The sequence below is a fragment of the Lytechinus variegatus genome, chromosome 16 (assembly GCF_018143015.1).
Source record: "Lytechinus variegatus isolate NC3 chromosome 16, Lvar_3.0, whole genome shotgun sequence".
Lineage (NCBI taxonomy): Eukaryota > Metazoa > Echinodermata > Echinoidea > Temnopleuroida > Toxopneustidae > Lytechinus > Lytechinus variegatus.
In genome coordinates this window covers 22381165-22503060 of record NC_054755.1, presented here as the reverse complement: position 1 = coordinate 22503060, position 121896 = coordinate 22381165, and the positions used below count along the sequence as shown (strand labels likewise).

Below are 121896 nucleotides of genomic sequence, written 5' to 3'. Positions count from 1 at the left end.
AATGCATTTATAACGTATACAGCGGACAAGCAAAATTTCGCGGTGGATTCCGTTTTCATCCGCTCCAGACAACAGACAAAATGGGCGGAAATGAAATCACAGTGGACCGATGCTAAATGGATAGAGCGTATGAAACACGTATGCATAGACTGCACAACGGATACATAACGTTTTCCAACGGATGGCAAGATTCTTTTCCATTTTTCATCCTCTCTGCATACCACTAGCGTACCTACAGGAGAAGTTGAAGACCTTTTTATTTATTTTTTTTTGCTTGTCAATTTTTTTCTGGTGTGAAATGTCCTTTATATCCTGTTGAGGACCCTTTTTTTTTTGTACATGTCAATTTTTTTTCAGATTTTGCCACACGTGTGGAAAATCCTAGGTACGCCACTGCTGCATACGGTATGTAAGTGCAGTGGGACCTACCCTTAAGGGAGAGAAGCAGTGCTGTAGATGGGAAGATTCCACATCATGTGCTAGGTTTGTGAAATCTAAAGCTACCCCATGATAAAAGGAAAAAATCAAGGTATAAGTACCCTTTTCGTAATTTTATTAAAGGGGATGGCAAAAGCAGAAAGAGGCAGATCAAAAACAAATCAATCATGTGCCCATGATATTCTCAGCAAATCTCATAAAGCATATGTTGAACTTCTCTATTCCCATTAATAGCCAAGAACTGAAACAATCAGGTTCTACAAGTCCCACAGTCAATAGGGATTTCATTTCTTGTTTATGTTCCTTGACAAACAGGTGCAAAGTACTTCCACTGTTCTTTCATAAGCACCTCTGATTGGGGAGTGGAAAATGATTCCACCATTCTTTATAGATACTAGGACTTGGAGACGGAACTTAATGCCTCTATTCGTTATCAAGAACTCTCTCTGGGAAAACCGTTATCTGAATCTTACAAAATCACCTTTACATCTTCTCCTGCAGTATACTGTAGGGTGCAGATAATGCCAGTTCTTTCGGGTCCTAAAAAGACTTGTTGATATTTCATCTTGTAAGGTCCGTTTTATCTGGACTTTCCATTGTAATTACCTGGCACTTCTGCTTATCAGCCAAATCACTAGAACTGCTGCTTTCTGAATCTGATGACATTTCATCAATGGCCCCTTGAGTCCAAGATGCAACATAATTCCACAGTTCTTTGATATCCTAGACTCAAGGTTGAACTGTTTCTCAGGCTCCTGAACCAAGGGGTGCAACCGAGTTCCACCGTTTATTATCAGAAGCTATCGCTGGAACTACTGCTCTCTGAATCCGAAGACATCATCTCGACATCGTCCTCGTTCTCTTTGCCGTGACCAGGGACGTTGAGATCTATCCCAGCATCCCCCGTGATGCGATTGACCCCCGTTGACATGCTGCGACTTGCCGTAAGTTCGCTCGAAGGTTTCCACGTCAGGCCCCCAGTAGCACCAGCTGAAAAATTGAACAAATATGAATCGTTAAAAAACTGTGCTCGAAAACTAGAATTATGGCTTGTTCTTTGCAGATAAGGTTTATAGGTAATATTTTGAAAAAAACATTCTTCTTTGTTCCAGTGGCATAGTGGTGCACATATGGTGCAAGAGGCAATAATGTTGACATATCTAACACAAAAATCTAATCTTTTTTTTATAGATTAGTTATAATAGTCAGAAAATCATATCATCCTTTTCCCTTCCTTTTCTTTTGTTTTTGTTATATCCTTTTTTGTATTGTTTGTGAAACTTTGGGGGCTCATGGCCCCCAGGCCCCTCCCCCACCCCCATATGAGCTACCTTTGGACCATTTCATGAAAGCTTTAGGCACTGACAAGTAGGCTATCATCTACCAGTTATCATATTATTAGTCACAGTTGGACATCTACGCTTCTGTTTATGAAATGCTCCCAAAACCCTACCAGCTAGAGAAGCATGTTATACAGTGAACAGTTACTGGGTAAACCCTGAAAATAGGGGCAGATTCAAGAAATGATTCGAGAAATTGCTTAAGACCTGGGCCCCTTCTTACAAAGAGTTGCGATTGATCAACCTCAACTACATGAATATGGAAATCCATATTTGCCAAAACTTTTCCTTCAGGAAATTTGCACAATGTCCTTGGTAAACAAAGAGGAGCGCACTGAATTTTTAAGAAACAATGAATGTATGAATACACATCATACCTAGAAAATATAAACAAATATGCATTATAGGTGTTGGCATTGCTGGCATTCCGCAGTTGTGGTTGATCAGATTAATAACAACTCTATGTAAGACCAGGGGGCCAGGGGGCCGTTGCATAAAGCTGTTCGTAAGTTAAGAGCGACTTTACGAACGACTGGTCAACCTTTCTTACACGCTAAACCATCGCCAATGGTGTATACCATTTACCATAAGAAAGGATCACCAGTCATTCTTATAGTCGTTATTGACTTACGAACAGCTTTATGAAACACCCACCAGGCCTTGAAATCTCACCTGTACTCTGTGCACCATCTCCACCAGCTCCGTTCTGGCTCACTTGAGGCAGATTACTCAGCCTCCCCAGGATACCCATCCTCATCTCAAGGTCCGTTGGGTAGGGTCTACGAGGATCACCTTGATGTGAACGGAGCCAAAAAATGTAATGCAGAAATCAATGGAAAATTACAATATTTCAGTGATTCAGTCAAGACAAATACAGAAGGGCTTGATGGCAAAGGCTCCATTACATCATTCCGTGCAAGCTTTGCGTGCAATGTGCGGGTGACTATGCAAGTTGTCCGCAGGTCGCCCGCATTGACAGTATCTTGCAAGCATCTCACATGCAATTGCCCGCAAGAGCACACACAAATATGATATCAGGGGTGTGAATGGTCACAAAAAAAAAAATCTGACAAAAAGCTGAAGTGTTGAAAAAGTCTGAAAAAGAAAGACCTCTCTTACTTTTTACACAGAGGAAAGCCAAAAATAAGCTAAAAATAACCTGAAAATCAAAACAAAAAATCTGAATTCTCACATCCCTGTGATATGCACGCAGAAAAGTTTTGAGCATGCATAAAACTTTGTTGCAGGTAAGGTACGGGCAATTACCTGAAAAGCTTGCATGAACGGTATGACAGGGCCTTAACTTGTATTGGTTTTGTATAACTGACTCAAGAAATATGCATCCCTACCCTCAGATCTGTTGGGAAGGTTCTACCAGGATCATCCAATGTGAACAAGGCATAGAATCATAATAACACATATCATTAATAATAATAATAATAGGCAATTATATAGCGCCATCTATCTAAAAATATTCTATTCCAAGGCGCAATGTTATTATTATCATTACTCCAGCTTTAGCTCGAGCTGCCTTTCAGCACCCATGCCTGCAAGGAATTAATCTTGCCGGGTACCCATTCACCTCACCTGGGTTGAGTGCAGCACAATGTGGATAAATTTGTTGTTGAAGGAAATTACGCCATGGCTGGGATTCGAACCCACGACCCTCTGTTTAAAAGTGAGAAGACTAACCCACTGGGCCACAACGCTCCACATTGCACTTAATACCTACGCTTCTATTAAACTGCCTATGGTTCGTCATCAACATTAACCGCTATCTCTTCCCTAAATTGGCAACACATACCTGGTTCCCACGTCAGCGGTGCAGCGACAGCATTGGTAGCACTGATCCGGTGTGCATACTTGATGAGTTCCTCCGATGATATCGCTCCTTTCTTGGCTTGCTTGATGGCTTTCAGCTTTTCTTTGGCCTGGTAGATGGCTGTGGCCTAAAAATATGACAAAGCAAAATCCATACATGAATTAGGTCTATGCATATTCGAATACTTCACAAAGATAGTAGAAATATTACCGAGGTCGTTTTATAGGTGACACGACATTCACTCTTGCGACAATTGCTCCGGGCTTAATTTCATCTAAGACAGGGTTAGGGTTGCAAAAAGGTTTTATGTTAGAGTTAGGTTTAGGGAAAGGTATAGTGTTAAAACCAGGCTTGAAGTTGGTCACTTGATTAGTGTGTGGAATTTAGAGCATAGCAATTCTCACCACAGCAAAAGTCATGGAAGTATTTTATAAAGCTGTTCATAAGTTATGAATGACTTTATGCACGCCTGGTGATCCTTTCTTGTGCTTAATCAGAAATCACATAAATATACTGGTTGATCACTATGTTTTAAAATCTTATTTCTTGATAGAATTCTTAAGTGAACTGTATTTTCTTTTGTTCAATGCTTCTCACATCACTTGGCGAGTAGTTTCCCACAGTAGGTCCAGAAAAGGAAATTTACTTTTTTCCAAAACATGTCAACACCCAGTCCCTCACATGTTGATTTTCTTTGTTTTGTGTAATAAAGGAACGCTCAGTGAATGGGAAATAAATCAACATATATAAATATATAAATCATCTTTATTTCATAGTCAAATAGAGAAGTTACAATAAACCCAGGTCCTCTGCCAGTGATTATGGGACAAATTCCCCTTCACTGGCAATAGGCAGGGTGATAATACATAATATGAATTGAACAATTCATAAGGTACAATACATATAGTAAGATTTAACACATAATTTACATTGCATAAGAAAGATGAAAGTTACAAGCATGTTAAATGAAAACGAAAGGTGACTGTCTCAATGAAATGAAAGAGAGATGAAGAGAGGGACCAGACAGTAATAAGAAAATACAAAATTACGATGTAATTTTTACCAGAATGTACTCGGCTTCTTTGAGTTGTTTCTGCAATGTTTTGATATCTTCATCTCTCTTGTCTACTTCTTCCTGAAGCCCCTCAATCTCCTGCTTCATCTTCCTCTGTTCTTCCGTCTCTTTCAGCGTTGCTTCCAGCTCTTCATTCTTCTTCATCAATATCTCCATAATCTGTAGTTTGAAGATAAAGACAAACACATGACAAATCAATTTCCAATTTACAAAAAAATTGCTACCCAAAACAACTTACTGAACAATTTTTCAATACATTTTTTAAGATTCAATTAATTAAAGTAACCATCATCAGTAACAATACAATTGTAGAGATACACACAAAAATTAATCATCATCAGACATATTGCATATCGATACAAATACCAAAATATCCATCCAAAAAATGATGGTTTGGTGACCCCAGAAAAGGCATAGCTTATAAAAAGGGGCCAAGTTAAAATACACACTGAAAATATTAATTCACACTAAGCATGACACACAAAAAAAAAAAAACACACCCAATAATTTGACAAAAATTTTCTGTTGACATGTTTAAAAAAAAAGGATAATTAGATTTGAAATTTCTGTTGATGCATTATTTTTGTTTTATCAGATTTTGCTTCGTCTTTAATTCTTAGCTTAATGTCCCAAATTAAGAAGAACGTACTTGAGGTTCATCAGGATGAGGAACTCTCTGCCTAACTGCTGATGTTGCCTCGCCGAGATCTCTGTGTAAACGAAAAAAACGACACAAATTAATATTTTTCTACAGCTTCTTTACACAGAAGTTTGCAATTCTGACAGTATTAGAAAGAAAAAAAATACAGTATGTTCTGTTATGTTGTGGCCTATGACTTATGAACATGCAAGAAAGTGAGATGCAAGCCAACAAAATATCCCTCTCTTTCCCACGTTTTTCCCTTTCTTCTTTCCGTTGTCTCTTTTTCTTTCTGTCTTTCCTCTTATTTCCCCATTTCATTTTTCTTTTGACTTTTTCTATTGCCCCGTTTATTCTTCTCGAGTTCTTCCACCCCTTTCCTCTTTTTCTGTTATTGTTCATTTCTATTTAAAGGGGAAGTTCACCCTGACAAAAAGTTTATTGTAAAAATAGCAGAAAAAATAATGAAAAATATTGCAGAAGGTTTGAGAAAAATTCATCAAATAATTAAAAAGTTATTAGAATTTCAATTATTTGATTTGTGACGTCATATGCGAGCAGCATTCCTACATAGCGAATGGTAAAAAATCAATGAAATGTCATTTTCTCAGAAAATTGAAAATGGTTTTTACTGTACCTTTTGTATATCAATAGACAAATCATTTCACACCCGATCATGAATAGAAAACAAAATCAAGTCATCAGGAACCATATAAAATTTGAAATTCATGCGTTTTATATTACATAACACATGGGGCAGCTGCTCGTTTATGACGTCACAAATCCAAAACTTTGAACTCTAATAACTTTCTTACTCTTTAACGGATTTTCCTCAAACCTTCACCAATATTTTTTACTATTTTTTCTGCTATTTTTACAACAAAGTCTTCTTCAGGGTGAACTTCCCCTTTAATTTCATGCACTTTTTCCTTTACTCGTAGACTCTAATGCTCTGTTTTTTTCATCTTCACAGTATATCAATCCCTAGTAAAAGTAGTCCCAGGGCCTGCAGAGGTATACTGCCCTCCCATATACAAGTTAGTGTTTAGCTACTGGTGACTGGGTTAAATTTGCAAGTCTTGACTCTTGACCGCATCCATCTATGCACGCCGTCTAAGCTTGTAGAATATTAACAAGGACCATGCGTGTATGAGGCGTGAACGCACATGGCGGCAAGCATAAATTGCAGAAGGATAGAGGTTGAAGTGTGAGTGAATTAGTTTCATGACATTTTCATCCAACAAGTTGTTTTTATTCTGATTGGGGTGCGAGGCACTGCTACTATGGAACAAGGCAAACACCAAGCATTGTCTCGCCTGCATATTGCAGTTATGAAGAGAATGCATGTCAAAACTATGCTATATGACTTCTGAGGCTGTCATCAGTTTAGGGGGTTAAGTGTGGTTCTGACAGTTTACATATGCATTAATATAGGCTTACTTTATCCCTAGAAAATCACATAACACTAAGAATGCTGTTAATACTATGAAGCTATAATTATTTCCATGCAAGTAAGGAAATGAATGTTAGTGAAAAAGAATGGAATTGATAATAATGTGAGTAAAATTGTAAAATTAAATTAATTATTAAGGTGTTTTGGCAAACTTATTGTTTGAAAAAATGGAGGAAAGGTTGTGCATGAAAGATAAATATAAAAACTTATTGTGTGTGATTTTTAGCCATCTTGCCTTCACTTTAGCAGCAGGGTTTTCTAAATTGATCTGTGTGCATATGATAAGTAAATGATGCAAGAGTGAAGTACTACAAGCTATAGAAAGATATTGTGTGTACAACAAAGCACAGTGCCAGTCATGGAAAGTTCATTGACCTTTGACCTTATTAAAATTCGACTCATATTCCAACTTGACCTGTGCCTTCAAGAGATGGACCTCTGGTATGAATTTGGTGATCCCACCTCGAAGCTATTGAAAGTTATTGGGTGTACAACACAGCACAGTGCCAGTCATGGAAAGTTCATTGACCTTTGACCTTAATCAAATTAAACTCACATTCGAAGTTGACCTGCACCTTCAAGAGATGGACCTCTTGTATGAATTTAGCAATCCTACCTCGAAGATATAAAAAGTTATTATGTGTACAACACAGCACAGTGCCAGTCATGGAAAGTTGATTGACCTTTGACCTTAATCAAATTCAACTCACATTCGAACTTAACCTGCACCTTCAAAAGATGGACCTCTTGTATGAATTTGGCAATCCTAGCTAGAAGGTATAGAAAGTTATTGTGTGTACAGCACAGCACAGTACCAGTCATGGAAAGTTCATTGACCTTTAACCTTATTTAAATTTGGCTCACATTTGAACTTGACCTGCACCTTCAAGAGATGGACCTCTGTTATGAATTTGGCGATCTCACCTCAAAGCTATAGAAAGTTATTGTGTGTACAACACAGCACAGCGCCAGTCATGGAAAGTTCATTGACCTTTGACCTTATTCACAGCTCATAAATAAATATTTATGAGCTAGTGAAAGTATTTTACAATTCACGATATTCATTTGCCGATTGATTTTTTTTCTTTTTAAAATTGGCACTGCTCATGATATCGTCGCCCTCTCATATACGCGTCTTGTAACTAGGCTACGAACAAAGAAGGAAAATGGCGACAAGATCATCGGTGTAGTATCTGCTCATCTTCTTACATTCTTTTTCTCAATATAGGGATTAATTCTAGTGTAAAAAAAAATGAATATATGTAATGGGGGGATTTAGTGTTATTCATCCATTTACATAATTATGACGCTATCAAGATAAACAAACCAAGTATTTTTGGGCAACATTGTTTCTCCATGTTCATGATGTTCTCTAAACGCTCTCCTTCGTGTGGGCCTATGGCTTGCCGCGCCATTGGGGAGTAAGCCTACTAAATACTATAGTAGATGATTTTTACTCCCCAGACGCCTCCAGGCTATGCATGATATCGAGCCATCTGTGTACGTGTACGAGGAGAAATAAAACAAAAAATGTTTGAAAACTCGAATAAACAGATAAGACGGCTGCCAGCTGTCTACGCCGTACGCGAATTCAAGAACCCACAAATTCTGAAGCTGCCAAGCGCGAAACTAACAGTAGCGATCGCAACGGGTTCGCGTTTAACACATTTCCTATTCTGCCAACACACAAAATGGGCAAAATTCATTGAGCCAGTGTATCAACATTTCAAATCCTTTTTTCATAAAATGTTACGATCTGTTTCTATTATATCTAAACTTCTTATTTATAGTCAATTTACTCACATTTGCATCGCCAAAATGTTGTTTTTAAGGCCGTTTTCGAGAGCACCACCTGTCCGTCGTCACACGATGGAAGTCGCCATTTTGGAAAATATGACTCCAGAACCGGGTTAATCTTGCAAGTTACTTTTACTTGTTGATGCCCTCTAGGGGCATCAAATAACCATGTGTTATGTATCATTAAAATCGGCAGACTTTCTTCTACAAGTTAGTGACGATTTCAGTTCAATGTCGGCAATGTTTTTCGTTACAAAAAGGAGTTTTTTGGACACTTAAGGTAAATCATGTTTCTATTTTCTTACTTCAAAGCCGTATAAACAGAAAATTTCCCAGGGAACAGTCAAATATCAGATATAAATTAATTCTTTGAAGTGTATTTGTATCAGAAAATCTAATTTTGATATATAAGAATGTGTCGCATAGCTGCGCAAGAGGCGAATGCAAGCCCATGTTGTGCCGCCTAGATCGTGATTTTGGTGCCATGGCTGACCGAAAGGAGTGAGTGGGCGTGGTGGCCGTGGGTGTGGTACTTGATGCATGTATGTTATTGTTAAACCCATTGAAATTAGTTGTAGGTGATAAGTTGTGCATTTGATTTCTGCATGAATTATGTGTATTGATGATAAATTAATGATAATTTCAACTTAATATTTCAAGAAAAAAAACAGGCGGGAATTAAAGCAAGTTTAATTCCAGTCTCGTTTTTTTTTCATGGTGTACAGGCGCAGACCATGCATTGACTGCTGCCTGGTACTGGTATTAAAATGAATAGGTACATGACTATATATTCTGTTGTTTTGTGTCATCATATCAATAAGCTGTCTCATCAATTCACATGATGTACACAATAATGGGTCCCTGTTTTATTATGTTTACTAGGAGGGAGATTATTTTGTAAATGTGATTTTTTTTTAAATGTAGTAGAAATTCAGATGTCAGAGACTTGCTTTTTAACTTTATATATTCCAATATTTTTAATGTTAATATATTCTATAATTCTAAGCAGTGGAGTACATTTCTAGCTACTGTTGCAGCTCCAGCTGTCTGATCTCGCATTCTCAGATCTGCAAACAAAAAGAGACATCATGGTAATTATACAGAATACAGAGTGAACATGGACAAACAGAAAGAAAAAAAAAATTACTTGCAAAACTTAATTTTCTACTTTTGAATGATATAAATCTTACAGATACCAGGAAGTATAGTGGGACATTCATTTTTATTTTCTGATTAAAGTCTGTTGAGGAATGAGACCCCCAAGAGTTGATTAATTTTTTTTAACAACGCAAAGCGTCCCATGCACTTCTCTTGTCTTATTCTAATTTGTTATCTTTCTTCTTGTATACTATATTTTCACAAATAGAAGCTGTTTGAATAAGAAAAATATGAAGGTAACACAGCCATGCTCTACAAGATCACCTCTTGTGTTGCATTTTAGTCAAATTAACTTAGTAACCTACATGAAAAAAAAGTATGGAAGTTTCTTGGATCTACAAGTACCTGTAGATCTGCCACCCAATGGGTACTTGTCTTGGGTGGCAGAAAAGTTCCGCGTATAGCGTCCCTTTAAGAGGCCATATCTTCAGTTATGGTGCTCCAATTGTAATTTGGTCTTCACCATTGAATTTGTCTTGATAAAACCTTTCAAGTGATGTATAATTTGTCTGTATTTAAAAAAAAAAAAAAATCATGTAATATAGCTACTAACAGTGACACGCCAGCATTTACAGTACATTAGAAAATGATTCTTACTCTCTAGGACTAGGAGCCTCTTGTTTCTTTCTTCCATCACTTTTTTGTAATCTTATTATTTTTCTTCCTTATTTTTTCTTCAATTCTTTCGTTTTTATATATGCTTTTCCTTTTTTTAATCATTCATTTTATTTTTCCCCCTTTTGCTTCCTTCCCTTTAATAATTCTTAATTTTTCTTTCTAAATTTATTCTGCTTTCTGAAATTTTTGTGTCTTTTTTACTTTCTTTTTTTTTCTTTATTTCGTCGCTCATTCTTTTTTCGTTCATTCTTTATTTACCCTTTTTCTTTACTTTGTTTCTTCTCTCTGTCTTTCTTCTCTTAACTCTTTATTTTCCCTTTTCGTTTTTTTTTCTCTTTCTTTCTTTGAATTTACCTTTCTTTCCTTTATCTTTTTGTAGTCTTCATGTTTGCGTTAATTTTCCTTTCATTTTTTCTCTCTCAATTTTATTTCTTTGTTTCATTTCCCTTTTTTTTCTCTTCCTTCACTTTTTACATTTTATTCCCTTTTTATCCTTCTTTTTTTTTCTTTCTAACTTTCTTTTATTCGCTTTTAGACTATTTTCTTTTTCGGTTCATGTTACTTTTTTAAATATTTTTAGTTCGACCTTTTTCTTTTTTGTGTGTGTGTTCCTTTTAGTTTCTTTCTTTTCTTTTTTCTTTTTGTTCCTTCACTTTATCATTGATAATTGTTTTATTTCTTTCATCCTTTTCCTTCTTTTATTTATTCTATTTTTCTTTCTTTTTTATTTTTAAGTCCTTTTTGCTTGCTTTCTTTCGTTTACTCTTTATTTTTCATTATTTTCTGCTTTGTTCCTTTCATCTTTTTTTCTGCTTCATTCTGACCCTTTTCTGTCTTCTTACTTTAATACCTACTTACTTTCTTTCTTCATATTTTATTCTTTATTCGTACCTGCTTTATTTACTTTTTTCTTTCTTTATTTTGTGCACGTGGACGTCTCGAAATAATAAAATCAGTCATTGCGTATAAAATGCCTATTTCGCGCAATGCGCCAGAAACAGTGTACGCGCAGCGCCCATGATATTCTCTTAAGCTTCACATAAGGTACGCTTCTATTGGTTAAACTGCCAATATAACGCGCATTTTGATTGGTAAAATCTTAAAAAATGGGCGTGTTGGAGATAAGAAGGGGGCAGTCCTTACAGAGATAAGAACGCGTTAAGAAGATTTTCAGAATACCGATTTGCAATGATTTTAGCGTCTTCTTATCTCAGTGAGATAAGATAAAAGAAAAGAACAAAGATAAGAACGTTTTCAGAATACCACCCCTGGTGCCCCGAGATCTGCCGCATGCCGCTGTCTGGTTCGCCTCCGATCCCGGCTTGGGATGCTTGTCTTGGGCGGCGGTGACGCGAGTCGTTCCCGCGCCCGCCCGCGCGTCGGCGTTGAGTCAAGTTCAACCTGTTAAAAATTGTCATTACAAGAGCTGGGTAGGGGAGAACCAGAAAACCGTTCATCAAATGTATTCATAACATCACCAAAAACACACGGTATAATCGAAATTATCTCACTTTGTTAACACTTCTGCTTCTTCCACAAGAGAAAGAAGTCTTGATTTTGCCGTCATGGAAGCTGCCATCTTGCTTTTGTCTTGTAGAGTTGTGACAGAATTAGACGTACCGTAGGTGTTGCTCGACTACTTGATAGATTTGACAAAACTTGTGAATGAAAATGTACTGTATGTTATATTTTATTTTATTTGCCCCCACGGTGCCAAAAGGCGTTCTTTCAACAAAGTTCAAATTTCAAAGGAAAAAATACTAGATAAGGCTTCAGCCTCCATTTTTTTCACCATCGGTTTTTGGTATTTTTTAAAATTTTATTTATTTTTGCCCCCTTGATCGTCATGCCCATGAATTAAACTATATATTACAGTTTTTTTTAAAGATGATATTCAAGGTGCGGAATCAATGTTATTTACCATCAAAACTAAATAATAATTACACTTTACGCTCTTTTGTGATATACATTGAACCCAAAATTTTGAGAGGGCCAGATGGCATATCAATTGGGCAATAGGCCTATTTGGAAAAAGTTGCTAGCGAGTGAAGCGAGCGAGCGAGCAAAATTTTAACACCTGTATACAAAAGCCCAATTTTGTGAAAGATTTTGACATAGTATTCAGAAAATGATATTCACCCTTCTCTCTTCATTTTTCTCTCCTTTTTTCTTGGTCTGACTAGTATTATAACTTTGTAAGTTCCCTTTTTTAACTACTTTCTCTTATTGTCGCTTTTTCGTTTTATAGTGGATTAGGGCCTACTCGAGTTTTTTTACTCGGCTTCTGGCCCGTCTCGATTTTTGGATATATATAGTTGTATAGATAGTTTATTCTATCAGGTTTATAATCAGTATTGAAACTAATCTTAGGGGCTTGCCTTCTCTACAAGCTTTGCTTTTCTTGGCAAGTCCGTCCGTTCATTTCTACATTAGATAGGCCTACACTGTACGTAGCTTTGTTTAATTTAGATTTAATATTTGTTACGAAATGTAATTGATCTGTCTGTAATATTCTTGCATTTGTACAAGCCACGTTTCGTGGTCTCTTTTACAAGTACTTTTAAGACTGTTTTATCTATCTTTGCATTGTTTATTGTATATTGGATTGCAGTGTAATTGCCAATTAGCAAGTACTCAGCTCATTTTTTTCTGATTAATTTTTATTTATTTATGTAATTGATATGTATTTACGTAGGCCTATTTCTGATTTGTGTGTTGGATATAGAAATGAAATAAACAAAATATAAAGAATTAAATTCTATTTACAATTCTTATGTTTTTTGTTGTTGCTGCATATTATGGTTTATACGATACTAGGCCCTACACATTTTCGGTAATATTGCATTGGGGCATTCAGTTGCTGAGAACAGATTTTAGGCGAATTCTTCTTCCTGATTTCTTTTTATTTGACTGTGAATCATATGACCAGTAGCGGACCGTGACCCGGAGGAGACAAAGCATTGGGGGGGGGGCACTGCATTGTTTGTGAACCTGAATGCCGTGCCCCCCCCCAATGCTTTGTCTCCTCGGGGTCACGGTCCGCCACTGCATATGACACATAAATATAATGAAACATGTTGTTTTTTTCCTTCTTGTCATCAAAACTTTTTTTTAGTGATGTAAATCGCCACGAGGGATCGGGGGCCATTGCTAACTTATCTTTCAAGCTGATAACATCACACACAATTAAAAAAAATACTTAAAAATAGATATATGCAAAATTTTCATCTTGAGAAATCACGTGGGATTGGGATTGATTTTTACAAAAAAAATATTTCATCATAAAAAGGGAATTGCATCGAATATGATCTCGAAGTCTGATCTGGGCCAGTTCATTTTATAGGAAAGCTCTCTCTGACTTGTTTTCGTTATTATTATTAGTATTATTATTATTATCATTAGGCCTAGTAGATCGAGATCTAGTAATAGTTAATTGCCTCTCAGGTGGCGTGAACAAACTTCCACATCGATTTGGGGTATACATGTATTTAAACTTCTTCCTGTTATTCCTGCCGGAGGCATATTATCGTACTGGTTGTGCTTGTCAAGTGCCCATGCAAATGAATAGTGTGAGTAAAATCTTTACAAAACTATGTGCTGCTAAAAACAGAAGAGGCAAGTTAACGAAGCCTCCGTTAATTGCTGCACCTCCTACGTACTTGAAAGACGCGACGGGGAGGTGCTGTGGACTATCTTTGCTGGGAGTGAGTTCCATGATTCTGATCCGGGTGGGGGGGGGGGGCAGTCAAATATATTGCTGTACACACGCGTGACCAAGGAATTTCCAAACACCCCCTAAATGAGTTATTCTCTGTGTGTGAAATAACCCCCTAAACATGTTTTTCGTGGGATTTATTATTACACACTTTTGGCCCCTAAACAAGTTGTCGCCAAAACATAACCTCGGGGAAGAAGCTTAATTGCATGGGGAAAAAAAATACCCTAAACACGCGTTTGGGTAGTCTTAAAAAAAACTTTGGGGAAAAAACATATACCCTAAATACGTTTGATCACCACACTCTAAAAACAAGAAATATAAATGTTAACTTAACATTTGAAAGGTTGGAGGAGTGACAACATTTTCTAAATATGTTGCATTTACCACTTTAAATGGTTCTACCCAACACTTAAAATGTTGAATTTAGCTTTATACAAGGTTGGATATAACATTTGGAAAAAGTTGTCACTCCTCCAACCTTTAAAATGTTGATTTAACATTCGAATTTTTAGAGTGCATTGACCCGAATTGCCACTCTTTTTATGATCGGTGTTTTTCATACCCTTAACGAGTACACGTGTCGACCGTGTCCAAAACTGAAAAAACACCCCTTTCAACGCATGTTTTTTTGTTACGCCTGTGTATAGCAATATATTTGACTGCCCCCCCCCCCCCGGGATTCTGATGGCATCAAGAAAGAATAAAAGTTTGATATATTTATACATATTGGATATGAATTTACCCAAATTAGACGAACCACCCTCTCTGAATTAGTGAACACTCCCGGAAAAAAATGAATAAAAAATAAACAATTATAGCCCCCACCGGCCCGGCTGGCCCTGGGACCTCTGTTGCCCCCCCCCCCCCTGCACTATATACTGCCGGCCGGCCGGCCAAACGATAGCATTAGTAAATATATCGATATAACGATATCGTGAACGTGCGTGGATCATTCCGGAATTAGGAATTCATAAGATTACTAGATTTCATCCGTGAATTATCTGCATTTAGACCTCAACAAGGGGAACTAGAGATGAATAACCAATTTGACATGTAAGAATACTTATTATTGAGTGCAGTTTGTATGATTTTGTATGTAACGTCTGTTATATTCTGCAGCTGCTTCCAAATGCCAGTCCCACCAATTCATTTTTATGTTTTATTTAGCCTATTTATTGGGCGCGAGTGCAGTTTCGCACCGGCAGACTTCGAGAGGATTTCCTCAGCAGTAATTGTTCACAAAATGTCATAGCAAGTCATAGTAAGCCCACCGCTTTTCAGAATATCGAGATAGATAGGGAATCCCTGTATTTCAGTTGGATTAAGGTCATTGACATGCATTGTCATTGATCAGTACTAGAGGTGCACGGCCAATAATATTGGAGACTGTCTCCCATGGCATGAGAGAGATTATCTCCAATATCAGAGACTTTCATAAAGAATTTTGGTAGGCCCCCTATCCAATTTCAGAGACAGTCTCCAGTTTTGGAGACCAATTTTCTTTGTTTACATTTGCTTAAAAAGGATTACCTTGGCGGCAAATAAAAATGATAAGCAGATTCCTCTTTTCACCGTCGTCTACTTTAAAAATTCACCGTCTAGTTTTGTTTTTATAACTAGGATTTTTGTTGTCATCCACACACAAAACAAATGGGCTTCTGACCTCGGTGGGACAAAAGTTTGGGTGGAAAAAAATCATACTTTTGTTGGTGTTGTTTCTTTTGTTTTGCAAAGCAAGTTTCCAATATGGGAGATTGTCTCCCTTATTCATTGGAGAGAGTCTCCCATATTGGCATGCGCCTCTACTGTTGATTGTTGTTTTGATGTTGAATTCTCATCTCAATTGACAATTCTCATGCTCAGAGTCAGACTCAGCTCAGACTCTGTGTCAGACATCGCTTCGCTTGGAATCGCCGTATTTGGCGTATAAATTTTGATATGCCTATGGCTATGCGATGATTATGGCTATGGACTGAAGTTAGCAACCAAAAGCAAGTGATGTCTGACTGAAAATTGGACAATCACCTTGACATCCAACCAAAATACAGCCGTTCCTGATCGAGATATTCGGAAAAGCGGTGGGCATATGATCTGTGCCTGTGGAAAAATAAATGCAGTTTCGCACTGGTCAATTACCAGCATACCTCACCACCAGTAACTGTTCACAAATGTCCTACATGTAGCAAGTCTCTCAGTCATATTTCGAGGTCAATACCCACCGCTTTTCTAAATATCGTGATCAGAAACGGCTAGATTTTGGCTTCGCTATTGACATCGCCATGCGAATCCTCAGACTCAGTCATGCATCGCTTCGCTTGGATTCGCCGTGCACCATAATGTTGATATGGACTGAAGTTAACAACCAAATCATGCGAACATGCGAATAAACTGCCGGCATGGCGCAGGGGAGTCTTTTTGAAGTTTTGGTCGCTAACTTCAGTCCATATGGTGCACGGCAAATCCAAGCGAAGCGATGTCAAGATTGAAACCAAAATCTAGCTGTTCCTGATCGCGATATTTAGAAAAGCGGTGGGTATATTGACCTTGAAATGTGACTGAAAGATTTGCTAGGACATTGTAAACAGTTACTGGTACATGGTGTGGTATGCTGATAATCGACCGATGCGAAACTGCATTTGTGCCGAAAAATGTGATTGAGAGACTTCCTAATGACATTTGCGAACAATTGCTGGTTGGGAAATTCGCTTGTAGTCAGCCAATACGAAATTGCATTAATGCCAATTATGTGCACCAATTCAAATTGTTTTAGTTTTTAAAAACTTGTTTGTGCAAGTCAAGACTATTATTGACATCAGACTTTTGTAGATGTTGCGGCTTGCCAGGTCAAATTATGCCCAGCATTCATTTTCAGTAACCTGCCAGACAAGGCCAGATTTGTCCCCCCCCCCCCCCCCAAGAAAAAAAAACCTGTTGCTGTGCTGTGCTCTTCACATGTCCTAGAACTTTGCATTGAAGTGAAGTCCTGGCATGAAATTCAGCTCAGCATCACTCATCAGGCCTCAGTTTTCTTATTGGGAACTCAGCTTGTCCCAGATACATGTATCCAAGAACAAGAGAAAGTAAACCAAACATTGCCAACTCTATTTTTACCACACATGTGAGTCCTAACAGAGGACAAGGTTATTATTGATTAGTCATATTTGACTATTGTGGCCGTTGACTTCAAAAATCTCATTTTTCACAAAATTATTACTAATTTATCTTGTGCATCCTTTGAATGTAAAAAATTTAATGATTTCACAAAGAAGTTAATAAATAATTATCAAAAGATCAATTCTTTTGTCTACAATGGCATGTAAAGAATCTTCACCAAAAACAAGCAACTATCTTCAGCCCAGTTTCAACTAGTTGCGCTTGCCCTGCCCTTTCAATATGCAATAATACCAGTCAGTACGGTACATCGTGCTGATTTTCTGGTCATGTCTAACAGGCTAGGTCACCCATGCATGGCCTTTGCTTTGAGTTTGATCATGCAATATGGTAGCTCTAAAGGCACCAAGAAAAAAATATTTGTCATTGTCTTGTGTGATTTCTATTTCAAAGTAAATACATTGTTAATAACAAACAACTATGTAGGTGAATTAAACAAAAAGTGCAGCACTGTTTGGCCTACATGATTTTAGCTCAATGCTCACTGACCAGAACTTGAGATACTCTGATCAATCATGAGCATCGAGCGCAGCATCTTGCCTAACCACTCACTCAACTCTTTAGCTCTGTTCAATAGCTACATGTACATGCTAGAGCTCCATCATGATCATTCGTCAATTTGCATTTTCAAGGAAACCTGTCTTTTACTTATTTTCCTCAAGGTTGAAAGATGACGACAGTGGTGAAGACCGTGAAGAGGTGAATGTGGAGCAGACAGTAAGCAAAGATGCCATCGATGATCCACACCAAATAGTATGGGTAGGTGTAGACCAAAAGCTTCGGTCTCTGTTATGTTGGTTGTTCAGCTGAACTCCGTTGGCTTCACTCACCAAATACATACATACTCGACGAGGAGAAATTGAAAAATTAAAAAAATGTTTAAAAACTCCTCGAAACAGACGGCTGCCAGCTGTCTAGGGTAGGTGATACATGTATGATATTTGATGGATTTATAAAAAAAAATAATTTGTTTGACGTCAAGGATTTTAACCCCGAACTTGATACTATTGTACCGCCTTTTGTTTTGGGTCTAATTCACACCAGAGTAAACACTTTGGAAGCGGGAACCAAATTCACAAAGGTGGATATGACTGTACCATTATTAAAAACGTTTACTATGCAGACTTCTTGTGTTTCTGCTCTTTATTCAACCATTAATTTAGCTTACTCTGCCAAAAGCACATATTTATAATTGGACTTTTCTAAGGGTATGTGATGAAACAAGCGTAATTATGTATGAGATTGTGAGGGGAGAATCGGAACTGTTATACCACAAAGCTTCTTCTAATACAAGTAATATGTTCCGTTTTTCATTTTCTATCCTATTTTTCTAGCCCAAAGTGAAATGCAAACAGGGTGAACATCAGCTACAGTATTCCTATTGCCTCTGGTTTTCAAGACGCACGCCAGGAAACAAGGCTTCATCTTCAAACTACGAACAGAACATCAAAATAATGGGTGCATTCGCTTCAGTAAGTAACTTTAAATGATTGTTTAGTTTGGAATCTGTGAAGGATACGTTCTCACCCCCTCCCATGTACATTATAACTTCCTTTTTTTGAGATTTTCACTTCTCTGCTGAAGCTTAGACCCATAGGCCCAAATTTTGAAGTGCGGAATATCTTGGGCCATGGTCTAATTCTGCTAAAATTGTGGGAAGCCAAAAATATCAAAATTGTGTATACATTTTATTTTTCTCATTTTGACTGTGATCTTTCATTATGCTGCAGTGTCGGAGAAAACTAATTCAGTTTCCAGAAACTTTTTTAATAATTTGAAAAGCAGAATAGCTGATAAATTGAACCTGTACTGTTAGAAAATTGTGTTAAAACTGGCTTAAATCAAAACTTTTGACGAGAGTTTGAATTGAGTTCAGATAATGGGTCATGTTGTTTGCTGAACAGATTTTTCTTTTGAAGCAACAATTGTATCAATAGTGGAATGGAAAGGAGAAGCCTTTTTTGTTATTGTTTCTGAGAGAAATTCTTTTGTTATTGTTTCTGAGAGAAATTCTTGCAAAATGAACCCATTTTCTGTCCCCCCCTCTATTCATGAAATCCTGGGCCTGTCTCTGCATGAATATGATATTATTTGACATCCAAACTTCATGTTTTATTCCCTTTTTTTCAGGTTGAACAATTTTGGACATTATACAGCCATATAGCGAGGCCATGTGACCTGACAAGTAGTAGTGACTATCATCTATTCAAACATGGCATCAAACCAATGTGGGAGGTAAGAAATGGGAGTCAAAAGTCAAAGGTGACTTGTCACTTTGGTGATAAATATATATTTACTTGTCCTGAGAGTCCTATAGTCATAAGATACATTGGTATTGTTTTGTTTCTTCAAAAAGTTTATCAGGAACAGTTATGGAGGCATTCCAAGTGTGCACTTTTGTGAACTGTTTATAAACAAAATTGTCATTTTACAAGGTACAAAATATTAGAAAAAGTTGAAATTAAACCCTCTTTGCACTAGACTAAATAACAGCTACATGTAGACGAAGTGAGTACAATTGGCCAAGATATGGTTGGACCAAATGATTATTAGGCCACATTGACAACAGACCAGTTGGGTTTAGTCCTGATGATCTGGGAATTAGACCATCTCCTACATGTAGTAGACCAAGAGATTGTTACAAACAATATCAATCACTTGTATGCTGAATTCTCAAATGCTGACGTCACTATTTTTTTTCCAGGATGAAGCAAATAAGAAAGGCGGGAAGTGGATTGTCCGGCTACGGAAAGGTCTTGCTTCACGTCTGTGGGAAAACCTCGTACTTGCCATGCTGGGGGAACAATTCATGGTTGGAGAGGAGATATGCGGTGCAGTTGTTTCTGTTAGATTTGCTGTAAGTGTACACTATATGGTCTTGCTGATCTTATTATGGAAGAACTTTGGGTAATTTCTTTTCTACTAGTTAGAAAGTTGTGTGTAGCTATACAAACAACTTCATGGAAAACTCCAGTCTTATCAATTTACATATTAAACTCTTGGACAAGCATGATGTTGTTAAAAAAAAAAAATCATAGTTGAGCAATGTTCCGAGTGACCTTTGATATTTACAGATATTTAAAATCTATGTTTTTTTTTGCACTTAGACCAGGTCCTCACAAAGTAATAAATGCGCTCTATGAATATTTTTACTTCTATTTTGAAATGTGAATACCTCTTTCTACATTGTAAATATATGCACCATGAGTGAAAAATAGACTGCTCCTGCAGAGCATTCAAATTTCAGAGATGCCAATTAGTAAGATTTTTTGTGGGGAAAGTGACACTTAATAGGATTTTCTCCTAAGAAACAAGATTTTTCAAACTTGTAAGAATGATGATTTTTGGTATGTTTCTCAAAATTTCAAAGAAAACTATGTTTTTACACCTGAAAAATGATAAAAATTATTTAAAGAAGGGGATTTTTTTTTCACAATTAAAGTTGGTAGGTCTAAAATTTGTGCATTCACATTTCATCTGAAAGCACCCCATCTTAGATTGGCCAGTGATCACCTTTGCCTCACATATTCATTAAGTCGTACATTAGCTGGTGACAGAACTTTTACGGTGTCGGCTTCAAAATCCTGGAACGACCTGCCACTAATATTTAGACAGTCTCCATCATTAGCAATTTTCAAAATTCATTAAAAACTCATCTCTTTCGTACTTTGTAGTTTTTAAAATATTACTTTTAATTAATTTATTGTAAGCGCTTAGGGCCTAATGGGAAAAGCTCAGTACAAATAATAAGTAATAATAATAATAATATTATGAATACTATTCACCCGATTTATTTATCAATGATGCTCAATGGTTAGGATACCAGTTTGCTTAATTTGAGCTTGCCATGTCAGGCAAACAATCTCTATTTGTACATGTTCAGATTGGATCCAGGGCTGCCAAGACTCCCTGATTGTCAGGGAGACGCCCCCCAAAATGACTGATATTCGTGTTTGTAAACTTACTGACGATTTCATATTTGTTGATCTTTTTGTTCGCAGGAGGACATTATCTCTATATGGAATCGCACAGCCAGCGATAACGCTATCAATATTAGAGTACGCGACACATTACAAAGAGTATTAAATCTTCCACCAAACACCATAATGGAATACAAGACACACACAGATAGTTTAAAGTAAGTATTTTAATATATGCTTGTAGTACAGTAAACTTTCCTTAGCCTCTTGGAGATTGAGTGATTATACTACAACATGCATTCACCTGGGCATGGACCCAAGCCAGGATATATATGCAAGTTCAGTACACCCATGCAAAATTTGCATAAATTTGAGTTTTAAGACCCTCCTTTTCATTTCCTTCCACACACAGTTTAACCATATTATGCTGAATGAAAACATGCCATGGTTGGGATTCATTCAAACATATGACCCTCTTTTTGAAAGATGAGAGGTTGTACCCACATTATTTCATGCATGTTTTTTTCTCTGAAAATTTTTTTCTCAGCAACACTGAACCATAAAACTAAGTAAATCTATTCATATTTCTTCTGTCTTTTTAAAATTTTATTTCTCAATCCAGGGATAGATCTAGTTTTAGGAATACCGATGTCTTCATGAGGTAGGGGCTACTCGTACCTCCCCTCGTCCTATTATGTCTTCTTCAACATGGACTGATTTAGAACATTCATGTACAGTAGCTGATATTTTCTTTTCATGGAGCCACAAGGATGCCAATAACAGTCGAACAGCTAGGAATTTTTGATGAAGGTGGGATATTTATAGGCTGTTACTAGTGCATACGATTTATGCTACAGTGACTGATATTTCTGCAAAGGGAGATCAGTACTGGTAGTGATGATTACCAGCGACTGATTAGGCAGCATTTGCTTTTAACGACAAGTGATTACATAACAACATTGGTGATGAAGATTACTGAGACGATGATTGGATAACTCTGCGACAAATGAGCTTGCAATAGTTGCTGTGGTGATGAGTACGGAGGCAACGATGATTGTTCCACCAGGAATTGCTCCAACGACGTTATTTCTTACTACGATTGTTTCGCTGATAATTGTGGAAATTATTGTTCGGCATTGATTGGCCCGAGAAGATTGCTTCAGCGACAACTGTTCTGGTGATGATCGTTGAGGTGGTTCAGATTGTTAAAGCAATGCTGCTCTTCAAAACTTGAATCAGTGAGACACATTCTAAACACGAAATGCTCCGACAGTACTGTCACCTGTACAACCCCTGAAAGTTTTACAGATTTAGTAGTCAAACTCTGTTCACGATGATTGATTTTCATCTTGAGAATTTTTTACAAAGAATTATGGCTTTACCCATTGCCTACTGCTAAAGCTCAAGCCGGGGTAATAATAATGATAAACAATACGCCTCAGAATAGATTCTTTCTAGATAGATGGCGCTTTATACATGTAAATGCCTGTTATCATTACTGGAACAGGGTGACTCCTGTACAAAGTCTATTGGGAAATAAAGAATTAGACGGGTCAAAAATGACACTTTGGTCAGATCATCATGTTAAGAGGATGGCCTCTATCATATTATCTTTAATGAGATTACACATTGAATAACTTAGGCGTGTATTCATCCGGCATCAAAATCATAAAACAGCACCGCTCCATGTGGTCATTATATTTGTACATTGCACAATTTGTGATACTTTTTTGATTGGCATTTGTATAAGAATTGGAACAGGTGGGGACAATATAATGCAATATGTTTCTTAATTCTCTCTTCTGGACCCCCCAAAAAGTTAAGAATAGAATCGTGACTTGATCCAGATTAAAAACCTTTTTTTTTTCAACAGAACCTTATCCTTTACTTGTAAAACTCTTTAAACATACATGTACATGTAGCATTCCAGGGCAAGTTTGAGTATCGATATCTCGTAAGTTATAGTTGCTACAATGATCATGCTTGATGTTGGCCTTGTTTGCCCTTGCATGCCCTTGCATAAATCCTGTGATTTTTCTCTAAGTGATGAAAATCTGTTTGCATTATATTACAATCTTGATTTGGCCTGCAGGAATCCAAGAGTTAGCTCTATTGACCAAATGCATTTTTTGAGATTAGCCTGTCCCTGTGGCCTGCATTTTTAACCAGACTAACTTAAACCATTTCTAAGTTTAGGCTTAATTTATGGAAAATTTATGGCCCGTTTAGAGTTGTGGATAGCCCATTGGGGCACAAATCTTTATTGGTACATGTTCAGTTTATTAATTCATATGACACTCAAATAATTCATAACTGCTGGGAATGATAACTGAAGTGTTTTTCTTCATTATGAAAGCAAATGGAAACAAAACAGTAAACATATGAAATATACCATGTAAACATAATTTTTGAGTTTTTGGCTCCCATAATTTTAGCACAGACTTCTAAATTAAATCTGACTGCAGAATACAGGCCAATGTGTCAAACCATTTCAACCTCTTGAATTGCCAGTCGTGTTTGGTATTATTAACACATTGATCAAAGCATGCACAGGTGATGTGCACTACTTGTATCCATCAATGAGATTACACGTAATATTATGTGTGTGTTGGCACCTCCCATGACATTGAGTCATACTTAGTAAAATACCACCTTGGTTTTTGAAGGCTATATCCATATTATATCACCATTTCTACTTCCAAACTAAAAACTTCAACTCAATATCACTCCATGACATGTATTTATGTTCTTTTGAAACATTTTATTTCCAAGTTTATATGCATTTCTATGTTTTATGCATTAACAATTGCTAATATCTTTGTAGAACTTGCAAGTGTATAAACTGTATATAAACATGAGAGAATGTAACAATATTGTAAATTGTTTAACCTTAACAGTATGTTTGTTTAAGAAATACAGACTGCATAATCCCAAGATGAAAATGTCACTTTTGTGTTTATTGTGGGATTTTTTCTACATGTATTTGATTACTGCTTAAAATTATCACAAATATATTTACATTTAGTGTACAAAATGAAAGCAAATGGAAGTATGTACAAGATAATGTATGATGGAAGCCATTAGAATATTTTAAAAATACTTCAATCGCAAATATAAAACCAACTCTATTTGAAGTTAAACCAAGTGACTAAATAAAGAAGAAGATAAACACACATGGCAATTTTGCCTCTCGAGATGGGTTTCTCCAAAAGCCTAGATATGAAGCATGCATGCCCAACATTTCAAAGTTGAATTTGATTTGTTCCTTTATTTCTTTTATAGTGGAGAAATTGCTTTTCTGTTTTTTTTTGTCGCTGTAGTCATTTCACCTTCTTCATGTCATCTCAAAGAACATGTAATCCTGTTAAGAATAAAAAGAGAGAGAGAGAACTTTTAAATGAAGCTGGGGGCCGTTTCATGAAGCTGTTCGTAAGTTACAAGTGACTTTAAGAATGACTGGCGATCCTTGTGGTAAATGATATTCACCATTAAATGTTCATTGGTGATTATATAGCATGCCAGAAAGGTTCACCAGTTCTTAAAGTCGCTCTTAACTCATGAACGGCTTTATGAAACACCCGCCAGGTTATATGATATATCCAGAGAAGTTAAACAGGGGGGGGGGGGTGAACTATGGAAGAGAGGGGCTTAGACTACACCCTATGAAAGGTAGAGGGCCGAAATAAAAGCCCATGAAAAGCTCTGAAATATAATTTCCCAAGTTCATCCGTGAACAGCCATTACAGGGTTCATTCCTAGAGACAAGGTCCGTTTTTTTTTATAGTTAAACGCCCCCACCCCGCCAGAAAAAAAATTAAATGAATTAGAGCCCACTTACGACGAGGAATGCCGACCCCAGAAGTATTCCTTTGGTTTGAAGATCGGAGCCTGCAGGGACTGGGAAATAATTCAGAATGTAATGAGAAATTTCATTAATTTGAGAGGGAGAGAGAAAGGAGGGAAGGGAGAGGGAGATAAAGGGGGAGAAGAAGATGAAAGAGAGAAAGAGGAGGCGGGAGCGGAGAATGGAATGCACAATATGAATAAAGAGTATATGGAGATGGTTGATACAATTTTTTCCCTCTCTCTTCTTTAATCATTAACCGATATAATCATGAAAATTTAGGCAAAAGTTTTGTCTGTGGGCCATATCTTAGCGAAAAATATTTATCACAGTAAAAAAACATAATAACATCTGGATTGCGTCCGTGCGTCCCATCATCTAGCACCTGTCCGCCTGCTCCCGGTTGCCCTGGTAACATGTTCTCCAATTTATTTGTTCGCGAGCTATTCAGGTCCCAATTCAAAATTACTCGTCTCATCCTGGTTCTCACCAACTTATATTTTGTCATCTGTGAATTTGAAAAGTATATAACTGTTGTTGATGAGAAGGGAAATATATGAAAGACATTAAACAAACGATTGAAGTATTCTTATACTTACATTTTAGAACGAAGAATTCATGGTCCATGTTTGTGTTGTGTTTTCGCCCTCCCCAACGTTTTGAGACTGAGCCCTCCTCACCACCACTAGACAGGATCTGTCAGATAAAAAGGAAGAAAAATGTATTGAAGATGATTAAAAAGAAACAGCTTTGGTGAATGATTTACATCATTTAAATTAGGACAGAAAATAGATAGAAATACGACAGTAAACAAAACTGTTGGTGTTATTGTTTCGATCGAAAGCATTTGGATAAAAAAGAATGATGATCATTTAGTGTAAGTAATTGTCAAAACGTTTGAAACTGAAATAATATTTGCAGGTATGACGCTATAGGGGGGGGGGGTGATTATGCTAGTGATGAGAAAAAGGGAACAAAAAAAGTAAGAGATGAAATGAGGAAATAAAGATGAGAGGATGGTTCGATTATTGACAGGGGCGGATCCAGGATTTTCTAAAGTAAATGGGGGATTTCGTTCAGAAAAAAATCTAATCTACCCCAAGTCTTCACTTATTAGCAATTTTTTTTCCTCACTTGCGTATGAACGACATTTTCCACTAAGAAAACAATTATTTTTCTCATGGGTCTCAAATGGGGGGGGGGGTTGCCCTTACCTGAATCCGCCGCATTGATTTAAGGCGCGACAAGGATAGGGGGCAACTGCCTCCCTATACAGTGCTTTAAGATTTTATAGGCCCTAATGAAAAAAAAGAGAGAAAAGAAGAGAGAGAAAGATATGGAGGGTGAGCAGGGGGGGGGGATCAAGACAAAAGATTAGGTCGACAAAAATAGGAATTTGTGGGGTTACTCTCAAAATACACCGATAATTAAATTAATAGAAAAGATATGACGTCACAGCTATCTTGTCTTTCCCCGCTATCATATATCTTTGCCTGCAATACTCTTCTTTTTCCATCTTAACTTTAGATGGACGTAACTTTAATTAATGTGACATCCGACGAAATTCTAGTGGTTATACCCCATATCAAAATCTCCTGGCACCATCCTGATATTAATACTTGACTGAATAATTACCGGTATGTCGATATTAGTAAAACATCTACACGGACAACACGGTGATTCCATATCAGCAATACGATTGTCGTTACGATTGATTATAGAGAAGTCTGCCCCACATAGCGACCACCTATAGTATATGAATAATAACATTTAATAATGTTATTACCAGCAATGTGAGCAATCCTACTTTTTAGAAGAGCAAATTATTGTGAAATAGGCCTCGCTTTCTATTAGCAGGTAACTAATAGCGCGTAAATAAAATGTTGTTTATGAAGAAACTTTACAGAATGTTGAAATAATAGGTATTTCTATTTCTGGAAAGATCTTTTAAACTTAGCTTACTCATAAATCTATAGGCGTACTAACTTTTGAAACATTTACTTCTGAAGGGTTGATACTAAATTCAATTTGAGAGGGAGTCCTAATTTCCGCCTATTATCTGATTACTTTAAGGACAGACATATGTCAAAACTATTCAAGTGAGCTTTAGACTTTAAATTGAATGTTCATATTAGAACCTATACGTGAACACAACTTTAATCGTTTTAAATGATAATAGTAAAATATTCGGAAAATATACTCCGGAATTTTACATTCCACCTTTTCTACAAGAATGGGACCAATGTCAAAACTTTATTTCTAAACTGCAAGAAATAACATAAAAGTAACGGAATGATATAATTTTCATATCATTATCATAATTTTTAATATAAGAAATGATGTATTTAAAAAATGTTTTACGTTTGTTTGGTGTAACCGAGAACATAGCCACGCGGCGTTTGAACCATGGACTTCATGAGACAGCAGGGACAGCAACATGCATCACACCGATGAGGGCGCACTACCTGTAATATTTCCTCACTCTCCGCGTTGTGTATCGTCATTCGAAAAGAGCGGGCTGGGCCACACCAACATCGGCTACAACAAGTTGTCTCTGGAAGTTTATTGCAATGGGGGTGGGGGGGGGGGGGGGGGGGTCGAGTGAGATTGAATTGAGAATTAAAATAAAAGCGTAAGTTCAACCAGAAAGCCAGATACGATGAGGTGTAACCCATCCCACACGCAAAGAATTGAAGGGGATCGAGGGGGGGGGGGGATTTTCAAGGTTATCTATTAATGGTGACAACATCAGCAACGCTCTAGTTCCTTCCACTTATTACGAGTTCCAATTTGTTTTGTGATTAACTTAAAAGGGAGATCATAATTATTCCATTCATTAATATCAATGAAAATAAATATATATGAATTTCTGTCAATTTCTGCAGGCTCATGTATTCTATGTTTTTTTTTCCAAAGCCATTAAACCTACCGGTAATATTTCTGTCATTCCCTTCCCTTTTATCTCAAAGTTTTGGTGTGTGTAGTTTTTGAAAGTCTTCAGCAGAAATACATATCCATGAGTTTTTTCGCAGAACCGTGGTCGGCAGAAATACCAAGTTTTACCTTTTACCTCGATCCTACCGTAAATACTAGAAGTTTTGTAGTAATGATGTCAGGAAAACTTTTTAGGTAGACTGTGACAGCTTTCTTCAATGTGCCGAAAACGCTTTAAAATGAAAGATTAACTCTAACATTTCAAATGTTGGAGGAGAACCAACCCTTTCTAAATGTTATCCAACTTTGCACATAGCTGAATCCAACATTTTAAGTGTTAAGTCGAAGAATTTTAAAGTAGTACATGTAGCATTTAGAAAAGGTTGTCACTATCCTCCAACCTTTTAAAAGTGATGTTAATTAAACATTTCATTTTTAGAGTGAAATGGTTCGACTGGGTTATGATATAGATTTTCTCTGTCCTTATTCATGTCAGGAAGAACACTTTTTATTTCATAAAGTCCATTTATTTAGACGAAATTGCTTTAAAATTCTAGAATTCATTAAAGAGTAATAACATTGGAATTCTAACCTTCAAAAGCATTGAGCAATACGTCACCCTGTTTGGTCACTATGTGGTAGGAATTACTTCCGGTGCAACTTGAACCTGCAAATGCAAGATTTATAGAGAAAGAAAATGTGCAAAATGATGGCCATTATGCCAGGGCTATTGGGATTTAAAAAAAAATCATGTAATTTCAATTTTAACCAATATGATATGACGGCGCATATGCTTCCTGTGAATCTTTAGAATGCGGCTGTGTTATAGTGGTTAAGAACATTATAAGCGTTCTTTTTTGTTTGAATGTTTCAATATTTTCTTCTTACAAGCATGATGTGATGAATTTTTCGTATCCGCCTCAAATAAACAAATGTCTTGATGAATAAGCGTCGGGAAAGATTCTGGGACTAGCATACCTAGGGGGGGGGGGCAGACTGCCCCCCCCCCCTCCACGAGTCACAAGTCATGCAGGGGACGTACCCCATGCAGCCCCCCTTACGAGTCACAACTGATCTAGGGGAAGTGCCCCCTTAATAATTTAACAAATTAATAAATATTTATGGTTGAAGACTTTTTTTGCCCCCCTTTTGGAAAATCCTAGAATGAATTATTAAATCATAATGTAGCGGTTTCCAAAACACTTTTATTTCTTTGAAGAAAAATATGTCAGCAAAACAAGACTAGACTTTCTTGGATTTTTTGCCCCCCTTTTGGAAAATCCTAGAATGAATTATTAGATCATAAGATTTGATGTTCAGAATTTCCTTGTTTAGAATCCCTTCGATGTGAATTTTTCAAAATATTATGGCTTTTTTGCAAAATATGACAATCTGGAACAGTTCGAATAATATTCGCCCACGATTTTCTGGCAGACATTTTCATGATTATGCTAAATTCTATTTTCAAAGATTCAAAGCCTTAGTCTATAGCCTTATGTCGCAGTCACACAAAAGAAAAAGGAGGCGGGCTAAAGCCCAGATTGTGTTTCAGTTAATTTGTATATGGCAACGTTTTCATCGTATGTTAAAACGCGCTTTTTGTGGTTGCTTACTATACAGTGTCGTATAATGAGCCAAAATTTTGAGGAGAGGGAGGGGGGGTATAGATATCCCATATCGCGTAAAATTTATCTAGAGTTGGGAGCAAGGGAAGCGAGCGAGCGAGCAAAAATTTACATTTTTATTACTTTAATTTTGTGATAGATTTTGACATAATATTCAGAAAATAATTACCTTTGTCTCTCTTTCCTTTATTACCTTTTTCTGTTTTTTTTCTTAGTCGCGAAAATTTTTGGGGGGGGGGGGGCAAGAGACCTTCAAGCCCCACCCTCCCCCCATCTGTACGCCAGTGGCTTACAAATTACAACAGAGCAATAATAGCAAAGTAAATTTACGATTTCTATTTATTTTTCTAGGAGGAAAATGATGGTATGCTAACAAATCTAATATATTTCATTTCTTAGGCATTGGTCGCGTTATTTGATAACAATGGGTGTTAATTCTATTGAATCACCTCTTAATCAAATAAAGTGCCCGTTACCAAGTAACACGACGCTTTTGCTTAACCAATGTGCATGTTCAAAATAACACAGAAGGAGAATTCTAGCTGGCAAGACATTCAGTGATTAAAAAATGGTGAAGGCAAGGTTATAAATTATTATTTTAAATGATTTGATCGTGAAAACGCAGGCGCAGAGCCTCTATGGGGGGGGGGGGGACAGGGTGGTCAATTGCTCCCAAAAGTTCCTTGATTAAGAACAAAAAGAGAAAAGTAAGGGAGAGAAAAGGTAAAGAAAGCGAAAAGAGAAGAACGCTGGTGTAAAGCCTCGACGGGGGGGGGGTCAATTTCTCTCAAATTTCCTCGATCAAGAACAAAAAGAGAAAAAAAAACGGGAGAGAAAAGGTAAAGAAAGCGAAAAAAAGAAGACTAAATGATACCATTTTCTAAATACCATGGCTAATAGATAAAAAGGTTTTCATTTTAAAAGTTTATTTAATTTTCAGATCTCTCCTTTTTATACTCTTCTCTTTTCCTTCCCTAGCTTTCTTTTTCTCTTCATCTTATCTACTACTTGAAATAGTAGGAGGGGCACCAATGCCCCCTTGGGAAGTACGTTAAAAATACACCTGGACTTGGTACCATATCTGTTGGTGCGGGGGTGAAGAAAAAAGAACAATACAATCTGTCATTAAAAAAAAATCTTAATCTTTCTTTCATTGAAGGGAAAGTACGAAAATACAATTCATATTGATTGAAGTAAATTATAAACCTTTTTCAAAGTGGGGGGCTGAGCCAAAAGTAGGGGGGGGGGGTGACCATGCAAAAAAATCACAATCATATGGTCATTTTTACCATTTTATACACGGCTTTGGAAAAAAGTGGGGGGGGGGCTGAAGCCACCCTAGTCCCCCGCTTCCGCGGCCCCTGTCTTATATGTATATAAACATATTCATAAAGTCTTTGCTTTTTAAATTACTGGTACCTTGTAAAAGTATAAAATTATTTTCTTCACTTCCAAAGTTGTGTAATTATTATCAATGATGATGATGATTATGATGATGATGATGATGATAGGTTTATTATGATGTCACTTGAAGAAGGGAATAAAATATGTTTAAATGGTCTTAACGCCCTTACCGATTGTTTCCAGCGTCTGTCTGATGTGAACCTCGTTCACACCTTGAAGATCTTGCAGGGCTCTCTGTATCATCCTGTTCTGATCTGATGCAGAAACTCTATTGGAAGGGGAGGGCGTTGCCCAGTTACGTAACTCAATCGAATCATCATCTCTCTCCGGCTGTTTCGTGACGATGGCTGAGCGACCTCCATTTGTCGTTGCATCCATTTTGAAATATTCTCCTACTCATAAGCAATATGCATGAATTAATGATTTATGACAGCTGGGGCGCCTTCCGGACAATTTTATTTGAAAGTGGGAGGGGGGGAGGCAAAAGAAGACGCCATTCATGACAATGTTTATCTTTTAGAGTAAAAAGAAACAAACTCCCTTCTTATGGTCTCTTTTTTCTTTCCCTATTTTACTTCCTGCCCCCTTCCCCTTTTTCACTTCTCAAAAATTCAAAAGAATCAGTTTCCCTTCCTCGTTGCCCCATCCCTAGATGACAACTCTTATATCAATGACAGCTATATAGTATATACCTTCCACAATGATAATAATAATAATAATATTCCGCATTTATAGCGCTAAACACATCGGAACGACGTCCTAAGCGCTTTACAGATATATTATTGCCCCGGTCATCGGATCCTTTTTTTTTTTTTTTTTTGAATAATGTTTTTATTCTGATTTCATGAACATAACATTTCAATTTAACATTTCAAATAATATATAATACTTTACACTTCATATTTTCACTTTTTTCCATTAACTTAACAAAATCATGAGTCATATATATCTTTAAAAAAAAATCAACAATGAAATCAGTTATAAACATATGCATCCTTGCATGCCCGCATACAGTGTATGCACCTTCTCCACTCCCTGGGGAGCATTCCAACAAGAGTTCCAAGACTGAATTGCTAGGCATACTACATATAGGCTTTCGCATCCTACCCGGTACCCATTTCGCACCTGGGAGTGGCAAAGTGTGGATTAACGCCTTGCCAAAGGACGCTAGGCCATGGTGGGATTCGAACACACGACCCTCTAATTACAAGGCGAGAGTCAGAACCGCTACACCACGGCACTTCCACGGCCCTTCCACAATAGCCAAACACTAATATTTTTCCAAGGTCATATATTGAAAGAAGAGTTTTTATCAATAATTTATGAAACTGCAGGTAGTCTTTTGTAGAAAGAGTTGCGTACATATTTTTCATTTGAAATCTTAAGTTTTTCTTGCAATCACCGTTAATGTTATTATAAATATGTTCATCCTTCAATTTGAATCTGATTTATATTAATTTGCATTATAGTCGATGGGAAGTGATATGAATAAAAGTCTTGAATTCTCGAATAGTCAGATGAATAGACAGCTAGACCGATAAATAAATGTAGAGACAGATATAAAAATATGTATCATACGTAGGCCTATATCGATAGACAGAAAAAAAAGATTGATATAGATATATATATAGATAGATATATAAACATATATGATAGATATATACTTAGATAGATGGGTTACAAGACACCCATGATTAGTAAATGATTAAAGAGTGAAAATCAAATCTGGCGGGGGCAAAAATGATTCAATGTTATGAACCTGAAAATGAATGTAATCACGTTGAATCCTAAAATTCCTTATTTCCGTTGCGTCGTGGTTTATAAATACAGCAATTTCTAAAAAAAAAAAGTTCTCTCCGCTGTAACTTCACACAAATCCACCAGGTTACAAAGTTATTTTCCCACATGCACTGAATAACTCAGGTATTTTGAAAATACACAAAGTCCTCCAAAATAACTTATCCAAAGTCGATTTCCGTTATAAGTTTTCATCCATTTTCAGCTCCGATTATGCACGTTTCCCCGCTCAAAATGCATTAAGTAGGATTAAGACTGCCTCCAGAATACTGCATCTAGATGATGAGATTTAGTGCTGGAAAATACAGAGTCAAAAGTAATTTATGTCGGGTTATGTACGTGTTTCGAAACGGACCCTGATAAAACATTTCGAACTGTGCAAATTTAAAACTATTGTCAACCGTGTTTGTTTTTTATCATTCGTATTGAATTCTTCGTGAAAGCGTTATGCGGTTTCCCAGGTGATCGGTTCAACACTTCCAAGAATGTCAATAAATTAAAATATTGAACTAAACGAGACCCAATTCGATATGACATTCATTATGATTAGTTGACATTTCGACGAATTAAATAAAAGGATAGAACTTCTATGCGCCCAAGTTTGAATTCATTTAAAAAATAAAAACCACCCTATATAAAGAAAACGTAGAATGATGGAGGATAGGGGGGGGGGGGGATCGTACATGAACCTCGCGAACAAAATTGATTATTTCTATGAACGGTTAAATTACGTTATGACCGAAAAGATGGAACCAGCACACAGAAAACCTCCAATATTCTCCAACATCTATATATATTAAACTGGTATTGGGTATCTCCGAAACATTTGTGTTATTGACTTGATGTCGCTATAATTCTTACATAAATAAAACATTTTATTATCACAACACGTATTGACAGAGGTGTTTGCTCGTCTTTTCAACTTTATGTTCATATCGCTCTTAAAAGTTGGAGGGAGTGAGGGCTGTTCCCCAAAAAGAAAGGGGAAAACCCAATAAAAATGGTATTGTCTTGTTTAATCACAACCTTGGCTCACTTGCAAATTTTCAGAAAATGTTGCTTCATGTTTCAGGTTACCGTTATTTGTTATTGACCCATTACACCACTCTCTGCAGACAGAGTATCAATCATTAATTTAGCTTAGGATATTAATCTCAATAATAAAGTCTTTCCGTCAAGTCGCAACGTTTTGTTTATTTCAAGACCTTACTTAGGCATTGGCCTAACTCTATTTTTTTGGTCATTATGTAGGCCTATGTATTAACTTTGGACAAATTTAGTTCCATTAAGTCAGAAACGAAGAGCCAGAAAGACGTGCGAGTATCCTACATAAAATTTGCATTCTAAAACTAAGCCACAAAAAAAAACAATAAACGTTTTATGAAAGGACTTATCGGACGACTTATCCGACAGTTACCATGATATCTCAGGCAATTAAAATCAAGGATATAGTTATCAGATTTGACAACTTGTCGGATGAAAAAAATACGAAACGCTCGCCAGACTGCAAGAGTGAATTCCCTCGTTGAGCTGTAAGACATTTAACAACGTTAGGGAATTTCCCCTGTTACTGCGCGTTCTAAAAATAACTCATACGCGCGAATGATTTGGTAGAAGTAATGACGTAATAATAGAAAACACCTGTTACTTGGTGACGATTAAGTGCGCGTCATAAAGGTAAACAAAGTATGACACACACACGCACGTACGTGCACAAGGCAAAAAGTGAGCTGACACCAGTGATGAAAAATATTTTGAAACAAGGACCAATGTAGATCTAGGCCAACCTATAGATGATTGAATGGAACTGAACTCTGTCATGTATGAGGTTTAGGAACCGTCTTGTCGAGGCTTTCTTGTGAAGAGGATCGTCATGGGAGTTGGATCTTCAAGCAAAATTCGACCAAAGGTTTCGGATAGTGAAATCAGCTTTAAGGTAAATTGATATTGGGTTATACCCAGTTGTTGTGTGTCCGGACAGGTTGTGTGTACGGACGATCAATTTTAGAAAGTCATTTGGGAAAAGTGAAGTTTCATCAATTTTTAGTACAAAATGTTAGGAAATATTGTAGAGAATAAAATATAAGATGATTACAGCTATTGAATTCATATTTTTAGTGTAATCCAAAGACAAAAAAGAAGGCTTCAAAATTATAAAGTGTCCGGACACCCGACCCCCCATCCTACTTATATAGGAAGAAGAAGAAAAACTGATAAAACTTCCCTTGTAAATTTTCCAAATGACTTTCAAAAAATGATTGACCGGACACACAACCTGTCCGGACACACAACAACTGCATGGGTACAGCAGTTGTGATGGTTGTGGTAATAATGTGGCAATCATGATGATGTTGGTGGTGATTGTAGTTAGATGATAATGATGATATGGTGGAAGAAGTTGGCTAATGATGACATTGACAATGGTGGTCGCGGTTGTTGGTTCTTTAAAAAGCCTCATCTTTTAGTCTCAACCACATTTTGAATGAAAAGTATAAATATACAATTCCTACTAGGCCTAGACCTAGATCTATTCAAAGAGCGTGTGAAAATGAATGAAAATAATGAATAAGGATGACTGCGAAGATGCTGATATTCCTCATCAATATTCTCGATAGTCCAGTGCTGTAATGAGCCCAACATTACGTAATGAGCGGGCTGAATAATGGCTTATGGGCCCCAGGCCCTATTTGGGGCAAACCTAATATATCGCCCATTTTCTTTTCCTTTACTTTATTCAATCATCTCTCCCCTTTGAAGTGGGACTTGTTGGGGAATGAGGGGGAGGGGCGATTGTTTTCCAAGCCCCTTCCCCCATAGTCCATCCCTGGAATAAAAGCGAGCCCCAAAACTACAAATGAGTATTGTTTCATGATCCTAAAAACGTGTACATACGGTGTATTGTATAAATTGACGTTTCTAGTGATGAATTGCATGCTTATTTATTTTTTAAAAAAGTAATTGACAATCACGATTATAATATTATAATATGGACATTGGTCATTGCGAAATCCCTGTTATAAAACCATCATATTCCCAGCCTCGTTTTTAAGTTTTTTGAGGATTTCGGCAAATAGGTTTCTCTACATTATTATGATGCCAGAGACCAAATCAGTTTGATTCAACTCAGGTCTAAAGCTTTGGTTTTATCAATTTTTTACACACACCCTCTCACACACGCACATACACCCTCAAAACACACACACAATGAATATCTAAAGGCCACCGCACACCTTACGACTGTTCGCGATCCGATTTTGGAACAAATCGCATTTTCCTCACGGAAGATGTGAATGGAACATCATTTTATTTGAGGTTAAAATTAATTTAAAAAATAATAATATAACCATTTTGAAAAATTGCAAGCCTTTATTTTGGAGTAAAGGCCAAATTCGTTTCAAATCGTAGCCAGTCGTACGACTGATATGACGTCATTACGACTAGATATTAATTTCACTTTTATTCTAAGAAGGATGATAGCATAGTCACAGATTTGAACATAGGTATTCGTACGATGATTTAGAACATTATACGGTAAGGTATTCCAAGTCTCAATATTAGCACCAAATTCTACTACATTTTATTCTAAAATCGAGTCGCAGACCAATCGTAAGGTGTGCGGTCGCCTTAAAAGCACAGGTTCAGGGTTGTGTAACATAGGACAAAACGGAAGTGCCGAAGACAACGGAGGATTCAGATTAGACAAATCTGCTATCTGCACATCAGGTTTAAAAACCGAACATGCTAAAACCTTAAACATCCATCTCTATATATTCCATATTGTTATATAACGTTCCCAATTACAATCCCCAACCCGCAACACTGTACCGAATGAAGCTTTGTAACTAATATTCCATGACTCGAATTAGGTAGGGGGTATAATACTTCTTTCGGGGAACACATAATGAACGTTCGCATTTAACCGTATTGCCCTCGTCTAACGTCTCGGGAATATTTGTGATTTTGTTGTGGGTAACATGTTTTGACAACTCTTTCAAAGCCAGACAATCTGATAATATACATTTAAGTTACAATTTGGGACATACACATACTGTAAAATAAGGATCTAAATCTGGTTATCCAACACCCACCTCCTCTGCCGACTTATAACGTGGCATCTATCAACCATCTTCTTGTCTAATGATTTTCCATATCCCTAAACAGAGCTTGGAAGATAAACCAAGCCACAGGAAGAAGCCAGGTCTGGTACGATTCATCATTGATGCGCTCCTGGGTGACGAATCATCATCCTCGGACTCCGATCTAGGATTTGCAAGATTCTCTGAGTCACCGGATAGTGGTGCTGACTTCGAAATCGAGGAAGCATTCGTAGATGCCCCGCTTCCATCTTCTCGTTCCGGGAAAGACACCAAGTCGGAGAAGAAACTCACACCGGGGAGGGCAAGGACAAAGAGAAAGGGTATCGCCTCCCAGTACTCCACAAGCCAAAGTGTCCACTTTGTTGATGAAGTCTCTTCTACACCATGTCCACAAGGAGAGGGGCATATGTTATGCGCTGTAATGGATGAACCAGACGTAACCAGAGTAAATACTTCTGAAGTTCCGATGTTCGACAAAGCAGTAAAATGTGTACCTTCGTCACACGGAAGAGGTGACAATGCCGCACTGGAAGACAACAACCCAAAGGTTGAGAAGGATTATCCTATTGAAGATCTCGTAGTTCCCAGGACATCTAGCAATGCAAGCAATTTTCAGAAGAACTGTAAAGAATCTGGAGGTGGCTTTCCTGCAACAGATGCACAGGAAGTTCAGCCACTTGACAAACAAGTAGAAGTTTATCAAGTTTCTAAGAAAAGGTCAGACAAACTTAACAGTAAAAACGGAGGAGGGGAAGCAACATTCAGCACCGAAAATGATAGCGACCAATTCAGTATAAGAGAGAAGAAAACATTAATAGCATGTAATGACGTCAATCCTTCCAACACCATATCGGAAGGTAATTTTATCACTGAAATGGCGATAGTCATACCACCAACAGAAAGGCAGAAGCCCATTCTAACCTCAAGACCAGCCCATGAAATTACAAAATGCCATCAAAGCAACAGAATCATGTCAGAGTTAGACAGGAAACGTGTTGATATGTTCACAGTAGGACAAAGAGCTTCAGAAGACATAGAGGCTCCTGATTCAACATGTAGTCACCATGGACAAAGTTACAATAAAATGAAATTTGCCTCGTCAGGAGTATCCAGACCAACCATGACAACGGCCCTTTCTACAATTAAAAAAATGATGGAAGATGTTGCTTCCAGTTCAAGCAAGGTCCTCCTAACAGATTCTGGAACATGCAATCATCAAGATAAAGACACTGAGGGATCTGCCGCATCTGACATGATATCTTTCTGTAAGTCAGATTCCACCACCCCGCACACAGTAACCGTCTCAGGATCGGCTGATAAGAAGACGTCTTATGTAAAGTTTAGAAGAGCCCAAGCAATCCGCAGAAGGAGATATCTTGAAAAGAAAAGTGAGGACAGATCAAAGAAACTAAAGAAGTCATATGATTCTACAAGTATCGGAGAAGCATCTTACATGAAAACTGCTTGGAGCAAACGTTTAAACTGGAGTGAAAAGGAAAAGGATCCGAGAAAGCAAGGACATCAATCTTTTGCCCCCTCTCCACCAGCATACAAACCTACCTTTCATCTAGACCTTGTCTACCCGAATAAAGTCATGCAGAAATCAGCAACTGGCGAAACAAAGGTTGGACCTTTAGATGCGCAAGAGACAACCGAACAGCGAGTCACCAGTAGCAAGTCCACAAAACCTAAGTCTTCTTGCCAAACAGATGGCGAGTTGGTCAGTGACGAAACGAAAGAGACCCAAGAAAATAAACAAGAGACAGTAATTCCAAAGCTTTTTGAGATGCAACTTCCAAGCGTGGCGGAACTGGAAATAAAAGTAGAAGAAGCGAAGAAAGAACTCAACAGCATAAGGAAGTATCTCAGATCCAAGCAGGACAAGCACGTCAAAACAGCAAATGCGGCAAGTAACCTGTTAAAGCTTCCGGTGAACGGTAAAACATTGACTCATTCATTGCTGAACTCCTCAACAGGTGACGCACAAGTACCTGTCTGTGATAAAGACGATGTGAAGACCCAACTTCTCCATCCTGTTTCTGATAAAGAAATCTCAAGATCTGTGGTTTTCAATGGTAAAAAGGTAGATAAATCTACAGACGAAACTCCAACTCGGAGTAACAAATCAAAAGAGGCTCGGAATAAAGCTTCCCCAAATGGTGGAGAAAAGAAGAATCCGACGGCGCTTGGCAAAAGGCGAGGGCAAGGTTTGGAGAAGTCTAGAAAAGCCCTTGGCAGGAGGTTAGCCGCAAGGCTTGGCAAAACAACACCGTCTGGAGAAGGTGGTGTTAAAGATCTATTACCTTCAAAATCTTCTAAACAACCCATACCTTCATTTGGCGCCGATGCTCCTGGTAAATCAAGTGCTTCAAACAGTGAGGTCGACCAGTTAAATGAACGTTTAATTGCAAAAACCTGTGCAGTTGCCCTTCGCTTAAATTCAGATGTAGTTAATCCAAAATTTAGTCAGGATGCAGCAAGACAGCTCGGCCCATATCGACTGCACCTATTTAATCAGGTCAGGGGAGTGCCTGGCAGAGGATTTGATGATAAACCGAAAAGAGCAATCTCAAAGAATGGTCCTTTCTCTAAACAGGGCAGGTCACTCATCAACATCAAACGGCAGAGGCTGAGTCAACCCAAAAAGCATCCCAAACATCCTCTCGTTCCAAATCTACACTCTGAGGCAGTCACAGATTTTGTAATGGACGGATTGGCAATCATGTGGATGGAGCCCATGACGTGGGATTTCCTCAACGGCTTCATGATCGTTTTGGCTGACCTTCTACTTCAGATGAAGAGGTCTTCTATGGAATATTTCCAAGTGGCAAATGCATCAAACACCCGAGGACTGAATGTAACCCGGCTGCTGGATAGAGATCTGATGACAATATTTCAGCGTATTCGTTGGGAGCGACAACGTCCTGCCATGCTTTTCAATGCTCAATTCTGCCCTCGGAGACCATTTCAGCCTTATTTTGATGGTATTCGATATATCGAATTCGATTTTCCAGAAAATGATAGTGAACCAGGAGAACGAGTTGAGGCAAACGTTGAAACCGTTGCTGTAACTGCCCATACAGAATCTCGTAAAGCATTCTGCGAACGTACTAAACATGCTTCAGAAAACGTGAAGAATAAAGAATTGAAAGCCGCTGAATTCTTGGCTAAAGGCCCTATTCCTGCCTATGCAGAAGCCAAACAGGAATCAGAACAGATTAAAGTGTACGAACACAATGATGGGGTACCTACAAAGACTCTAGCAGAAAGTGATTCTAAGAGCTTGAAAGGCAGGAAACGGTATCTCGATCCAGATCTCGATCCAGATGAGAGTAAAGCTTCTCACGGAGAAATAAAAACTACCAGTACAGAAACAAAGCTGGAATTTTCAATACTGGGGAATACGGGATGCGGCATGAAAACTCAAGGTGAAAGTAATTCTAAAGGTTCGAAGGTTCTTGATCTACCAGGGAATCATGCTTCTGATGTGGACACCAAGGCCACAAAACCCGATAAAACAAATGGTCAACCCGGAACAGTAACCAAGTCAGTTGGCAAGACAATCAACGATGATAATGCACAAATAGACGATGAGCCACCAAGTAAGAAAGACGTCGGAGCAACAAACCAGAAAACTGTGTCCACTGATGAGGGTTCAAGGACAAACCCGGCAGGAGGGAACACCAAGAAAGTATTGGGCCGAGGTCCGCGAATAGTAGGAAATGTTCGTCGTATCGTTCACTGCAGGCGGAACAGACGGACAGACAAGGTGAGTTGGATTAGTTTTTTTAATACATTTATTACAAGATTTCCTCAATTTGTTACCAAAAAGTAGAAGAAAGAAAACTACCCGAGTGTCAAAAAATCTTAAATATTAAGAAGAACGAATTCCAATGGTGATATCTTTCACGGCGTGGCAAGTTGGTCAATGGGTCAATGATTAATGACGAACGGGTTAACGTTATACGAAATGCATCCCTAAAATGCCATTCACCAATTATTCTAGTTGGCCATCCACAATCCCACGTATTCTGTTGACTGGTTGTCTTCACGTTTTTCCTTCAGCCTACGACGCAGCTTAAGATCAAATTCTGCCTTGGTTGTGGAGACACGAAACAACCGAACGGTGAGCCCCTGATCATGTGCGCCACCTGCGATGAAGCTTTCTTCTGCTGCACCAAGTGTCAGCGAGCGACCAGGAACGCACACCGTGAGACTTGCAAAGGCGTGAAGAGACACTACTGCAAACATGTTTGAAAACTGTGATCGTCCATAGAATCATGGAAAAGGCGATGACCCAAGAAACTAATTTGAAAAGGGTTGCACAAAGGGTGTGGTGACACAAAGGTCACTCGGTGATTGCTCGAACAAATCATACGATGGATTACACATGACTTGTGATCAATATAATCATTTGTAAATCCTAATCACATGATCAATTGCTAATCTTTCGTTAGGGGTCTACGATTTTATTTCACCTATTATCATTTACTTTTAATTTGGGAGGTCAGAATGGTGACATCTTGTCCGGGGTTCTAGAGTGAGAGGGTGCTTCTGCGTGACTTGCGTCGTAACACTCAATCATGTCTTGAAATAGTTGCGCTAGAAAACGGATATTTTTAAGCATGTCTTGAAAATGGAAAGAAGAATAATAAATCTAGACAACTAATGTTTTGTTTATAGAATACGTTTAAAACCGCTAAAGAATAGGTTTAGCCTGTATCTTTTATGTGTTCATGGGTAAGTGTCAAAGAGGGAAGTGTGAGTTGGTCAAAACATTAGGAGGCAATGTCCAAGTAAGAAAAGGTCCGTGACAGTTCAAGCCAAGAAAGACGTGTTTCCACGGTAGACCCAAGTTGTACTAGAAAACAATACAATGCACCAATACAAGTACGTAAAGCTAAAAAAAAAACTTCAAACATTTAATTTAGAGATAATGCGCTGTAACTGCTAATCTAATAGGCAGTTTCGCAACCACTACACAGACGCTTTCTGGAACATAGAAAATCTATTGTCCAAAGCAGTTCATGACAACGAAGTCTTTTTTGAAAACTGTGAATCGAAACAGCAGTATCCTTCGTGACTCTGAACAAACGACATTTGCGACTTTTCATCAGCTCAAAAGTTTTGCGACGATCAGCTGCCGCGGTTCACCAGTTTTCGACAAAGCCCTCTTAGCTGTATATTGTGATTTACGCGCACTTCCAGGAGATTTTTCATTGTTGTAACTATGTTTTAGAATGCGTCCCAGTTGCATTTCTGAAATTGCAGCTAAGCGCATCAGTGTATGTCCGAGCATTATTATCTAATTTGGCATTAGGTTTAATTTATTAATTAAAAGGAAATAAAGCAAGGCAAGGGGCCTCAGAGATGTAACTAGTAATCAAAGCAAATGAGATGCGAGAGCTAGTGGTTAATGCTACAGTTACAGTAACGAAAACCGCCTCCAGGGAGGCGTTTCATAAAGCTGTTCGTAAGTTACGAACTGGGGATCCTTTCTTGTGGTAAGTGAATGATACACATCAGATTTCCAGAGGCGTTGATTATATTCCTAGAAAGGGCCACCAGTCGTACGTAAAGTCGCTTGTAACATATGAACGGCTTTATGAAGCACCCACCCCACAAAATATAAGCAATTTCGTTATTCCAGTGGCATATCATCAGTTGATTTGGAGTCTGTTTTGTCGGTGTGAGTGTATAGCATAACTCCGAAGAGGACCCTGTATCAGATCTGACGATCATACTCAGAAGATTTACCTCAGCTTGTGCTCTGAAAATGAGAAAATGTAGAATTTTTGCAACCATTACACTGACGACGTCTGGAACGTTGAGAATCTATATTGAAAATGCCTGTCAACTCACATTAAACAGTGTACAGGTCATAGTCGAAAAATTGTGAAGAGGAACAGCTGCAGATAGTCCTAAGAGTCGCAATTATAGACGAAAACTTGCATGTACTATATGTCGTTTGTCCAGAAAGACACTGCTGTTATGAGGCTTATTGTCAGAAACGGATCTGACAATAGATTCTCAACCGTTCCAAAGAGCGTCTGCGTAGTAGTTGCGGCAATTTCCTATTAATCAGGGCCCAGTAGCTAGAGTGAGGTCCATTGCAGGAAGATTTGCAATCAAACGCAGCTCCAGAAATCACTTGTACCTTGATTTTAAACCAATCGAAAGCGCATAATTCGGACATGTGACTGTTTTTTATGGTTAAAGTTTTAATGAAACTCTTTCGGCAACGGCTCCAATGGGTAATTTCAAGTCCGGAGTTGATGTATGTGTTGGTGCAGAAAGCACAATTTGGATTGTGTATCCTAGCTTCAAAACCTATTCTGAGCTTATACAAATAGTCCAAATCAAAATATTGGCTGCTCAACACTTTTTTTCAGGACCATCTTCTATTCATGTTTGCTCTTATGCTCGTGTTACACTTGACCTGACAACACCAATAGGTCAACACTAAACTTGAAATCACCTAATGACCACTCCTTGTCAACTTTCTTTTTAGAATTCCATAAAATGTAAAATTATATAAATCAATCAATACCACTCTGGATTTCTGAATATTGAGCTGTAATAGAACGGATTCAGAAAGCAAGAATGTTACCATGTCATCACTGAAGATGACATATGTAACTGAGAAGACTAATATAATGGCAATTCACAGAGGTACTCGTCCGCAATAATGACTACGAAATATAAGTTTTCGTTTGCAGTTTATTATGCATTAAACACTTTATGCAAGGTGGAATAAGCAACATTTCGAAAACAGAAACTAGATAATTCTTTTAAAACTATAATACAATCTTCATTATAGCACATTTTAAATAGGAGTTGTGTTCACAATAGATGTCTTATCCTGCTAATCTTAGGGTTTTCCGTGTCCGTCACACGGAAAATAATACTTAATTCAACTGTACAAAATAGGACACATTTGCTAAGAAATAAATGAAACACCATATTGCCTCGATCGCCTAGAATAAATGCCAGATGAAGAGTTCGTCGAAATATTGACACTGCCACTCAAAAATGAGAGTTTACATGAAACAGTTTCCACTCCACACCAAATACAAACAAATAAAAAGAAAAGAAGAAAAAAATACGTTAATATTTTCACCACCAAATCTGTGCCATTAGATTCCTCTGACAAAAATTTTCGTGATGGTAAGGTTATACTTAAAGGTCAAGTCCATCTCAGAAAAATGTTGATTTGAATCAATAGAGAAAAATCAGACAAGCACAATGCTGAAAATTTCATCAAAATCGGATGTAAAATAAGAAAGTTATGACATTTCAAAGTTTCACTTATTTTCAACAAAATAGTTATACGAACGAGTTAGTTACATCCAATGAGAGAGTCGATGGTGTCACTCACTCACTATTTCTTTTGTTTTTTATTGTTTGAATTATACAATATTTCAATTTTTATGAATTTGACGATTAGGACCTCCTTGCGTGAAGCACAAAATGTTGAAATAATGGAATTCCACGTGTTCAGGGAGGAATGAAACTTCATTTCACATGACAATGACGAGAAAATAAAAATATTTAATATTTCATATAATATAATACAAAAGAATAAAAATATTTAATATAATATAATACAAAAGAAATAGTGAGTGAGTGATGTCATCAACTCTCTCATTTGGATGTAACTGGCTCGTTCATATAACTATTTTGTTGAAAATAAGCGAAACTTTAAAATGCTATAACTTTCTTATTTTACATCCGATTTTGATGAAATTTTCAGTGTTATGCTTGTTCAATTTTTCTCTTTTTATTCAAATCAAGATTTTGTTTGGGTGGACTTGTCCTTTATTTCGTGTAAAGAAGCGTCATGTAGGTGTCAGCTGAGTTTGAATTCATCATTGATAACAAACACATAATTATACAATGTTCGTTGTTCTGACAGATCTCTTCTCAATGCCTGAATTTTTCAGAGAATCTCATTAAAAGTCGCTTCATGATCAAAGCAAAATGTCGAGCATCGCAAAACTAACAGATAGGGAGTTTTCGCAACACTATGTAGACGCTATCTGGAACGTAGAGAATCTATTGTCAAAAGCCATTCATGACAATGAAGTCTTTGTCAAAAATCGTAATCATAACAGCAGTTTCGTACCAGAGTATGGACAAATTACACATTTCCCCGGCATATTTTCAATTCCTCATCTCAGAATCTCACGGCGATCAGCTGTTCCCGCTTTACCCATTTTCGACAAAGACCTCTCAGCTGTTCATTGTGATTTGACGGGCATTTACAACAGATTTTCTATGTTGTATAGTCCGTCCCCGACGCGATTGCGAAAACTAAATAATGTTTCTGCTTAGACGATGAATAACCAAACATGCAATTAATAAAAGATGATGGATGCAACGTTCACATTATCAGGCTATGCTCATCCTCGTCCCATGAAGGTACCTTCATATGTTTCAAAGCTAACTGAAGAGAAAACTACCAGTGTATGGTGTTTAACCAAAACATTAAGTAATCTTCAAGCCATGTTTTGCATGTCAATATTTTGCATTGCCATTCGGTGAATGTACACTGTTGAAATCGATCAGGTACTAGGTTCTAATTTTACAAAGCATCTCGGCGAAGCCCTTTCTCATCCTTTAGGTGCTTGACGAATTATGTACACCACTAGTCTGCTCTGCAGACTCTGAATGGCTCGTGAGGTGGGATCTGCTACTGTTGCGAAGCAAACCAGCCTGAAAGGGCGAGCGAAGCGAGCCACTTCTGCAGCCTCAGTAGACCTAGTCTGCTATGCAGATTCGTTGAATCAGCTGAGGTACACACACTGCAGATGTGGGTCTACATTTGTAGACTAGTACACCACTGACACAATCTATCACATTACCAAGCCATGATATGTAAAAATGTAAACGATCTATGATTTTTTTGTATTATTTTGTTACACTGTATAAATCGAAGAGTAAATCACGTGGTCTTTATTCAATTACCAGGCACGTAGCTACCTCATTCTTTCTACATGTTCTCGGTGCCTGCAATATCACACAACACCCAAAAAATGCTATGAGCAATCTTCAAATCGAAGATTTGCAAATTAGAGTCGTCAACCTTTCACATCGTCTATTGTTGAAATAGAATGTTTATCACAGTGGGCCTGATTTTACCAAGCACCCACTTCGGGAAGACCCTTCTTCTCATCCTTTCGACGCGTCTGGTGATGTCCTGCGGCGCCCAAGGGATCCCGAGGGCTACTTCCTCTGGACGGATCGAAGGTTTGAGCTGTTGATTGGTAAGCAGGAGGAGCTGCTATGGTACTCACAGTGTTCCGACTGATCTTCCTGCTCTGTTGCATCCCCTGTGGCAGAAACACGGCCTGCGGCTGCATGGGCAGCGTCCTCGAGTCTTCGAACGCTGAGGATATCGTCCTGGCAAGACGGGATGCGATCCAGGGGTTGGCGCAAGCGATACCATGGCAACGCATCTCAAGATGAGGCTCGGATGTGGATGTACCTCCATCCCGTCGACGCTCGACGTCGTCTCCTTGCGACGCGATGACGCCGATGCAGTGTACGAAGACCACGACATGCGGAAATGGGTCATGACCGGTGGAGCACCTGGCGATGTTGACAGTATCGAACTCCTGATCAAGGATGTCCTCTCGGCTGCCGTCGTCGATTTGAGTTGTTACGCGTAGTCGGATATTCTGCGGAATGACCCGGGTGTAGACTTCTCGCCCGCTTTGGCGCCCTCGTAGAAGATGCTGACGGTAAAGGTCTGCTGCTAGTCGGGCAAGGTCTTCGGGTGATCGGCAGTCGGTGTCCTTGAGGGTTTGGTGGCCAAGGTAGGCCTCACAACTCACCCACTCACAGTAGGCGTATTTGTCCGGAGCGTGAGAAGGTGCCAAAGCTCGATCCATCTTGGAAACTAAGCCAAGATTATATCATCATCTTCTCGAATTCCCAGTTTAGTAGTCCTGTTGATAAGGGTAATGAAAAGTGTACAAAATTGTAGATCTTATGATTTGTCTTGCTGAAAAAAGTGGAGAGAAGAGAGAGCTTTAGCATGTTTAGGGGGCAGCTAAAAAGTAAAATGATAACAGCAATTGATGAGTGGGATTAGGAGAGAGTAAATGAGAGAAGAGAGAGAGAGTGAGTGAGAGAAAGAAAGTGGAGAGAGGGAGAAAGTAGAGTATACTCTATAGGCAGACAGTGAGGTAAATTGCCAATTCGTCCACTGACAATTCGTCCACTCACCACATGGTCTACCTCCATTAAATCTTAGGCCATTCTGTCCATCAATTTAAAATTTCGTCTAACAACCATTTGGTCCAATCATCACTTCATCTAATCACCAGTTCGTCTATTACCATTTCTTCTAATAACCAGTTGGTCTAATACCCATTTTCTTTTCATTAATTTTGCACGATCAACACTATAGTTTAATTAGACCACATGGTATATGGACTAAATGGCTATTGGACCAACTGGTTATTAGATGGAAAGGCATAAGACTAAATGAAAGTAGACCATGTGTGAGTGGACGAACTGATTGTAGACCAAAGTAGACCATAGTAGACGAGTTGGCTATTGAACGAATTGGCAATAGACGAATTGGAAATAAACCGACATAGAGGCGAGGGGATAGTTTGATGATTAGAATTATATATCATCATTTTCTAAAAACCCGTATATCATTATGCCTATGTGTGTGTATTTGAGTTTTGACAGATATGATTATTTACGTCTGGACCGACCTTTAACGTCACCATCCGAAAGACGTAAATACATTGTATTCATCCTAAATACATTGTATTCACTATAGAGGGCCTATTACTAAGCTGGTTAGCTCTAATTTTGAATAAGTGATGTGTTATTATGATAAATTTATAAGTGTCAAAGAACGTTGGTGGTAAATTCAACTCAACGTGTACACAGATTTTTAGATTACACTTCGAAATTCCGAAGGTTCGCAATTCCGAAGGTTCTTTATTCCGAAGGTCCGTAATTCCGAAACACGTTAATTGCCTATACCTCGATGTTCGTCAATCCGAAAACGTAAAAGGGTTCGTTAATCCAACATTTGTGGCGTTATTCCGAAGGTTCGATAATCCGAAAACGAAATAAGGTTCGATGTTCCGAAGGTTTGTTAGTCCGAAAACGAAATAAGGTTCGTTATTCATTTAGTTTTCAGACTAACCAACCTTCGGAATTACGAACCTCATTTCGTTTTCGGATTAACGAACCTTCGGAATTACGAACCTCACTTCGTTTTCGGACTAACGAACGTAATTCGGACTTACGAACCTCATTTCGATTTCGGACTAACGAACATTCGGAATTACGAACCTTCGGAAATACGAACCTTCGGAATAACGAGCCTTCGGAATATCCGAACCTTCGGAATAATGAAGCTTCGGAATTACGAATGTATGCGGATTTTTGTACTACATAAGTAATCAAACTAAACATATGCTTTTCAATTTTCTTTTTTTTAGATAAAATTTTCAATATCTCAGCATCAAATGCCAATGTGATGAATACCAACGTCTACCTTCAATTCTATACTACGCGTATACACAAACCCCCAAATAGACCGGGTCATATCGTTACTGCATGCCTTTTGTCAGCTGGTAGCTATAGGTTTGCAACAATAGCTTCTGATCAATATTAATACATGAAAGCAAATACACGCATACAGCATGACTGTGTGGTGTGTATTTACTTCTCAATATTAAGAATAGTGCCATGAACAGACTGATGAATCGTAACACCGCTTTGAGTTTAGGGTAATAATAATAATTCATATGAAAAAAAGACCAAACAAAGTGATAAATGCAACTTACATTAATACATTCTTTAAATATATTGCAGAACAATTCAGTGGTGAAAATATAGTATTCGCGTTGAAATCTGTTTTGTGCAGAATGAATGCAATGGCGACAGAGTTTGACAATGTTTTAGATGAGCGTAAAACTATCATATATACGCTGTAATGATGATTACGTGTATACCGTCAAAACAAAATGACAAAGGGTGTGACAACAGTCTTAGAGTTAAAGTCCCCGAGTTTGAACATCACAAGTATCTCCTCATGTTGGGAAAAAATGATCTCAGAATATATATCGAGAAGTACAGTGTGCCCACTGTGAGAAATGTATGGAATAATGTTCCTAATAAAATTATTAGACTCTGATAGTAGACGATCCCCGAGCTTGATTCGACGTAAACAACAAACAGTTATTGATCCATCATCCATCAAAACAAAACATTTGATTTGAACAATAGATTGTAGTGGATTGATGATCGAAATCACAGATACTTTGATGGCCGTCGATACTCGATGTTGGCTCCGTGCAAACACTGAACAGATATTGGTCTATTAAAACAAATCGAATCGATTCGTGTTGCTCTCTTTGTGTTATACGATATCATGTCATCTCTTCAGAATTATACAAAATAGGACTTGTCTCCCCTTTGGCAAACGCTTACTCTGCAACTATATATATTCGGAGTTGTAATTACCATGGCCATATACGGCTCGCGACTGATCTGTTGTTCGGCAATAGCTGTCTTTTACCGTTATGCCCTTGAATTATATATAATAATCTAAATTAAGAATAAAAACGACGAATTCATTGTCTCATGCACTGAACAAAGCGGCAACCAGAGTGAAGATAATTATTTTTAGAAGCGACAGGAAATAGTAAATACTGCATATCACAGAGAAGATGAGAGAATAAATTCAATGTCATAAAAAGGGCAACTAATCATCGCATAACTTCCAATTCATCCACAGTAGACTTCTTGTACGTCGCTTGTTCATGTTTTTTTTCAGCTTGAACTAAAAATAAATATCAGTAATCATCCACTTCGAATTTCGGTAGAAGCCAATGATAAACATTTGAAAGACATCTATTCTATCGGTGCTTCTAATGCAATATCAAGGAGTATACATCACTGCCATGACTGATATCATCCTGATTTTCAAATTTCTTCGAATCCGTTCATCTGCCGCCGGGGAATGCATGAATCCATATCTCGATTGATGTCTTCTATAAAATGTAAAGGAAACCATATAAAACGAGGAGGCGGCGCGGTGGTGCCGTCAAGCATTATGATGTCGATCGGTAGATTTCATCGTGTATCGGATGTGAACGATAATGAATTTCTAGCAGACGATCACCGCGCGCGCTGCTGCATCGGCAACTGTGGAGTGTCGATAACGCGACGTCACACTCAATGAATTCGTCTCCGAACCGATCGATTGTCTGTCATTGGAAGCAACGTAATAGCTTTGGTCGGGATGGAGTCCGTTTCGTCAATGTGACTGTGGCACAACTCCCATCTCCTTGGTATGATGGGTGGACGGCGCTGATGGTAAATAAAACGATCATGCCTGAAGCATTTACAGATCGGTTTCAACTCGACATTGTGGTATAGCCAGGCATCTAAAATTGGAGACGAGGAAGGCATGATGATGCTGGTGGAAGCTTGACTTTTTATTTTTAGGGCAGAGCCATCGATTTGAGTTTGATCTTTCTGAACTTGGGCGTCCATAATTTTCAGATACTTTCACAGTCCTCACGCCACCGCTTATTTATCTAACAGATTCGATTAAGGTTTCACTATGGAGGCCCTTGTCCTTTCCAAAGCAAACGAGGAAGCTGGGAGGGGAGGGTGGGGGTAAACAAATCTTTGGCCTCAGTATTTCATATACGCATCAAACGGTATCAAATAGCACAAGATTTGGTGCTTTGTTGTCTAGTATAATCTTTAGTTTGGTGAAATATTGCTTGTAAAGTTCTCGACAATGCCGTCTTTTCCAGGCAGATCTTTGCTTCATGATCGAGGGCAGCGCGGGGGGGGGGGGGGGGGGGGATGACCTAGTACGCCACTGAGATGCCATATCGTCGATTCCATAATCTATCAACTGATTTACCCTCCATCGATTCTCCGACAAATAATGACAAACAACATCATCAGCTCGACGAAGGGAAAGATTAATGCATGGCTCGTTGCCATGGTAACGCTCGATTTGGAAGCACTTAATTTCCATTAACATTTCATCGCCCGTCAGCCTCGCGGCGATACAGCATGTAACAATACAATATTGGCGTGTCAAGATAGAAAGAGAGTAATTAATAGTGTGTTGTAGTGTCTCCAGTTGTGTCAGCAAGGGATAACATTCTCGACTTAACATAAATATTTGATAAATAATAAGAAAATACAACATATTACTGTGTATTACACCGCATAATCGAGCTGGATATCATTAGGTTAACACGGGATAAAACATGCACGCTTTAAATTCTACCCTTTCATTGTATTTGACTCCGCACTCAACAATGCGTCTTTTAATCGAAGCATTTATAATCATAAACTACCCCTCAGTGCATTTATAGAACACCCCCCCCATGAAGATTGCTCAGAACAAGGTATAAGCATGGAGCAACTAATCAGGGATACCAATCCTATTAAAAAAAAAAAAAATTGAGGGATGAAGTATCTTGACAGGAAGCAAACGGTCTTGTCAACTTGGCTGTCATAGACGTATATTATCATTTGGGTTTAAAAATAAGATGATTTTCCATGCAACCTGCAATATTTTCATTAATCTGCCAAAAATAGAACAGTTGGCATCATCGAGGGTGTGAGTGGGATAGAATGTGGGGTAAATTGCCAATTCGCCTACTGCCAACTTGTCCACTCATCACATGGTCTACCTTCATTTAGTCCAATGTCATTCCGTCCATCATTTCGTCTAAAGAACATTTGGTCCAACCATCACTTCGTCTAATCAGCAGTTCGTCTATGACCTTTTCATCTCAGTTGGTCTAATACCCATTTTCTTTTCATTTGTTTCGCCCAATAAGCACTTAGTCCAATGAGACCAAATGGTATATGGATCAAATGGCTATTGGACCAACTGGTTATTAGACGAAATGGAGTGGACAAAATAGTGGACTAACAGATAGTAGACCAAATTATAGTAGATGAGTTGGTAATTGGACAAAGTGGCATTAGACCAACTGGAAATAAACCGAATGTGGGATGGGGGGCTGAGAGAGTGAGAGAAAATGCAGATGAGAGAGAAAAAGAGGGAGGAAAGGGAAAGGAAATGAGTAGAGAGGGATACAGAGCTTGGGGGCTGCGAGGGCAGATATTGAACAAAACAATTTACACCCTGAAATGTTTCACTTGTAAAAATGCAAAACAAACACCTTATTTGGTCTATCTTTGCTGTTCATTTTTTTAATACCCCTTCATTGTCATACACAATACATGGAGCTAGATGTGCCATCAAATCTGACACACTGTACTTGGCCTGATTTCTTGAACAATTTTTCTCTGTAATGAATGTAACATCCTCAAGCAGTGCTATAGTTAAAGGGAGGGTGCACTTTTATAACCTGTGGTTTAATTGGTAAAGATTTCGCTGGAATGAACACAATGAACTTTTACCCATTGTATTGAGGGGGGAGGTGAACCTATCTAAACATGTCTATTCTAGAGGCCTTTATAGGGCCTACCTATATGAAATCTCAAATCCTGATGTATTGTATGGTGTGGATACAAGGACTTGCCCTGCAGGAAACAACTGTGCCCCCAGTGTTTTCCACAGTGTTATGCACAGTGTATTCATTATGTGAAATTATAATACAATATGAAACACACTGCTAAATCATCTACACACTATTGCATGGTGTGGATACAAGGACTTGTATCCACACCACACAATATGAAACACACTGCTAAATCATCTACACACTATTGTATGGTGTGGATACAAGGACTTGTATCCACACCACACAATATGAAACACACTGCTAAATCATCTACACACTATTGCATGGTGTGGATACAAGGACTTGTATCCACACCACACAATATGAAACACACTGCTAAATCATCTACACACTATTGTATGGTGTGGATACAAGGACTTGTATCCACACCACACAATATGAAACACACTGCTAAATCATCTACACAAGGACTTGTATCCACACCACACAATATGAAACACACTGCTAAATCATCTACACACTATTGTATGGTGTGGATACAAGGACTTGTATCCACACCACACAATATGAAACACACTGCTAAATCATCTACACAAGGACTTGTATCCACACCACACAATATGAAACACACTGCTAAATCATCTACACACTATTGCATGGTGTGGATACAAGGACTTGTATCCACACCACACAATATGAAACACACTGCTAAATCATCTACACACTATTGTATGGTGTGGATACAAGGACTTGTATCCACACCACACAATATGAAACACACTGCTAAATCATCTACACAAGGACTTGTATCCACACCACACAATATGAAACACACTGCTAAATCATCTACACACTATTGCATGGTGTGGATACAAGGACTTGTATCCACACCACACAATATGAAACACACTGCTAAATCATCTACACAAGGACTTGTATCCACACCACACAATATGAAACACACTGCTAAATCATCTACACACTATTGTATGGTGTGGATACAAGGACTTGTATCCACACCACACAATATGAAACACACTGCTAAATCATCTACACACTATACAATATGAGCATGTTAGAAGTGTGAATCATATTGTTCCATGGTCAACTACATGAACACAACTGTGAACACTCCACAGGTGTGGGTGTCCAAAGTTTAAATCACATTTTCCAAGTGTGAATATTACGTAGCACTCTGTGTGACACAGTGTTTCCAGCATGGTGTGGTATTCTACATACATGTACTATGACCCGTATTCCGAACTCGGGTTTAAACTAAACCCTGGTTTAAAGTTGTGGTTTAACTTTGGAGAGCCAATTGGGGCACGAATCCCTAACAGTACACATCCAATTTATTAACTCATTTGACACTCAAATTGTTCTCAAGTGTCTGGGAATGATAACTGAAGTATTTTGAACCATTTTTTCTGCATTATGAAAGCAGCAGGATACAAAAGAGTGAACATAAGAGATAAACAATATAAACATAATTTTTGGTTCCCCATAATATTAGCACAGAGTTAGACTGTGGTCAAAGTAAAACCAGACTTCAGAATACGGGCCATAGAATATAAATGGCTAAAACACAAGATAAAACTAAAGAAAACACAGAGCGGTTTGCAGTTTCTTTCCAGAGTTGTTCAAGAAATCTGGCCTGTCAGAGTAACTTTTTTTTTCTCTAAAAAGATTTTCAATAATTATAATTTACAACACCAAATCGGCTTGTTGGGGGAATATCCACAGCGTAACAATATAAAATACAAATACCAAATATAAATACATATCATACCCCTTGGAAGAATATAAATCGGTCAATATTTTTATTTTTTATGAGACGTTTAGTGGTACTATGCACTCGGGGCTGCAAATAGACTACAAAAAGACAAACATATAGTGAATATTCTCAACAAACATTATAAAAAAATGTACATTAATCTTTCTAGCTGTTAGAATTTTGTCAGTATCACATACACAATACTGAAAATATTGATTGGTATAGGTAGGATTCTTTTCAGAAGACTGTCAGGAAAATATGCATAACTTTATGGATGACTTGAAGATAATCCAAATGATACTCTGATTCATTTTTAATCAATTCATTAAGAGCTGAAAATATTGAAATGTACAATTTTGGCATGGATATATTAATTTCATTTATAAGATGAACTCATACCTGGTTAGAATATAAATTTTAGTCATTTCGAAAGAATTGAAAAACTTTATGAACAGAACAGTTTAATGACCCCAAAGATACAATATATCAAATAGAAGTGACAATACTCCTCTCTGAACAAATGATTAATAGGTTTGATATTTGTACACAGCCTTCTTTGGTAACAAATGCTTCATTGTCACAATAAATCAAGTCATGTCTTCCTGATTCTTTTGAATTCAATAAAATCATTTGGTACAGAGCTGCACTGAAAATGTTTTGTGAGGGGTGCAATTCACTTCTGATGGATATTAACTGATGTTGTTAGGGCCTCGAACATACAAAAAAAAAACAAGTGGAGCACCTATGGCAGTCTCCCTGCATTTGACTTCGAAACTACTATAAAATAACCACAAAATAACCACAAATAATTGCAAAATCACCATTCGTATAATGATACAATAAGTTCATTGACCCTGAATGACAATTGACCTTGATCATGTGACCTAAGACTTGTCAGTGATACTTCCAAGTTTTATTAATCAGATCCATAAACATTCAAAGTTATGATGGTAATTCAACAAATACGCCCAACTTGGCCAAAGTTCATTGACCTTAAATGACCTTTGACCTTACTCACACCGGATGTTCAGCGATACTTGATCACTCTTATGTCTAAGTTTTATGAATCAGATCCATAAACTTTCAAAGTTTTGCTGTCGTTTAAAAAACTTAACCTTTCGTCAATATTTGATGTTGACGCCACCGCTGTCGGAAAAGCGGCGCCTATTGTCTTACTCTACTACATTGTATGTAGGTGAGACAAATTTCAAAAACAAGAAATTCTAGAATAGAATGGATATTCACCGATGTTGTTAGGGTCTCGAACATATCCAAATAATTAAGAACAAGAAACTCTAGAATAGAACCTTCACTGCAACATGTTTGTTTTGTTCAAATGTACGACACAGAATAATAAGATTTTCTAAAATCCTGACATCGAGGCCTAACTGAATTTGGAGAGGATCGGTAGCAAACGGAGTTGCAAATTTCAAATAAAGTAAGTTTGCTTACAGGAATATAGTTCTGTCACAGCCACTAAAGCAAAACCTACTCTCGGGGCCTGTTTCATAAAGGGTTCTAATTATGGCAGGTATCATGGTAACAAGACCCGGCAGGCAATCAAGGCTTCCATGGTAGTTACAATAATGACAGTCGCCATAGTTTCTTGTGAAACAGACACCAGACCGACACAGCTATTACCTTATATTCAGGGATACCACTTACTCTTGATAAAGATCATCTGGAATGACCCTTTTCTCACATGAACATGGTGTTTTCAGTGGCTAAAACTATTGCTCTCTTCCAGAGTTTTTCCATAGAACAGGTGAGGGCGATATTAATTCACTTGCCACCCTGCACTTTTAACAAAATGCAAACATTTTGCTGTGCGTGATAACAATACGCCATAATTGCTATAAAGCCATGATCAAATATCTGCTGCTTGAGAAATCCCGACCTTGTACTGTAAACCACAGTGATTGATTCTTGGGCCGATTCCTGTGATTGATTCCATTGATTTATTGTGTATGATCAATCGTAAAACTCGGCCCCATGATCAATCGCAAAGCTTCATGATAAAAAGCCCTAGAATCAGAGGTAGGAACATGCAAATTGATGTGTATAGTGCAAAAAAATAATAGGCGTGAATTATACATGACTTTAGGCAGTGGATGGTAGATACCGGTAACATTTATAATTACTGGCCTTAGTGATCACCTGTACATAGAACACAAAGATTAGCTATTAATCACTAAATGAAAGATCAAGATCATCATTGCAAGTGCATTTTGCTCACAACACTGTCATTGCCCTTTCACATTAGCGATCAATCACTGACCTTTGTGTTAGAGGGCCCCAGAACAAGCATTTGAAATAATAAAAATAATGAAATTATCTGTATATCACAATACTGGCTAATGCATGAAATAAATAACACTAAATCCTTGCTCTCTTATTACAGATAATTATTTCTCTGTTGAGATAACTCCCATAGGAACTCGGCAAAGCAGCTTTTCGCCACATCAAGGCCAAGCCTGCATAACCAATTACATCTACTGCATGACAGTGCACATAATTCAAGACCATGACTTAGAAAGAATTGTGATTGATCCAATCAACTACAACTATGGAAAGCCAGTACCACCAGCATCAATCAATGCATGTGTGTGTTCAAAGTGTTTTCTCAATATGATGTACATCCTTCCATATGTGTATCCTTGTCTTGATAAGTAATACCCCTTTCACAAACCCAAATATGCGGATAATATCCGCATAATTTGGTTGTAAAATCGGAGCAGGACCAAAGTTATCCTCATTATTTCGATGCTGCAATTATCCGCAAAATAGCAGCATCGGGACCAGATTTTGACTTTATGAACGCATTTCCAAAGTAATGCGGATAATTGCCATGGTGCGGTTACAAGGTCACCCTTTTCAAACGCAACCCCATTGGAGGGGGCATGTGCAGTTGCCATGACAATCATTATCCGCCTTTTTCAGGTCGGGCGCTCGTAAAAAATTAGTGTGGATTATTTTCGGAGTTTGTGAATGCAATTTTTATTAAATTATCCGCATTACTCTTAGGCGGATATTTGGAGGATGGGTTTATGAAAGGGGTATTAGCTTGCTCCTCTGTTTTCAAAGATTAAACAATATCTATGGATTTATATATCTATGGATTTCCATAGTTGAGATTGATTGGATCCATCACTACTCTTATTCAGACAGGGCCCACAAGGGAACTAAAAAGAGCCTGTTGCATATGAAAGCACATTGCGTGATAAAATTGCAGCATGAACAAAAACAAATGAAAGCCTTAATACAAATAATAACAGAACATAAAAAGAAATATAGCAGGGCATTTGGCAGTGAATAAAAGAACTGGGTACACAATTATTAACAGGATGTTTCAACATCAAAAATATGTATGTTTGATTATTAGATAATCAATGCACGAGTATCTGGAGTGTTCCATATTTTCTCCTGCGACGATTGCTCCGGGCTTGATTTTGTCAAAGATGTAGGGTTAGGGTTGCGATACGGTTTGTTAGATTTAGGGTAGGGTATAGTGTTAAACCCAAGGTAAAAATTGGCCATTCGATTGTTCCCGGAGCAAATGTCATGGAACCCTTGGCAGAACAACTGTGCTGTAATGGCCCAGCTGCGTAGGGCGATCCATCCAATGTTATTTTATCACATATTACATTTTTTATATGTATTGTTTTTATATTGGTGAATAAAACAAAATAAAATCAAACCCTATTGAACACCCCCTCCCAATTCAGATTCACTTTTCTTTGAGCAAATGTGTTACAAGTAGTTTGGATGCATCGGAAATCTTGGGCAAGCTTGTAAAAAGCGACTCAATTGCAAAGTGAAATTGAAATAAATGTGTATACTATGGCCCATAAAAATGGGGAGAGGTGGGGGGGAGGTAAACAACCAAGTCAAGTTCTACGAATGGGGATGGGGGGGGGGGGGGTAATTGTGCTTACTCCTTGACCTGACTTAAATTGTGGTTTATTTCTTAAATACTCTTGGAATAATGTTTCTATTTCAGTACAGTTATGAAAGCTCAATCATAAATGGCAACCATTCTATGGGTCATAGAGCAGTTGTTCTCTTCCTACTTCAAATGACCCCCCCCCCCTCCCTTCCGATGGTATCCCTCCCTTGTGCCTCTGAACAACTGGATAGGTGTAACCTAAATGCTAATTAATACTGTATTTTATTTTCAACAGAGACAGGAGGGTATCAGCCGCCCTATAAAAATAGCCCTCAGTACAAATAAACAACCGTGAACTTGAGACCATACTATAGAAAAAAAGTGTATATAATAACACCTGCCCATCACAATAGGAAATACAAACAACATTTGGAAAGAACAAGAAACAATTTATTTCATATCGCTCAGTTTACACAGCTAGCCTCCGAGTGCACAGAACTTTCTCTGTTTCCAAAAAAAAGTTCCACATACCATTTTACATGAATTTGGATAAGATAAAGTTACGATAATCACATATTGATTGTGATTCATCACAAGTAAAATTAATACACATCTGTTAATTAATTAATTAATTTATACATGTACAGCATATGACAAAATTTAAATAAACAAAATATATATGAATTCCTTTACAGTATATTTATCAACGTTAAACATAGCTCCGTAAACAAAAAGAGTAAATATATGCGCTGCCTGTTGGAGCCCAGTGCAGCCCATATGAAGTACTGGGGTATTTAGAAAGGAGATAACATTTCAAAAAATATATACTAAAAATGAAATATAAACATAATACATATAAATACTCATGACGGGTTAATGACATTTGGAAATATAATTTCACATGGATGTAAACAAAGAATTAGGCAAATATGTTAATGATATTATACTGGCAATGGAAATGGGGTTAATGATCCTGATGATGCATAACTTATGACTTCATCCAAAACAGGGTAATTACTTATTTAGGATTTCCTTCATAGGCAAGAGATCTATATAACTTTGTATGAAAAGACAGATTTTGTAACATATCTAAATTACCTAGGTATCCTCAGCCTGGGTCTTGTTTCACAGAACAAGTTATCAATAAAAGATCATAAGTCGTTATGGTTGGACAATTCTCAGCCACAAGAAAACCACAATATCAGTGCTTTATAACATTAATGGTTGTCAATTATCAATGACAAGTTTTGTGAAACAGGACCCAAGGCCCGGTTTCATTAATTGCAAATGCTATAATTCTCTGTAACAGGTTCTCAGCGATTCACATGGTAGGACTTCAGTATATTGAAATATTCGCTTGTATAACATGTACTTGCCAGGACTAATTAGTTTGATAAATCGTTGTGACCAAATCTTCACTTTCAGTGAAAATTAAAGGAGAATGAAACCTTTGGAAGATAGCTTGTGTGAAAACAAAAAAATCAAAGAAACAGATCAACAAAAGTTTGAGAAAAATCAGACAATTAATGAAAGTTAAGAGCATTTGAATATTGTGATCACTAATGCTATGGAGATACTCACATTGGCAATGTGACAAAGATGTGTGATGTCACTTGTGAACAACTCTCCCCATTACTTTAGTATACATGTATTTCACTTAAAATTCCTCTTTTATCAAATCTATCTCTAAACCAGGTGTTATTTCTATAGGGGGGCATGCAATACAGATTTTTAAAGAAAAAATCATGGATAAAGAGTTTGTATCACCATAAGAAAAATAAAAAAAAAGACATTTTGGGAGTATTTTACAGTCCATCAAAGGGAAAGTTGTTCACATGTGACATCACACATCCTTGTCGCATTGCCAATAGGAGGATCTCCATAGCATAAGTGATCGCAATATTCAAATGCTCATAACTTTCTCATTATTTGTCCGATTATTCTCAAACTTTCTTTGTTCTTATTCTTTGATTTTTGTGTTTTGACACAAGCCTACTTGTTCCAAAGGTTTCATTCTCCTTAAAGGAAGAGGAATCAGAGTCCCCACAACCATGAAAACACCAAAAACAAAACCCAACGTCAAAACAGACCTCATAAATAACACACATGGACGATCTCTAAGAGAAAAGGCAATTTTGCTTTTGTCTGTCAAATATATAGAGGAATGATTCTTATTTACTAGATCCTATACAATTTTATATCATAATTATATTCACTATTGGCTAAAAACATCCACCCTTAGAGGGCTGGGCTTATATTCTGAACACTTGTTTAACTATAAATTAAATCTGTTTTCTTACTGTGAGACGTAAATCTATATATATAAAAAAAAACCTAGTCTACACTGGCGTGTTCCTCATATTTACAATGCTGGCTATACATTTGGGCCCTTGTCTCGTAAATCACAAAATGAATGATTTCACCCCTCATTTCCAGGTATTCTGATAGTTTAGGTAGAATAGAGCATTCTCTGAAGCAGACTTGTTGGAGCAGTATGATAAATCATTGTTTTAATGGTTTATACCTCAGTCACATTTTCTCTACGGTGGCCATACGGTGAGTTGAGAGCAGCCGTTTTATTCATTTTTCTTCAAACCACCTATATGTAGCTACATGCATAGACCAGTTCATAGTTACTTCATGGACAATTTTGGTCAAATGACCTTTCATTTCTTTCATTGAGATAGGCATATTTCAAAGCAAGATATTACGTAAGCTTGCCTTACATAGCAGGATGAAGAAATTGAATAGAATAGCATGTACACCATTGAACAGTCTATGAAGGTTTTTTTTTTTATTTCTACTTTGAATGCACATTATAGCATGTTGTACAATGAACTTGGCAAACTGTGTAATACCAGTCATTCGTCCACGCATTGTTTTTTGTGGATGTAAATGAAAAACACAATTCAAAAGAATTTATGAATAATCAAGACATCAAAGATGGTGCTTATCTCATTAAATTTTAAACCACCATGTCACTTTAGTACAAATGACCTTCCTCTGATCATGCACAGAATCTTCTGATCATGCGTAGAGTGGAACTACGAACTGGCTTATCACAAAAAATGTCATTACAGCTTTTTTTTACTCGCTATACAGCCGCTGTAGAGCAAATATGACTGAGGTATTAATGAGACGGGTTTCCCATTTGCTATGCCCTTCACTTTTAGAATGCTCTATAATTATGTTATCAGATAATGATCAACTACCAATTTATTTTTCATATCAGAATGCTTTACTTCTAAAGGTAAAATGTGTTGATTACCTTGTGATCTATTACCACTTATTTAACAATTATTTGCAGTAACATACTGAGATGTAACAAGGTTTAAAATACACCCCACTATTTCTATTGGTAAAAACCATCAGACTAACTCAAATAAATTACATGTATCATCAGCCTATAGAAGAGGAAAAAAATTATAAAAAATATACCACTGCCTCTTTTTGTATGCATAGGCAGGGTTGTTAACCTTTAACATCCAACAAGGAAATAAAGTATTAGTTGAATTTGGTGAATTGAGCAAATACGGACCAATATTTTGACCAATAGTGGTTGAATTCGGCTAATACAGACCATATGTCAACAAACATTGGTCGAGTTCAGCAAACACAGACCAATATTGTTCAAATTTGACCAACTCTGACCAATATTTCAACCAACATTTGTCGAGTTTTGCCAAAGTCTATTCATGCATTAGCAAATTGAACTCCATAAACTAACTTAAAATAGGCCCGAGAGTGATATTTCCTTAAAATTTGAAACAAAGGTTGAAAGTTAAATAGCATTTTTATGTTTGCTCTGTTTGTGAACCAGTGATTATGGGCCGTTTATACTAAGAGTTGTGATATTGGAGTCAATGATGCTAATGCCAAAACATTCAGAGCTCATTTGTTGAATTGGATTAATTTATTTCTAATATCAAAATTAACATAATCCTTGATGTTATAGATTTGCGACCACAATTGGAGCACTGTCCTTTCATAAGCAAACAAAAATTTGTGATCTATTTGCATTTAATTGCAACTTAACTTTGTTTCAACACCCCATCATGCTTGATATTGGGTGCTTGATTGCTTGATGTGCAATTGATTTGTATTTGAATGATTAAAAATTTCAAGCAGTTCCCCATATGACTTTTTACATGCGCACTTAGAAGATGGATGGTGCAAAAACAAATGTTTGAAAGAAAAAAAAAATTCTTGTACAGCAAAAAAAGAAGTGTTCTGAAAGGCCGCCTATTCTTATTTAGACTGTAACATGGTGCCGCCGTTTGCATGGTTAACATTGAAAATCTAATAGCTGGGTATAAATTTGTCTATTGAGGTCATATTATCTCTGCTAATAACTGAAATTAAGGTCCTTGATTACTGTTTTGAAACAAACAATTTGGCACCTATGAAAAACAGACTATTTAAAAAGAAATAATGAAATCAAATCAATTGACATTGTGCAGTTACTGTACCTACATGTAATTAGCCAAGTTTAGGGCGTGTTTTGTATTTTATAATGAAAAACGATAATGATGCTGATTACTCAATGAAGAAAAGACTTAAACCCAATTCTGATGGCATCTGCTTCTTGGAGATCTGCATCTGGCAATTTTTCTTTATAAAATTGGCTTTATTTGGCAATGCTTTTACAGCAGTATGCTGTAAAACAAGGAGATGAGAAGGGGCGGGGGGGGGGGGGGGGTAAACGATGTTAGAAAAATGGTTCATGAGAGTGTGGAATGAAATAATCCATTCACATTTTTTAATCACTCCGAGGTGCCGTGGCCTAGTCAAGACCTAGTGTCTGTCATCTTTAACAGGGTTCCCACAGAAATTTGAAAACAGAATTCCGTGACTAAATTGCTGCTTCCCATGACTTCCTTTCTGGCACGGTTTCGAAAATCAGACACATTATGATGGCCTCCACCCTCCCCTCATGAACACCAATTATAATAGCAGAGTATGAGAGTTGCGAGGCAAACTGGAAAGCTGCCATAGCCAAGAGGTAAATGCAATTTCATGACTTTTCACAAATTTTCCAAATTCCCTGACTTAATCAATGACAATTTTTTCCAGGACGGTGGGAACCATGATTAAGATTTAAGGCTCAAATCCCATATGCCACTAATATCCTATCCCAAGGCATTTATCTAACTTCAACAACTTGACCCAGGAGAATTGATACTTTGAAGGATTAATTTCTTGCATGCATTTTGCACTAAGTTTATACAAAAGGGTCAGTACAATATTACCAAGTCCATTCAAAGAACAGAGACACACATATCCACATCACAATAAAAAGATAACATTATCATTTTTATGGCGAGATGAGATTTGCAAAAGAGACTCTATTTCCTCCATCTGGGAATGCAACTCCATTTCAGTGCTTCTCCTTCCATTCAACCAGCATCTCAGATCTCTGGAAGCTGGAGCCAATCCGGTGTTGGCTACCAAGTTGTCTTAAGACGTGATCACAGGTGGAGGTCATCAAGAGCCTCAAGGACCACTCACAACCAGAACTGTTCCATTTGTCCTCGCAGAAACCTTACAGATGTATGAATTTAATCAATTCAAGAACATTCCAGTCAAGTCCAGCAGCATCCAGTTCAGTCCTGACTTTCCCAGCGACAGCATCCAAGCCATTCTACCACAGAAGAGGGCTGGTCTGGTCACCTTTTGAGGATACGAGGTTGAATCTAGATGGATGATGATGATGGATGTAGGTGGGTTGGTAGGTGGTGTGATGATTACAGGAATGGATTGCTGGCATTACTGCTCTTTGGTGGAATAGCAGCTTGGCCGCCAAATCCGCCTCCTCCCAGCGACTGGTAGGACGGGAAAGATGGGTACCAAATTTAAGTAAAAAGAATGAGAGAGTATAACGTAAATTGTAATCCAAACGGAAAATGTATAACAAACATCGTCACTGGGCTGTTCAAACTTGTATCTCAAAAATAAACAAACCTTGATGGCAGCTCAGATAAAACTATATTTTAGGAATTAATGCAAAGGTGGCACCTTTATATTGTCTGAAGTATCCCAAATACTGTAGAGAACTCTTTCTAGGCAGCAGTTTCTTAGCTGTCCTCAACATTTTTAGTTTTGAAATCCGCTGTTTTAACCCTAAAAAGACTGGGGAGGGGCTGATTCAGCCCCCCTTTGACATTTTTCGCGATAAATCCGCCGCACGAAATTTTTTGACAGCGTCGCTCGCTGACTTTTTACTTTCAAGTCTCACCTAACTTTTGAGACCAAAATTGTGACCCCCGGGTACGCGGTTCCAAAATTACGCAACTTTTCTTAAGTGCATGCAGACCCAAAATCACTCAAAAACGTGAATTTGTGTACAAATCCAATGCAAATAGTGTTCTTAGCCAAAATTCATAAATGTATCATTATTTTTCCTCTAACTGCTTAAAATCAATTAATTTTATCTTGTTTATGGTCAAAATAAAGTCCCTGACAATTTACATTGAAAAAACAATAAAAAACGAAAAGTCGAAAACAAAGAAATACATAAGAAATTTAGAAAACAATACATAAGAAAATAAATGTGATTTTGAAATTTATTAAAAATCAATTTGATCAGATGCTTATCTAGAGTATGTGAAACAAAAATTAGCATTTCAGGGGCATTATTTTATTCATTACAACAAACTTATGATTTTACGCATAAATTAGCATAATTAATGAGACATGAGATTTTTTGCAGAATTTGATGTTATGAATCAGCCCCCCCCCCCCCCCCCCCGTCTTCTTAGGCGTCGAAATAGCCCAATCTATTTTTAGGGTTAATAGTCCAGCAACCAAAAAAAAAAAATAAAAGATTGATTCACAAAGCTGATTTTGATATTTCCACCGTGTGACATAATTTTAGTCAAATGATTTCAAAGACCTTTCCACCTTTGAATTACTATGCTGTTAAAGTCATCTACAGTCTTTGGGTTTTCACAAAAGATAATAGGAGCTCGATTACAAGCACCATTTCTATAAGGTTGGACTACTGTGTGAAATACAAGATACTACATATACCCTTGATTCTAACTTCAGTACCATTATGTATACATACATTCACTGAATTTCTTACCAGGTTGTAAAATAACTTTTGATTTAATTGGCTTATTGTGAAAGACATCTTGTAAAATGCCACGAGGTTGGATTACAGTACTAATACCTCGGTCATATTTGCTCTACAGTGGCCGTACGGCGAGTCGAAAACAGCTGTTTTATTCAAAGCAGCAAAATAGCTGTTACAAAAATGTTAAAACGGCTGTTTTTGACTCGCCGTACGGCCGCCGTAGAACAAATGCGACCGAGGTATAAGTTATCTAGGAACTATTCAACTTAAAATATCTCCATGCCAAAAAACATCTCTAACCTTCGATAAGAAAACGGTGATCCTGACTTACCAGAAAAGGATTAGGAGCCATAGGATTCTGTTGTGGTACTGCATTTGGTGCTGCTCCCCACGCGGTCATCTGTTGCTGACCTTGCGGGGTAGGTTGCTGAGGGGCACCAAACTGTCCCATTGGTTGCTGGGGTTGGCCCATTTTATTAAACTGTAGTCCTGCCATTGCGGCCATACCAGCACCCCCAAAACTCATACCTCCTTGAGGAGTCTGTTGCGGCTGTTGCTGAGGCTGTGATACTGGCATACCCATCCCAAACTGATTAGACATTGCCCCTTGAGGCATGCCGCCAAAACCACCAGCTGCAGGAAACTGTCCTTGAGGAAACCCTGCCCCTACTCTTCCATTCATTTGCATATTTGCTCCAGGTGTAGGCGTTTGCTGGTTGAAGGCTCCACCTGCTCCTGCAACCATCATAGGGTTCTGTGTGGGCATTCCGGGAGCTCCAGCCGGCTGCATACCAAAGAGTCCATTTGCTTGGGCTGGAGCCCCTTGTGCTCCACCTGCTAGGAAAGGGTTGTTTGCCATAGTACTTGTTGCTGGGGTAGCACCACTTGATATAGCCATGAAGGGATTACCCTGCGGCACTCCTGAAGGAAAGAAAAAAGAATGAAACATTCGGCTCTGACTGGGAATGGCTTACAATACTGATATTACTTTGACGCAAGTCTGCATGAGATATGACAGGCCATCAGGACGTTCATGTCACTGCTCAATCTCACCTTCCTGATAGTATTTATTTCTGAGTGAAAGTGCATATATCCTGCTAACATGTCCAAATAAATCCAGAGATTACATGAATTTGTATATCTCTAGAGAGACTATAAATGGAGGAGAAAGCAGAAGCATGAGTAGTTTCCTTGAAAGGTCGCAAAAACCCTCTGGAACCACAAACATTAATCAACGTCCAGAGACACTAACCTTGTGCACCAAAACTTGCTGAGCCAAACAGTTGGCCTGAAGATGTTGACGTTGTCCCTAATGATGTGGCTGATGCACTACCTGTTCCCGGAAATGCTTGCGGTGATGACTTAGCCATCCCTGTACCCCAATCAATTCCTGAACTTGACGAACTCTTAGGAACAGCACTACCACCACCTCCGCCACCCCAATTAATACCACCCGACGAACTACTGCCTCCGCTCCAGTTGACGGTAGTGCTTGCACTGGATGTGGCGTTGCTGTCCATTAAAGCAAATGCTGCGTATTTGTCACCACCGGAGCTTGCTGATGCTGCAGCTCCACCCGATGGCGGACTGGCATTGGCAATGGAGAGCCCTTGTAATCCTTGCACTGTGGGGTTGAGGGGTGCTGCGGAGGAGGCAACAGGAACAGGAGCAGACTGGGGAGTGAATGCCGATTCAAATGCCCCAAAGTTATTGGATGACGGTGCAGACCCTGCAGCGGGCTGAGCTGCTGGCATGAAAGCTGTAAAGAACAAAAATAAAATAAATTCAATTATCCAGAACCAACAGATTCATCATTATGACCACTCATCATTTACATATTATACAGTGCATTCAATCATACAAATTAAACTGTGAGGTCGAAAGCTACAATTTCTCAAGATATTGGCTATGGAATTTGTGTAAGACCCCACCCCTCTCCTTGTATTTCTTATAATGGGTTGTTGATCATAATTTGTAAACCTCAATATGAGAACAAAAGTTTCCAAAACTACAATGTACATGTAGGAGTGACATGGATGGCCTGCAATGTACTACTTGCTATGGTATTTAATGAAACAACCCCCTTTTCGATCCATAATTACATGGAAAAAATTGAACATTATTTGTAATCCTCATTAAAGTCAAGGGTGTGGTATTCTGATAGCCATGGTCAGTTCAACCCGAGTAAAACTTTATTGTAGACCACACATTAATTGAGTTGGAGTGCCAGTTTTAAAATCATTCACCAAATAAAAGATATTTTCATTCTGCTGCAAAAGTCTTCTAAAACTCAATTGAGTCATGAAATGGAAAAAATCTGGGAATTTTTTCCATATATTAAAGAGAAATTCCAGTAGTTGCAGTAAACTCTGATTTCATGAGAAAGTCTGTAAAACAAGGCTTAACTGTCAGTACATGTATATCATCGAGGATCTAGATCTGGTACAGTTACATTAACTGAACTTTGTGAAATCTTGAAATCTACGCTGAAAATTGTTCACACCGAAGATCCCCAACACAGATAAGCGCACGTGGGACAATGTATAATTATTGCTTAGGGCGTCGGGCCCGACGCCCTACCCGATTTATGTGCTTATTTGCTGATTTCTCAGCAATTACACAATTTCTTCCAGAATTCTTTGGCACATGCGTTTTATTTATACAAACAGACACTTTGGTGGTCATTTCATTGGATTCTGTACGAACTCATTTTGATATCGTTACCAAAACTAGCATTTACCTTTAATATGCAGTAATATAATTGGCATGAATATAGAAGAAATATTATGAAACCAAACACTCCACAGAAGTGTGGTTTGAAATTCCAGTTTAGACTATGTTTAAACTTAGGTAATTATCAGAATACCACTTAAGACGTTTCCAATTCCAAGTGGGTGTTTTATAAGCTTTAATGTTAAGAGCGACTTTACGAACGACTGGTGATCCTTTCTTGTGGTAAATGATTTTCACCGTTATATGTTCACTGGTGATCATTTTAGCATGTAAGAAATGTTCACCAGTCGTTCTTAAAGGCACTCTTAACTTTAATACGAACAACTTTATGAAATGGCCCCCTGTTCATAAAGCTGTTTGTATTAAGATAAGAGCGATTTTAAGAACGACTGGTGATCCTTTCTTCGGGTAAATGGATACACCATTGGCGATGATTTAGCTCGTAAGACAGGTTCACGAGTCGTTGTTACAGTCGCTCCTAAAGGAAAATAAAACCTTTGAAAAAAGATAGCTTGCCTGAAAACAGAAAAATCAAAGAAACAGATCAACGAATGTTTGAGAAAAATCGGACAAGTAATGAGAAAATTATGAGCATTTGAATATTGTGATCACTATAAATGCGATGGAGATCCTCACATTGGCAATGCGACAAAGATGTGTGATGTCACTTGTGAACAACTCTCCCCATTACACATTTCACTAAAACTGCCTCTTCTATCACATCTATCAGTAGATTGTGTTCTTTCTATAGGAGAGCGTGTACAGTGTAATAAAGATTTTTTAAGAATACATCACATGTGGATAATGAGTTTGTATCACCACAAGAAAAAGCAAAAAGAGACATTTTGGGGGTATTTTTATAGTCCATCAAAGGGAAAGTTGTTCACATGTGACTTCACACATCATTGTCGCATTGCCAATGGGAGAATCTCCATGGCATTAGTGATTGCAATATTCAAATGCTCATAACTTTCTCATTATTTGTCAGATTTTTCTCAAACTTTCTTTGTTCTTATCGTTTGATTTTTGTGTTTTGACACAAGCCTACTTGTTCCAAAAGATTCATTCCCCTTTAAGTTACGAACAGCTTTATGAAACGACCTTCTGGTATGAATAGTTTGCCATACTCATGCCTACACAGAAGTAAAACACTTCCATGTTTTCCACTCTATTAATCAAACCCATGATTGTGACTCCCATGGGAGACTGAGGAGGCGGGTAGGGAGGAAGCAACAACAATTTTCATACCAAACCCTCTCAATACATGTCGGTATGTAGGATGGCAGTACATTGGTCAAATGATATCAATCTCAATTTTTAAGCAATTTCCTGTTATATCCCACTGCACAAATGATGGGTGTCTACATAGTACATACACATAAACAATCAAGAAACTCAATATGGCAAACAATACCTATTGAGGAATACAATTTACATAGTGAAGAAAACAGGTATCCATACTACAGTACATGGACATGGCACTTCAGTGTAACTTAAGAATAATGCAGGAAGCAAGAAACATCACTTGTTCATGAAAAAGAGCTCTCTTTTCCCAGAAGAATGGCATGTATCAAGTGACAATGTGTCGATGTACATACTATAGAGCCATTCAAACCAGGGATGTACTATACACTGTACATGTAACTTTTCTTTAAAAAAGAGGAAGCTCTGAGTTACATTTGCATACTCTTGACTTGTTTCAATATTGCACAGACAAATTTGTGTTTAAAACAAATTTCTCTGAGATAATGGCTAAATCAAATAAAAACTACATGTACATGTACCCGGTAATGGTTTTACATGTACTGTTCAAATACTCTTATTCCTACATGTACATAAGTGGTCCCCCCCAAAAAAAAATAAATAAAATAAATGAAATAAAATAAATGAATAAATACATAGAATGCAATAAAAGAAATAACAAATGTAACAAATAAATGAATAAATAAAAATATGAAATATAAACAAATCAACCCCCCCCAAAAAAAGAAAAGAAATGTAATAAGTTACACACAAAAAAACACTCAACATCAAACACAAACAAAAAATGTTAATAGTTTTTTATTAACAACTGAAAGTTAGAAAGAGTTCTATTTAGTAAATAAGGAACTACCGGTACAACTCATAATGAATAGGTGATAATGAAACACAGTCAGTTAATATTACATGAAGGTCTTCAGTACACTTAAAGTGATTGGTTAACATTGGTTTGACTTTTAAAACTCTGAGCTGGAAGGTCACACTTGTCACCTGTGTCTGTGATACATTGTATATGTTACAAAAATGAAGCCCAGAAAAAATTGCGTTCGAAAATACAATGTAATTATTTAGTATTGAAATATAAAGTGACCGGAAACACCATCTTAATTTCATCCCATACACTTATTTAGGCGTCTATAAGACACCTATTTACAAAATCGGGGTTTGCCTTGTAGTTTTAGCTTTTCATTCCCAATAATGGTTGTTTTCAGAGTTTATTAGTTCTAATACATGCACTTGTACAGTGTACACATGTTTCATCTTGGTTTGAGAATTTTTTAAATCGGCTGCTCACAAAGTTAAACAATTCCTTTAAACTATATCATTTTGATGATGTCTTTCGACTTTCATCATAATTGAAAGCAAATGATACTAGGATTGCATGGATGCCACCTGGGAGGTTTATGGGGAAGAATGCCTTCATTTACATGTATTTTTATTAAAAGAAAAATTGGACATGATGCCTCTGCACTAATACATGTAGTACAGTGCGTTAAATGCTACATTGTACATCAATACCATTTTGAATTTTTTAAAATAATTTCTACAAAAAATCGTAGAACCTGCAATGACCATGAATCCCTGCTAAATTTACGAAATCATACGAAATGTGCAGTATGCCGCCTACCTCAGGAGTACATGCGATTAGCAGAATACGATCATTATAAGGCACTCTACAGTGATCGTACATGTACATGTACTGTAGGTCTACAACAGAGAATAGGGCATCTATACTTTCCTGCAAACTCTCAAAGCATTCGCAAATAAATACAGTGGACATTACAGCTGTCACTTTGGATGAAATCATATTTATACATCAGATTGAAGCCACTCTTACATGTAACTACATGTAATTCCCCTCTTAAAATATTGAAATGTATATATGCATATTTGTATGAATGCATCCATGGACTTGACATGCATAAAGTCCATGATAAAAGCCACAGAATACATACATTGTACATGTGTGTTTTCAGTTTACATTGACATAGTTACAATGTACATACATGTACATGTATTATAAGTCAAACAGTTAAATCCTAAAGCTAATCACATCATTGCAATCCAATTGATGAGTACACTCAAATGTCACACCTACATCATGTACATGTTATGTCAGGTTTTAGTATGTGATTAAGGCAGGATGGTGATAAAAAAGTTATATACATTTTTATAAAAATTTGTTTTTAATAAACACAAGTGTTTGAAATTCAATTTTAAAACAAAACATTGCTTCAATGTGGCAACCCTGGACCTACATGTAGATTCAACAAGATAGAACTACTAGGCTATGGTACAGACTACAGCAATTGTATGAGACTACAAAGATGTAGTTGTGTTAAAATGTGTAATTTGATATGTACAGTACAGTGTACATGGCACAAAAAAGCTTAGTACATGTACAGTGATGATAGATTCTTGTGTAGCGCCATCCGCCTCTGTTGTGTGCTAAAGGTATGAAATTGTGCTACAGCATGCATTACATAGGCCTATATGTATAAATAATGAAAATATAAAGAAACAAACCAAATAGAGGGTTAACATGGTTTTAGTTTGGATGGTGCACTCCTAATATTAAGGGTTAGACACGCTCAAGCTTACTCACGATCATTCTGTTGGGTAGTTTGAGGGGAAAGGAATAAGTCTGCAAGGTCTCCAGAACCACCCGACGTCTCAAAGCTTTCTTTCTTGGGATTATTTTCTGGAAAGGCTGCATGCAAGTTTGGAGATACATGTACATGTATAAAAGGGTAAGGAAGCACAAGGGGCTCAGAAAATATGTTCACATGTCCCCTAAATTGTGGTGACTGAAGTTTAATACATTTGAACAATGCCGAGTCGTGGATGTTATGTTCATGAACATAGAGTGTGCCAGTACATGTATTTGTACATACTTAATGTAGATACATACATGTAGGCTTGAACCACATACAGTACATGAAGAAAAGAGTAGTTTCAGGTGACATCATAATTTATGGAGGGCATAAAAGTGGGAAACCAGTGCATTTATTAGACCATGAAAAACAATGATTTGTCATGGTTTAATGCACAGGTTTTTAAAGTTTGTCCTCCAGCATGTCTGTTTCTGGGAATGCGATTCCATGATTACGCACGTTTGAAGGAACGTTTGAGGCGGTGCTGCACCATCCCGAGTTTGCTCAATCTCAAGATTTTAGACCGATCGGCCCTTTTCGCGATTTATCTCGAGATTCAAGAAACCCGATTCCTGCACGGCGAGGCATCGATGCATTATGGTCTGACGCCGTGAATAAATAATCTCGAGTGCGTCTGCACCTACGAATTAGCGTGATAATTCAAAAGGTTTTTAAACTTTAACAAGTGGAATGCCTCTGGCCGTCTCACCTGCATCACGCGGTTCAATATAGCAGCAGTGCTGACTTTGAATACTACTCGAACTTGCACAAGATGTTCAGTGATACATGGTTACTCTTATGTCCACTTTTTATGAACTAGACCAATAAACTTACAGAGATATGATGGTTATTCAACAAAAAACCCCAACATGGCCAAAGTTCATTGACCTTACATGACCTTTGACCTTGATCATGTGACCTGAAACTCGCACAGAATGTTCAGTGATACTTGATTACTCTTATGTACAAGTTTCATGAATCAGATCCATAAACTTTCAAAGTTTTGATGGTAATTCAACTGATACACCCAATTCGGCCAAAGTTCATTGACCTTTGACCTTGGTCATGTGACCTGAAACGCGCACAGGATGTTCAGTGATATCTGATTACTCATATGTCCAAGTTTAATGAACTAGACTAATAAACTTTCAAAGTTATGATGGTAATTCAACAGATACCCCTGATTCGGCCAAAGTTCATTGACCCTAAATGACCTTTGACCTTAATCATGAGACCTGAAACTTGCACAAAATATTCAGTGATGCTTGATTACTATTATGTCCAAGTTTCATGAATCAGATCCATAAACTTTCAAAGTTATGATGGGAATTCAACAGATATCCCCAATTCGGCCAAAGTTCATTGACCCTAAATGACCTTTGACCTTGGTCATGTGACGTGAAACTCATGCAGGATGTTCAGTGATACTTGATTAACCTTATGTCCAAGTTTCATGAACTAGGTCCATATATTTTCTAAGTTATGATGACATTTCAAAAACTTAACCTCAGGTTAAGATTTCAATGTTGATTCCTCCAACATGGTCTAAGTTCATTGACCCTAAATGACCTTTGACCTTGGTCATGTGACATGAAACTTTAATAGGATGTCCAGTAATACTTGATTAACCTTATGGCCAAGTTTCATGAACTAGGTCCATATACTTTCTAAGTTATGATGTCATTTCAAAAACTTAACCTCAGGTTAAGATTTGATGTTGACGCCGCCGCCGCCGCCGTCGGAAAAGCGGCGCCTATAGTCTCACTCTGCTTCGCAGGTGAGACAAAAACCTACAAATTAGCGTGATAATTCGTAAAATAGCACGCTATTTTGCAAATAATCCCAAGTTGACTTGGGATTGCATCTCAAGATTAATCCTACGAACTAGCGCAATAATTGCGTCTCCATTGCAAATAATCTTGAGATTGTTCAGATCAGGATAATTTGCCGGATCAAAAAGAGCGCGCTAATTTGAAAACTTGGGATGGTGCAGACGGCCCTTTGGTGATTTTTAAGATCAGTGTTGACACCAACACCAACGCCAACACCTGACTTGAAATCACTCATTGTGCTCCAAGAGCTCTAAATATTCACATGCATAATAAACACAAACATCATTCTTTTGAGCAAGTCAAGCTTTGATACATTTTTAAGAAATAAGTTTCTATTTTGATATTGTTGTACAGTTTGTGCCAAAATGTGTTAGTTTATCTAATGTTACATTTATTGGATAGCGCAATAAAAAATGCCAAGAGGGTAAATTTCAATAGGTGTCCTATTTTGAGGTATTTAATTTAAAATGTGTTTGTGTGGGACAACGGTGGGAAAAACATTGTTGGTGAAAGGTATGTATTTGGAGAGCAATAGATTTTTAATACACAAGAAACAGTAAAATATGGTTATCAGTAATCAGGCATAATTTTGCTTGGTCATTTCACCTTTATAATTAACTAGACCCATTTTAATAGTGGTGGTAGCTATTTCACGGCATTATAAAGTTTTTTTTTCAGGCCAAGTTATAGTTGTTTTAGAGTCAAAGGTTAAGGAACATCAATGCAATAACAATCTGACAATAGCAAATCTGAAGAAAACAAAATATCTATCAAATATATTAAAAAGAATGTTTAATGGATTAAAAGTATGCATATAAAACAAGCAAAAAGATGGAAATGAACACAAGTGCAATTCCTGTTTGCAAGGAATTAGTTTTGAAATACTTTTCATTTGAAATTAGTGGTGGACGGAAGCAGTATTTTTCATGAGTGGTGGTCAGAAATCTTCTATCCCAGTTCGGCCCGACCACGGCTGACCACTGCAGCTATATACATGTATGTATAACACTGGTATACATAATGTCATATGGAAATGTTTTCTCTTTTTGGATTTTCAGAATACATGTGTACATTGCAGATGATTTTATCATTAGGAAAGATAATGATGCTACAGCGTGTATAATTTGTTACTCTTTCTATTTGTTTAGTCTATTCTGGGGCTCTGCAAAAAAAAATAGAAAATGAAATAAAACAATCTGAATTATGGTAATAATAATAAATACTGTTCTCGAACTGAAAATTGTAATTTTGCAAAAAAAGGTGCTCTTGTGCAGTTAACGGTTAGACACGCTCAACTTTTACTCACAATCATTTTCTTGGATGGTTTGAGGGGAAAAAACTACATGCAAGTCTGCAAGTAGGTCCCCAGGAGTACTCGATGTGTCAATGTTTTCTTTTTGATCATCTGACACTTTAATAGAGGGATGCATGCAAGTGTTGGAGACATAGAATTACATGTAGCATTAATGCTTTTTAGTATCAATTCTCATATTAATTTCATTGAGAGATACTTTATGTATTTTGTAATGAAATATAACTCTTCATCAAAGCAAAGTAGTCTACTGATTATCTATAGTACATCACACAAAATGGTATGAAATTGCTTCAGAGAATACTCATTCAAGACATCATGGGTACATTGTACATGACAGGAACTTTCACTATCAAAATTGACAATTTTTTAGGTATATTTTTCTTTTTGCTCACAGGGTATTGGGCCTTTTATCAATGCAATATAAACCTGCCCTTTGGTCGGCATGATTTGCTAGTGTGATATCACAGCATACATGTACTGCATGATTGCTCGAAATTTGACAATTATCCCATATGATTATGTACAAAACTTGCTGTGCAATATCGTGCTGTATTTGCACGGTCTAATGATGATCATTAAAGATGATGATATTGATTAGGATAAAAAAAAGAATCCACTCATTAGGGCAAATATTGCACTCATCTACAATTCATGCATTATTCTTTAACCCTATCTAGGGCGGGGTATTTTGGGAGTTCATATGGCCGGGGAGGGGGGGGGGCTCCCAGGCCCCCCTTAAGATCTTGGCCGTCGACCGCGCGATCGCGCTAAAAATTGGCACGCGGGTTGCCTGGGACATAATCTACAAGATAGTGATTTATTTCATGCAAATCGCTATTAAGTGATTATGCTAATTTATGCGTAATAAGTATGAGAAATCATACTTTTTCCTCTAACTCCCTAAATAATGCTCCAAATGTACTAATTTTTGGTATAGAAACTCTTTGTGGTGTTCTTAGCAAGTGTACATAAAAAAATTGCGATATCAAATCTTTTTCTTATGTATTATATTGTTTTTCGCAATTTCTTATGTATTTCTTTGGGTTTTTTACCTTTTGTTTTCCATTGTTTTTTCAATGAAATTCGTTGGGGACTCTTCTGTGGTCATAAAAAGCATAAAATAAATACATTTAGACCACCAAAAATAAAAATAATCATGCATTTATGAATTTTGGTTGAAAACACAATTTGCATTGACTTTGTACACGAAATCACGTTTTTGAGCAATTTTTGGTCTGACCTGCACTTACATAATGTTGCGTAATTTCGGAACCACCTACCCGGGTAATGCAAAATTGGTCTCAAAAGTTGTGCAAGACTTGAAAGTAAAAAGTCAGAGAGCGGCGCATTAAAAAAATTTCGCGCTGCGAAAATATCGTGCGATTCGTTCGGAATATATGTATCTGGTACCCAATATACAGTTAAATGTACTGTTGTACATAAAATCAAATTCCAAAGGAATGTTATTCCCATTTGTATCAAATTAAAGGCATGTGAAGGTCACAAGAATAAAAAGGATACAGGTATACACATGATGGGCTATTTATACATTCACATATTTCCTGTTTATAATGTAGCAGGAAAATTGTTTACCTCCCGGTGTGACATGCTGTAATAAATACATTTTATCATTACCCACAGACCTTTACATGTATGTACACCATTAAGGCCAAAAAGTAATTGAAGAAGCCATGAAACCTTACATCCTCATGTTTTATATTCAATTTTGTTTTCCGCTTTCTGGCTTATTATTTATTAACATTTCTACAGGTACATATACAGATACATGTAGGACAAAAAGGCAAGTCCAAGATAAGGTCCTCCGCGAAGACAAAATATCATCTTTATTTTTTTAAGTAATCTTTAGTGGGGGGGGGGGAACGTTGAATTTCAAACTTCCATTAAGAAGAATTTGATGGTATTTTGTCTTATTTCCAGTAGGCTTTTTAAACCCATTTGTCTCATATCCACTTGGTCTCACACCAAATATTTGGTTAAATGAACTGTTTATTTATGTCCAACTTTTTCATTTGACAAAGTGAAAAATAATAAGTTGGCAAAAAGGATATCGGACCAACCAGGAATTATACCACAGTCACATTTGCTGTACGGCGGCCGTACGGCGAGTCAAAAACTACCGTTTTACAATGTATTATTTTTTATTTAAACCACCTACATGTACATGTATGTACATTGTAGCTGGAACAAAAACTGTTAAAACGGCTGTTTTCGACTCGCCGTACGGCCGTCATAGGGCACATGTGACGGAGGTACATGTGTATAAAACTATATGCAAAGCTGATTAAGAGGGTATTAGATAATTAGACCCAGTGCAATACATGTATGCATGGACAGTAAATGGGTTCAGCCCATAAGACTTTCTCAGAAGTAGATCACATGCTTGTATGTAGACCCGGTGAATATAAACTATCAATACTGCCCCCCCCCCCCCACAAAAAAATTCATTGTTCAGCATTTTTATAGTAAAACGTGATCTTGGGCTTTTATTTCAACGGTACAATTTTGTGAAAGATGCAAATGCAGAGAGAATGGCATATTCAAACATTGGCAAAAGAAAGTTTGCCGAACCTTGTAATTGCAGGCAGGATTCAGAAGTGTTGAATAACTGAAGTGCACTCTAAAAGGGAAAGAGGACCTTTAATTTCTGGCTGGACTAATACGTCTTCCTTCCCTTTTCCACTTCTTTTACTTTCACTTCCTACATGTACATGTTGAAATCCATTTCCTCGCTTCCACTTAATTAGCATACAGCATGCATGCATCAGAACCTCCCTGAGCAGGTTTCGAAAATTATTGCAAAAAAGCAATTCCATAATAAACTACATGTAGACATAACAAAGTCGAAGAACCTATCTGTAAATAGTAATGACAATACTATATTTTGTATGTGTGTATCTCAAGAATGTGGAAACATCATGTGTATGGTACATGTAGAAGTGCAAACTATCATCTGCGGATCCCCCTAGTTTGCTTGGTATACATATACAGTGGTGCTAAAAAGTTAGTGAACCTCGCCAGAAAATGAACATACCGGTATTCAAAAGTATTCAAGTTCTGCTGTTTTAGATATTTAATTGTGAAGTCAGGTGATAAAATATTACATTCAATAAAGTTTGTTTCTTTGGACTTGCCCGACATTGTAGTGTTGTTGTCTACATTCAACACTTGGCATGAAGGAGTGCATTTCGTGTGTGTGTGTGGTGGGGGGGGGGGGGGGTTCAATTACTCTCTAGCACCACATGTATCATCAAAGTGCACATATCTTGTAACTTTGAGGAGAAGCCTTCATTACCACTTATTGCACAAAGAATCTTTATCTGATTGAATTATGAAAGCTGGAGTACTCCTGAGCAATCAACCAGACGAACAAAGGGTCGAGGTCCTCTCAGAGGGACTTGGAAATGAGGATGAATGCCTTACCAAAGGGCACTAGCACTCCTACATGTACATGTAGCCCAAGTGCGAATCAAAACTGGGTCACTAGAATCCGAAACCCCCGCTCTAGAAACTAAGCGATTAGAAAATCCTCTACCATTAATAACTATCTTTTAAGAACTCCAGTAAAAACAACCATTATCAAACAACAGCTTTCCTGTTTTATATATTGTTACAGCACATTACAATGACTGTTGTTACAAGGAACTAAATTCATTAAAAACTTATTTGTATTATAAATTTTGCATTTGCTCTTGATAAAGACATCAATAAAACAAGCCTCTGGCCCCCTTTAAAAAATATATATATGTTTTTATCAAATGGTATGACAACAACAAATATATCACCACCAAACAGACAATTTGAAATCAAGGGATACAAAGAAGTCATCACTGATGCTCAAATTCTTTAACAAGCACAATTCTAGGCCCGTCACATTAAACTTAACGATTGGGCTGATTTCTATGACTGATTGCATTGATTATTGTGTATGGTCAATGATAAAATCAGCATCGCGAGCGATCACTAAGCTCTCATGTTACTGGGCCCAGATCAATTCTAACAGGTCTCCAAGGTGGAGAAATAGTCTGCAGGCACAGACTTTTGGATTTAGCATAGTGAATTTTATTATAATGCAGAGTCTCAAGTATGAGACTACATGTAGCTTTACTCATGAACTGAGGCTACTCATTTAACACACGTCCAGTTTGGAGTCTAGTCTCCATTCCTAGACATTGCACTATTTGTTTAAGTATTTACAGGGTTGTGAGTGGTCACAGATAAAAAGATATGAAAAAAGCTGAAGAGTGCTGAAAAAGTCTGAAATTGAAAGAGCTCCCATACATTTTTTTTACAGAGGAAAGCCACAATAAGCTGAAATTAAGCTGAAAAAAAAAAATCTGAAATCAGCTATAAATGTGAACTCTCACACCTTGTACATGTATTTAATTTGAGTCTGTGCTTGTATATGTAGACTAAGGGGAGGGATCTGAATTCTTACCTTGGCTACTTTGCGGTTGTCCTCCAAAAGCCTGGCTGAAATCGGCAAACCCTCCCTGTTGGGCTGGTTGTCCAAATGCCGCCTGTTGCCCGAAAGGCGTCTGTTGCCCAAAGCCTGCCTGCTGGGCTGGCTGGCCAAACGGAGATTGCTGAGTTGCTTGACCGAAGGGTGCTTGCCCAAAGCCTCCAGTTTGTGCTGCTAAAAATTACAATAACTAACTTGAATTAAAGATCTTGCCTCTTAAACATTAAAAGAATGATGTATTTTGTTGCTTCTCGGAAAAAAAAACTCTCTTAGATTTGACTATTAAATCTCCCCTGAAAGTGTTGGTCAAATTCCTGAAGAGTAAGAAAGTTATTAGAGTTCAAAGTTTTGGATTTGTGACGTCATAAACGAGCAGCTGCCCAATGTGTTATGTAATATAAAATGGATGAATTTCAAATTTTGTATGGTTCCTGATGACTTAATTTTGCTTTCTATTCATGATCGGGTGTGAAATGATTTGTCTATTGATATACAAAAGGTACAGTGAAAACCATTTTCAATTTTCTGAGAAAATGATATTTCAGTGATTTTTTACCATTCGCTATGTAGGAATGCTGCTCGCCTATGAGGTCACAAATAAAATAATTAAAATTCTAATAACTTTTTAATTATTTGATGAATTTTTCTCAAACCTTTGGCAATATTTTTTATTATTTTTTCTGCTATTTTCACAATAAACTTTTTGTCAGGGTGAACTTCCCCTTTAAGTATTTTGCAATTCTACATAATACTTCATTGTGGTCGAGATCCCAACCTAACTGCTGGCTCATAATTGATAATTATTCCGTGGATATTTGTCATGAACTGAATTAATTTTTGAAGGTTACTTCAGCATAGGATAATATTAGTGCCTCTGAACTCATTGCAAGCTTCATTGTAATTATTTTGAACTGTTTCATAAATTCCCTTAATTAACCCTAATTCTCCCGGGAGGAAAACAATTTTCGTGATATATCTGCTGCGCGAAATTTTTTCACCTCGCAGCTCACTGACTTTTTACATTCAAGTCTCGCGCAAATTTTGAGACCAAAGTTGTGACGCCCGGGTACGCGGTTACGACATTACGCAACATTATGCAAGTGCATGTCAGACCCAAAATTGCTCATAAACGTGATTTCATGTACAAATCCAATGCAAATTGCGTATTTAGCCAAAATTCATAAATGTATCATTATTTCTACTTTTACTGATTAAACTTAATTAATTTTGCCTTGTTTATGATCAGAATTATGTCTGGAACAATTTCCATTGAAAAAACAATAAAAAGCAAAAAGTAAAAAAACAAAGAAATACATAAGAAATTCATAAAACAATAAAATACATAAGAAATTTATTTCCAAACCAAAGTTTTTTTGAATTTCGATTGTTAAGAATGCTACAAAGAAAATTTTTACCAAAAATTAGCATTCTAGGAGCTTTATTTAGTGAATTAGAGCAAAAAGTATGATTTATGCATAAATTAGCATAATTAATTCATATAAAATAAAATCTCATTATTTTGGAAAATTTTACCATACAGCCTTGTAGATTACATCACACACTACCAGCGTGCAAATTTTTGCGTCGCTCGCGCGATCGGCGGCCGAGATCTTAAGGGGGGCCGTAATGGCCCCCCCTGGGAATGACAAGAATCAAAATACCCCGGGAGATTTAGGGTTAAAGGGCAACAGAGCCTCTATAATTTTTGTTGTCTCTTTCTCCTCCTCCTTATGCAATATCATCATTGCAATTATTATTATTGTTCTCACCATCACAATTGTGTTTTAAATAAGCATTTAACAGCTTTTCATTCGCTCCTTCGGTTTTCCATGTTTTTCACTCTTACCTGGTTGTGATGCACTTGCGAAAGGGTCTCCCCCTAGATCAGCTAGAAGATCAACAGACTTTTGTTTGTTGGCAGTTTGAGCTAACGTAGGAGGTTTGCTGATGTTGTGTGTGGAAGTGGAGTGACCAGGTGGCTACGGATAAAATCAAGGAAGTAAAATACAGTTAAATACATTCAAGGATGTATTCCAGAGAATACATTTTTCAAGTGAATAACTTGTACAGTGGATACATTCAAGGATTATTCAAATGAATACATTCAAGGATGTATTCCAGTGAATACACTATTCAAGTGAACACCTTGCAAAGTGGATACATTCAAGAATGTATTCAAATGAATACATTTAAGGATGTATTCAAGTGAATACATTCATGGAAGTTTCCATGTAAATCAAGTCGAAACATAAAAAGGATGTGTTCAAGTGAATACATTCTAGGGGTAATCGAGAGTACATACTCATGGATGCATTCAAGTGAATACATTCAAGGATGTATTTAAATGAATGCAGCCAGGAATGTATTCAAGTGAATACATTCAAAATACAATCAGTGTATGCCAACTTACATATATATGACCAGCTATTTCTTTAAAATATAATTTTCTTATTTAATCCTATTTCTTTTAACAAGGATTGCCTTTCTTATAATACCAAATTATATTAAAAAAATATGGATTTGGTTTCTTGATAACTTGTGTTAACAAAGGCAATTCTTGATTATTTTTATATAAGGATTGAAAATACTTGATACAGAGAAATAAGATTAATTGAGAATATAACATGCCTGTTGGCATATAATATACTGGCTATTAACGTCTAGGTAGAACATTCCCTTGACAAACAAACAAAAATGTTGAATGACACAGAACTTGTCACAGAGCATGACCTCTAGAGCATTACCTGTGATACTTTTATTGGAGCTGCGTTGCTGCCTATTAACGACTTGAGTGGCTTGGGCTCGGGCGTACTGTGTGAGCTGCTTGTGCTTTTCCTCTCCGCACTCTCTGCTACTTCCTTTGCTTTGGCAGCGGCCAGGACGGCGGCCTGGCCCGGCTCCACGTACCACCGCTTCTTCTCGTACTTCTGCACCAGGTAGTCCCGCACCTTGGTGTCTTCTTTGGACTCCGGGCCGGGTTGTGATTTGGAGTCGTACAAACCCAGCCATATGTGCCTACAAACCTGGAATGGAAGGGAGTAGGGAGGCCTTCATTCACACTCTCATAATAGAATGTAAATGAAATTAACATCAAACTGTGGATTGATTTTTACTAATAATTCAAAACAATTGGCTCAAAGCATTAATTAAGAAGGCTGTGGTAAAAACACACTTTCTTCATCAGAAGCTTTTTCAATCTTTCTCCTGAATGAAGCATACTTAAAACAGACCTGGTTTCAAACCACATAATCAAAACCATTATTCACCATTTTTTATTTGGGCCACAATGTCTAATGAAGCTTGTACTGTATGTAGCATTGGATGCTAAATCTTACCTCATTGCCATTCTTTTCTAAGAAAGTCATTTCTGCTGCTGTATAACTTGCCATTGATATAGATTTGACCCTGTGTGGTGGATTGATACCTCTTCTGTATAAAAATAGAATAAAATAAAGTTAGAAATTGGATGAACAATAGAAAGCACATTATATGCAAAAATGGATGGCAAATAGATAGCATTTCATAGAGGTGTCAATTTTTTCAGCAACTTTTGGGGAAATAACCCCCCCCCCCTTCGTTATTTAACCTGAACTGCCCGTTTAGAAAAAGCAGTTAAATTATGTATAAAAATAAACATACTAACTGAGGCCTAGGAAAAATATATTTCCTCACTTACTACTCTACGTACAAGTGTACGTATTGTTTGTCTTTGTCCACTATTGACCCTGGACCCTTTGTTGCCAAAATATCATGTTGACTTTTAATTTTTTTCAGACCATAAAGGATCTCTCTCCTAGAGCAAGAGTCAGTACATGAGTTTCAAAATACAATGTATAACGTCCAGGAATTACTACACCTTTGCAAATACAGTACGTTAAATCATAATTTATACTGGCATGTACACACTCCAAAGGGTATTTGGTTCACATATACAAAATCAGATAACGGCATTTAAAAAGCATTGTGAAACATTTTGTCTCACACTAAAAGGATGTAAAATGCAAGAATAAACAGGAAAACAGAAGAAAAGAATCAAAAGTTAACAATTCTGGTTGGCTGTCTACAATGCTTTAATTGAAAAAACAAAAACAAAACAAATGTGTATAGTAAATTGGGCTTAATGCCAGCAATTCTAATGCGATAGTCACTAATACAAGCACTTTGAAAAAAATGAAATGGTTTAATAATAAACAAGCTTTCCTTCCGTCCTGGGTCGCATTCTTCTTCCTTCTACACGTTGATGGCCGAAGTGAAAAAAAAATGTACACATTAAGCATCAATTGACCTACATGTATGTACAACAAAATCAAATGACTGGCCAACGCTATGAAAACAATGTGTTTAAGCAACTCCTAAGTTGCAGCAACCATTCTTTTTTCCCCAAATATTGTAGTGAATCATTCAGGGAAAAGAGTAGGCCAGCATCTCTCTTGTCACAGCACCAGAGTAGCTACATGTATGGTCACAGATTTGTTTTATTTGTCATTTATAAGATACTATTGTAATGATAAGCTTGCAAAGAAAACCCAAAAAACTCTCGTCTCTGAACAAGATCACTGATTTAATTTCTAGCACATTTTTGGCAATCCTAACTCTTAAATCCCGGATAAGACTCATGGCACGCATTTGCTTGCTTTGCCACAACCTTTGCATTTCTTAAGGGAAAATTTGGCTTTCTTAAAGGAAAAGTCCACCCCAACAAAAACTTGATTTGAATAAAAAGAGAAAAATTCAACAAGCATAACACTCAAAATTTCATCAAAATCGGATGTAAAATAAGAAAATTATGGCATTTTAAAGTTTTGCTTCATTTCACAAAACAGTTATATGCACATCTCGGTTGGTACGCAAATGAGGAACTGATGACATCACTCACTATTTCTTTTGTATTTTATTATATGAAATATGAAATATTTTGATTTTCTCGTCAATGTCATGTGAAATGAAGTTTCATTCCTCCCTGAACACGTGGAATTCCATTATTTTAACATTTTGTTCTTCAGGCAAGGAGGTCCTAATCGTCAAATTCGTAAAAATTGAAATATTGTATAATTCAAACAATAAAAAACAAAAGAATTAGTGAGTGACATCTTCAACTCTCTCATCTGGCTCATTCATATAACTATTTTGTTAAAAATAAGCGAAACTTTGAAATGTCATAACTTTCTTATTGTACATCCGATTTTGATGAAATTTTCAGCATTGTGCTTGTCTGATTTTTCTCTATTGATTCAAATCAACATTTTTCTGAGGTGGACTTGACCTTTAACTAGATAGATCTACATGTAGGCCCTAGGCCTAGTTTTATTTAGTTTATAATTCCTTTGGCTCTGCTGGCTGGTGAATGATAGCTAGTCAATAGAGCTAGCTGTGGCCAGTGCGAGGTTAGTATAACCTCGCAATACGTGTGAGTAGCTGTGGCTATAGATTTTATATTTAATAATTTGATTGATGTGTAATAACTTCTTTAGGGAAAAAGCAGGGTGACCAGATTTCACAAAATGAAATACAGGACAATTGACAATAAATAACATCAAAGAAGGCTAGACAGTGTTAGATTTGTGAGAAAAAATATAAAGAATTGGAAGGGAGGGTGAACGAAAGAATGAAGGAGAGAAAGAAAAGACTAAAGTAAAGAGATGAATTGAGAAGAAAAAAATGAAGGGGAAAATGAAGGAAAAAATTAAAAAGAATAAAAGAAAGTTAGAATAAAAGAAGGATGAAAGAAATAATAAAAGTGAGAAAAAAGGTTTCTGTCATTCTTTGAATTGAATACAGAAAGAGAGGAAAAGAAAGGGAAGATGAATAAATGTGTGAATCCAAAGACAAAATGAAGGGAGAAAAACAGTAAGAAATAAAGGAGGAAAGAAAAAATAAAGGAAAGTCGTGTTTCCTTTATTCTTTGAAAGTAAGAAACAAAGAAAGAAGAGAGGAAGGAAAGAAACAATAAGGGGAAAGAAACAATAAGGGAAAAGAATAAATGAAATATAAAATAAAGATTGGAAGAAGGGAGGAAAGAGAGGGAGTAAAGAATGAAGACAGGACAGAATGAAAAAATGAAAATAATGGAAGGGGAGAAAGAACGAAAAGGGAGAGGAAGGAAGAAGGAAGCAAAGAAAAGTTTAAGGAAAAAGAATGAAGGAAATTAAAAAGGAAATTTAATAAAGGCAGGCAGGTAAGAAAAAGAAGGAAAGAAAGAAAAATGAACAGAGAGAAAAAGGATCAGGAAAGAAAGATAGGAAATCAAGATAGATGGAACAAAAAGGACGAGCAGGAAGGATAGAAGAATGAAGGATTATAGTAAAGAAAGAAAAGTTCAAACTTAAAGCAAACAAAAACAATCCAATCATCTAACCAAAATCTTGATATTTAATGTGTTTGAATATATTTTTAAAATTAGAAAACATGTTCCAGAAATGAATATAATTTCAAAGTGAGACATTGTCAACTTAAAAATAAGATGAAATATCGCGGCATGATACACAACAAGACTCAAAACGAAAGCTGAAACAACTAGGTCTAGTTATGAAAACTCATCACTTGTTTCTCCGATTACATCTCCAAATCAGTAACCTGAGAATCCATAATACAATATAATAATACATTTATATACAAATTTTCTGACGATTTTGTGGTTATTTTGGTGGAAAAATTGTTTATGTCATTGTTTGCATCATTGAGAATCTGATCCTAATTGCCTAGCGAGTACCTGCCACACACAGGCAGGAGCAGAGATGCCAAGTTCAAAGACCAGCTATGCGTGAGATTTTCTGTGAATCTGAGTGAGATCACAGACATTGTGTACAAAGTATATGGGGATAGGCTGTGATAGTTGCGTGAGACTGAGATTTGAGGGGATGAACAAGAGTCCAAAATGCGTGAGTCTCACGCATAATGCATGAGATCTGAGACTTGGTAGCTCTGCAGGAGGCCAGTTTGCAATGTATTGGTTTAGCAAGAAAATCACCGCAGAACTTGCAAAGGTTGTTTTTGGTTTTATTGTTGTCTCTGCTTTGTCATCTGTTGGTTATTTGATGAAAATTCGTCACTTTTAAATGTATTAACTACATCTTGTTCAATATTCTGAAATACGGGACAAGTCTTGGGGTTTGTCGGGACAAAGGAGCAAAATATGGGACGATCCCGGGAAATACGGGACGTCTGGTCACCCTGGGGGAAAGGGCTAGGTAGTCTGGTTTGCATTTGTGCCTTGTGAAATGATGAAAATAAGATTGACATCTTGGCAGGGCACCTGTCGAATTTTTTTACTTTTTAGGCCATGCTATCTTTTTTTTGTGGACAATCAAACAGAAAGAAGATGCCTCCTGCACTTTAGTTAATGGCATCTAAATGATTTCTAAGATTATAGCAAAAAATAATAATATCCAAGATTAAATACCAAAGACATGACATTTGTTGAATATGCATACATGAATGCCTATGCTATGGCTGCGTCTGTGACAGTGTGTGACCGAGTTGCAGTTACACGCCCCACGCGTGTAACGCACTGTACCTCACACAACCGCCAGCAGCCGCCCGTGCATAATGAACACGTAACCGTAAGTCATGCCCGCCCGCTGCACTACCCGCCCAAATGAACATGATCAAATGCCGGTATGTCAAGTTCGATCTCAATACTTACAAAATTCCGCTGCATGATGTACATACAAATGTCCCTATTGTCATGTCAACATATGTAGGTCCCCTCTGATTACACTCAAAACACGTTTTATTGTGTTCTTTGCTAACCATCTCCCGTAATTGTTTAAGGTGCTTGTCATCTTGCTTCCTCTTCGACGCCATTTTGTATGAATCGCAACAATGCAATCGATAATCCCACGAATTTTGTTATCGTTTGTTATCTCCTACATCAAACCTGTCGCTTTCTTTGGCATTCTTCCTAAAATAAAACAATTTTCGGCTGTAATACCATAGAGCTATTACATCTATTGATTAATTTTATGGTCACTAACAAAGGAAAGGTTGTCTTCGTAAGACCCAATCTGGATAAATTCCTAAAACGATATCGTCTTTTAATTTTATCATGTGAAATGCTCGATGAATAATGCTCGGGCACGCACGCCCCTTAATTAGTCATGCAAGGTCATTTCGTGTCGAACACAATTTCGAAGTTAATTTGAAAGACTTTCCCAAAATCTGTCGCCTATTTACATTATGTTGGGTGTGTGTGCTCGGGGGGAAGGGGGGCCGGATTACTTGCAATATACTATTATAAATGTCTTCTTTTGTACTTGTTCCGATTCTTGGAACAAATTGAAACTCAGGGGATCGAATAAACTTGGGCACTAAACTTGATCACCCCCGCCCATCACCCCTCCAAAAATCGTGGCTCAAGAAAAGGCGTTTGGTGTTTTATTCGGGCAACATTGGGGAGCCCCGGGGGAGGGGGACCATGGGGAATTTATTTAGAAAAAAAATAGCATATAATGCGATGGATTGTATCTCAGTTAAAACTGCCGAATTATGATTGGTGTTTAATGGTAAATATGACCGCAACTGGACATAAACGGGGGGGGGGGGGGTGGAGCTTATATAATTGGGGCGATGTCCCCCAAAATTTTCAGCATTTATGTACCAAAATGAATGTAGAAGAAAGACAAGTCAGTCAATTAAAGGAATTAAAATTTGAAATATATTTTTTTTTAATATCTTGGCATGTCAAAATACTTATCAAAAAACTTTCTTTGTAACAAATATGTCAACAATATTTTTCTCGTTCACATCGTTTAGATGGGGGGGGGACTGGCTGCTTTAATTTAAAAAACGACTGATTTTTTTTCACCAGTGCACCATGGTCAATTCAACCACGGCTCAACCCAATGCCCTATGTATAGCATCACCTCAGCTCGGTCCCCCGCCCCTCTCCGATTATTTTTGCCTCATAGGAGAAAAAAAACTTCGCCATTAATTATGGCAATGGAAAAAAAAAACACCTACGAAGTTCATGCCCACCTTTCCAGCCCCCTATATAACTTTTGGCATGAAATATCACATGGACTTTTTTCTTCAAATAAACAACGTGAAAATATCTTTAATTGCCGGGTAGTCATGCACGATCTGCATGTGCCATTTTTAACACATCTCTCAAGACAGGTTTGTGAATAATTAAGACATTTGAAATTGACTGAGCTGTACAGGCCTATATTGAAGGATAGAATAGAATAACCCTGCACGCAACTTTATCGTAAAACAGGCGAAGAAGTTGAGAACATCATCAATTTTTACAATGAATTTCGAGTAGGGCATGCAGTCGAGTTGTATACCGACACTTCGATGCATATATGCAGTTCTGATCACCAGCGCCCCCTATTGGGACACTTTCATTATTGGCTTGAAAAAAGTCACTCTGCAATAATTATATAATATTGACTGGCCTTGAGGGGAACATCAAATATATTGCCAGCAAATGAATCATATTGGCCCGAGTCTTTAGACGAGGGCAATATGGGTCATTTAAGGGCAATATATTTGATGTTCCCCGAAAGAAGAGCCAGTCAATATTTTTATTATCATCCAAATCAGATATCTAGAGCAAAAATCATGATATTTTTAAAAGAAATATCCCCATGGGGATATTTCTTTTAAAAATAAGAGTTCTATTGTGTCATGTTAATATCGGTCTAGGCTCTGCACTTAACCATTATGACGTACTTGCAAGCGCTCGGATTCAGCGTTGTCTTTATTATGACGTATATTGTTGGTGGGCGGATCCTTATGAAGCGTATCTCTTTATACGCATCCACAAATGCCCGGATGTGAGACCAGGGAAAATACAAAGGTATATTTTGCTTCGTCTCTGCATGCAAAGTAAATACGCGCATTGAGACCGAGGAAAATACAAACAATATACCTACCCTTCCCGATATTCAGAAAATGTAGGGCAATACGGTTTTGTAAATGACCAGCTCAGATGTCTGATACGGGTGATAATTTGCAATGTTCTCAACAATCACGCATATTTTACAAAACCATTTTGGCACATAATTTCAAATTATTTATACAATAACTGAATTCTGTCGTCTAGAGAATTCTGTTCTGTTCGAACCTGTTTGGTGACCATCAACACGCCTGGAATTTATGTATTTAAAGCACACTCTTAACTGCTTTACACACGTACTCTAAAAAAAAGTTTACCCAATAAAAGTTGGGTAAAATGGGAACATGCATGCGTTTGCTGGGTAAAATGATCACAAATATGTGATCATATGTAAATATGTTCACTGAAAATGATCGATACTTTCTGCAACAGTAATAAGTAGAATTAGTATTGAATTTGTTGTACAATATTGAGATTTTAATTAGTTAAATTTATTGTTTAAACTATGCATGGTTTAAACAATAAATGATAATGACATTATTTTGGGGCTAACCTCGATTAGCATCTTGCTATTATGTTAGCTCCAATTACCAAATGTTTTGTTTATATGTGATGTATTATTCCTTGTAATTGTACCTGACAGTGATATTTGGTAATAAATTCAATTCAATTCAAATTCAAATACGTCGTAAATTTTACGCAATATTGTTCTCAACAATCAGGCATATTTTACAAAACCATTTTGGCACATAGTTTCAAATTATTTATACAATAACTTAATTCTGTCCTCTAGAGAATTCTGTTCTGTTCGAACCTGTTTGGTGATCATCAACACGCCTGGACTTGCACGTACTCTAAAAAAGTTTACCCAACATTGGGTAAAATGGGAACATGCATGCGTTTGCTGCGTAAAACCATCACAAATATGTCGTAATTTTACGCAATATTGCGTTAAAATGTACCCTTAAAATATTCATTTTTGCCCCATATGGGAGAAGAATTACACAACAAACTTTCATGTTCCCTTTCTACCCAATATTGTGTAAATTTTACCCCAATCTTTATTAGAATGCAAGAGGAAAATAGTCATCTTTATCAGCTATCTTGTCTAGTAACATATACGTTTTAGTAATAAATTTCTCTGTCCAAGTGAAAATTATGTGACTTTTTTATGTTACTAAAAACTAGTCAGATTATGACTACAATGAATCGCTGACCCATTTTTTAAAATTCAATTTTAACTAAAAAGTGAAATCATAATAACCAGTGTGCATTATGGTACTCTAAATGCAAATTAGTCCAAATGTCGAGATTCATAAGTCAGATGGGCGCAACTGATGTATATTTTACTATCACAAATTCAAGTTAAACGAGACTATATCGAATAGTCAAATGTGACTAATACAATAGTTGCACACTTTTATATAGTCATTTTATATAGTTTTTGGCTAATATGGAGGGTCACACCTATTATTTTACAGCGTGGTGTTGTTCCACACCCACTGGTTTAACACATTTGTTACCTTTAACACCGTTTGGAGTTATTCTCAAACTCAAGTTTGTACTTCTAACACCTCAGATCAGAGTGTATACTCCTCTAAGAACACCAGATATATACAAATTATAATGCCAGTTTTGACACCTGTCTTACAAAGAGTTACGATTGGTCCATTCAATCGTAACGATGGTCCATTCATTGATAAATAAAATAATTGATTGATCCATTCAATCGTACACTGTAAAAACTGTGGTGTTAAAACTGACACCAATTGGTGTTAATAGAGGACCACACCCTGAGGTGTTAAAATTACACCCTAGAGATTGAACATAACACCAAAGAGTGTAAATGTAACAACCAAAGGTGTTGTAATAACACCTATAGATGTAAAACTAACACCACCAATTTAACACCAGTGTAAAAGAACTGGTGTGGTCCTCTATGTACACCGGTTAACACCACAGTTTTTGCTGTGTATATGAAAATCCATCAGCGGCATAATTTTTCTAGAGGAAATTTGCAAAATGTCCTTTGTAAACAACGGCAAACACATCCATTGTAAAGAAAACGATGAATATTTCATGGACCTATCCACGGGGGGTTATCTATTGTTACTGGGGGTGCTGTGACAATGCTCAGCACCCCCAGTAGAATAATCCTCCGTGGATAGGTCCATGGAATATTTATGAACATCCATCATCGAGAAAATAATCATAACAAATATGCATTTAAGATGATGGTGTTCAGTTGCTGGCTTTCCGTAGTTGAGGTTGATCAGGTCAATCGCCACTCTTGTTAAGACGGGCCCCTGTTTTTACATTGCAATTTGTTTAAGAGTGTATACCAACCAATCAATCAGAATGGAAACACAGCAATAATAGGAATTTCCTGAACTTCATGGGAACTCTTATAACTAGCGATTTTCAGAGATTTTTCGAATAATAGTAGAATTTGCTATCAGCCAATATGCTAAAATTCCCTAGGCCTGAAGTATACTGTAAAGTTGAAAGTGAGAAAAAAAAATCATGTATCGCAGTCACAGTACTGGACGAATTAAAAAAAAATTCTAAAAGACCCTTAAAAATTTGCGCATAATACAGCATGGGCAACTAAAACTAACTTATACACACCCTCTCGTAATCTTCGTTCAATCACTGACACATGCAGACTTTGAATTCCCTTGTCAAAACTCTCCTCTGCCGAAAAACGGTTTGCTGTAGCAGCTGCCAAGACTTGGAATGCTATTCCTCTTTCAATAAGAAATGTTTCCAGTGTTCTTGGCTTCAAATCATCCCTTAAGACATATACCTTTTTCCTCAATAATTAATATTTTCCTTTTTATCTTGAATATTGTAGTAATCATTGCAAATATTAAATTGTTTCCTACTTTTGTACGCGCTATGGTACTTTTTGTTTATAGCGCCTCTAAATACCCATCATTATTATTATTATTGGGATTTTTTTCTTTGTATTTTTTTCGGGGGGGGGGGGGGGTCGTGGGATTTAGGCTTCGGGCCTATCCAATCAACCCATATCGAGTGGGTATGCACCGCGTTATACTGTCCAAAATTCAATAATTTCAGCTCGTATACCTTGCAGTTTGCACGACGTGGAGTCATAAGCATGTTAAGAAGTTTATATCTATCGGCAGTTTAAATTTTAGCTCTGGATAAAATAAAAATGGAGAGCGTCATCTAGTGGCGAGAAATTGTCATTTCGATTGCGTAAGTGTGAAGGTTCCAGGTACTATACACACCATAGAGATGTATACTAATTAATGATACACACCTACATCAGCTCAAGAGATGTGACAAAATCAAGGTAGTAACACAATGCACAACCTCATTATCATCAAACATTCTTCAATTCCTGGTGATATTACCTTTTATTTCCACAGAAACGAATTATTTTCTATGTAAATAATTTATTATAATTTGTCTACACCTTGATATTTTAAGGTTGTTCTTAACTCCCGTCTTAAATCTTTTATGTTGATTATAATTTACATCATTGAATGAAATTATACATGTATGCAATGAGTTTGTTCGAAATAAAATCGAAATTGAATTTGAACATGAAGACATGCATTCAGGTATTTAATCTATTGTGTGATCTGCAGCCAATAATCCCCAGAACATTGCTGCAGCGACAGTGGTGATAAGTTTTATTGGGCAACTAAAAATAAACCCCGCTAAATAAAACAATCTTGAGACTTATCTGAAGCAGTAAGAGTCGGAAATCATTGGGAAAGGGGGATATGCAAAAAAAGTCATCAGATATTAATTAGTTACTATTTTTATAGGTTTATATGATTTGTTTATATACATGACATCGATTATGATACGGGTCGAGGGGACTTTAGTGCACTGTAAAAACTGTGGTGTTAAAACTGACACCAATTTGTGTTAATAGAGGACCACACCCTATGAGGTGTTAAAATTACACCTTAGAGATTAAACGTAACACCAAAGAGTATAAATGTAACAACAAAAGGTGTTGAAATAACACCTATAGGTGTAAAACTAACACCACCAATTTAACACCGGTGTAAAATATCTGGTGTGGTCCTCTATGAACCCCGGTTAACACCAAAGTTTTTGCTGTGTGATTAAGGTCGTGACCTAATTGGAGGCATGCACTGCAAAAACTCCGCTGTTGATTTGCCACCAGCCGGCAATCTAAGTGTTAGACAATACACACAAGGTAGGTGTTTATGCAACTTACACCACTTAGTATTAAACAAGCATCGGTTGGATTCCAAACTGGTTCAATGCTTCTCTGGTGTGGACCTACTACATGGAATAGATACCGGGCTGGTGTTAAATTGACACCGGCTTCATGCAGTGTGCGACCTTCAGTGATTCAAGCGAGAAAGACAGAATCAGAGAGAGAAGCGGTGAGAGGTGGAGAGAAGGAGTTTGGGGATATGGCAGCGAGAGAGGGAGAGAGAGATCGCTGTCAATCAACGATGCCAATCATATTCAATCACTGGATTAATCTTGCTTTATTAATATATTTTTCGATCTGCGCGGACTTAACCATGCTTAACCTGGATTTGCGCAAGCAGCCTACGTCCGTTCCGAATGTATTTCTACGGACTACGGTGTGCGGCGTGTGGCGCCGCGAATGAGGCGCCACACTTTGCGATAAAATACCACACTTATTCTCCGCGCGCCAAATTGCAAATTTTCCGCTGAACTTTCTCGTCGTCTTATTGGAGCTGGTGAATTTCGTTTTGTGAGCGTTCATGGTTCAATCTCAGCATGAATACACAAAGTAGTATAATGGAGTCGTGATATCATCTCAAGTGCAATAATAAGCGTGACAAGGACTGAATTTTGAGAGGATCCTTTTTGTGGTTATCCGTTTGCTGCTCCTATTAAGTAAGTTTTTCAGTAATTTTAACAATTTATATTTTTTCCGCAATAGAGCGTATAATTTAAGTATATTTGAGGGTGGTTCCAAAAAAGAATTTTGCAGCCTTACAGAAACATTTTGTAAGGAGTTAAAAATAATGATAGTTATAAAAAAAAACTTAATCTGACCAGTCGTAAAAAGTCCAGATTTTGAGGTCACTTGATATTTGAAAAAATAAATTGCTTTCCTTAATACGATTTTTGTTATTTGTTATACCAACTCCTATACCTTGTATGTACATTACACTCTTAAAAAAGGTTGGGAAAACAGGCCCAATTGTATCACTGGGCAATATACTGTCAACACAACTATCGGTTATAATCTGTCCAAATTTGGTAATAAAAACTATTAATTTGGTAATAAAAACTATTAATTTGGTAATACATTTACTCAATTGGATAACAATTTTCCAGAATATTACCAACATACATTGCCCAACACAGTGGACAGTATGTTGTCCAACATTTTAAGTTCTAGCTATTATCATAATCATCATGTTAGCTATTATCATCTTTATCTTCATAGTAATACTTCTTCAGTCATTATATTTTTTTTTAATGTCAATGTTATTGTCATCTTCCTTACCATTGTTTTACTTATCATTATTTTTATGCTCATTATCATAATGATGATTTTAATCATTTTAATTTTCATCATCACTATAGTAGATAATGATCATTATCATAATCATCATCTTTTTTATCAGAATGATGAAGATGATGCAAGCAATAATTACAACGGCAATATTTATGAATGATTGTTAATATTTATTGGTTTTATTATCATTCTTCCTCTTCCGATCCCTTTTCTTATTGTTGGACTCATGATTGTTGTTACTATTTATTATACCAAATTATTATTAGCATCCTAATCATCATCATCATCATCATCACCATTATAATTATTATTATCACCATCATCATCACCACCACCACCACCACCACTACGACCACCACCATCACCATCATCATCATCATCATCATCATCATCATCACAGTCATCGTCAAGATTACAATCATTATTATCATTTCAATTGCAGTTAGAAGGATTGAAATTTAACATTGTGATGTGAGATGAAATTAAAGATATCGCACTGTACATTATATTATGTTTTTACTTTTAGGGGAAGTGTATCAGTAATGGCATTTTATTTATTAAAAAAAATAGAAAGAAAACAAGAGCTGGAAAACACAACAAAGTATTATGCATTGTTTATAAAACCATGAAAACTGGACTATTGTGTGTCAATGTAAGTATCGAATTTAATAAGTATCCACATTTCTTTCTATATTAGTTGACTTTTATATTCTAGTGCTTAAATCATATAGTTCACATAGTTCATAATATGGCTTTTTCCAAACTCATTATATACACCCTAACTAAACAAAATTATTATAACATTATTATAATTTAACAAAATTAACAAAAACAAATAACAAAATTATTTATTGTATTGATGTAATTCTGGATTTGATCCTAACCATAGAGATTTCTGACATCTATTCATATTCTAAGTAAATTTGGACTGTTGATTATTCCACTGGTATGAACTTTTACTGGATTGTATCAAACTAAAACTATTTCCTTGAAGGAATACGTCTCATCCGTTAATATTTCCTTATTGTATACAGTAATGTATTTCTATGCTGATAATATCCAGCATTACATTCGCAGGACAAAATATGCCACTGTGCACGGCTATCATGAGGTAATTGGAAAGCGGTATTGAAATGCTTGTTTGACATGTTTGAGGAAGTTATTAACTTTTGTCGTGTAACCACGGTGTCAGGGTTCTTACTTCGCATCAGGCATCTATAAGAGCCTCAAAGTGTGATGATAGTTTCCTTTCAAGTGTTACGCCCGTAAAAAACATCGTATCAGCTTACAGGAAAATTTGATTATGCTGGAGAAGTGGTATGAACACATAATCAAAGAGAGAGAAAGAGAGAAAATAAGAAGAGAACGATTATAATAAATTTCGTTGCTCCTCGGCCTTTCTGCATGCCCCAATAACGGGCGTAATGTTGGTAATCAAAGGATTTTTCTCTGATAAAACTCAGCCGAAAAGTTCATTCTGTCTCTTTATTATTTTATTTCATTCATTATTATTTGTAAAGAAATTCTTCAAAATTGATTTTCAGCACTCTTCCAAACCACAATTGGATAGTTTCATCGTTTGGGATACTATGTTCCACATTAAGAAAAAAAGTGCTTCCTATGGTGTAGAAAGGTTTTGCAAAAAGCATACCATGAAACTATATACTTTGCATATTAACTGATCCCCCACCTCTCTCGCTTCTGTCTCTTGTTCTTTCTTTCTCCGTTTCCATCACTCATCCTTCCTTTACAGTTCATCATCCCTTAACCCAGTGGTGTACCTAGAAATCAGCAAGTTTTTTGTTCTGACAAGCAACAAAAAAGTCATGCCCCTGCCTCCACCCCCCCCATTGCATTAACCTCTCCATTCTCGCTGACTTTTTTCTTCTTTATCTTCTCACTCAGCAAAACGCTCTTCCTTTTATCATCTTGTCTTGTTTTAGTCATGCTTTTGCCTTGGTCACACCAACGAAACTTACTCCAATCCAACCGATCGTATGTTATTGGAAATAACGTAACGAAATAACGTAACAACCACGGCACTTTTAAATGTAACTGATGACTGGCTTAAAAGCATCGAAGATGGACATATCGTGATTGCTGTAATGCTGGATTTTAGAAAAGCTTTCGACACAGTAGATCACGATCTCCTCCTTCAAAAACTGAAAAACTATGGCATTCAAGATCGCCCTCTACGATGGTTTGCCAGTTATCTGGAAAATAGATCACAAGCAACGTGTATAAATGGCAAAGTATCTGAGTTTTCAGCTTTAAAATGCGGTATCCCTCAAGGGTCAATACTAGGCCCCCTAATGTTTGTACTTTATATTAACAGCCTACCCGAAGGACTCAGATATTGTAAGGTGAGCATGTATGCTGACGATACCGTCTTGTATCTGTCTGGTAGTAATGTTTCTGTCATGATAAATCAAATTAATAAAGATCTGGAATATGTAAGGCAATGGCTCGTCCTTAATAAATTAAGTTTAAATGTAAACAAAACCGAATATATTGTACTCGGTACAAGACAAAGATTACAAAAAATTGAAGATGAGAATATTGATATCAATATAAGTGGAAATTCTTTGAAACGAGTGCAATCATGTAAACATCTCGGAGTTATAATTGACGAAAATCTCACATGGCGAAGTCATATTGAACTATTGCAGAAAAAAACTAATTCAGGATTACATATGTTAAGAAGTATAAGAAATATAGTAGACAAAGAGTCACTAAAAATGGTTTACAATGCATTGGTATTTTCTCACCTAAACTACTGTAACGTAATATGGGCAAATTGTGGAAAAACGCTGTTAAACATCTTACAAAGAATTCAAAACCGAGGTGCCCGCTTAATAAACAACACTCCTTGGTTTTCATCAGGAAAGGAGAACCTTGACCTACTTAACTGGGAACCTATTGTTAAAAAGTTAGAAAATGATACTGCAATAATTATGTATAAAGTTATGACAAAACAAGTGCCTCCGTACATCAGTGAAAAGTTTAAATTTCGAACAACTATTTACAACACGAGACAAAGTAACATGTGTGTTGATGTACCTCGCCCCTAAACTGAATCTGGTAAACGTAGGTTTTTGTATAGAGGTGCTCAGATATGGAATTCACTTACTGAGGATACTCAGAAGTCTTCAAGTATTGGTATTTTCAAGTCTAAATTAGCTAATTAGTAATATAGAATATGTTTCGAACTGAATCATGTCAAAGAAAGTTTATGAAACTGTTTAAATAAAAATGATATGGTGGCATTTTGTTGCAGTAAAATCATTTGAATGGCCTTTCAGATAACATTGAACATTCTATTGATTGTAATTCAGATGAAAACAACAACTCTGTGTATTGTAGAACGGGATGGAATATGTGCACTAACTTTTTACTATTTACTATTTACTATTCATTAAAAATATTTAATATCCTTATAATATTATATTATTCCTCTCATATATATTTTCACCAGTCAAATCGTTTGTTTTTGTTATTTCATAAAGAATTATTTTATTCTGTTTTACATTACTTTCTATTTATTCGTATTATATTATTCATCTCATATATACGTTCATCAGTCAAACCGTCTGTTTTTGTTATTTTTTATAAGAATTCTTTTATTCTGTTTTTACATTACTTGCAATTTTGTCTTATTATACTATTTTTGAGTTTTTCATACATTTTAATCCGTATTATACCTCCTCTGTTTTAATAATTTAATAAGTTTGTGCATCTCACTTTACTGCAGTAATTTGTTTTTATAACTTACATGTTATCATGGTATTAGGCATATTTAAGTAAGCCTTATATATTTATTTTATTGATGACATAAATTATAGTTCTATGCTTTTTATTTATTCATATTTCCTTAGATAATCTTAAATACGTTGCAATTTTGTAGCTTAACGAAATTAATAATTGTATGTTTTCATTTTACATATACATAATTTGATTTTACTTTTCATTTTTCCTTTATCATTGTGTCATCGGTAATTCCTATTTTCATTGGGTTCTGTATAATATGTATCTCTATTGTCATGCATGTTTTATGTATTTGTTATTTTGCACGGCCCCTTTGTAAACCAGCCTAGTAGCTGAACAGGGCTTTTACCGTCAATAAATAAATGAATCAAATCAAATCAAATCAAAATAACTTTTATCGATCTGGAACCATGAAATGACTTGTCGGACGTTTTATCCGACAAGTCCCATTTTATCCGACAGTTACCATAAGAACAGTGCCTCTCAGCCAATCAAAATCATGGAAAGATGTCAGATCTGACAACTTGTCGGATGAAAATATTGATGAAACGCTCCCAGATCGATAAAAAGCCAGTGCTTCAGTTACATCAACGTAACCGATTCCAAACCGATACACTGCAAAAGCTCTGGTGTTGATTTAACACCAGCCCGGAATCTATATATGTCCACACCAGAGAGGTGTTAAACATCACCAGTTTCGTTTTGGTCTAACACCAGATAGGTGTTTATACAACATCAATTAGTATTAAAAAGCATCAGTTTGATACCTAACTGGTGGTGTTTCAATACTTCTCTCGTGTAGATATATATAGATTCCGGGTTGGTGTTAAATCAACACCGGAGTTTTTGCAGTGAAGGTTTGGCAGAGGGGCCTGTTGCCAAAAGCTTTTGCCAAAGAGAACTCTGGTAAATAAACAAGAACCATAATGGCAAACAACATTATGCCATTGACAGTAACACAGTGAAAAACTATGGTAAAAAGTAACTATGAATTTTTTTTTTTGTAAAATAACTATGAGTTTTTTTTATGTATCAGGTACAAGGAGTCATTGTCGCCGCGCTGTGGCTGTACCATTATAACCGTACTTGCAACTGTCTACAATTTACCTATTCATTTTGAACGCGGCGGACCCGACGACCCATTCAAACTAATGTTTCTGTATAAAGAATAAATCGGCGGCGTCGACGAATGATAACCACATCCAACCCAAACACGACCTTTCTTGAGTAATTCAATTCCTGAGATTGAAATCAATATTGCATTTAAGGAAATGAAAAATGTCCGATCGTGGTAACATTCCGTGTGTTTTCGACGGCGCTAGAGGCATTTCCCCAGAGGTGCATGGTTGAGTTTAATATCAAGCACTCCTCATAAACCCCTTTTCATTATTGCCCTCCATGAATGAGAAGAATGTACAGTGTGTCCAAGAAAAAAGAAAGAAAATAAATCCCCTCTGTGATTTAGGATCAAAATCAAATAGCAAATCATCCACGCGTGGAAGATTTTATTCAATAACGACTAGGGCATTTCAGAACGGTTAGCGCATAATCTTATTTAAGAATTCGAATCTTTTCTTATTTCGAAATAAGTTCTCATTTCTCATTTCAATTTCCATTTATGCTCTATATTATACTGTTTTTTTACGAAGTAAGAATGCCCTTCTGTAAAATTGTATTTGATTTGTATTGTTTTATATTACTTTGTATTATGTTTTGAATGGAAATGAAATAAAAGAATTGAATTGAATTGAAAAAAAAGTTAAAGATATTTCCCCCACAAAAACGAATGAATAAAATAAAAACAAAATATTTTCAAAAATGCAAACGACTTTACGCCAGACAGTTGTATCGTTGACGTGTTTTTGACCCATTTATGCACAATTTTGTTTTGACATTGAAATTTTAAAGTCTTTTTTTTTGCTTATCGCGTGAGGCTTTCTAATATAATTGGCCTTAAATTTAAAAAATAGAAATTGTATGATGATAAGTAAAATGTCATATAAGCCTTCTCAGATAAAAATGTTTACATCATGGAAAACATATTCACACCCACATTTAGTAAAGATTTTTTTTTATTTACTTCATAGTCTGAGCTACACTACATTATTATTTCCATTTTTCCAACATATAATCTTGCATATTGTTATTATCAAATTGGAAATATTATATTCTGTATCAGGTGTATATTCTTTATATTTGGTTTATTTGAATATTTATGTAATTTATATTTCCTGATATGTTTTATTTATTGTAATTATTGCATCATAAACTTTGTTGGAAAACAGAATAACTGAATGAATGAATTATGCTCGAAATAACTGAATGTGAAAATGAAATCATATTGAATAATTAAAAAAACAAACATAAAAACAGTTTATTGTATTCCAGAAAATGGTAAGGAATGGCATAAAAAAGAATACAATTTAATCGAAAATGGATCATGCAGAAATTCCTACTAAAGTAACTATGATTGACCTACTTTGGATGAATGCTATTTATACTTTATTCCATTATACAAAAAAATACAACCTCTTTTCCAATTAAGCATTGGTTCGATAAGGTGAACACTGCTCAATTAGAAAATCACGGTGATCAATTCATGCAAAAAATAACTTGATTCAAAGAAAAATGGACTCAAATGACATGTATAAAAACAGGAATAAATGAAATACTATAAAATCTTTGAATATTGACTGGGAATCCCGGTGTCCTTTTTTCTGGGACGCACTGTATATGTAAAGAAAACAAAGGATGTCCAACGGCTATGAATATATTTATAATGTGATTGAAAGGAGGGTGAGGAGAACGTGATTTATTATGAAAAGGCTTTGTACACTGCTCGAAAACCAACAGAGGTAGATTATCAGGTAATATCATTGCTCTTAAAATCACGCAGTTGATTGGCGTAGGTTACAAATATGTTCATTTCGGACCATGATTATTGGTGATTGTTTTCCAAAATTTCATTCATGAACTTTTTTTAATGAAGTTGATTATTAATAAATGATATATCATAAAACATCTGAATACTTATTCAGAAAATTCGAGGAATGAATAACACTAATTTTCAGATTCTAGTACGTTTTTCGGAGGAAAATGAAAATTTTAAACTATTTTCATTTCCCAATACACGTAATTTCTTCTGAATATATGTTTTTGCTTGATGATGATAACAACGATTCCCGATTCCAAGTTTTATGGTCTATTGAAAAGCGTATATAATTTGACTGCTCGTTAAACTTGGTCAAGAGCGTATTCTAACCCAATTACCGACCTAATCATAACCCCCAAATTGGGAGAACTACAAATCGGCAGCTCCGAGCCCCGATCGATAGCGGCTTTGATTTTCAGGAGACTATGGAGATAGGGCATCTGGAAACTTAAAGGTAAATGCCAGTTTTGGTAACGATCTCAAAATGACTTTTTACAGAATTCAATATAATGACCACCCAAGTGTCTGTTTATATGAATAAAAAATACGTGCCGAAGGATTCTGGAAGAATTATTGTGTAATTGCTGAGAAATAAGCAAAATAAGCGCGGATTCGGGCACTTCCGTCGGGTCTTTATTCAAGCAATATAATATACACTGTCCCACGTGTGCCTATCTGTGTTGGCGATCTTCAGTGTGATTGTTTTTTCAGCTTAGATTTAATGATTTCACAAAGTTCAGTTTATGTAACTGTACCAGATCTAGATCGACGATGGTATAGTAATACTTAAGCTTAGTTTTACAGACTTTCTCACGAAATCAGTGTTTTACTGCAACTACTGTAATTTAGCTTTAAGCATCCTCTGCGACCCATTAAAAAAAGAAGAGTTGCAATGAAAGGAATCGAAATTTAAACGCAATTTGACTTTCGACCAATTACAAGCAAGCTAGTTGAACATTATTTTCTTTTAAGAGTTGGATCTAAACTCTTGTTTCTTTTGCGACTGGTTCAAGAGCGTATTCTGACCCAATTATACCGACCTAATCATAACCCCCAAATGGGGAGAACTAAAAATCGGCAGCTCCGAGCCCCGAACGCAATTTGATTTTCGCAAAATGACTTTCGACCAATTACAAGCAAGCTAATTGAACATTATTTTCTTTTAAGAGTTGGATCTAAACTCTTGTTTCTTTTGCGACTGGTTCAGATTAAGAAACAGCATATTGTCCGTTCGCATGTCCCGAGAGATCTGCTTCCTCTTATTAGATTAAATGAGAAATCGGAGAGAGAGAGTAATGCAGAAAACGTTTGGAAATAAACCTAGTCAATCAGCGAGATAGATCTTTATACTTGAACAAAATGTGACGGTCATATCTCGTGATTATTGTGTTTTCATTGTATATTCATATCTGTAAAATCTCCCAAACCTATAGCGTCGGCGCGAATCAAGAGTTGACAACACTAGGAAGAAAACCTTGATCAAAAATCTACGTCAGCGGCACCTTTGATTTGTAGTTCGTGAAAATCAAATTATTATTATTTTTTTTGTATTACAATATAATGAACTATAGTACTATACCTATCACATACTCCTTAACAAAGTGATTAGAATCGATAGAAATGAAAAAATCAGTATTCATGCCGAATCTTGCACTTTCTTTTTGAGCGTGTTAAAATGAGGATTAAAAGTAATTAACCCTGTAGAACTACACAAAACCCGGATTTTCTTAATAGTTTAACGGTATTATCCTTGTATGATCATTGTAATACTTTGTTTACTATTATTCTACTTAGTCTCTTGTATCCCATTGCAAAAAAAAAGTTGCAATTGAACGCAAGTCGGAAGTTTAAACGCAATTCCCAAATGCTGGCTTCTTATTGTTCGAAAATCGAGTCGAGTTTGATTTGCGATTAATTGCAGCTCATTTTGGAGCGGTCCACCGGACATAAAATGAATTATTCTAAGTTTATCGATTGTTTTAATCTATAAGACGATTTGACATTCTAATAGAGATGGAAATGCAATTGATTCGTTCTTCTCGTTTTGGAGTCAAGTAAGGATTCTTTGTTTCTTCTTCTCTTTCTACCCTTTCACGTACATGTGCATGCATATTCTTCTTTTTTATCCCTTCTAAGATTTCACGAGATCCAACATATTCAACTAAATTTATGTTATACTTCCCATTGTATTACCATAACAAAATGTATTTTTAAAAATAAAGTTTGAATTTGCAGTTTGTGATAAAAGTTTGAAGTTATACAGTGCGTATCAAAAAAAGAGTTTACACTTTGAAAAAGCCCTGGGAATTAAAAAACATACAATATGTGGGTAATATATTCACATATAGGTCTCATCTATCCAATGAAAGTAAAAGTTTTGACAGAATGCACTTGAGTGAGCGCTGTCCATTTTTGTAAAGCTCGCAGAAATCTGTTTGCGCAGAAATGCTTGTTTTCACGCTGTGTCAAGGGGAAAGGGCGAAATCAAACTTACCCTGCGAAACATTTTTCATACATTTCCCATTGCACTTTTTGTCAATTGTAATAAATGGATACATTTAAGCATTTTGTACCAATTTTGCCACCCAAATTGAAATTTCAACACTTAGTAAGCACAACCCTTACCCCTTTGTGCCAGCTGGATCTGAGGACATAACTAAATCTGAACAAAAGTTTATATCAGACATCTCCAGCATTTTTTCACTAAGTTTTTATCATTTAAAGTGGGTTTACATTTCATTTTTCATTTAATACTTGTTTCTCCACACTTTTTCCAAGCTTGACAATGATTAAAAAAATGAAAATCAAGCCTAAGCCATTTCATGTAAATCACAGCTCATTGTAAAGCGAATATCGTCACAATGGCCTCGGTCTGTGGGGGAGTGGGGTGGGGCGCAATGCACTCTCCGAAGGGTTTTGGGTAAAGAAACAAATTAAAAAGGTAAAAGATATCTTCAAATCAATTTTACTAGCTGAATTCAACGTGTTCTTCATGATTAAGGTCTACTTTTATTATCATAACTATTTCAAAGTTCTGCGCAAATCATTTTTTTACTAACTTTTCAAAAGTAAGTGGTGCTCACTCAAGAGGAAATATTTTTCGACAGTTACATCTTCATTTGCTTAAATGGATCTGTACCAATGTTAAAATGTGGAAAAATCTTCAGAATATTACAAATATAAAATTTTACAGGGTTTTTTTCTAAGTGTAAACTTTTTTTGATACGCACTGTATTTCCTTAGGTATCATAATGTCTTTCTAAATTCATATGGCATGTGTGCCATCTCATGTAAACTCATCGCAATTCATGTTTTATCAATAAAGCAGTTATCTATCTATCTTTTTCATTATCTAGCTCAATAACTAACTTTTTATTAATAAAATAAGTCCAAAAATATCCACTCTATTTAATCAAAAATAGAATAAGTTTGATAGAAATCTTATAAGTGAAACGAAGTAGGTATAAATGTATGATACGCGAGTAAGTTTCAAGATTTTCTATTGCCTAATGTCGACGCAGCTATGATTAACATTCTGACAAAACTGAACTTTCCTTATCTGATTACGATATAGAGTACATGAAATCGAACATAGGTTAAATGGAATTCATATCCGAGGCCAATAAATATTATGTCTCAATATCCCTGCTTCCAATGCCGCGCATGTTTCTTAGCTGCATTTTAATCAGCGTTATATAATTAATAAATATAAACCACGACCTTCTTTCTTGTTAGCTTTTGGTATGAGCTGTTCTAAGCTGTTTTCATACTAGTATATAATTCCAGTCCTTGACAACATATTTAAAAATTTTCACCCTACACGATGATGGTACAATTTTTTTATCAAACACGTTACGTTTCAGTAATTTTTTAGGTCGAGCTGCAGACACAGAAAACCTCTTTTTTCATTAAAAAGGTAATTACTAGATTGGCTATGTATGAAGCCAATGAGATTGCAATTATAGTGACATGCGTACATTGGTTCTTGAGTTTCGATGGCTCGATCTCAGAGTGGGGGGGGGGGGCTAAATAGGGCGGATGAGCGAGGGTACGAGAGCGATGATAATCGCTCTCGCGATGATGATGAAACAGATTCCATAAGTATTGAGATCAGCATCACTAGATCTTATAACATGAAATATGTAATACTATTGTTTCCCCTGATATAGCGAAACATAGTTTGAATCCCACATGAAAATGAGGAATTGATATTGCTATAACCCTTTGTGATATAATCAAATCTGCAAAATTGAAATACTAAAATTATTCATGTAACTGTGACATCATCAGCTCATAATTTGCACTTAATCCGGGGGGTAAATACACTCTTAAAAGTGTTGGGCAACATACTGTCCACACAATAATTGGTTAAAACTGTATCCAATACCGGGTAGTTTTCAACCAATAATGTGTGCTTTTGGTGAGAACTACACAGTATTGGTTGAAAGTATACCCAGAGTTGGATAAAAATGTCAAGCAATTGTTGTGTGGACAGTATGTTGGCCAACATTTTCAGAGCGTAAACAAACTTTGAAACGCCATAACTTTCCATATCTTTTTACATGTAGTTTTGATGGAACTTTGAGCATCATTCTTGTTTGATTTTTTTCTTCTCTTTATTCACATCAACGTTTATGTATGGACTTTCACTTTCATGTGGGTTAGGTAGGGCGTTTTATGAAGAAATTTATTACAGGTTTTCACTGACGCATGTTATGTACTACTGAAATCCTTGAATCCGATTGGCTAAGCAAACAAAAACTTGACAGTACCATTCGTGTAACGCTCCTTCGGTCTTCATTTTAAGAACAGCGAACAAAGTATAACGATTTAAAATGGCAAATCAAAAATATGATTTCCCTTTCAAACTCTAATTTTACATATAAAATAAAAAAAACCGTTAGTATATTATTTTGTATGAATCTGTCAAAAAAATTTAACTGTGATGAAAGATATATTTCAACAATCCTATTTGAATGTGGAAATAAAATACTTATTGCATAATGAAAGTTTTATGCAACAAAATGTTTTGTTAAATGATAAATAATAATACCATAAGCAGCTGTTGAATTTTTTGCCTAACTTTAAAGTATTCTCTATGAAGCAATGATGCAAATTTCATTCATAATTATGTAATATTTTTATCCGCTAGTTGACCGTAATAAGCAATTTCTGAGGGACTTATGGAAGGGTTAACGTCCTTCGTGACAGTTCAAGATTTTTATCTCCAATACCATATCTTTATTTCAATAACTTTGGAGTATGAATGGCACTTTTATAACCATCTCTTGTCCCGTGCTACCCATCTGATATGAGATCTCTATTTACTTGCCCGAGGTTATTCTTGTGGAATATGAAGACTGTTTTTCCGCCCTGTCTGGCGGCTACCGAACCACTGAAAAAAGGCATTTTAATATAAATTTATTCACTCTGACTCTGATGATAGTCTAAACTGCTCTTTACAGTTCATGCTTTCCGACTTTCGCAATTTGTCTGCATCAGGAAACGAGAAACGGGTCGGGTCAGCAATAGCATTGGCAGTTGCCGTATTTTAGTGTCAGAAGAACACCCTGACCGCACACCCTCACACATTTCCTCATGCACCCACGTGCGCTTCCCCGGATACACACGCACACGTACCATCACGCACACACACACTCATACACATCTGTCTTACACAAAGAAGGTGGTATTCTGATAGTCATGGTTAAAACAACCTGGGTCCCGTTACACAAAGGTTAGCGATTTATCGTATGCTTGATTTTTTACGATTGATTGTACATTGAAGTCAGTGGAATCAATCGTAAAAAAATGTTCTACGATCATTGCTAAGTTTTGTGTTAGTGCCCCCAGGTTGGTGTTTCATAAAGCTATTCGTAAAGTTACGCGCGACCTTACGCACGACTGGACCATGTTCTCAGGTCATTTACATAGGGATATCACAAAGCACAAGAAAGGATCACCAGTCATGCGTAAAGTAATTTGTATCTTACGAACAGCTTAATGAAACACCCACCAGGGTTAGCTTGGGCCACACTTGGTGAAGTTGTTAACTTATTCACACATTAAACAGTTAAACATATTCTTATCCTGTTGCACTTTTTCCTCTAAACAATTCAATGACTTGTGAAAAGGAAAGAACAGGAAGAAGAAGAAGAAAAGAACTTTTAATGAATCAGTTGGTATAATTACATTTTATGATGGGTATATATATTATTAGCACAAATAGTTGAATATTTACAGATACCCCCCCCCCCCGTGGAACCCAGTGTTTAGTTGGGGGCCTTTTACATTATTTTATTAAAACTGACACCAATTGGTGTTAATAGAGGACCACACCCTGAGGTGTTAAAATTACATCCTAGAGATAAAACGTAAAACCAAAGAGTGTAAATGTAACAACAAAAGGTGTTGTAATAACACCTATAGGTGTAAAACTACCACCACCAATTTAACACCGGTGTAAAATAACTGGTGTGGTACTCTATGTACACCAGTTAACACCACAGTATTTGCTGTGAGGTAATGAAATTATCTCTATACGCTTCAGATACTGTTTAATGTTTACGAGGGACCGTAATTTATCGTTGTGTTCTGATCAGAATGATTTTTTTTTCAATCCCCTCTCTCTCTTTCTCTATTTATATCTTCCTTTTTACGTCAGAATCTGCACACTTTGTTCAATTTCTATTTGTCTTTTAGTAATCATTAGAACAGAACCACGAATTCCCTAAAGTTATGTCGTGTCAATAACCTACGGTGAGCACCTCAGGGGTCAATTCTGGGGCCTATTACATTTGATTACTGCAAATCAAATGATTCGTATGCTTCAAAAGACCCGTAAACATGGAGAGGAGTGGAAGACTTGTCAAGTTAAAAACGGTCTGAAAATGTCTACAGAAATTTCCTTTTTCCTTTACTTTGCATGCGAACTAAATTATTTGGCGTTCGAAATTAAGTCGAAATAAAGGTGCAAATGAAATGTATTTGAATATCAGTGCGTTCATTTCCCGTAAAGATCATGATAGTTTCCGTAAAAAAAAATCTTGGAATATCAAAAAATTCTTTCATTATCGCCGGTGCCTTGGTTACCACATTTTATTATTTAGTGGAAATATCAAAGCGCTCAAGAATTATTTCTACATTTTCAACAAAAAATAATGTTCATGGGAATCGTGCGAAAAGATCTGATTTGGCTCATATTTTTGGCCTGTTAACTCATCATTCAAAGTTACACCAAAATTGACACGCCTTTTATGCATGGATGGGGCGTTAGTATCGTCTCTTTTTATCTTCATGAATGGTATTTCCAATATATTTTGTTTTCTACAGTGACAGAATGATGATTTCACATACGGATATTAACCACGTATACGAACATATCAAAGTCAAATAAAACGTCACTTAGTGTAGGAAGAACAATCTTTTAATCTATTCTAAAACTTTGATCTCTTACTAACTAGATTTAAGATATTTTGCGAAAACGTAGTATTTCCTTGTCAATAACTGTTGAACTTGGCATAAAATGGGGGCATGTGCATTTGTACTGTAGTCTGTCAGGCATCCGTCCTTGAAATATTAAACTTCAATGTCAATGATCAGAACAATCAGATTTGTGCTCAATTTGATTTTTTTTTCTTCTCCACCTTGAAAAAAAAAAATCAAACGTCAATCTTCCGCGTGTATTCCAAAGAGAATAGCTCATATTCCTAATTCCTGTAAAGAACTGACGTCTTTCAGTTTATCATTATTATCAATCTGTTTTGTTTTCACTCTCCGGTTGTCTCGGTGAAATAAGCTTCTTTGCTCTAATTACCTTCCTTGACTTTGAAATAACAAGAGATTTGACTCTGCTTAAAGGGGAAGTTCACCCTGACAAAAAGTTTATTGTAAAAATAGCAGAAAAAATAATAAAAAATATTGCCGAAGGTTTGAGAAAAATTCATCAAATAATTAAAAAGTTATTAGAATTTCAATTATTTGATTTGTGAGGTCATATGCGAGCAGCATTCCTACATAGCGAATGGTAAAAAATCAATGAAATGTCATTTTCTCAGAAAATTGAAAATGGTTTTCACTGTAACTTTTGTATATCAATAGACAAATCATTTCACACCCGATCATGAAAAGAAAACAAAATTAAGTAATCAGAAACCATACAAAATTTGAAATTCATACATTTTTATTGTATAACACATGGGGCAGCTGCTCGTTTATGACGTCACAAATCCAAAATTTTGAACTCTTTTTATTTTGAATAACTTTCTTACTCTTTAACGGATTTTCCTCAAACCTTCACCAATATTTTTTACTATTTTTTCTGCTATTTTTACAACAAAGATTTCTTCAGGGTGAACTTCCCCTTTAAAAGCCGATTTGCGCTTGACCAAAGGCATCGAATTATTTCTTGGGAATGTTTGACTGAGCTGATTTACTGTTTGCCACATCCTCTTGTTTTTATTTTAAATTTGCAGAAAATATGTTTTTTTTTCATGGCACGGAAAAGGCGTTTGATGCCTAGCATAGTTATTGTTCCGTATTCTCCTATAATTTCTCCGTGCTAGTTTACTTTCGTTTTTTATTCTTGTTTCTAGCTGACCTTATAAAAATGACTTTCTCATTATCCCCTGTATCACCTAAATTATCAAATTAAAAGGACAACTCCACCCCAACAGAAAGTGGATTTAATAAAAGGAGAAAATCCAACAAGCTTATTACAGAAATTTTCATTAAGTCGGATGTAAAATAAGAAAGTTATGACATTTTTAAGTTTTGCTTAATTTCACTAAGTAGTTATATTCTCATCCTGGTCAGTATGCAAATGAGGGAACTGATGACAACACTCACTCACTATTTCTTTTGTATTTTATTATATGAAATATTCTAATTTTCTCCTCATTGTCCTGTGAAACAAAGTTTTATTTCGCCCTGAACATGTGGAATTACCATTGTTTAACATATAGCATTATATGCATGTCTGATTTTTCTCTATTGATTCAAATCAACACCTTTCTGAGGTGGACTTGACCTTTTAGTGTGAAAGAAAGTATATATATATTATGGACATGTACTTAAGTATATAATTTTTAAGTATATGCCTAACAAGATAGCATAATGTCTGTTCTAGTAAAGTAATTTTATCGACTTATTGATCTGAAAAATGTTCAAGGCACCTTGGATTTCACTCTTTTGGTGTCTAATTCTTATCATTCTTCTCCAAATCAAATCGCACCTGTATATTAAAGTTGTCTAGCTTTTTATTCTTCTGTCTATATAGCTCTAAGAGCGTTTCGTGAAACTCGTCAGCGATTTTCACCGTCAATCTCTCATCAGATCAGACGGAATCGTTTCAGTAGCTTATAACAATGAATAAAAAATCAGGGATGAATAGATCGTGAAACTGTCCACAGCTTTCTAATGCCTCATCACCAGTTTCACATCTAATGAAGACAGCTCTGAGTTCCTTTCAAAAGCTTTGCGATCAATCGCACAATGGATTTTGTGATTGTTTGTACACAATCATCAATGTACACAAAGTTAAATATCCTTTGTAATAATCAATCTTTAAACTTTATGTTACGGGGTCAAAGGCTGTCTTCAGTAGATATGTAACTATTATTGGGGATACACAGTAAAAACGCTGTTTAAAATTTTAAGCACGTTGTTTAAGCCCGTCACTGTAACAACTACTGTTTAAAGTTTTTAAACAAATGTTTAGACTTTTTAACAACAGTAAACGCTTTTTAAACAATCTATCTATCTATCTATCTTTCTATCTATCTATCTATCTATCTATCTTTCCATTATTGTAGTCGACAATATCAGGGTACTGATAGCGGTTCCATGACAGTTTCGCCGGCGACAATTGCTCCGATGAAAATTGTGCACATTAAGCGAAACATCAAACTTAACCTCAAAAACAAAACAAACGCCAATCCTGACCTTTACATTATTCTGAATGAAAAACTCTACTGCTCTATATCCTCTAATCCTACATGTATACCTTCTGAGATATGAAATATTAAGACCGGAGCAATTGTCGCAGGGACAAATGTCTTGGCACTACTGATAGCATGCATATACCCCTTCATTTATAGTTTTAAGAAATCGCTTAGAAGAGAAAATGAGAGAATAGAGAGGGGAGATGAACAGGGCATGAAGTAGCCATTAAAATAACACTCCATGCATGCACGCACCTGAGAAATGCGGTTTATTATGGAATGTAAGAATATATGAAACCATTTATAGTATATTTATAGCCATTTCGTTCAATACAGTATAACTGCTGGTCACGCTAAAAAATAAAGAAAAATGATTTCCACAATCATTCTCAAATTCACTTTAGCAACGTCGTAAAACAAACATGAAATTCGCCATCTTCGAGTACGATCCGTCACGACTTTTGGGTATGATTTTCATCAACCCCCTCCCCCCTAATTTTCGATAAGATTTGGCTCCTCTTTATCTTGAAACTAGAACTCTTGACTCTGACATCCATATTGACGAATATATATACTTGTCTTGTGTGATTATTTTAAAGCTTGATTGAGTCGGGTAATATGGTGGCCTAAATCCAAGGTCCGGTCGCACAAAGCCTGGCGATCGATTGTATACTTCTTTTTTTTTTTTTTTTTTTTTTAAGGATGTTTTATTATATTCTCTCAAATCAACATACATAATCAGATTCTATAAACAATTTGTACAAACTATTTGAAACATAATTATAAATTATACAATAAATCCATTACAATATAATTATACAACTTATACATCAAACTTCAAAAATACTAGAAATTAATATACTAATGCGTTTCAGCAATTACAAAATGAAATATTAACAAAATATATGACATGATCAGAGAGAAAAAAAGATAAAAATGTTGTTCCACCTCCCACCCCCCCCCCCCTCCCCTCCGTCCCCAGGTTAGGAGCATTCTCCCCTTTATGCCTATACTCTACATGGAAGGGACTGCAATTCTCCGTATTGGTTTTTTCTGTGTTTTTATTTATTTTGTTTTGTGGCTTTGTCTCTCGTATATATACCTTTGCCTCACTCTCCCTATTTATTCTTTTAATTAAGATTTTCCCATTTCCTTAAATGAAGAGACATCTTGCCTCTACCTAGCGCCAGCCTTCTTTCTTCCCATTCTTCTTCTTTAAATTTCCTTTTAATTTCATCCATGGTTATATGTGCACCCTTTTCCCTCCCTTTGAAGATTAAAAATTTAACAAAGATTAAAAAGTGATTGATTAAGCGTTCTTTTCCTTCGTCCTTTAATTCTACCCCTACAAGAATTTCCTCCCAGCTTAAATTACCCGTAGAAATAAAACCAAACATCTCCTTACAATTATCCCAAACCAGACAAGCATATTCACATTCCAAAAAAAGATGGCGATATGTTTCCTCCTCTTTTTTACAATAACAACAAAGGTTATTTTGTGAGATTTTAAAACGGAACAAGTGATGATTTGTGTAAGCAATGCCGTGTAACATTTTAAACTGAAATTCTCTTAATCTACTGTTCAGAGTACATTGTCTTGGTCTCATAAAAATGTGTTCAATCTTTTCATAAGAGAAACTATATTTGTTTTTTAACCTTTCGAAAACATCAGGTATTGAGAAGTTGCATTTCATAAAATTTGCATAAACGTTTTTAGATACTAACTCCTCCATTGACAAAATTCTTTTTCCAGATATAAATGATATTTCTTCCCTAAGAGAAGCCTCTTTACTATCTATTTTCATATTTCGTTTCCAGCTGACTGGAAAAGTTTTATAAATTGACTCTATCAGATGAAAATCATTTATGTTTAAACCCTGTCTTTGGAAGTACGAAAATGGCCTTAAGTTTCCATCATAATCCATAATATGTTTCAATCTGTAAATATTTTTTTCATATATTTTTTGGTTAAATATGCATTTCCCTTCAATTCGTACAAATTTATTGTTAAAAAATATCTCATTTCCTTTAAATGTTTCAGATTTTAAACGAAAATCCTTCGTCTCTATCCATACTTCTAACAAATCTATATAAAATTGCGGCAATGCTATCTCCAACAATCCAAGCAAGTAATCACATGAAAATATAAAATTTCCTCCCAGATGTTTTGTGGCATAATTGAAATATTGTTTCCATTTCATTGTATTATTTTCTTTTAGTCTTTTAATCCACATAACTCTCTGTGTCTTTATTAACCATTGAAAATTCATCATTTTTAAGCCACCTTGATGGTAATCTAAGTACATCGTTTTTTTGTTAATCTTATTTCTGCCACCCCACAAAAAAGTAAAAGTCAACTGATCAAGCTCAACATAAACCCATTCTGGAATTGGTGTAAGAGATGCCACATATATGAATTTTGAAAAGATAAACTGCTTTAATAGTTGTATTTTGCCCATCAAAGTTAAATCTCTTTGCTTCCACCAGTTTAACAACTTCTTTATTTTACTTAATATTTCTTTATAATTCAATCTTTCTTTTACTTCTACATCTAAAGAAAAAAATACACCGAGAATCTTTATAAAATCCACCTTTTGGCCAAAAGATAAATCATATGATTTTCCTGGGGAGGAACCTAATAATAGAACCTTCGTCTTATCGTTATTAACTTTGAGTCCTGACACTTTTCTGAATTTTTCTAAAATTTCTATTACTTTTCTTACTGAATCTAGATCTCGGACAAATATAGACATATCATCTGCATACATAACCTGTTTTACTTCTTCCTTTCCAAAGGAAATTCCTTTAACATCATTATTATATCTTATATTATGCGCTAATACTTCAATACATAAAATGAAAAGATATGGTGAAAGCGGATCTCCCTGCCTTACCCCTCTTTCAACATGAAAATAGCTTGTAGAATCCCCCCCCCATTAAAAATACAACTTTGACTATTTGTATATAATATTTTGACCCATTTGCGAAATTGCTGGCCAAGACCGAATGAACCTAATGTTTGATGTAAAAATTTGTGGGATATCGAATCAAAGGCTTTTTCTAAATCAATTGCTATCATATACCCAGGGATATTATTATATAACGTATGAAAAAGCATATCATCAATTAATCTAATAGCTTCTCCTATATTCCTGTTTTTAATAAATCCTATTTGATCTGCTAACACCACGCTCTCCAAAACCTCTTTAATTCGTTTTGCTAAAACTTTGGATATGATCTTATAATCTGTATTCAATAACGAAATGGGTCTATAATTCTTTACGTAATGTGGGTCTTTCCCTTCTTTAGCTAATAAAATAATAATTGCTTGTTTTTGTGATGCCGAAAGTTCTCCAAGAACAAAAGCTTCATTGAATGCCCCAATCAATACATCCTTTATTTCAGCCCAAAATGTACAATAAAATTCAACTGTTAACCCATCGTTACCAGGGGATTTATTTTGCTTCATTTCTTTCAGTACCGAAATACACTCCTCTTCTAGTATATCCCCTTCACAGCTTTCAGAATCTTCAGATGATAACGTTGGTACATTTTTAAAGAAATCCCTAAAATCTTCCGTGTGTTCCCTTGCATAAAGGTGGGTATAAAATGATTTAATTTCATTTAAAACTTCCTTCTTATTTTCAGTAATTTCTCCGTTGACCTTAACTAATTTTGTTATAGTACTTTTCTTTTTGTTAGATTGTAATAGTTGACTAAAGTACCTTGTATCCCTTTCTCCACTTTCGTACCATGTCGCACGAGACCGAATTTTAATACCTTCATTAATGTAATCGTAACTGTCTGCAAGTTCTTTCCTTTTCTTTTCTATCTTTTTGATTAATTCTTCATCTACTGAATTTACGCAACTACTTTCTAAACATTCCAATTCCTTTTCGAGAGATTCTTTTTTATTCTTTTTTTCCTTGGCCAGTTTTTTCGAAAAAGTTCTTGTGAAAGACATTATTTTCATTTTCAAATAATCCCATACAACTCTTCTATCTTTAACTTCTGTTTTTATTTTCTCCTTTAATGTAAGTATTTCTATTTTCATTTTTTTCACATATTCTACATTACCACAAAGGCTATTATTAAATTTCCAATAAGAACCATTCTTTCTACGCATTTCCTTCTCAGTTTTATCATACAAAAACATAAATATAGCTGAATGGTCAGGAGCTATAGATGGTAAAATTTTGCACGTAATAACATTTACCAAATCATCTGATATTAGCCAATGATCTAATCTACTTTGCATAAATGGATTATTCTTAGTGAAGGTAAATTGTCTTTTCAATGGATTTCTCTCCCTCCATATGTCGATCAATTGTAGTTCCTCCATAAAATTTTCTACTTCTTTACTAACCTTATCATGTAATTTTTGTTTTACTGTTCCATTATAATCTAAATCAGAATTCATTATAATATTAAAATCTCCTCCCATTAAAACAGGTTTGTTACAATTATTAATTTTTTTTAACTCTATAATCATATCCTTTAAAAATTTTATTTGATGATTTTCTTTATCCCTCGTCGGTAAGTATACATTACAAAGGACCATTCTATGTCCTTGGATTTCACAATCAATGAGTATGTATCGCCCTTCGTCATCTTGTTTTATATTTATAAGTTTAAAGTCTAGCGAAATTTTGATAAGAATGAGTACTCCTTTACTGTGATTTGTTCCATGACTATAATAACATGACCCATCCCACCCAGAACTCCATCTATCCTCTACTTCTTTTGTACTATACGTCTCCTGTAAAAAAATTACATCCCCTTTTTCTTTGCACCATGAAAATATTCGTCCCCTTTTCGCGCATTCTCTTATTCCTCTAACATTTAAGGAAACAAAATTACAATTTAAACATCTATTCATTAAAAGAATCTAAAAAGATCATTCCACCATTTTTTTGTATAAAAACTAAGATTTTCACTATGCTATTTATAGGGAGAGTGAGGATTGGATTTCCTAGTGTAACTGCAGTACATAATTGAATAATAAAATCTAATTTATTGCGCCATTGTTTAAAACAAAAATGAATGTCGATCAATTCGAGTATTGTTATCCCTTCCATGTAGAACATTATCTCTAAAAATCCTAAATAAGTTGCTCGTAATTCCTGCAGGTAAAAAAAGAAGGGAAGGAATCCCATCTATACGACCCTCTCCAAAGCAGCACTCCCTCACAGCTCACCCTACTTTACAGGTTGCTGTAGTATTTCCAATAGTAAAAATCTACCCCTTCTTGACTTTTTTTCTTTGTCTTATTAAATATAAAGAAATAGCTGTAAATGAAATTAATAATGAAAAAAAAAAAAAAAACTGGCATTCAATCAGCATATACCACATTAATAAGTTAAATTTTAAACTTATATCTACTAAGCCAGATTTTTTTTCCCTGTTAATAAGAACTTATATGATAGAAACAAGGGGACTAGGAACGCCCCGGGACCCTGCTCGGCCGCACCAACTCAAACACGTACGCACCACTACCCCACCCGCATTGCCTCCGCCGGGGATACACAGGCTATATCCCCGACAAAAACAACACAAGTAAACAATGACACGTGCTCCGTTGATACATAGCCAAACAAGGCCCCAAGGCACTCCCAACCCCCCTGTCTCTATAGATAAAAAAAAAATCAAACAGTCCTGAGATTCACCTTTCTGTAACTAAATACCCAATCCCTATATAACAATGTACAAAAGCTAGTCCTAATATTGGATTCCATATTAGCACATTAAAGGTGTTATACTTAAAAAAAAAAAACACACACTAGTTTCCATATTAATGTCAGGAATAAAGGACAAAATACTTATGTGGCAATAAATTCCAATGCTGGTAATGTACCTAATCATTGGTTCAAATCAACAAACCATGCAGTTTTGGACATTGTATCGAGGATATCCTCCTTTTGACTATTTAGTTCCATCTTACATAAAGGAACACCTGGTATTCCTTTCTTTCTTAAAAACTAAGCAAACAAACACTTGGAGCATACACGAGCCAAAAAATATGAAAAAGCAAACTATTTCAATAATAGGCCCGTTCCACATCTTGAAATTGTTATACATTCTCTAAACTTTTCCTTTTTAAATGTATGAATGCTCTATACAAAATGTCTGAATTGCGGTATTCAACATGCTGTTCTTTTGTAAGAAACTCAAGACTTACGTCCCTTTCTTCTTGTGAATGTGAGAAACAAAGTCAGTATTGCTCGTTGATATAATTTCACCAAGTTGTATACACATTTTAGTTTACTTAATTAATGCAAGGGTGAAAATGAGATACAATCTTGCTCCACTCACCAATAATGCTTTCATATATTGTTGTTTATACCCCTACTAATCAATCACTCCATTTCCATCATGAACACAAAAGCAATCATCGTGTCCCTCTTTTCAATGTTACACAACAAGCCTCTCGTTGGTGAGGATACTCTCTAAATTACAGTGATCCAAAACAAGTCCAACTGGACCGCAGCTAGGGACCAGTCGATCTCCGGATCCAGTTCCAGTCCTAAAGACTCAAATTTAAATCTCAAATGATTTAAATTCAAAACTTTCGAGATCCAAAAATGAATCTTATGGACCCAAACCAAATCCGGACCTCGACCGGCCCCCAACCACAGTCCACGCGGACCCACTCCAAATCCCTGCAATTTAGAGTGTATATCATGGCATTGCCCTTTGATTGTTTCAGATTCAAACCTGCATTAATAAGAAAATCTTTATTGTTCCCTTTTGAAATCTAAACAAGTAAGCCCTTGTAATATACAGAAAGTATTCAAGTAACATTATCACAAGACAAATTTCAAACCTATGGTTGTTGGACCATGGTCAGAAATAACATTTCTACTTCCATTATGCTCAATATATATATCATTGCAAAGTTGCAGTAATGTTGCAAATGTTGTTGTTTCTAAGAAACTCTCAAGAATTGTGATTTTTTTTTTCATATTGCTAAAAAAAATAGAGACCCAAACTGTTACTTACTTGTTTGAATTCACTTTGGTTTACCCAACCGATGCAAGCATGAACAAGAGATGCGACCAAGCGCAACTCCTAACGCAAGTCACCATACCTCAATCAATGCCTCATGTTCCTTTTAATAAACAAAAAAAAAAAAAACTTCAGTGTCTCTCCTTTGGTATTTGTGCAACATTCCTAAAGCATGTGAGCATGCTGATCGCCATTTCTCTAATTCTATTGGCCTAATTTGTGTAATGAAGAACAAAAAAAGCTTGCTTATAGCAAGCAATACAATACTTTGTGTTCCTAATCAATGCTTCAAGACAATAAACTTGCATTTCTTAATACATTTCAGGCTACTCTTTTATTTCAAATTCATCCTTGCATCAATTGGGGAAGAAGAAAAGGAAACACTTTGTTGTTCCTTTTTAATAACCAAACATACAGACACTTAAGCATACATACTCCTGCTATTCAAGTATCTATTAAACACATTACAACATGAAAGCTTTCCATCTTAAGAATTTGCAGTCCTTTTCAAAATTCTCTTTTTTTTAAATTCTACTGTACCATAGTACAAGAATGACTGGACTGCTTATTTTTTGTAAGATACTCTCAAGAGTTATTTCTTTTCACCTACTGGATGTAATAACGCATTGAAAATTCAAGGTGTTATTTGTTTCTATATAGTGTCACTTTGGTAATTTATAGAGGATGAAACGAGAAGCGATCATGCGCAACTCACCATACAATAATTTTAGTCAAGTTAATGCAATGTTTTGTACCCAATCAATGCCTCGAACTCTCCAAATTCCATCTTATGGTTCTACTTATAAACAAAAACTTAGTATTATCCCTCCTTGAATATGAGCAACATTCCCCGGGACAAGCAATATTAATGGTGTTGATCCTGTATAAATAGGCACTCCAATTCTATAGGCCTTATGAAGAAAGAAATGCTTATCTAACATTAAATACTTCTAACAATCAATACGATGCTTTACGTTCAAAATAATCCGTTCTTCAAAAGAATAAACTTTGCATTTCTTGGGAAAGATATTTCAGGATATCCCCCATTCAGATGTTCCAAATTCATCATTGCATTGAATGGGGATAAGGATACACTGTTATTCCTTTTGATTTTGAAATCTAACCAATTAGGCACTTGCAACTATTCAACAAACATAATAGGTTTACATTTACAACAAGAAAATTTGCTATTCTTGAGGATTTGCAACATTTTTCAAACTTCTCTCTCTTATTTTTAACTGCCACTATATGCCTGATACAAAAAATGGCCGGACTGTGTGATTTCTTTTTACAAATACTCTCAAAATATATGCCCTTCTATTCTACTGGCTTTGAAAATAAGCATAAAAATGTCATAAGAGTTGCTCATTTGTATCAATTCACTATAGTCTACTCAGATAATACAAGGATGAAAAGGATGTGCAATCATGGGCCACTCCCTACCGCAAGTCACTATAATGCATGCGATGTTCATTCAATACCTGAAACATTCGCCATTTCGCCCTTTAAACAAAACTTCGTTGCATACAACAGACCTCTAACCCGATAGCGAAATAGGCCTATTGACAATTTTATTCTTCATTTTGGTTTTTATTTGTTCAAGCAAGGATGAACAACAACATACAAGCGGAGGTTATATGTATATTCAATATGATACCCAATATTGCAATGAACACATCCATTTCTAAAGAGACAAAGTAATATCTTCTGATACTAGTTACCCTCCAAAATGTGCAATTTTTCTCTGAAAAGTATAATTTCTACTAAAACACTAAAATTATCCATTTCAGTAATCCTTGCCTGAACCAGGCAAAGGGGCGCCCTAAATTTCTCTTTGGGATTTTAAAACAAATTGCCCAACGATATGAAAAACATGTATCTCACAATAAAAACAAATGACTTAAGTACTGTATACTTAGCAAGCAAATGAAAAAAAAAAAATATTGTACAGCTATCAAACAGCACTTCCCTTTCTGTACAATCCTTTTTACTCTTTTTTTGGGATGTTGCTACAGTTTACCAGGACCTCCATTGCCTATACACATCAGTTTCATTAATAAAGGATATCATATCTAAAATCAAATCTCCTTTTTTCCTAGATTTACCTAAATAGACTTTGCAAATAAATCGTTCTTTCTATCTACGTTTCCAAGCACTTTCTTTCTCTGGCAATTTCCCAGAAACTCTTTTAACTTTCTTATTAAATAAGTTTCTTTTCTGTGTCCACCATACTGACCCCCCAAAAAGTTTTAAACATTTGGTCTCATTATCCATGTTATCTAATTCCATACTAACCATCCTGACCAATACTCAAACAGATATGAATAAATGTCTATTATACTCTCAAATAAAATTTATATCTCGCATCTTGAAGCAAGTTTCCTTTTGATACTGTGTGTCGAAATAAACAAACTTCACTTACAATGTTTCAGCATCTCCGTCTTCACAGTTTATTTCCAACGATGTATTTCCCAAGTGCTTCAGGAGACCAAATATTCTGATGGAGTTGAAGATAATTTCACAGGATTTTCCTCTTGAATTTGAATATTTTTAATCGCTTTTTTTCTGCATAATCTAATTTTCCTTTCACGCTCCCCTCGTTATTACAGCAAGGACAACTAAAAAAATAATTACTGCTTTGCTGCTTCAATCACATCATTTCCGCGTGCTCCTTGATCGACCACCATGGGTATTCCTCTCCGTTGGACTACGTGATCCTTCCCTATCTCCACCCTCCTTCCTAGCTTTTCGATGAATCTCGGTTGGTCTTTCTTCGGAATCCAAACGTGGTCAACTATCAACTTCGTCGGCTCAGCCCTCGAAAAATAGGCGAGTTTCCCCGCTCCTCTCGCTGCCTTTAACGCCTCGACCTGGCTCCTCTCCATTCTCACCCTCCGAGATAGATCATCCGTTATATACATCCTCGTATTTTTCAAGAGATTCGCCCTCTGCTGAATAGACACCTTATCCGCATAACGTAGATATCTTACTTTGATTGGCCTTGGTGACGTTCCGGCTTGGACACGGTGTATACGTTGGTACTCGATACCTTCCACCTCCTGCTCTGTGAACTGTAGTTTATTTATCATAAACTCTTTCATTGTTTCTTCCACATTTTCCTTTCCTCCTCTTGTTACCTTTTCAGGCACCGGTACATTAAGGAATACCAAGTTCTCTCTTGCTACATAGGTTTCCATTTTGTCGAGCTCCTCCTTATTTTCTTTTTCGGCGATAGCCATTTCTTCTTTTAGCTTTTCCATTTCCTGTTTCATTTCCTTCAGCTCTATGGAATGATGTTCAACGGTGGCAACCACCTCAGCGCATTGTTCACGTATCAGCTTAATTTCTTTCAAAATTTTGTTTTCCAAAACCGAAAAACGATTTTCAAATTTAGTTGACTGTTCATTCAACATAAGCTGAATAGCCGGTAAAATTGCCGCCTCAGAAGAAAGAGGGCTGGTTGGCGTTTTAGCAGGGCGCGGCCGCTTCCCCCTTCCAGATTCCATAGTTCTCGCTCTTTCACTCGTGTTGCCGCGTGTT

General features: G+C 36.4%; 5 protein-coding genes across 8 annotated transcripts; 1 reads left to right on the top strand and 4 right to left on the bottom strand.

Annotated features, from left to right (window-relative positions):
* Positions 1 to 376: 376 nt before the first annotated feature.
* Positions 377 to 11961, bottom strand: LOC121429686 (mediator of RNA polymerase II transcription subunit 4-like). 2 transcript variants are annotated; one of them, XM_041626846.1, is made up of 6 exons: positions 11853 to 11961; positions 5325 to 5385; positions 4664 to 4834; positions 3583 to 3727; positions 2433 to 2570; positions 377 to 1428 (listed from the first exon to the last, which is right to left on the bottom strand). In XM_041626846.1, exons 1-6 carry the CDS (start codon positions 11918 to 11920, stop codon positions 1232 to 1234), a joined length of 780 nt encoding a protein of 259 aa, XP_041482780.1. In that variant the 5' UTR covers positions 11921 to 11961; the 3' UTR covers positions 377 to 1231. The 2 variants fall into 2 exon arrangements, with proteins under 2 accessions (XP_041482780.1, XP_041482781.1); XM_041626847.1 differs by having other exon boundaries at positions 2451 to 2570.
* A 3009-nt stretch (positions 11962 to 14970) lies between these two features.
* Positions 14971 to 22099, top strand: LOC121429908 (eukaryotic translation initiation factor 4E type 2-like). Its single transcript, XM_041627168.1, has 7 exons — positions 14971 to 15112; positions 17893 to 17989; positions 18565 to 18702; positions 19361 to 19465; positions 19935 to 20087; positions 21232 to 21368; positions 21773 to 22099. Exons 1-7 carry the CDS (start codon positions 15093 to 15095, stop codon positions 21813 to 21815), a joined length of 693 nt encoding a protein of 230 aa, XP_041483102.1. The 5' UTR covers positions 14971 to 15092; the 3' UTR covers positions 21816 to 22099.
* A 2257-nt stretch (positions 22100 to 24356) lies between these two features.
* Positions 24357 to 32818, bottom strand: LOC121429906 (phospholipid scramblase 1-like). Its single transcript, XM_041627167.1, has 8 exons — positions 32717 to 32818; positions 31128 to 31349; positions 28521 to 28595; positions 27356 to 27548; positions 26630 to 26741; positions 25594 to 25690; positions 24989 to 25047; positions 24357 to 24511 (listed from the first exon to the last, which is right to left on the bottom strand). Exons 2-8 carry the CDS (start codon positions 31333 to 31335, stop codon positions 24485 to 24487), a joined length of 771 nt encoding a protein of 256 aa, XP_041483101.1. The 5' UTR covers positions 31336 to 31349; positions 32717 to 32818; the 3' UTR covers positions 24357 to 24484.
* Positions 32819 to 45616: 12798 nt separating this feature from the next.
* Positions 45617 to 46795, bottom strand: LOC121430147. The gene has a single exon (XM_041627426.1). The coding sequence runs from the start codon at positions 46742 to 46744 to the stop codon at positions 45989 to 45991; it is 756 nt and encodes a 251-aa protein (XP_041483360.1). The 5' UTR covers positions 46745 to 46795; the 3' UTR covers positions 45617 to 45988.
* A 15911-nt stretch (positions 46796 to 62706) lies between these two features.
* Positions 62707 to 87218, bottom strand: LOC121429603 (arf-GAP domain and FG repeat-containing protein 1-like). 3 transcript variants are annotated; one of them, XM_041626716.1, is made up of 9 exons: positions 87006 to 87218; positions 82699 to 82792; positions 82108 to 82386; positions 81210 to 81342; positions 79340 to 79534; positions 71688 to 71792; positions 66342 to 66848; positions 65421 to 66010; positions 62707 to 63836 (listed from the first exon to the last, which is right to left on the bottom strand). In XM_041626716.1, the coding sequence occupies exons 1-9, from the start codon at positions 87164 to 87166 to the stop codon at positions 63759 to 63761; spliced, it is 2142 nt and encodes a 713-aa protein (XP_041482650.1). In that variant the 5' UTR covers positions 87167 to 87218; the 3' UTR covers positions 62707 to 63758. The 3 variants fall into 3 exon arrangements, with proteins under 3 accessions (XP_041482650.1, XP_041482649.1, XP_041482651.1); XM_041626715.1 differs by having other exon boundaries at positions 62708 to 63836; positions 79340 to 79537; positions 87006 to 87217; XM_041626717.1 differs by lacking the exon at positions 71688 to 71792 and having other exon boundaries at positions 62708 to 63836; positions 79340 to 79537; positions 87006 to 87217.
* Positions 87219 to 121896: the final 34678 nt, after the last annotated feature.

Coding starts and splice junctions, on each gene's coding strand:
- LOC121429686 (XM_041626846.1), bottom strand. CDS start 11,920: ATGGCAGCTTCCATGACGGCAAAATCAAGACTTCTTTCTCTTGTGGAA. Junction 3,728..4,663: donor AAGAAGCCGAGTACATTCTG/GTAAAAATTACA, acceptor TCATATTTTTAG/GCCACAGCCATCTACCAGGC. Junction 2,571..3,582: donor ACCGCTGACGTGGGAACCAG/GTATGTGTTGCC, acceptor GTTCACATCAAG/GTGATCCTCGTAGACCCTAC.
- LOC121429908 (XM_041627168.1), top strand. CDS start 15,093: ATGAATAACCAATTTGACAT. Junction 18,703..19,360: donor TAATGGGTGCATTCGCTTCA/GTAAGTAACTTT, acceptor CCTTTTTTTCAG/GTTGAACAATTTTGGACATT. Junction 20,088..21,231: donor TTGTTTCTGTTAGATTTGCT/GTAAGTGTACAC, acceptor TTTTGTTCGCAG/GAGGACATTATCTCTATATG.
- LOC121429906 (XM_041627167.1), bottom strand. CDS start 31,335: ATGGATGCAACGACAAATGGAGGTCGCTCAGCCATCGTCACGAAACAG. Junction 26,742..27,355: donor CTCGGTTACACCAAACAAAC/GTAAAACATTTT, acceptor CATATACTATAG/GTGGTCGCTATGTGGGGCAG. Junction 25,691..26,629: donor TTACTAATATCGACATACCG/GTAATTATTCAG, acceptor TTTATCTGACAG/ATCCTGTCTAGTGGTGGTGA.
- LOC121430147 (XM_041627426.1), bottom strand. CDS start 46,744: ATGGATCGAGCTTTGGCACCTTCTCACGCTCCGGACAAATACGCCTAC.
- LOC121429603 (XM_041626715.1), bottom strand. CDS start 87,166: ATGGCGTCGAAGAGGAAGCAAGATGACAAGCACCTTAAACAATTACGG. Junction 82,387..82,698: donor TAGAAAAGAATGGCAATGAG/GTAAGATTTAGC, acceptor CTTCCATTCCAG/GTTTGTAGGCACATATGGCT. Junction 79,538..81,209: donor CGCAAGTGCATCACAACCAG/GTAAGAGTGAAA, acceptor TGTAATTTTTAG/CAGCACAAACTGGAGGCTTT.